The 119,210-nt window shown below is 39.3% G+C and overlaps 2 protein-coding genes across 3 annotated transcripts; one reads left to right on the top strand and one right to left on the bottom strand.

The window, feature by feature from the left end:
• The first annotated feature begins 9,070 nt into the window (after positions 1-9,070).
• AXDND1 (axonemal dynein light chain domain containing 1) lies at positions 9,071-86,222 on the top strand. The gene is made up of 25 exons (XM_082857216.1): positions 9,071-9,182; positions 10,642-10,814; positions 11,237-11,340; positions 13,942-14,062; positions 15,088-15,173; positions 17,291-17,347; positions 19,047-19,149; positions 20,699-20,820; positions 30,566-30,706; positions 31,403-31,507; positions 34,867-34,987; positions 38,915-39,016; positions 40,176-40,339; positions 41,865-41,940; positions 44,174-44,408; positions 45,402-45,603; positions 46,407-46,500; positions 51,814-52,013; positions 52,867-52,963; positions 69,264-69,374; positions 74,576-74,689; positions 76,219-76,323; positions 81,940-82,022; positions 82,889-83,097; positions 85,949-86,222. Exons 1-25 carry the CDS (start codon positions 9,104-9,106, stop codon positions 86,017-86,019), a joined length of 3,075 nt encoding a protein of 1,024 aa, XP_082713342.1. The 5' UTR covers positions 9,071-9,103; the 3' UTR covers positions 86,020-86,222.
• A 7,306-nt stretch (positions 86,223-93,528) lies between these two features.
• NPHS2 (NPHS2 stomatin family member, podocin) lies at positions 93,529-111,146 on the bottom strand (the record flags this gene model as incomplete). 2 transcript variants are annotated; one of them, XM_082865775.1, is made up of 8 exons in its annotated part: positions 93,529-93,807; positions 94,860-94,938; positions 96,280-96,335; positions 99,053-99,256; positions 101,627-101,709; positions 103,315-103,387; positions 106,854-106,957; positions 110,873-111,146. In XM_082865775.1, 8 exons carry the CDS (start codon positions 111,144-111,146, stop codon positions 93,529-93,531), a joined length of 1,152 nt encoding a protein of 383 aa, XP_082721901.1. The 2 variants fall into 2 exon arrangements, with proteins under 2 accessions (XP_082721901.1, XP_082721902.1); XM_082865776.1 differs by lacking the exon at positions 99,053-99,256.
• Positions 111,147-119,210: the final 8,064 nt, after the last annotated feature.

Raw genomic sequence — 119,210 nt, 5'->3', positions numbered from 1 at the left:
TAGTCACAACTTAATTTGTACTGCAAGTTCTCAGCTAAGTTTCCCATACCTTTGGTCCAGTTGAGTTTGGGCAAATCCAACCTCAACAGACAAAAGTGTACCTCAAAGAAGGTTATTTTTAAAAGGGTATTCCAGGACTTCCCTCGTGGCGCAGTGGTTAAGACTCCACCTGCCAATGCAGGGGACACGGGTTCGAGCCCTTGTCCAGGAAGATCCCACATGCTGCGGAGCAACTAAGCCCGTGCACCACAACTACTGAGCCTGCTCTCTAGAGCCCAGAGCCACAACTACTGAGTCCGTGTGCCACAACTACTGAAGTCCACGTGCCACAACTACGCACACCTAGAGCCTGTGCTCCACAACAAGAAAAGCCACCACAGTGAGAAGCCCGCACACCACAACCAAGAGGAGCCCCCGCTTGCCGCAACTAGAGAAAGCCCGCACATGGCAACAAAGACCCAATGCAGCCCCAAATAAAATAATAAATAAATAAATAATTTTTTTAAAAAAAAGAAAAGTAATGAGTTTAAAATTTCTTTCCTATAAAGTATTAATGATAGTAATCATTAGTTTGGGTGTGTTATCTAAGAGAACAACTAATATCTCTAACTTTGTCATAAATTTGTTAGAAGCTCTTATTCTCAATTCTGGGTAGTGAGGAAAAATGGAGGGGTTTTTTGTTTGTTTTTGGTGGATTAATTACTGCAGTTGCCTAGGTAAAGCTGCTTCCTCATGTTAGAGCTTAATTAGAAAATTGAGGCTGCTTTTACCCCTCTCAGTAACCACAACATTTGGAAGCAAAAGGAGTAGTGGAAATGTTTTTTCCGTTTTCAATAGTTACAGGGTGAAAGTGGATGATATTTGCAGGTTAAGAAAGTACAGTGTGTAAAGTAAGTATTCTATATTTGCATACACAGATTATGTTGTAGAAGTAATTCATTTAGTATAGGCAATTTTTTATCATAGTTTAAAAATTATACTTACCTGAAAAATTGAATCCTGAAGTCTTTATAGGAAACCTAACAACATTTATGTTTTAGAAGTTGGTCATGTGGGCTACATAGCATGAATTGTTGAAGTCTTTTATGCAAAAATATTTTTGTTTTGTGCGGTCATAAGTAATTTTGAGTGAAGTTCATTGTTTTCTTTGGAGGAAAATAACGGAGATGAACTAACATAGCTGTAGTAAGCAGGTGGCCTGGTGTAGTATAGTAATTTATACATGTTACTTTTGAAACCTTTAAAAAAAAATTGTTAGGCTTAAGCCCAGCATGTAAATCATGCTGCTTCTGGTTGAGACAGGGATGCAGGGCTGGAGCCCTTGTTTGGTTATATCCATTTCCTCTTACCCCCAAATGCCCAGTTTGAAAACCACTGGTGTGGTGAAAAAAGTCCATGCACAGCCTTGTGATTAAGATAGCCCCATACTTACTAGCAGTGGCACCCAAAGTTGCTTAATTTATCAGAGCCACAGTTTTCCTCATCTGTAAAATGGGGATTAATAACTACCTCTCATTCGGTTGCTGCAAACCACTAGCCCAGGCAGAAATAGAGCCTCGTTATTTTCTTACTCTCCATAAATTCCAAACCTAAATCCTTACTATTATTTCATTGGAATCCTTAAAAAAAGACCTGGGATGGCAGTGGGGGGGGGGGGGGTGTTTCAAATGCTGCACACTCCCAAGAATATATACTTTTAAATAGACTCTCAGGCTGATGGTGAATTGGCTTTGCACCTTGATAGATACGGGCTCTCACATAATAGAATTGGTAAGAATTTAACAGGATTGCTAAAAGCATTCTTGTTTCCAGCTCTCCAAAATTATTGATACTTTCAGATTTATCTGTTTAGCATTAGGGTAGAGTGGCAAGCTTCTGAAAAGAAATGCTTTTACCTAAGTATTAAATCGTGTTTAGAACGAGTGTGTATACTTTATACTTAAGTTTTAGAAATTATGGAGAGGACGGAAGCTAATGAGGCCTTACTTCTGCCAGTGTAAGGATGCTTCTAGTCTTGGAAGGCAGAATGAATTTCTTAATGGAAGATAGTTCAATGACTTGCTTGCTGATGCAAAATTTCATGTAACTTATGTAGTTTATAGCTATATATGTGTATTTACTATCAAAGAAAGACCTGCCTTGGACATTCTTTCACATATCTTATCTCTAGGCTTTATGATTATGGCTCAGAAATGGAGGGAACTGGGACGTAAATGTTTTGAGGAATGTTTTGAGGAATAAAATGAATATTGTTAGTGAAGCTTATGTAAGTATTTGATTAGTTTCTAACATCACTAAAGTCTCTATCAGGTCACAGAGTGTTGGAAGCCAGTTTATGAAGGAGGTAGAATACAGCTACTCTGGTTGCAGTGGAGAGGAGTCCTTACTTGGTCCACCCGTGCTTTTCCCCACCCTGAATTTAATGTCCAGTGTGAAAATCGGTAGATACTGATAAAATTTATAAGCTTTAGGTTAGTAGGAAAGCTGTACAATCTGTAAAATCCTTAATAAAGTTTCCTTCTTTTCTTGTGAAGTATAAAGACTTTTAAATAGCTAATTTGGATTTGAGAAAAATAAAGGCTTAATTTCAGAAGTTATGCAGTTTTTTAAAAAATCTAAAACTGTCTCCGTACTCTTTTTCTAAATGCTTTCTTCTAGCCTTTATGCTAGCAGATACTTCACCATGCTTTCTGGTGTTCTTTTAGTTTGTCTTAATGAGATGGTAGGTGTATTTCTCTTCTCTTAGGGATACAGTTTGAATTCCCATGTGCAAACATGCCACTTGGGTGGGAAGAGAGCCGAAGCCCTTGCCAAGGCTCTGCCATTGGGGCCAGTAAGGCAGCTTCCTTCCTGTGTTAGTACCTTTCCAGCATGTGCATTAAACCCATAGTGTTTTAAGAGCTGCAGAAAAGTCCCGGGAATCTGAAGTTGTTATAAGGGTTATCCTGTAATTAACGATGTTTTTTCTAATTCGTTCTTGTTTGCTCTTTTCCTGAATTACAATTCCTCCTCCCCCACCCCCTATATCTTTGTCTAATCACTGGTATCATCACTTTGTTTAGCACACATTGTATTAGCATTAACATTTTTTAAACTTTAAAAAGAATACATACAAAAGGGCAAAATAATTGCATATGTGAAGAATGTGGTAAATAAATTTGGAAAAACACCATGTCTCATTTTAAAAGTAACTCAAGTTTGATATTAACCCTATATTAACTATGTATTTCATGTTCACAAATGGTTTTCACCTTAATAGCACACAGCTTTATATGCTGAATATAGCCAATAATTTTTATTGGAGTATAGTTGATTTACAATGTTGTTAGAATTTTCTTTTTCAGGATAATGGAGGGAGCCACGTTACAGATTACAAAGAAATAATGGGGCCCAGTTGTGATTTTGTATTTGCATCAAGAAAAGCAGTGACCCTGGTTCTTGAGCCTCCTTTCTTTCTGTGGTCATTATTTGTTGCTTGACTTCTTTTCCTGTTGGCCTTTTAAAACTTGTGAATGGGTATTTCTAAAAGTGTACTGCCCACCCCGCTCCCCAGTGGGTAGAAATGGATTTAGGTTTCTAATGAAAAGAGAAAATCTGTTGACTGGGAAGTGTGCCTTTTCAAACAAGACTTGGGAAAACTAATTTTGAAGCAAGATAGGTTGCTTCCCTTCCCTCCAAAGAATCTCCTTATAATAGGAAACTACTATGAGTAGGATTTGACATCACAACATTCTATACATAGAAGCATATATCACAGTAACAGCCAAGAAGTACTGAGTTAGCCTCCATGGTCTGGCTCTACCCACCTGCCTCTGCAGTGCCAGAGGAGTGGGAAGGGGGAAGTCCCTTCGGAAATTAGATGTGCCTCTGATTCTTGGACCAAGTGACTATTCTTTGCCACTGGGGGTGAAGCCACAGTGTGGCAATTTTCCTTGATGAATTTACTAAAGTTTAGGATCTTGTCCTTTTAGGCCGAGCTTGTGTTTGGACCCAAGTTAACTGCATTCATGAATCTGACTTATAGAACTGGAACACCAGTTTGTAAATGTAGCATGAGAAATTGCACTTGGGGTGGCATACTCAGGTTGGCCATGGTCACTAAATTTACTCTCTTGCAGAAGCCCAGCTTACTGTACAATGAGAAAGATGATATTTTTGCCTAGATGGCATCAACACCATGTGATGCGCACTGAAGATAGGCTGTGAACCAGACAAAAAGCCTATTTCTTCCTCAAGGCACAGCCATGTTGTTACCGAAACGCAACTGTGTTCCTGACGCACAGTGAGGCCAAACACCACCAAAACGCTGGAGTTTGGGACAGAGAAAGGTTTATTGCAGGGCCATGCAGGGAGATGGGTTGCTCATGCCTTAAAAAAAAAACCCAAATTCCCTTAAGTCTTTCAGCAAAGCCCTTTTACAGGAAAGATGAGGGAGGGGCGTGGTTAGTTGTTGCAAACTTCTTGGTGTCAGATCCTTTGTTCTTGAGGTCCGGTCATGGTCAGGTCACGAAGTTCATCATGGGACTTAACAGGGACAGGTTTACAGGGACATAACAAATAAACGTTATCCTTTGTTCTGACAGGAAAGGGCAAGGTTCCAAGGCTCAACTTTCGCCCTCCGAGGTCCAGGCCTGGCTAAGAGAAGGGAGTCCCTGCGAGGTGGGGCGCGGGGAGGGTGGGTGGTTACCGTGCCCCGGAGCATTCGTCTAGCACCCAGTCTGGGTCCTCCCAGTGCCCAGGCCTGGCTGAAGAGGCAGATCTCAGTTGGTGGCTCCCTCAGGGCCAGGTCCCCAGACCCTGCCCAGCTGTCATGGCTGAGGGAGCCAGGCGCCCAGGACCCAGCTGGCCCTCAGGCTCCTCAGGCTGCCCAAACGGTGGGGGCCAGATGCCCCAGGCTGTGTCCCATGCAGATGGCCGCTGCCATTAGGCTGCAGAGGCACGGATGGGGGAGAGGTTCACTGCCGCCTCAGGGCCTGGGCCCGGCCAGTGGGCGGTCCTGGTGAGGCCTCTGTGGAGCCCGAAGCTGGGTGAGCTGGAGGGCCCCAGGGAGAAGGCTGGAATCTGTCTTACTCTCCACCTGACGACCACCACTCTACCAGCCCCTCTAAGGGTCGCCCATTGACGCTGGCTCGCTTGGGGGAGGGGCCCACTGTGGCACCGACCAATGGCTGAAGGGGGCCCCCTGTGGCGCCGACCAATGGCTGAGCAGGAACCTCTATCGCGGGTCTAACCCTCCCGCCTTAATGGTCTCTCTATTATAAGGTGAAATCCGAAGGATTTGCAAGACATACAAACTAAGACAGACTGAAGCATCATTTCAGTTTTACAGATGCCATTGTTTTATGGAAGCAATACTCTTCCATACTACTCTTCCCCTGGGTAGTGTTTGCTGAGCCGTGTCCAGGTTTCTTTCTCAGTGTCTCCTTTTAAACATTTGTGATTGATACCTTCATTTTTCTGTTATGTTAAATACAGATACTGGCCTACTTCCCACTCAGACTCCAGGGAGCTTTGTGTGCTGTATTTAAGCACCCATGGATGTGTGTATCACCCTTGTTCACACTTAGGAAATGAGTTGGTAAAAAGATTGGTGCATAAGCACACGCTGTGTTTGTTTGGTCCTAGTTCAGGGTATGTTTGGTGATTTCACTGACTGGCTCTCTTCCGAGATATTGTTTTGTCCACCTGAAGCCCTGGAAGACCCTACTGCTGAGTGGTATAAAGCTGCCACAGAAGTCAGCCAACATCAAGAAGCACAGTTAGCCCTGTTTATAACTGTGTCACTTTTACTATGTCTTGAAATTTTCTATTTAGGAAAATTATTATCTGCTTGCATTTTGCTATGGTATTTTCCATCAAAGACCTCAGTAATACTTTATCTTAACAACATTTTAGCGTTCATCATTGTGTATAATTCACAATGATGAGAGGAGTTTCCCAAGAGTAGCAATTGTATTCTTCAATAGTTATGATCTTATTGTAATGTTCTTATGTTATCTTTTCTTGTAGTTATATTTCATATACTTCTACAACTTTAACCCAGACCTTTGGTCAGGAACTGGTATGTGTAATCACCACACCACTGCACAGGATAGAAAATGAGAAGTAACATTTGATGTCTTTTTCTTCACACCATAGATCCAATCACTTCCCAAATCCTATAGATTTTACTTTTTTTTTTGGCTGTGTTTGGGGCTTCGTTGCCGCATGCGTGCTTTCTCTAGTTGCAGTGAGCGGGGGCTACTGTTTGGGCTTCTCATTGCGGTGGCTTCTCTTGTTGCGGAGCACAGGCTTCAGGCGCGCGGGCCTCAGTAGTGGTGGCACGAAGGCTCTAGATCACAGGCTCAGTAGTTGTGGCACACGGGCTCAGTTGCTCGGTGGCATGTGGGATCTTCCCGGACGGGGCTCGAACCCGTGTCACCTGCATTGGCAGGTGGATTCCTAAGCACTGCGCCACCTGGGAAGTCCCTAGACTTTACTTTCTATGTATCTCTTGAATCTGTTCACTTATCCCCATCTTATCAATGCCCTACTTTAGGTTTTTTAAAACTTAAGAATGTGAAAGATGAATTACTTTGTTCTTCTAATATGTAAAAGCTTGATAAACCATGTATAAACTGATGCTGGAGTTTTGGGACCTCTGAAGTTCAGTATCCTGGTTATGGTTCCAAACTCTAATGTAGAGTCAGGACACCGGTGAGGAGGGAGGAAGACAAACTTTGGAGGAAAATTACCTTCCACCTGCTTGTGCATTGCTTCTGCCCCCTCACCTATTTTGATGGTTGCCAGTCCTTACGGTGAAATATGTGTGTGCTATGTGTATTTTAATTCTTGGAAAATCTAGAAAAAACCTAGGATGATGGGAGATAGGGCTAAAGGCTAAAATGTTTAGATACCCAAGGTGTTTAGAAGAATTAAAAGTGGCATAAAGATTGTACTGTTTTTGTTTTCAACACTTTGCTCATATTTCTGTGAGCTATTATGAGTCTCCCAAAACCCAGAGACTTAAGCATATAAACACAGAAGCATTAGAACTGTCCAGCTGATTTTCAAACATCATGTATTGAAGGTGTTTGTGCCAGGAACTATGCTTGGTACTAAGGAATATGATGACTGAACAAGAGAAGTTTTCTTCCCTCCTGAAATTTATTTTTCAGACTAGAGGCATCTAGATGCTGGGAATCCACCAGCATTACTTGGCATTAAGGTTTCATCCTAATACAAAATGATCCTGAAACCAAGCAGTAGGACCCTGTGAAGCCTTCCGGGGGAAAGACACTGCCCCACACCCCCATCCCCTGCCTCTTGTTTGCAGAAAAGCTTCAGCCTCCTAGGCCTCCCCCAAGTTCCAAAGAGCAAATTCAGAGAAGTGAGAAAATGCAGAAAGAAAGGAAAACAGTCAAGTAAAATAATAGTTTAGCTATAAAGCAAAAGTCAATGACCCTTAGTTCCTACCCAAGGGCTATAGATAATATTCTGAGCCATATCCTTGAGTTTTTTTACATATATTAACTCCCCTGGAAGAAGTTGACTGCAGGCTAACAAAAGCACATAGACCCCAGACCGTTTGGAACCATAAGGCTGATGATGTTGCCTCCCGAAATACCACCTGGTTATCCCCCCACCAACCAGAAATCAATCAGAAAAATGTCCACAAGCTGATCAGGCACCTGCGACTCTCTCCTTTAAAAACCCTGCCTTTAAAAACCCTTCCCTGAAAGCCACTGGGGAGTTCAGGTCTTTTGAGCCTATACTCCTTGCTTAGCACCTTGCAATAAACTCTGTATTTTCCTTCATCACACCTTGTAATAAACTCTATTTTCCTTCATCACAACCAGGCTATGCTTTGGGCAAGCAGACCCAAGTTTGGTTGGCTAATCCTGGTGGTGGTAAGAGGCGGGCTCTCAGCTCCTCCGTTCTAATGTGTTTATCCCATTACTTCCTGAGAACAGGTTTTTAAGCAGTAAGACCCAACGATTTGACTTGGGTTGGCTCTGCCTGAAGTGCAGTCTCCTTACCTGCCTCCAGCCAAAAAAAGTCTAGACCTAGGAATGCCTTCCCCCTGCACGGAAAGTAGGATGGGGAGGGGGGCGCGGGCGGTGCTTAATAATCCAAGGAAGAGTCGATGGAAATGCCAAGGACAGGAGCAGCTTCTGCAATAATGCCTCAACTGATGGGAACAGAGTTTTTGTTTACCCAATTTCCCCCTGAATGTGGCTTTTAGAAAAACAGAGGAAACAACAAAAAAGTGGGATAGAGTGATGCGAGAAACTTGCTCAAGTCCTACCTCGCCTTTGGTCACAAGCCTAAGAAGTCTTCCCGGGGCCGGGGGATGAGCGACGGCCTGCCGCGGAAGCGCCTGGATCCAGACACTTTCTGACTCCGTGAGAACGGCCCGATTAAACATTTTTATTCTTCATTGCTGTTGAATCTATGTTGAGATTTAAAACACATGGGATCCCCGAGAGACTTTCTTAGCCCTCTCAGTCCTCCGCAGGCACCGCCGAAGGCAGCCGCCATTGAGGGTTGCTAAGGCCCGGGGTCCTGGGTTTCTATGACGACACGCAGGCGTTTGGGAAAAGGTGCGGCTACAAGACGTCTGGTGAGCAGCACAGTTTACAGTTATGGGCTGCAAGTGTCGGTTTCCCATCACTTCTGATGCAGAAACGGTGCGAGCTCTGCCCGACCGCGAGTCGGTGGGGCTGCGTGCGCCGGGCGCTGCCTGTGGGGAGGCCGGGACCTCGAGCGAGGGGCGCCTTCAGGTGGTGCCGGTGGTCGGAGGGGTGGGCCGAGCGTGTACTTCCCGACCTGGGCCCAGACTCTGATCCACCCACAGGCTTCTTAGTCGCATCAGAGGACTTTAGAGCCCGGAAGTCTCCTCAGAGAAAACCCATGATAGATGAATTGTAAACTCCAATTTTAACATAAACAGTTAACGGGTCTCTCTCTCTCTCTCTCTCATTCTCTCTCTCTTTCTCTCTCTTTCCTGCAGGTCAATGTGGCAGCCCTGCCAAATCCCAGTAATGCCGCTGATTTGTTTCTAGGTTAGCTTTCTGGAGGGGTATTTCAAATTACTAGAGAGTGATAGGAGGCATTGCTTACTATGTCGCTCCCGAAAACGCCCTCAACGTCAACACCTGAGGGCAAAAATGTGAAAATCTCTGCATCCAAGGAAGAGACAGGTAAAGTTCTTCAAGGTATAAATAATCATGGCCATAGTCAGAAATCAGAATACGTTCACTATTTTCCTTAATCTGAGATTTCAGGATACTTTAATTAGTTTCGTTTTTCCAATACACTTGTTTCAATAAAATCAAAAGCCATTCCTTTTATAGTATTTTTCACTACTCTGCGTAAGGACTGTGTTTGTAATTTTTTTCAGATGCTAATGAGTTTTATATTGTTCTAAATTCAACCTATTTTAAATACCAATGGTTGTATGAAACAGTACTTTTTTGGGGTATTTGTTAAGGAACCAGTTTGTATCAGGTTTTAGTAATTATTCTGAATGAAAGTAATTATTTGTATAAGATTTTCATTCATATGTAGCTAAATGCAGATCTGTACTGGAATAAGAATCTGCTAGTGACTTCCCTGGCGGTCCAGTGGTTAAGACTCCGCGCTTCCATTTCAGGGGGCTCCGGTTCGATCCCTGGTCTGGGAACTAAGATCCTGCATGCCAAAAAAAAAAAAAAAAAGAATCTGCTAGACTCATTCCTACCCCTCATTATGTTAAAGCTTCCTCCAACTCACCTACATCTTGTTTTTAGGGGATATTCTGCTAAAGTCCCACCTAACTTTTTTTTTTTCCTTATTTCCTCCGATATTCTGACTCCATCCCAAACTTTCAAGAGATAGACTTTTGGTAATGTGAACTTCAGAGGTTTTGATGGTGATCAAAGCATGATACATCCTTACAGAAATTAACAAACCATTCTATGTGAGGGGCATAGATTAGTCGAGAGTTCTTTAAGAAGATTGACAACCTAACCCTCCTTGCTGACTGTATAGGAGACCTTTTCCTATATTAGGCCTACTCCCCTACCTTTATAACTCCTCTGCCCTAGTCAAACTGAGTAGAACACTCTTTATACTGAGTTTTACTGCACTAATTTGCTCAGATTATTCTACTCTCTTCATTTCTAAGGATCCCAATTCTACATTTAAATCCAACTCAGATAGCTTTCACTCTATAAATATTCCAATTTAATTTTCACCTTTGAACTTATATAGAAAAAATTACTAAATAATTTGACAGTTTTGAGGAGAGGAGATTTCTTTTGTCATTTTCACATCAAAGGGAAAATAGACATTCCCATCATCTTCATGCTATCTCGGTTAGTTGATCAAGCGAAGTGAGTTTAATTTTCAACTTTGAATTTGGAATAATGGAGGTTCATCTTTGTACCTGAGTTTTTGAACTCATGTCTGATGTAAGTGTGAGTAGGGCAGACAATATGAGTTCCTTTTTCTTGACCAGTTGACTTTCAGTGTTTTAAATATTGCTGCTATTCTTGGCAACCGGAAGCAATGTTTCTCTCTGTTAGCAACATATATATGGGATTGATGAGGTAGCCTGGGAATCTCTAATTAACTCTCAAAAAAACTACAGTAAGCTTTTCTTTCCCATTATTTTCTTAGGACTTCCTAAACTAAGGGAGAAAAAAAGTCTGGTGGATCCGTCGAAACCCCTTCCTACTTCCCTTCAGAATGAGTTCATCCCTCAGGAAGTTCTACTTTCTCTGACCTATACAGCCAATGCTGGTCCTTGTCCTGAAAACTTACTGCCTCCTAAGAAAATTAAAACCCCAAAGGTGTGTATATACATATATAAAGTACTTGGGAACATTTATCTTTTGGTATCCGGTTCATTAAGTATTTATTTAGCATATGTTATGTAATCCAGATTGTCTTAAGAATATTTTAAAATTAATTTCCTAGATTGAAAACTAAACTCTTTTGCATATTTTCAAGGAAATACTTGAGTATTTCCATTAACCTGTTTTTATGTGATTTACCTAAATGATCATTACTACTCTTAGTCTTGATATTTTTCTTTCACTATTGAATTGTCCTAGTTTTAGTCTTTCTCCTTGGTATTAAATAAGAATTCTGCTCTCTCTTTTTCCATAGAATATTCAAATGTCTTTAATGTAAATACTCAAAAATGATTAAGAATAGATTTCACTTGACTAGAGCGCCCTCTGCTGTGTATTCATGTTTTTCTTTTTCCCAGGGTACTCTTCCACGCCCTGTTGACCACGTTTGGCATAACCCTATTCGAAGAAATAAGTTCAAATATCTGATTGACCATCCCGTTTCCCTAACGGGAGCTGGAAGGTAAAGAAGGAAGATAGTTGGGTAGATGCAGATGAATAGAATCATTATCTCATTTTGTATGATTTCCTTGGGAGGAGCAGAATCGGAAAAATTGTAAAATCATAGAATCATCGATTTTAAATCAGAGAATAAAATCATAGAATCAAGATTTCAAAGCTTGAATTATCTTTTTTTAGAAAAATACATTTATTTATTTTTGGCTGCATTGGGTCTCTGTTGCTGTGCGCGGGCTTTCTCTAGTTGTGGCGAGCGGGGGCTACTCTTCGTTGCAGTACGTAGGCTTCTCATTGCGGTGGCTTCTCTTGTTGTGGGCTCTAGACGCACGGGCTTCAGTAGCTGTGGCACACGGGCTCAGTAGTTGTGGCTTGTGGGCTCTAGAGCGCAGGCTCAGTAGTTGTGGCGCACAGGCTTAGTTGCTCCGCGGCATGTGGGATCTTCCCAGACCAGGGCTTGAACTGGTGTCCTCTGCTTTGGCAAGCAGATTCTTAACCACTGTGCCACCAGGGAAGCCCGCTTGAAGTATCTTTAATGAACCAGAATACAATCTGAAGAGGACATGGGTCTACCTTTTTGTGTATGATGATTATCAAGAGGATGGCAATACGTGCTGGCTCTGTTGACTTTTCACTTGTTTTAAATTTGCTTTTGCATGCCTTCATGTACTTGTCCCCTTACTCTCCTATTCTTTGTTGTACCCTAGTAGAAGGGAAAATATCAGGCAGAAGACCTTTAGGGCCTCTTTTATTTGCACATCTGAGAAGAGCTAGGTAACATAGCTTCATGACCTGCAAAACCTTGAAAAACAAGTGCTTAATCCCTGCTTTTCCTCAAAGCGAACCCTTAACCTTTACACTGTTTTAGATCAAATCAGCAAATTATATTTGTTGTTTTTATATCATTCCTAAAAATATCCAAAATTACAACATTTTCCCTGTGAAGATTGTAATCTGCTAATTTTCTGTGTATGGTTAATTTATCAATTTACTCCCTCCAAAAAAAAATTTACTCCCTCCATGCTCCTTACTGAAATATCACTTAATAGTAAGTTTACAGTTACTAATACTTGGGTAGGTTATTTAGTCTTTCTGAGTTCCATTTTCTCACTTGTAAAAAGGGAATAATAGACTTGCTCCATTTTGTGTACCTTCCAGGGATATAGAAAGCACAAATGAGATAATGAATGCAAGAGCACTTGTAAAACTATACACTGCTATGTAAATATAAGGTGTTATTACTCAGCTATGTCTCAGTGCTAGAAAAAGTGGTAGAAATTTAGGCTCTTCATTCCTGTGTCCTGGGGCTTTGGTGTCATAAGTATTGGTACTTTATTTTATGCCATCAGACCATGGTTATAATTATTACTATATAATAATTAGTAGTTACGAGATGTTTGAAGTACTTTGAAAAAACAATTAGCTATATCTGAATGCAGCAATAAACTGACATTAAAGTTTTAATGTCAAATGACATCTGAGTTGGAACTTTTTAAAATGTGAAGATCTGTAGTGTGATAGACAGGATAATGACCTCCCTGAAATGTCCTCACTGCAGTCCTTGGAACCTGTGGATACGTACCTTACATGGCAAAAGTTACCTTGATTTGGCATTGGCAAGAGACAAGAGGAGGGTGACTGTAAAATTAATAAGTGTTAGTGACAGATATTGAGGACAAAGGATGGGATGGAATCAATTATGGATGCTGAGATTTTTGATGAGTAGAGTGGTGCTGCTAACTGACAGAATTAGTGAATATAGAAGGGTGAAAAGTGAGAATGAAGGAGAATTATTTAGTCATATCTAGAGGTAACAAATATGATAAGGTGAGATTTGATAGCATTGCCAAGGGAGAAAGTATAGGGAGAGCACAGAAGGATGAGGACAGGACGTTGTGGAGCATTTCCATTTGGTAGGCAGGAGGTCACAGAGATGTTCAAGAAGGGGTAGGTAGGATGAGAGAACCAGGAGAGTCCAGTCATACAGAGGACAGAGGAGAGGAGAGTGTTTTTAAGAAGAGAGGTGATCAACCCTGGAAAATATTCCAGGAAAATAGTGGAAGATGAGAACTGATGACTTAGCTGTAGAAAGTCATCCTCAGCTTTCTGGAGAATGATTTCCCAACTGCAGGGAAATTTTAAGAAGTCTGATGTTTAGCAGAAAGTGAGAGATAGATAGATCAAGGTAACTTGACAACAATGTATGGTCAAGGGAAGATTTTTAGAAGGGGAGAAGACTTGAGTTATAGACCAGGGGGAATGTTCCAAGAGAGAAGGAAATACACAGAAATTAGGATTGATGGAATGAGGTCCCCAAGGATGTGGGCAAAGATGAAATGAAGGACTTAAGTGGAGGAAATAATCCTGGGGAAGGGAATATATCTTAACATGAGGCTGAAGGAAAGGCGAATGAGAAATTTGACCTGGAGAAGAGGAAGAGTGCGGGGGGGAAAACCCTAATGCCTCAGCCTTCTTAGTAAAGTATGAGGTAAGGAGACCAGTTTTGTGTCCCTTTGTATCCACTAGAAGGATGTGTGTGGACTTTACCCACTCTTATCCAGTAGCCAGACAAAATTTATTTTGTAAATATATTTTTCTTATCTTTTAGGGATATTTCTTTTCTGTACGATGTTAAATATGTTAAAGGAGAGACTAGGGAGAGCACAGTTTGTCCCCCACAAATGGACCGTTCATTACAGTCACGTGATGGTGTCCTTGTGCCTCATAAGGTAAATAAAGTATTTGACAAATAATTTCCTCTCCCTCTCTCTACTTAAAAAAAAAATTGCCCCCAAATATAAAGCCATGTCATACTATAACAACCTGCATTGTTTATGTTTTCATAGCACTTTCTAATTATTTCTAGAAAAGGGCATTTAGTGGGAGATGATCAAACATATCTTATTTTAAGCCATTTTCCAAACTACAGTTATTTACTTTAATCTGGATAATACAGTGTAGGAGACTAGATTTTTTTTAAAAGAAACCAACAGTTTAAAGTTGTAGAATTCTTGAAAGTAACAACATTGTAAATCAACTGTACTTCAATTTTTAAAAAGGCAGAAAAAAGAATTGTAGAATTCTTATTTTTGGCTTGTTGCTAAGGTAAATTTTACATTCCTATTGAATTTTAAAGTCAATAGATTTTTGTGTAATTAATACTAAAACCAAGATTGTTCTTTAATTCATGGCTAATTTTTAATTTTATTTATTTTTAACATTTATTTATTTATTTTTGGCTGCGTTGGGTCTTCGTTGCTGTGCGTGGGCTTTCTCTAGTTGCAGTGAGCGGGGGCCACTCTTTGTTGTGGTGCATGGGCTTCTTATTGAGGTAGCTTCTCTTGTTGTGGAGCACGGACTCTAGGTGCGCGGGCTTCAGTCTTCATGGCACATGGGCTCAGTATTTGTGGCTTGTGGGCTCTAGAGCACAGGCTCAGTAGTTGTGGCGCATGGGCTTAGCTGCTCGGTGGCATGTGACATCTTCCTGGACCAGGGGTCGAACCCACGTCCCCTGCATTGGCAGGCGGATTCTTAACCACTGAGCCACAAGGGAAACCCCTTGGCTAATTTTTTAATTTGTGCTCTGCTAAAAGTTTATTACTCCTTGCCATGACCCATATTACTAATATTGTTATTTCTCTGATCAAAATCTCTTAATAAATAGTATCCCTTTGGTATAGAAATTAGGATTTGTGAAACTCAATTTTTTTCATCTGCTTGTTTTCATTCTTGTTGTTCTTTCTTTCTTTTTAAGCCAAAGAAACTAACAGATACTTTGATTCCTGAAGAATTTCATATTGTGTCAAATACAGGAGTTTCAGGTTTGGAGTGTTATGATGAGTGAGTACTGTGGTATATACTGAATATCTGACAAGTTGAACTGTTTCCTACTTCCCAGACATAGAGGAACCTGAGCAGTTCACTCATGTTCCCAAGCAATATCTACACTGAAGTGAGTAAACATCTGGCTTACCATCCTAATACAATTTAAGAAAGGTATCAAAAACTAATGAAAAAAGTCTTACTTAAAAGAGTTTGAAGCAACAAGAATTTACTGTATAGCACAGGGAACTGTGCTATTACAAGATATTGAATATCTTGTAATAACCTATAATGGAAAAAAATCTGAAAAAATATATAACTGAATCATTTTGCTGTATACCTAAAACTAACATAATATTGTAGATCAGTTATATTTCAATTTAAAAAGAGAGTTTGAGATTTTAGTTTAGATTAAATCATTCTCTGTCTTTTCCTACTGTTTAATTTTGAATTTAAAAAAAAATAGATCTTTGTTCTGAACGCTTGCTATGCCTCTTTGGGAATGGTTTTGAGCAACGACAAAGGAAAGTAGCCCTCTAAGTTGGAATCTATAATGCACACTCTAGGGCTTAGCTCCAGACTTCAGACTAGTCATTTCAAGTTTTCTTTGATTTCTGCTAATGGGATTGAAAATGGGATCTTGCTTTTATTTTCTGAAACAACACTTGAATGTTTCATAGTTTAAAAAACTAGAACTTTGGATTAGGTTTTATAGTAAAATACCCAGAAGCTGTCACTCTTTTTACCTTATCCAATACGTATGTTAAGTGGCATTTCCTTATGATGGTGGGTTTCAGAACAATATTTTGCCAAAGGGAACTAAACGGAACTCATTTTTTGGGTAACTTTTAATTCTTATGTAATTTCAAAATTATAAAAAAGTTACAAAAATGGGACAGGGAACTCCTGTATACCCTCTATCCTGACTCACTGAGTGTTTACATTTTGCCTTATTTGCTTTAATACACACACACACACACACACACACACACACTTAAACTATTCAAGAGTAAGTTGGAGTCCCTCATGACCCTTTGCCACCAAATACTTTAGTGTGTATTTCCTTGTAACCCACTATTTATAGATCTTTTTGATGACTTTTTTAGCTCCATCATTCTTGTATATATTAGTTGCCATTTTACAATATAGACTCATAGATTTCTGTTTTTTTCAGTGAGTTATAATTCTTTGCTATCATTGATGTTCAAATTTTTCCTGATTTTGCTAATGCCAGATCCTTTGAGCTGGCTCTTGTGTTCTTTAGGCATGTCCCCATCATTCGTTGAATGTTCTCTTATTTTCTGGCTCAATAAGATTTTCAGGTTCATCTTGTATTTCCCAGCTCCAGCTTTGGAGTGAGCTATGAGTCACTTCTCCACGGAGTACTGTTTGCCTTTTAGTGTAGAAGCGTTCTTAGAAACCAAGATCTGGGTGCTAGGTGTACTCATTGCTCCTGGGGTATCATTGCTTCTAGTCCCTCTCACATACTCATTTTTGAAACGTTTTTGAGTCTTTATATTCCCTGAATATTTTTCACTAATCTAAATTCTGAAAGTGGACCTTATTAACCAACTGTGTTCCAGTAGGGGGCAGAACCAAAGGAAGTGTTTTTTAACTAGGGGAAGAAAAAAGATATATAAATAATAATGAATTTGAAGAATTACCATGAGATTCTCATTGTGATACCCATTTAGGTATAAGCAAGTACTTCCAGAGGACAGATAAATATGCTGGGCATCAGGAAGCTTGGCTTCTAGTTTCAGCTCTGCTTATTAATTTTATAACCTGTTTAGTCACTTAACTTTGTTGACTTCAGTGGTCTTAAAACATTCTTCCACCTTTGAAATGTCATTTTTCTTAATGAATCAAAGAAATTTTTGTATTGTGATACACTGAGGAATGTGATTAAAGCTCTTTTACTTAAAATTTTTTAAAATATGATAAGTATCATTATATCTGTGTCTGTAGATGTCTAAGGCTATTTAAGTATCCTCTTGTGTGTAAAACGATGGACCTTTCTGATTGTCTCCAAGCTTCTCAATTCTGTGAGGTCTTAAGTTTTTCATGTCTTGTTATGTGATAAATAGGCCAGACAGTTTTCTTACAATAATATTTACCTGTCTTATTTATTGCAGCAAATATACTACTCTCCTCACAGATAGTGAAAATAGACTATTGCTCTTCCCATCCATGTAAGTATTGTTTATTTTTGAGAGTGTTTCTAAGAAGGAATAACTATATACACATATTCTTCTTTTTATTGGTACTTTATTACACAAAAATATTAAAATTACTGCAGAAAGCCAAGACAATAATTGCCTACAATTCTATCATTTAATCAGTGTTTTCATTTGTCCAACTGCATATTGATTTTTTTTTTTTTTTTTTTTGTGGTACGCGGACCTCTCACTGTTGTGGCCTCTCCCGTTGTGGAGCACAGGCTCCGGACGCGCAGGCCCAGTGGCCATGGCTCACGGGCCCAGCCGCTCCGCAGCATGTGGGATCCTCCCGGACGGGGGCACAAACCCACGTCCCCTGCATCGGCAGGTGGACTCTCAACCACTGCACCACCAGGGAAGCCCTGCATGTTGTTTTTTTACATATTTATAATAATATCAAAGTGCTAAAAACACTTTTTTTTTTACCATTTTAAATGGTTTTTTTTGGGTTTGTTTTTAAATTTTATTTTATTGTGGTAAGAATACTTAACATGAGATCTATCCTCTTAATAAAATTTTAAGTGTGCAATACAATATTGTAATTATAGGCACAGTATTGTACAGCAGAACTGTAGAACCTTGCATAACTGAAATATTATGCCCATTGATGAGCAGCTTTCCATTTCCTTCTCCCCTCAGCCCCTGCAAACCACCATTCCACTTTCTGATTCTATGAGTTTGACTATTTTAGATACCCCATGTAAGTGGAATCACACAGTGTTTGTTTTTCTGTGACTGGCTTATTTCACTTAGCATAATGTCCTCTAGGGACATTCATGTTGTTGCATATTGCAGAATTTCCTTCTTTTTTTAAGGCTGAACAATATTCCAGTATGTATGTATGTATGTATGTGTGTGTGTGTATACATATATATATATGTATACACACACACCACATTTCCTTTATCCATTCATCAATGGATCAAGGGTTGTTTCCACATCTTGGCTGTTGTGAATAGTGCTTCAGTGAACTTGGGAGTGTTAATGTCTCTTCAAGATCCTTTTTTTTTTTTTTTTCTTTTGGCCACACCATGCGGCATGCAGTATCATAGTCCCCTGCAGGGATCAAATCCGTGCCCCCTGCAGTGGAAGCATGGATTCTTAACCCCTGGATATCCGGGGAAGTCCCTCTCTTCAAGATCCTGATTTCAAGTGGGATTGCTGGATCATATTTTAAATACTTTTATATTCTAAATATAACCATTAGTGTTTCTCCATTTTGCTATAGGCTTCTTTTCTTTTTTTTTTCTTTTTTTTTTTTTTTTTAGGCTTCTTTTCTTATCTATCCCTTGTCCCTTTTCTTTTATATTGTGAAGTAGCGGATCTTAGCAGCTTGGTGTTTATCACTCCACATTTTTCTGTGTTCTAACAATCTTACACAATAGGGGTATAGAGTTTTTTTGGGAGGTGGAACATTATTTTCTTTTATGAAAAAGAGGATCATACTATTTGCATTTTTGTTAGTTTTTGTTTTGTTTTGTTTTTGTATTTTGTTGTACTGTATTATTGATATCCCACTAGATTAGTATTGTACATATAGGTATAACGCTTTAAAATACCATTAATATTCCATAGTATGTACATTTTCTTTATACATATTATGTTCCTTTTGCCATCTGAGCATGACCTATTGTAACATTAATTATATATGTCTGCCATCTTAATCTTTTAGGAAACCTAATAAAAGAGTAGAAGTGGTCCAGCTGAATGATGTGATGGATGCTATGCTAGAGAGGGCTGGTGTGGAAAATCAGGCATATACAGGGCCAACCAAGGTAATTACAAAGATCAATGTAAACCAGTGGTTAAGAGCATGCACTCTGGAGGTAGAATGCCTGGATTGGACTCCTGACTCTGCCGTTTATTAGCTGACGACCTTGGGCAGGTCATTTAATGTATTTGTACCTTGATTTCCTCATCTGTAAATTACAGATAATAATATTATTTACCTCATAGGGTTGTTGTAGAGATTAAATGACATAATGAATGTAGATTGCTTAGGACAGTGCTTGGCATGTGGTAAACATTGTATAATTAATTTTTAGTCATTATTATTGTATTTAATTGAATATAAGGCACCACTGATTATAAGACCCTTATTATTTTATGTACCACTAAAAACATTGCCAATTAAACGATGCTTTCTTATCACTTATAATTTTTATTTTGCACCTAATGAAAGAGCTCTTTCAGTCTTACATAGATACAGATGTTTTTCTTTATGGGGCTATTTCTCTTTTGTTTTATAAGTTTTTATTTTTATAGAATTTGAAACTTATAGACAAGGTCAATATAAGGCACTCCTGTAACCTTTACCCAGGTTTGGTAATTGTTTACACTGTGCCCTATTGGCTTTGTCATTCTCTTTCCCTCTCTGTGTATCTCTATGTGTATGGTTTTTTTCTGAACCATTTTAGAGTAAGCTGGCAACCTCATGCCTCTTTATCACCAAACATTTTAGGGTATGTTTCCTATAAATAAAGACAATCTCATACATCCATAATATAGTTATCAAAATCAGGAAATTTAACATTGATATGATAGTATTATCTAATATAGTTCATATTCAAGTTTCAAATTTTATTAATTGTCCCTGTAATGGCTTTTATAGCTATTTTCCCCTCCATTTTGGGATCCTAGGATCACACAGTGCTTTTAGTTGTCATGTTCCTTTAGACAGCTATAATCTGAAACCGTTCTTTGTTTTTCTTGACCTCAATATCTGTAGAATGTTCCTTAATTTTGGTTTGTCTGATGTGTACTTATTCAATTCAGGCTTTGTATTTTTGGCAGGTATAACATAGTGGTGATATTGTGACTTTCTCAGTGCATCATATAAAGAGGTGCATGATTAGACATAGACTTTTTTTTAATATATCATTTTTTATATATGTTTATAAAGGAAAATGTAAGTGAACAAATTAATCAAGGTGTTTCTAAAACTTATTCACATTGAGTGCTTTTTTACTGTTTTTTTTACTGTGTTAATGTGTTTTTGTGTTTACTGTGTTTACTGTGTTTACTGTGTTTACTGTGTTACTGTGTTTTTTACTGGCAAGACTGTAATAAATACTGATTATCTTTTTTACTGTTTTTTTTTACTGTGTTAATGTGTTTTTGTGTTTACTGTGTTTACTGTGTTTACTGTGTTACTGTGTTTTTTACTGGCAAGACTGTAATAAATACTGATTATCTTTTTTACTGTTTTTTTTACTGTGTTAATGTGTTTTTGTGTTTACTGTGTTTACTGTGTTTACTGTGTTACTGTGTTTTTTACTGGCAAGACTGTAATAAATACTGATTATCTTACTTATCTTTTGCCAGATGCACAAACTATTTCATATATTGAAGAAGGAACAGACCATTTATAATATAGTATTTCATGAACTTATTCGACAAGTCAGTGTGGACTGTGCAGATAGAGGAGAACTACTATCCAAAATCAGGTTAGAGCTGTTATTGGAGTACCCCAGTTTCCTCCTGAATTTTATATTAGAATTATATTTATATCTGCTTTTAAGAAAATCACAGGGCTTCCCTGGTGGCGCAGTGGTTGAGAGTCCGCCTGCCGATGCAGGGGACACGGGTTCGTGCCCCGGTCTGGGAAGATCCCACATGCCGCGGAGCGGCTGGGCCCGTGAGCCATGGCCGCTGAGCCTGCGCGTCCGGAGCCTGTGCTCCGCAACGGGAGAGGCCACAACAGTGAGAGGCCCGCGTACCGCAAAAAAAAAAAAAAAAGAAAATCACAGAAGTCATTTCTCTATTGATAATAAGGGACCTAAGTGCATTTCTATTATATTTTCTATAGTAAAAATATATTAGTTGAGAACTTCCTTAAGGTGATTTCTGTTGGGATGTTTGGCACCATATTCTTTTATGATTGGGAGTGAAGTGCTACATGGAAAAGTAGAAACAGTATAGATTCTGGAGACAGACCAGTCTGATTTTAAATCATCATCTAGGTGTGTGACCTTGGTAAAAGTCTACCCCTTAGTTTGCTTATTTGTAAATGAAGACAATAACTATGTAAAAATTTTTCTTTTTTAAAAAAAATTAATTTAATTACTTAGTTAATTTTTGGCTGCATCGGGTCTTCATTGCTATGCATGGGCTTTTTCTCTAGTTGTGGTGAGCGGGGCCTACTTGTCATTGTGGTGTGTGGGCTTCTCACTGCGGTGGCTTCCCTTGTTGTGGAGCACGGGCTCTAGGCACACAGGCTTCAGTAGTTGTGGCACGTGGGCTCAGTAGGTGTGGCTCGTGGGCTCTAGAGCACAGGCTCAGTAGTTGTGGCACACGGGCTTAGCTGCTCGGTGGCATGTGACATCTTCCTGGACCAGGGGTCGAACCCACGTCCCCTGCATTGACAGGTGGATTCTTAACCACTGTGCCACCAGGGAAGTCCCACTATGTGAAAATTTTCCATTCTTAAATGATATTTACTGAGTTTCTACTCTGTGTCAGGCATTAAGATGCTTCATAGAATAATGCAAGCACAGAAGTAGGCGCTCAATACAATAATTATTATAGATGATGATGATAACTATTATTACTATAATTCTTTTCCTTATGACTATGGCACTTTCCAAAAGCAGAAAGGAATAGTAGAATTAGAATACTGGGTTCAAATTACACATCTGTAGCTTCCTTGCCATGAAACCATAGGCAAATTATTAGATTTTCTGAATATCTGTTTCTCCTGAATGGGAATTAATAATATGAACTTGCCCTATTAGCCACTATCTGATTTGTGGAAACAGAGTCTGCCTATCTGACAGTGCTGAGAAACTAGGAGCAAAGCCATTAATAGGAGACTGGTCAAGAATAGATACTAAGGGGTAAGTTGTTGGAACACCATCAAGAGCTTCAGAATGCCCAATTAGAATGAGGATAGGGGCAACTAAAGGCTCAGTTGTCACTCTAAGAACAAAGCCAGGAGAGATAGATGAGGAATCATTGCAGAGGAAGTAGATAACTAACTGTGTATCCAAACCTTCCTTTAATGAGGAATTGGTGTGAGTGGGACTCTTCCAGCTGATTTCAGGAGTTAGCTTCTAGGGGCCAAAATAGGGTGGGGCCCTATTCCAGGAAGTCTAGACAGAAAGAGATAGGCAGGCAAGTCAAAGCCAAATTTCTTTAAGAAAAATTGAGCCAGACACTAGGGAGACAAAAATACTAACACTAAAGTGCCAGAGTTAGGATCAGAATAGGGTTTCAAAGCTAAGGTTTTAGAATGGGGTAGAGTTGGAGTTTAAGAATACACGGTACGTGGGGATAAGCAATGAGGTTTCAGGGTGGTTGCTGCAAACATTCATGATGTGTTTGTGAAATGGTGAAACATTCAGTAGGTCCAGAATGATCTAGTGTCTGGCATTTTGTTGTGTTAGGAGCTCTTTGAAGGTCTAGGGCCTACCTTCAATGAGGAAGACTTCTGTTGTCCTGAGCCTGGTATCTTCTAAAGTCCTCCCTGTTTCACAGGATTGTTGTGAGGATCCAGTAGCTGTCCCCAATAAATGGTAACACCATGCATGCCCTGGAAATACTCTACATCAGCCCCATTTGCTTGTCACTATAGTTTTCTGCTCTGTCTTTTTTTTTTTTCTGGCTGCATTGGGTCTTTGTTGCTGTGCCCAGGCTTTCTCTAGTTGAGGAGAGCAGGGGCTACTCTTTGTTGTGGTGCACAGACTTTTCATTGCAGTGGCTTCTCTTGTTGCAGAGCACGGGCTCTAGGCACGCAGGCTTCAGTAGTTGTGACTCTCATGCTCTAGAGCGCAGGCTCAGTAGTTGTGGCACATGGGCTTAGTTGCTCCATGGCATGTGGGATCTTCCTGGACCAGGGATTGAACACATGTCCCCTGCATTGGCAGGCAGATTCTTATCCACTGCACCACTAGGGAAGTCCCTGCTCTGTGTCTTTCTGATCAGCTTGTGTGTGTCTCTGCTTTTCATGCGACTGTCTCTTAGGCCTGTTACTATAGAAGGAGGGTTTCATATGAAACAGAGGTTCATAATAACCATTTTTTATAGAGGGAAGAATGACAGATTGGTTATAAGCTGAATAAGACTCAGATTACACAGAAATAGGGCTACTGCAGTAATTATTTTTGGTTGACACTATAAATATCTTTGGATGCAGGCATCTGACATTTTTCAGTTATTGTTATTTTCATTTTTTCCAATATTTTATTAAGGGAATTTCCAAATACCCATATAAAATTTGAAAGAATTTTACTGTAAGCACACATATATCTAGATTCTGCCGTTAACATTATACTGTTCTCACTTTATTGCTTGTCTATCCATCTAGCCATGCTTCTGTTTATCCACCAACTTCATGTACTTCAAAGTAAAATGCAGACATCAGTGTATTTCCCTCAGATATTTCAGCGTGTCTGTCATTAATCAGAGTTCATTATTTATTTGCCTTTTTTTCCTTTTTAAGTAAAATTTACATATAATAAAATGAACAAATCTTGTCTGCATTTGTTGACTTTTGACAGATACATACACTTAAATAACCCAAACGCTTATCAAGATATAGGGTATAACGGCCACCTCACAAAGTTCCTTAATGCTCTTTCCCTGGAAATGCCCACCCCTCCTTCTCCAGAAGTTCTGACTTCTTTGAATCTTAGATTAGTTTTGCCTATTTAGGAACTTCATACAAAAGGGATCATACAGTATATACTCTTTTATGTAAGGCTTCTTTCACATAGTGTGTTTTTGAAATTTATCCACATTGTGCATGTATGGGCAATTTGTTCTTTTTTATTGCTGAGTGGTATTCCATTGTATGAATGGAACAAAACGCAGTTTATCTGTTTTCCTATTGATGGGCACTGTTTCCTGTTTGGGGCTATTATGAATAAAGCTACTGTGAACATTCTTGTAAGAATCTTTCTGTGAACATGTGCTTTCATTTCTTGGGTAAATATGTAGAAATGGGATTGCTAGTTCATAAGTTTGTTTTTTTTAATTTTTTTCAAAAATTGTTTATTTTTACACAAATTTTAAAGATTACTTTCCATTTACACTTATTCAAAAATATTGGCTATATTCCCCATGTTGTACAAAACATGATAAAGTAAGTTTAAGTTTATCTATTTATTTATTTATTGGCCATGCCTCATGGCATGCAGGAGGATAATCATACTTTTCCCTAAAGTGTTTGTACCATTATATACAGTATATACCATTATATACTCCTGCTAACAGTGTGTGAGAGTTCTGGTTGCTCCATATTTTTGCCAACATTTAGTTATGTAGTTCTTTTTAATTTTGGACATTATGGTGGTTGTATAATGGTATGTTATTATGCTTTTAACCTACATTTCCTTGCCAACTCTTTTTTTTTCTTTTAAGATTTATTTATTTTTGGCTGTGTCAGGTCTTAGTTGCAGCACGTGGGATCTTTTTGTTGAGGCATGTGGATCTTTTGTTGCAGCACGTGGGCTCTTTGCTGTGATGTGCGGGCTTCTCTCTAGTTGTGACATGCGGGTTTTTTTTTCTTCTCTTCTTTAGTTGTGGTGTGCAGGCTCCAGGGCGGGTGGGCTCTTTAGTTGTGGTGCGAGTCCCAGAACGCATGGACTCTGTAATTTGTGGCATACAGGCTCTCTAGTTGAGGCACGCAAGCTCAGTAGTTGTGGCACACAGGCTTAGTTGCCCCATGGCATATGGCATCTTAGTTCCCTGACCAGGGATCGAACCCACCTCCCCTGCATTGCAAGGCGGATTCTTTACCACTGGACCATCAGAGAAGTCCCTCCCTGCCAACTTTTGATGTTGAACACTTTTTCATGAGCTTCTTGACCATATATTCTTTTCGTGAAATGTCTGTTCAAATCTTTTGCCTAGTTTTAAATTAGGTTGTTTGTCTTTTTATTATTGAGCTTTAGGAGTTCTTTATACATCTCAGAAACTAGTCTTTTGTTATATATATAATTTTATTTTATATTTACATATATTTTAATGTATTTTAAACCATACATACATTTGACCCTTGAACAATGTGAGTTTAAACTGCATGGGCCTACTTAAGCATGGATTTTTTTTTTTTCTAATAAATACAGTACTACATGATCCATGGTTGGTTAAATCTGTGGATTTGAAACCTTAGATACAGAGGGCTGACTATGGGACTTGAGCATCGTTGGATTTTGGTGTCCACAGTGGATCCTGGAACCAATCCCCCACAGATACCAAGGGATGACTGTCCACAGATTTTTAACTGCAGTGGAGTGGGCACCCCAACCCCTGCAGTGTTCAAGGATTGACTATACTTAATATTTTCACCCAGCTTGTTACTTACCTATTCATTTTTTAAAAAATGTGTTCACCTTACTTTCTTTTAAAAAATAAAAAGTTAAAAAAAAATAGTTTTAGGACTTCCCTGGTGGTGCAGTGGTTAAGAATCCACCTGCCAATGCAGGGAACACGGATTTGAGCCCTGGTCCGGGAATATCCCACATGCCATGGAGCAGCTAAGCCCATGCGCCACAACTACTGAAGCCTGCACACCTAGAGCCCATGCTCCTCAACAAGAGACGCCACCATAATGAGGAGCCCATGCACCGCAACCAAGAGTAGCCCCCGCTCGCCGCAACTAGAGAAAGCCCACGTGCAGCAATGAAGACCCAATGCAGCCAAAAATAAATAAATAAATAAAATAAATTTATAAAAAACATAGTTTTAGATGTACAGAAGAACTGAACAGATAATACAGAGAGTGTCCCTATACCCCTCTGTCCTCTGTATACAGTTTCTCTCATTATTAACATCTTGTGTTAATGTAGTATATTTGTTATAAGTAATGAAACAATATATCAATATTATTGACTGAAGTTCATAGTTTACATTAAGGTTTATTCTTTTGTTATACAGTTCTATGGGTTTTGACAAATGCATATTTTTCAACCATAGAAAGGAATGAAGTACTGATACATGATTTACCATGGATGAACCTTGAAAACATTATGCTAAGTGAAAGAAGCTAGTCACAAAAGATCACATACTGTATGATTCAGTTTATATGAAATGTCCAGAAGAGGCAAATCTAGACAGAAAGTAGATTAGTAGTTGCCAGGAAATGAGAGAAAGAAGAATAGAGAGTGACTGCTAACGGGTACCGTTAAGAGGTGTTTGAGGATGATGAAAATACTCCAGAATTAGATAGGTTGAGGGTTTCACAACTTTGTGAATATACTAAACACATTATCATACACTTTTAAAGGGTGAATTTTATGGCATGTAAATTATATCTTAATAAAAATTACGAAGTGTTCCTTAGTAGTCATCTAATCATTGTGATTCCTCATTTATGTTGCCGATATTAATTTGTGTATCAAATTTCACATAAGAAAAAATTTAAACACCTCTTTTATATAAGTGTTATCTACCTTCCTATAATTTCTACCTGCTAATCCTAATTTTGTACTCTAAAAATCCTCAAAAGAAGTCCATTCTTCCTTTCATCTTATAGCTCTTCAAATATTTGAAAACAGGCATTTTGTCTTCCTCTTATGCATTCTGTTAAGCTAAACATCCCCAGTTCTTTCAAGTTTTCTTAGTGAAATATACTACACATGGAAAGCACACTAATTTGTCCATGTTGATTTCAAAATATGGTATCAGTCGGTATCACAACATTACAGTATCATACAGAATAGTTTCATGGTCCTAAAAACCCTTGTGCATCACCTATTTATCCCTCCTCCCTTCCCATCCCCCCTCACCCTGAACCCTCAGTAACCACTGGTCTTTTTACTGTCTCTATCCTTTTTCTCTTTTCTAGAACATCATACAGTTGAGGTAATATGTTATGTGGTCTTTCCAGACTGGTTTCTTTACTCTCACTTGAATTTTAATCTGATGAAAAATTTCCTGACCATTATTTTGTGGAATTCATTAAATTCTGGGCATTTAATGCCAGAATATCATTGCTTTGGAACAATGATATGCTTTGGAACAATTTGACTATGATGTGTTTTGGTGTAGTTTTCTTCATGTTTCTTATGCTTGGTATTCATTGAGATTTTTGGATCTGTGAATTTATATTTTTCATCAAATATGGAAATTTTTGGGCTCATTTTTCTTCAAGTATTTTTTCTGCCCTCCCCCTCTTCAGGGGAGTCTATTTACACATATATTAGGCCACTAATAATGAAATTATCCCACAGGTCACTGATGTTTTGAAATCTTCATTTTTTTCTCTTTTACTGTTCATTTTGGATAGCTTCTATTGCTGTATCTTCAATTTCACTAATCTTTTCTTCTGCAGTATCTAATCTGCTTTTAATCCCACCCAGTGGTATTTTCATCTGAGACACTGTAGTTTTCATTTCTAGAAGCTCAGTTAGGGTCTTTTAAAAAATACTATCCATGTCTCCTTAACTTTTTTTTTTTTTTTACATCTTTATTAGAGTATAATTGCTTTACAATGGTGTGTTAGTTTCTGCTTTATAATAAAGTGAATCAGTTATGCTCCTTAACTTTTTGAACATATGGAATATAGTTATGATAACTTTTAATGTCCTTATCTGTTAATTCTAACACTTATGCCATTTCTGGGTCAGTTTTGATTGATTGATTTTTCACTTCATGGTTGTGTTTTCCTACTTCTTTGCATGCTTGGTAATTTTGATTGAATGGCAGACATTGTGAATTTTACCTTATTGGATACTATGTATTTTTGTACTCTTAAAAATATTCTTGAGCTTTATTCTGGGACACAACTGTTACTTGAAAACAGTTTGACCTTTTGGGACCTTTGGGCAGGACCAGAACAGTGCTCAATTTAGGGCTAATTATTCCTGAATACTGAGACTAGACTTTTCTTTGTATTCTATCCACTGCCTCATGAATCATGAATTTTTCCAGTTTGGCTAGGTGGAACAGGCATGATTTTGAGCCATGTGTGAGTGCCAGGCACTCTTACCTTTGATCCTTTCAGATGGTTCTTTCCCTGGTCTCAGAAAGTTTCTTCACATTTATGCCCTGATCATTACTTAGCTGAATACTTGAGGGGGACCCTCTGTAGACCTCCAGAGCTCTCTGTGCAGCTCTTTTCTCCCTGGTAGCTTGTCCTCTGAACTCTAGCCACTTTCATCTTTCTAGACTCTTAGCTCTGTCTCCTTAAATTAGGGAGTCCAGTGGGGTCCTCATGGGTTCCATCTCCTTATTGCATGGCCTGAAAACTCTCTCAGGCCAGCAAGTTGGAGCAATCATAGTGCTTACCTTATTTATTTCTGGTGTCTCAGGAATCACTTTCTTTCATTGCTTGATACCCAGTGTCTCAAAAATTGTTTCACATACTGTGTCTTTTTTTGTTGTTGTCATTGTTATTTTAGGAAGGAGAGTGTATTTGGTTCCTCTGGATTTCTTTTTTTATTTCTTGCACCTATATCTGTACTACAATCCTATGTATAAATTAATGTCCTTCATAAGTTTTGGAGAAGTACCAGTGATGATCTCTTTGATGAATGTCTGTTCTCTATTCTCTCTGTTTTCTCTTTCTGGAACTCTGATTAGACTTATATTAGATCTTCTAATTCTATGCTCTTCGTCTCTTTATCTCTATTTCATAATTTCCACCTCCTTGTCTCTGTGCTGCATTCTGGGTATTTTTTCCAGGACATTAATACTCTGTTTAGCTACATCTATTCTGCTGTAACTCATCTATTGAGTTTTACAGTTTGATAATTACATTTTTCCCCTGAGAGTTCTGTTGGTTTGTGTCCATATCTGTCTCATCATATTTGATAAGTTTTTTGTTGCTTATTCATGTTCAAATTCCATCTTTTATTTCTCAGACATTTCATACATAGTTTTGTATTCTAAATCTGATAATTCTAATATATGAAGACCTTTGGTATCTAAATCTACTGTGTGTTGTTTCTTCTGCATCTCATTCATGATGGTTTATTTACATGAGTATTTTCCAGTCTTTGCTTGTGTGACTAATATTTGGCTAATCTTAATCATGAAATCCTCAGGGTATAAATCATGGATGCTTCCTGAAGAGATGATTTGTATTTTTTCTTTTCTGGAATCCTGGCTTCATCCAATAGCCCTACTCCCAGGTTGCCCACTTTGAAGAAAGCCCAAGACTTAGTCTCTGGGACCCAATGTTGGTATTTTTACTGGGCCACCTCTGACCTTGGGTTTTCCTAGTGAATACTGGTTACCACTTCACACTCCATTGTTAGCTTACCGTATTTAGTTTGTTGTTGTTTTTTCATCCCTAGAGACTTCTATTTCTTTCTGTGAGCCCAGTAATGCTTCAAGAAGTATGCTTTATCATGGATATAGTAGTGTTGTAATGGGAGGGCCCTTCAGAATATTTTGTCTCTATATTGCCATGAGGGAGGGTCTTAAAGAAGGTGTTTTAAAAATTGATACGTCCCAATGTATGAGCTGCACATTGAGCTGATAAACTCCCTGTCACTTTAAGTGTTTAAACAAGGGCTGGATAATTCGTTCTGTCAGTGGGTGAGAGATCAAGCTAAATGATTATTTCAACTCAAAGATATTAAAATTCTAGGGTCTCAGGCTTAGAATACAATACCTAGATCACTTTTAAAATAAATGAAGACTGCTTAGTTATAGTATTTATAATTTATCATCTGTGATCATTTCCAAATATTTTGTTTGGTTTTATTCAGAAGCAAGAGAAATTACTTCTTAGCACTTAAAGACTTCTTTGTCTTTGTTTATTTTTAAACAGTTGGTGTTTTTTTACACTTGGGTCAGTTTGAGAAAGTGGTTTTATTCATGAATTCAACTATTTACCAAAAAAACTATTTAGAAAAATTCCACTATATTCAAGGCACTCTGTTAGATGTTGTAAATTTGTAAATACGTAAGACATAGTTTTTATCCTGATAGAGTTTATAATTTAGAAGAAGAAATAAAAAAAGTCCTTATTTTGTTTTACATCTCAGACATTATATTCCAAATATTTATGACTCTGATTAAAATTCTCCACAGTTCATTCACTTGGAATGCGCATTCATTCATGAGCATGGCAGGAATTCACAGCCTAGATCCTTTTCTTTTTCTGTCTTTTCTCCCCACATATCTTTTGTGAGTATCTGTTCGCTATTTCTTTCCCTAACATTACTTTCTCTCTCACATATTTTCTGGCTTGTTTTTCCTTTTCTTCTGCATGATGTCTTGTTTTCCTTCTTTCTCATACAGAGAGCGGTATGTACAAATGCTTGATCAAATTGCCTGGCATATGACTGACTTCTACAAAGACATGGTGACTCAGCGAGTGATGGACCAGCGCATTTTAGAAGAACTGTACAATTTTAATAATGTTATTGAAGAACTGATCAGGTAAAAACTGTGCTTATCAAAGCCCTGTCTCTAAAGAGAGTAAAAAATACTCAGGGAAAGTAGAATGATTAAAGGTGAGGACTCTCTGATTCTCTTTTCGTGTTTTGCAAGAGAACAGAAAGACCTGGATATAACTGTAGAGACATGGGTTACACAGGTTAACACAAAACTAGGGGTCTGTTTTATGTTTGATAGGGAAAAGACTCTTGTTCTTCCTTCCAAAATAGAGATGCTTACCTTAGCTTGGTTTACAGAGCAGCACCATGATTATGGATGTTAAGGTTCAAATCCCAAAGAGAATAAGCATTATATATAATAGCAATCACATTTAGTGATCAACCAACCTTGTGGCCAGATGATTAGTGACAAGAATGAAGAGGATAGGATAGGCATGTCAGAGGGTAGGACAGAGCAGCCTTAAGGCCTTGCCTGCCATCATCTGCCTTCACTCCATTCTAGAGAATCCTCCCCATCTTCTTTCTGCCTTTTCTAGCCAGTCTGATTCCATTGCCAAACCTGGTAAGAGTCCACCTGAATGAACACTAGATTTCTTGATTTGGTTTATAAGGTAGAAAAACTAGGAAGAGATGTACACATGATAACTGAGAAGATTCCTGAGTATAAATCTGATTTCCTAGGTAGAAACGTTTTCAAAATCTTCAACTATGAATACAAAATTTGCTTCCTTTATTTCAGGGAGCTGTGTTTGGTTCAGGCACATGATATGAAATTAACAAAGGAAGCAGAGAAGGCCCACAGAGCTTTGGCACAAGCTCTTTTAGACGCTGAAAAGAATGCCAGGTGAGTTACCGAATGTTAGCCATTATGTCATACTTGCTTCACACCTTATTTCAAGAAATAAAAATGTTTAGAAGCATTTGAAGTTTTTTGAATTACAACAGTGCTTAAAGGAGTTAATATATGTTAAAGTTCATTGTATATATTAACTCTTCCACACACTGTTGTAATACACATCTTGTGTCTCCTTGTGTGCGAATTTTCCAGGGGGGTAAACCTAGAAGTGGAATTACCGGGTCATAGGATATGCATAGCCTTGTCTTGCTGGATGTTACCAGATACTCCACAAAGTGGTTGTACCAGTATATCCTCTAATCAGTGTATGAGATTTCCCTTTTGCTCATATCTTTTATTAGTCTGATAGATATGAAAGGTACCTGGTTTTTGTTTGCATTTTCCTAGTTAGTAGTGTGAGTGTAGTTCTTTTTTAGATTTTAGTGACTCTGCTGTGGTCCTAATGTTTTTATTCTATTTCAGGGGTTAGCAGACTTTTTCTGTAAAGGGCCAGATGGTGAGATATGGTTTCTGATGCAACTACTCAATCAACTGTTCCTTTGTAATGTGTGCCACTGTAGTGCAAAAGCAGCCAAGGACAATACCAGAACATGATTGTGTTCCAATAAAACTTTATTTATTGACACTGAAATCTGAATGTATAATATTTCCTTGTGTTACAGAATATTATTCTCCTATTGTTTTTTAACCATTAAAAATATAAATCAAATATATAAAAAATAAAAAAAGTAAAATTCTTAGCTCATGTGCTATATAAAAACAAGTTGTGGGCCAGGTTTGACCCACAGGCTGTAGTTTGCTAACCTCTATTCTATTTCATTTTCATATTCTATTTCGTTTTCTGTTAGAGTTCTGATTACTAGGAAGCTCTTGGGTATGTATCAAAAGATATATATGATTGCATTTAATTTTTATTTAGTTGATTTAAAATATTATTATATTATCATAGAAGCAGTACATGTGCCTTATAAGAAAATTAGAAAACACAGACAAGCAAAAATAAATTTAAAAAAATCACAATTTCGGGACTTCCCTGGTGGTCCAGTGGTTAAGACTCCACTCTCCCAATGCAGGGGACCTGAGTTCAATCCCTAGTGAGGGAACTAGATGCTGCATGCCACAACTAAAGATCCTGCATACCTCAATGAAGATCCCACACGCGACAATGAAGATCCCATGTGCCACAACTGAGACCCGATGCAGCTAAAAATAAAATAAAATAAAAAAATTTTAAAAAATAAATCTTTAAAAAATAAATAAATTAGAATTTCTTTTGTGCTAATGTCGATTATCAGAACAAAACATCTAAAATCAGAGAGAAGGGGAAGAAAAGAGAGAAAAAAAAATCTCATTTTCTTTAAACATTGATGGTTCTGAAGTAGGATGGTTCATTTTGTGTGTGTGTGATTAAATATTGTAGGTAATATTTTTTTCTTATAGTGACTAATTATTTTGTTGAAAATTTGGAAAATACAGAAACACATAAATAAGAAAATTAAAAACATTCACAATTCTCTTAAAGTTAACTACTATTAATATTTCAATATATTTTTCTTTTTTCTATATATTTTTTATAAAAATGATATCAACTGAATATGTACTATTGTCATTTGGGTTTTCTTGTTTTATGTTGTACACAAAAATTTTTCCTATGTACCAGAGTATTAAGAACATGACCTTTATTTTTTATTTATTTTTTAAATTAATTAATTAATTATTTTTGGCTGCGTTGGGTCTTCATTGCTGCGCACGGGCTTTCTCTAGTTGCGGTGAGCCGGGGCTACTCTTTGTTGAGATGCGCAGGCTTCTCACTGCGGTGGCTTTTCTTGTTGTGGAGCATGGGCTCTAGGAGTGCAGGCTTCAGTAGTTGTGGCACGTGGACTCTAGAGCGTATGCTCAGTAGTTGTGGCTCATGGGCTTAGTTGCTCCGTGGCATGTGGGATCTTCCTGGACCAGGGCTCGAACCCATGTTCCCTGCATTGGCAGGCAGATTCTTAACCACTGCGCCACCAGGGAAGTCCTAAGAACATGATCTTTAATTAGCTACAGAGTATTTTCATCATAGAGCTGCATTATATATTTTATTTGGCCAGTCCCTTGTTGTTGGACATTAAGGTTGTTTCTGAATTTTTTCTTTGACTGTTATAAATAAGACTCATTCACATATACACTACCAAATGTAAAATGGGTGGCTAGTGGGAAGCTGCTGCATAGCACAGGGAGATCAGCTTGATGCTTTGTGACAACCTAGAGGGGTGGGATAGGGAGGGTGGGAGGGAGGCTCAAGAGGGAGGGGATATGGGGATATATGTATACATATAGCTGATTTAGTTTGTTGTACAGCAGAAACTAACATTGTAAAGCAATTATACTCCAATAAAGATATTTAAAAAAAAGATAAATAAGGGTCATTAATTCCCTTTTTAAAATTGAGGTCTTTTAGATAGTAAAGTGCATAACTCTTAAGGTTATTGCTTGTTGAATTTTTATATGTACATTCATCTGTGTGCCACCTACAGTGATTAATTTTTTCTCAGTTTGAACAAGTGGATGCCTCCAAATAGAAGGAGGCTTTAGGAACTGATGTTGGCGATTAATGGCTTTCAACAAAATTAGAAGAATTTTGTGTCACTGACCTTTTATTCTTACAGAAAAATTAATGTTCCTTAGGAGGAAGTGTTTTCGAAAGGTTTGTGAAAGGCTACCAGTCAGTTTCTAACTTCTGTGTTTGTATTTAACCTCAGAAGGGATTTTAATTCTAAAAGAAGCTTCAGTGTAAGTTAGAAGGAAAAGGTATGTTCTGGTAAACAAGAAGAAAAAAGATTTAAGAAAAATGTACTTAATTATACTTAAGCTTTTGGTTGATTGGTGGAGAATTTCTTTAAATCTTATACTAATTATATATAATTTTAAAATGTAGCTCACAATTATTGGGCTTTGTGCGCTTATCTCTTCTTAATAAAGAATCCTAAATTCTGTGAGGAAAAAAAAAGAAAAACAGCTATATTACTACTACTTGTATTCAGAATTTTTCATTAGATATAGTGTTGTTATACCACTGGAGTACCATGGTGTGAAAATTCTAGTGAATCAAGAAGAATATGATGAAAAGTGTTTAGAGCAGGGAACAATACATTGAACATTTTACTTTAGGACCTTTGTAAGATTTATTCATGAAATGTGAGTATTTTTTCTTCTATTTCAGTGTATATTAGTGTTACTAATATATCCAGAAGTTATACCATAATTACCTTGTGATGAGTTTTAAAGGCACAAACTGCCTACTTTAGAACAAAATTATTTTTTAAATATGTATTTATATAGCTGTTTTTAAATTTTTCTTTTAGAATTGTAGAAGAATATCATGACTTATATACGTTACAAAGAGGAAGGATGGAGAGTGATATTAAACAGTTAATGGCAGAAAGAGATATCTGGAGCTCAGCCACATATGAATTGTCCGTAAAGGTTGGTTCATCTGAAATCGTAACTTATTTTTTGGCTGGATAAAGTTTCATTTTACAGTTTCAATAATCTAGACAAAATTTTTATTTATTTATTTTAATTTTTTTTTTACTTTTTTTTTTAGTTGCATTGGGTCTTCATTGCTGCATGTGGGCTTTCTCTAGTTGCAGTGAGCGGGGGCTACTCTTTGTTGCAGTGTGCGGGCTTCTCATTGTGGTGGCTTCTCTTGTTGTGGAGCATGGGCTCTAGGTGTGTGGGCTTCAGTAGTTGCAGCACGTGGGCTCAGTAGTTGCATCATGCGGACCCTAAAGTGCATAGGCTTCAGTAGTTGTGGTACATGGGCTTAATTGCTTTGCAGCATGTGGGGTCTTCCTGGACAAGGGCTTGAACCCATGTCTCCTCCATTGGCAGGCGGATTCTTTACCACTGCGCCACCAGGGAAGTTCCCAAAATTTTATTTTATTTTTAAATTTTTATTGAAGTACAGTTGATTTACAATGTTGTGTTTAATATCTGCTGTACAGCAAAGTGACTTAGTTATACATATATATACATTGTTTTTCATATTTTCATTGTGGTTTATCAGAGGATATTGAATATAGTTCCCTGTGCTATACAGTAGGACCTTGTTGTTTATTTGTCCTATATATAATAGCTTGCATCTGCTAATCCCGAACTCCCAATCATTCCCTCCCCGACCCCCCTTACCCTTTGGCAACCACAAGTCTGTTCTCTATATCTGTGAGTCTGTTTTTGTTTTGTAGATATGTTCATTTTTGTCATGTTTTAGATTCCACATGTAAGTGATATCATGTGGTATTTGTCTTTGTTTCTGACTTACTTCACTTAGTATGATAATCTCTAGGTCCATCCATGTTGCTGCAAATGGCATTATTTCATTCTTTTTAATGGCTGAGTAATATTTCATTGTATGTGTATATATATATATCTCTTAAAAATTTTAAAAATTTTTTTAATTAATTTTTTATTAGCATATAGTTGATTTACAATGTTGTATTAGTTTCTGCTGTACAGCAAAGTGAATCAGTTATACATATATCCACTCTTTTTTAGATTCTGTTCCCATATAGGTCATTACAGAGTACTGAGTAGAGTTTCCTGTGCTATATAGTAGGTTCTTATTCATTATCTGTTTTATATATAGTAGTGTGTATATGTCAATCCCAATCCCCCAATTTGTCCCTCCCACCCCTTCTTTCCCCCTTGGTAACCATGTTTGTTTTCTACATCTTTGACTCTATTTCTGTTTTGTAAATAGGTTCATTTGTACTTTTTTTTTAGATTCCACATGTAAGTGATGTCATATGATGTTTGTCTTTCTCTGTCTGACTTACTTCACATGGTCTCTAGGTCCATCCATGTTGCTGCAAATGGCATTATTTTGTTCTTTTTAATGGCTGAGTAATATTCCACTGTGTGTGTGTGTGTGTGTGTGTGTGTGTGTGTGTGTGTGTACCACACCTTCTGTATCCATTCATCTGCTTATGGACATTTAGGTTGTTTCCGTGTAGACAAAATTTAAAAAAATGAAGTATATGTATATATATATATATATATATATATATATATTTTTTTTTTTTTTTTTTTTTTTTTTTTTTTTGCGGTACGCGGGCCTCTCACTGTTACGGCGTCTCCTGTTGCGGAGCACAGGCTCCGGACACACAGGCTCAGTGGCCATGGCTCACGGGCCCAGCCGCTCCACAGCATGTGGCATCTTCCCAGACCGGGGCATGAACCCGTGTCCCCTGCATCGGCAGGCGGACTCTCAATCACTGCGCCACCAGGGAAGCCCAAAGATGTATATTTAATTGATGAATAATGCAGCTATTCTATTATGGGCCTTGAAAAGGAAAAGTTACATTGTTTTCTTTTGTTTATTCTCTATTGGATAGCTGGCTATTGTCCAATTAAGGGCTCTTTTTTCCACCAGAACCTATGAGTATGAGCCAGAATTCTATTTCTGTTGTTTGTGAACATGTTAAAACTTTCAACTTTAATTATACACTAATAAACTAGGGAAAGTGGTTCTTATTTTTTTTACATAATGTAACTGTATTACGATCACTTGATAACTCGCTTTGGTTCTATTACCTTGGTACCCAAGATGACAACTGACTTGAAATATGGCAGCCTGTGGACAATTATAGTGATGCTTTAGGAAAGTAGTAATGTCCCACAATACAGTGTTCTATTTTTCTAAAATGTTTGCTGGTTGGTTGCCTAATTTCACATCTGGAAATTATAATATTAACAATAAATTATGACCCTCAACAGATTCAAATTTTTATACCATTTTCCTCTTTAATAGTCAGACCTCATCTACGACACAGATGTTCCATTCTGATGCAGAACTTTAAAAGGGACATTGACATGTCCAGAGAAAACAACTGTGAAAGTAAATATATAACATAAGAAACAAACCTGGAAAAGAAACAGACTCACAGATACAGAAAACGAACTAGTAGTTACCAGTGGGGAGAGGGGAAGGGGGCGGGGCAAGATAGGGTAGAGGATTGAGGTACAAACTACTATGTATAAAATAAATAAGCTACAAGGATACATTGTACAGTACAGAGAATATAGCCAATATTTTATAATAACTATAAGTGGAATATAACCTTTAAAAACTGTCACTATGTTGTACACCTGAAACTTATATAATATTGTACATCAACTATACCTCAGTTTAAAAGAAAAAAGAAACAAATCTGGGAGCTAGCATGTTCAGTAGGAGAAAAAAAGATGACAAGTGAGTTCCCTCACTCTAGAAGTATTCAAACAGTAGAGAACTAACTGACCAGTGGTAAGAGATTTCTGTAGAAGAATACCTTGAATTAATGGGGCTTTGTGTTGGATCATCCCTAATAGGAAATAACAGCTATAATGTCAACTCCCTGAAAATAAGGACTTTGTTCACCGATATGTGCACAGTGTCTTGAACAGTCAGTCATTCACTGAATGACTATATAATTGATTCAGTATATCAGTGGTTCTCAAAGTATGGTCCATGGACCTCCTTGAAGGTCCATAAAACCCTTCATGAGGTGAAAACTAGTGTCATTGTAACACTGAGTTATCTTCTGCCTTTTTCATTCTCATTCTGATATGATTTTTCTTGAAGCTACATGGCATGGGATATTGCAACAGATTGAATTCAAAAGCAAATGAAAATCCAGCTCTATTCTATTAAAGCAAACATTAAAGAGATTTGTAAAAATGTGAAACTGCGTGTACTTTTCACTATTTTTTTTGTTTTAGAAAATGTAGTTATTTTTCAGAAAAACTATGTTAAATATATAATGAGCTTATTAATGTTTAAGTGAATTAACAAATACATATTTTAAATAATTTCAGTTTTCCAATGCAATAAATAACAATAGATATAATCCATATAAACAAAAGCTCTTCGGAGTTCTCAATAATTTTTAAGAGTATAAAGGGGTTTTGAGATAAAATTGAGAACCTCTGCTATATACTTTGTTCAATTTGGTTCCAGTTCAGTAGTTTTAGAAAACATGAATTTATGATTCAAGTTAGTTCATGATTTTTTTGTTTTGTTTTGTTTTTTGTTTTTTTGTGGTACGTGGGCCTCTCACTGTTGTGGCCTCTCCCATTGCGGAGCACAGGCTCCAGATGCGCAGGCTCAGCGGCCATGGCTCACGGGCCCAGCCGCTCTGCAGCATGTGGGATCTTCCCGGACTGGGATACGAACCCGTGTCCCCTGCATCGGCAGGCGGACTCTCAACCACTGCGCCACCAGGGAAGCCCCTAGTTCATGATTTAAATAAGAAATTGTTATTGAATTAATGATTCAGTGAAAAATTGGTGTGTGATATTGGTTTGGGTTTAATAAATTACAATGGTTTGTTAATGTTTTAGGTTCCTAATTTTAGTACTTTCTAAAAATAGGTAATTGAAAGAAATAAAGTCATGTTGGCTAAAAGACTTTACCTCAATGAAAAAGGCTGGAATAAATATACTAAGCATTTCATCATACTGCTGTCAACTAAGGTAAAGCTCAATTCACTTAAGTCATGGGAAAAGAGACTTCAACTGTTGAGGGTTGAAACTACAAGAAGCCTTTGTTAATTTATAGATTTTTAAAAATTTTAATTAATTTATTTACTTTTGGATGTGTTGGGTCTTCATTGCTGTGCACAGGCTTTCTCTAGCCGTGGCCAGCAGGGGCTACTCTTCTTTGCCGTGTGTGGACTTCTCACTGCGGTGGCTTCTCTTGTTGTGGAGCATGGGCTCTGGAGCACAGGCTCAGTAGTTGTGGCGCACGGGCTTAGTTGCTCTGCGGCATGTGGGATCTTCCCCCCCGCCGAACCCGTGTCCCCTGCATTGACAGGTGGATTCTTAACCACTGCGCCACCAGGGAAGTCCCTAATTTATAGACTAAATTTTAAATACAGTTTTATATTTGTACTTTATTGGGGGCAAAATGAAAAATCTAAGGAAAAGTGAATAAAGGCCCTTCTTTACATTTGTCTGTAATAATTAGAGCAATTTAAGCAATTTGTCTAAGTTAATAACACTGCAGATGTTACTTATAGAGTTATAGTGCTTAAACAAAAATGTAACTGTGTTCATTGAAATAATTGCATTATTGATGCATTCTGTGCAATATTATGGGACAATTCAATGAGCACACTAGGTTGAAAAGGAAGGAAGTGGCATTTAGTATGTTTCTAGAGCCAAACCATTTACACTACTCATTTCATTTAATTCTTATAACAGTCCTGTGAGATATATATTAGAGTCTTTATTTTATAGATAAGAAAAATTAATTTCAAGTTAAATAATATCCCCCAAGATTATACAGCCAGTCAATGGCTAGGATTTACATTTGGTTCTGTCTGGCTTTGAAATTCCTGTTCTTTCCAATGTACTGCACTGCCTGCCAAATCCTATGAGGAAACTGGGCTCATGTTGCAAAGGAAAAAATCTTGTTCCTAATGCTTTTTTTTATTGTGGAAAAATTCACCACCAAAGGGACTGTGTAATAGTGTCACTGATATTTTGAAAAAGGAATATCTTTTCATTTTTTGGATCCATTTCCTACATATGACTCTAGTATTGCAATATTAATAATGGCCTGGTGTATGCTAATAAGTATTTGTTACATGAATAAATGAATAAGTGGTTTAATTCCATGCATTTTATCTAGGACACTGCAGACGTTGCACTGTTGCAGAAGTTGACGGAGAAATGGAGAAACTTAGTGAATAAATTTAAACAGGAAGTGGAAGAAAATGAAGAGTCTACAAGAGAAAAATTGCAAAGTGTTAAGGATGGCCTTGTCAAATGGCAGCAGTTCTTCAGAAATAATACGTGGGTCTCCAAGAATCTTGTTTTTCTGATTATATGACGTCATGTTTGATAACTCAGTCCAATTCTTCCTCTCTTTTTATCTTGTTTCTCTTTTACCTTGTAATTACTCTAACATTGATTTTGGTGAGGTAACCAGCTGCCCTTACACGGGCACAATCCTGCTAGGAGCTTGAATGGTCTTGCAGTTTCTGGTGCACATCATCTCTGATCATCTTGATCCCTGTACCCAACTGCTGCTGCTTCCACTTAAGTCCAACTCTTTCTTTTCTTCTCTTTACTCTCTTTTTAAAATCAAGTCAACTTATGTCATTACTCTTGGCAGACTTGAATATCTGGATCCATCTGCAAATTCTGTAGCATAGTGTATGTGCCGAGAAGTGGAATCAATGACTGGCAGTTATAAGGAGGGTGATTCTGATTGGATATCATATCTTGTAACAATTAGAGAAATTTGATAATGGAAGAAGCTGCCTTCCTTTGTTAATTAACAAAGTAGTTTATTGGAGGCTGGATGACTACATCACAGCCAAGGTTAGTGGGAATCCGTACTTTGAATGCAGGCTGGACTCAGTGATTTCTAAAGTTTTTTTTTTTTTTTAACTTTAAGATGCTTCGTCTGTTGAGGAAACACATTTAGGTACCATTTCCATTTCGAATTGAGAAGAGCGGTTTCAGTTTTTCATATCCTCTAAGACAGCTGTCCGCAACCTTTTTGGCAACAGGGACCAGTTTCGTGGAAGACAGTTTTTCCACGGACTGGTTGGGAGGGATGATTTCGGGATGATTCAAGAGCATTACATTTATTGTGCACTTTATTTCTATTATTATTACATCCGCTCCAGCTGAGATCATCGGGCATTAGATCCTGGAGGCTGGGATTTAAACCCAACCTGCCTGGATCTAAACCTGCTCTAAGAGGTTTCCCAGTGAGTAGATTTGGAAGTTGTGGAAGCTGAAGCTGGTATATATCCAAGCTGGTTGCTGCTGCCATTGTCCGCTTCTACTGTGTGTTGACGCTCAGCTGGGAGAGGAGCACAGGTGGCAGTGGTTCCCTTCTCCCTTTCTCCTCAGGAACTTCTTTATCAAGAGCTTTCTCCTTGTGAGGCTTCAAAAGATATTAAAGGAAACTCTTAACAGAAGTTGGGGCTCCTGACCTAAATGTTGAGTTTTAATTGTTCTTTAGGCTTCCTTTCTATTTATATGTTGTTTTGGCTGCTGTGTTCAGCAGGAATCATTCTTATGATGACCTAATTTTGGGTGCTGAGGACCCAGAGACCACTCTTTTAATACTGTCATGGCCTCTGACCCTGTAACTTGCTTACTCAGGTCTGATTAGTGTCTGAATTTATATTTATATTTGTAAATTTAAAAATAAATGCCTATGAGGGAGAGGCTGAACCTGAAAGGCATTTGGGAAAATCATCAGGGAGAAACATTATTAGTTGTTATAAATGTGTGGATTCATGATTTTCTTTGTTTATATATTGTTATGAGACCATGCTCTTGCTCTTTTTCCTTCTTTCAGTGGAAAAGACATTCTATCCCCTAGTAAAGAAAATAGATTTGAATCAGTTGTTCAAGACTTCAAGCAGTGGCAAAAGGTAAGACTTTCTAGTAAACAGCTTGGTAATCAAAATGCTGTTTGTAAACTTGTCACTCTTCACCTACAACTGAGTCACATCTCATCCTTTAAAAATGCCGTACTAGGTTTTACGAAAGATAAGGAAAGCATCACGACTACAGGGGCTTTTAAAAATACTCTTAAAGATTCTATTTTCTGTTCTATTTTAGATTTTCGAGTCAAAGTTAGGCTGCCAGAAAAAAATTGGGAAAAGACATTTGGGTGGCAGTTAGGGTAGTTCTGATTCTCTCATCTAATTGTCGGACATAAGTAACATCTGTGCCTCTCATGTACCTGGCTTTTTTCTTTCTTTTTTTTAAATAAATTTATTTATTTATTTTTGGCTGCTTTGGGTCTTCGTTGCTGCATGCAGGCTTTCTCTAGTTGTGGCGAGCGGGGGTTACTCTTCGTTGTGGTGCATGGGCTTCTCATTGCGGTGGCTTCACTTGTTGTGGAGCACGGGCTCTAGGCACAAGGGCTTAAGTAGTAGTGGCCCGCGGGCTCTAGAGCACAGGCTCAGGAGTTGTGGCACATGGGCTTAGTTGCTCCGTGGCATGTGGGATCTTCCCGGACCAGGGATCGAACCCGTGACCCATGCATTTGCAGGCAGATTCCCAGCCATCAGGGAAGTCCCTACCTGGCTTTTTTCTTTAGGACAAATTGGACTTTTAAAATTAATAACATCTTTTAAAAAAATTGTGGTAAAATATACATAACATAAAATTTATCATTTTAATCATTTTTAAGAGTACAGTTCAGTGGCATTAAGTACATTCACATTGTTGTGCAACCATCACCACCATTCATGTCCAGAACTTTTTTATCTTCCTGAACTGAAACTCTACCCATTAAACAAACAATAACTCCCCATTTCCTCCTCCTCCCAGCCCCTGGCAACCATGATTCTACTTTCTGTCTTTATAAATTTGACTACTCCAGGCAACCTCATATGAATGAAATCATATAGAATTAGTCCTTTTGTGACTGACTTATTCCCTTCAGCATAATATCCATAAGGTTCATCCATGTTGCAGCATATATCGGAATTTCCTTCCTTCTTAAGGTAGAATCATATCCCATTGTATGTATATATCACACTTTGTTTATTAATAACATCTTTTTAAAAGGGTTCAAACTTTGAAAATAGGTTTCATTAATCAAATTACTATCATGTTATAGTAGTCTGACAAGGGAAAATATATGATACTGAAATCCTCCAATGTGAACATCAAACTCATGACCTAATGAAATCACATCCAGATCCCAGGAAACCATTTTCTTTTCTTTTGGAATGATTTGAGCAGAATATTCTAAGAATTGAAGATGTTTGTTGTCATATATAAAACATAGCTAGTTTAGTGACTTTTTTTTTTTACTGTTTATCTGTTTGACATTGCATAGATAAAATTGAAAAAAATCATGCTTCTTTTTTTAGTAGGAATAATAATAATTCTCATTCATTAACTTGTCAGGCTGAAGGTGCTTTCCACATGTTGCTTTACATATTCTTCGTAGCATCCACATGAGGCAGGTTTTGTAGTCCCCATCTCACAGATGTGGAAATTGAAGGTTAGAAATGTTAACTTGCCTTAGTTATCTGTAAATGGTAAATGGCTGAGTCAGAATTTGAGTCCATGTCTCTCCAATTCCAAAATTCTTACCCTTAATTGCTCTGCTACAGTGCTTCCCTATACTGATTACTGATAAGTGTGGGTGATTTGTTTCCATTATCTGAGTCATAAATAATGGCAGGCTTTGTATATAGGTTGCCCTTTATTTTTTCCACAAATATTTATTGATATGTCAGATATAGCACTTGGGCTTGGGATTAAAAAGATAAATGAAAACCTATACATTCTATGAACTTTCCCAGTTTAGTGGGGATCATGTAAACAGAAATATTACATCCTTACCAAAGCAAATAGTAATTAAAAATGCTCAGCTCTGTGAGACTTAATTGCCTATCACTAATTTTTTTACCTATATAGGATTTAATATAATTATTTTCATCCCTGGTAAACTATGGGTTATCTTACAGAGTATCAAAATTGATTAAATTTAACTTTGAAAATAAAATATATGTCATATGAAGAAATGGTATGACAAATAATAATAAGATATGTAATTCCAAAATATTTAGGAGTCACCTGAGTAGACTTTGATGAAATCAGTGAATAATGTGCTTATTTCTTCATCCCCCTTTCACTCTCTAGATGTTGACTGAAGAAAAAGACAAATTTTCTGGGGATCTTCTAATGTCAAAATATGATTGTCTCAAGATAATTAAACATTTACAGGAAAGCTGGGCAGATATTGGGCTTGGGATATTTAGTCGCCATAAAAGTATGGAGGGAAAGTTACCACCAGAGCAGAAGCACATGGAGGAAATTGTGAAAAGTACAGGAAGACTCTACAAAGAATTTGAAATAAGAATAAATGGGGATAATGGTAAGGAAAAAAAAACAATGATAATGATAATGAGATGGCTTGACAATAGAAAGCATTTTAATAGTAATTATTATTTTCAATACAATTAATATTAAAAACAAAATAATACATATAGTTTTTAAAATCAAGGAAAATAAAGCATGGAGCATCACTTTATTGAGATATAAGTCATATACAGTACAATTCATCTATTTATACAATTCGATGATTTTTAGTATATTCACAGACATATGCAACCAGGTGGTAAATGATTTAAAATAAAAGAGGAAGTCAAAATGATGAATGAGAGTGAAATTAACAAATCATTTTGAATACTCCTGAAAGACTGAAGTTTACTGATGAAGGTAGTGAGAATATTTTCATCAAGGACAAGAAAAAGTTTGTTTTTAAATTATTTCTCTTTATATATCTCTGAGATGGGAGCATTTTCATTTCTTACTTTGCAAATGAGTTTAGACAAAAGTATAGAGAGGGTATTTTGCCATGATCTCACAGTGAATCAGTCAAAAATTAGAATCCAAACTTGATATTCAGACCAAAACTATAAACTTCATGTAAACCTGAACAATGACCGAAAAAATGACTCAAGAACTATATCTGTTCTAGTTTCTGTTATTAACTATCTTATAATCATGAAGAAGTTGTTTTTCGTCATTGTCTTCTTAACAGGATAACTCAGTGAATTAATACCTTTAACAGAAACTGCAGTTCATGGTTTCTGGGTTTAATGCATTTCATTCTCAGCTGAGAAGAGAAGACAGAGTAAAAACTGTTATCAACGAAATAGTCCATCAGAAAAGCACTGATTACATAGTTTTTATTCACTAAATATTTATTTAGGAACTACTCTTTGCAAGATTCTCTGCTAGGCAAGCTGTAGGATAATAAGAAAATGGAAAAAGATATGCCCCTGCCCATGAGTATTTCATAATTTATTATTGATAGTAGACTTACAAATACTTCTAAAAGTTAATGCTTTTCTCACTTTTCCAGGTATCTCTAAAATTCTTCCAAGTTTGGTTAGTTCTCTTGAATTCTGTTCTTTCAAGTTGAAAAGGCTGCTGGAGTTTCCTGAACTGCTTCTTGAAGAATGGGAGGGACTTAATGAAAAAATTAATGAAATGAAATCTCAGTTGGATGCATCGTTAAACGTTATTGGTACTGTTCCGCAGTACATAGATGTGGATTCTGGCTCGTAAGTTCCCATAGCTCTCTGCTGGGTAGAAGGGAATCCCCACGTCTCAACTGCATTTTCTCAGTACTTCGCCTCAGCAATGGGTATTTGGGGTCAGATAAAAAACTCTGACATCCTCTTCCTCCAAGTAAGAAAGCCATCTGACTGGGAGCTGGAGGGTGAGGGAGTCCTGGGTTCTTAACTACAGCAGTCTAGGGTGGAGTTTCTGCCTCCCTGAGCTGAAAAGGGGAAGAGCGAGAGTAGTTTCGGTTCAAATACCATAGACTCTTGCCTTTCCTACTGAATCTTCATAAATTGTCTTGAATATAAGTTTCTTCAGTTGCTGTTTGTCCTTAGAACCATTTCCAGAAGGTTTCAATGGTTTTTGTTTTGTTTTAGTAATTTTCACTAATTTCACTGGAGAGTGGGTCACCTTTTCTCCTCCCACTGTCATGTTGGAAGTTGATCTCTTGAGAGGATTTTAAAACTCATTCTTCTCATTTTGTGGCCTCAGTGGTCTAGAAGTAAATGTAAAGGGAGTGAGTGTAATAAGTCTTTACAGTAGAGGTCTAACACTGAAAGTAAGGTCTGCATTGTCCAGAGTGCATTACACCTAACCCTCGTGAGGTTAGGAAGGCTGTCAGTGAGTAGCCATTCTACAAGATAATTCAGGGATTTGATTCACCTTTCTCTGAGCTCTCAAACAGTTGTACACACTGAAGTTTACTAGCCCCAGCCAAATAAAACCCTTTCTTTTATCCAATAGTTACTTTCATACTCTTAAGTAAGTCACTTATCTTTATTTTACTTGCTTTTTCCTTCAGGGTACTCCAAGCACATATATTTAACATGATTCAGCAATGGCTTTTGAAGATAGGCAATGAAGTTAACAATGGTAACATGGAACTTCAGCGCCAAGTATGTACTTGTAGGAATTTGTTAGATTATTTTTTGCCTTGGCTGGGAGTTTTCTTCAAGGAAAAACCAAGTCATGCCTATCCAATTGAAGCAGGAGGTTGGGAGGGAAAAATGGGAACTTATATAATATAATTACTGAAATGATTTTCAGTGGATTTTTTTAATGAATTTATTCATTTTATTTATTTATTTTTGGCTGCGTTGGGTCTTTGTTGCTATGCGCAGGCTTTCTCTAGTTGTGGCGAGCGGGGGCTACTCTCCCCTGTGTGGGCTTCTCACTGCCGTGGCCTCTCCTGCTGTGGAGCACAGGCTCCAGGCATGCAGGCTTCAGCAGTTGTGGCACGCAGGCTCACTAGTTGTGGCACACGGGCCCAGTCGCTCCGCAGTACGTGGGATCTTCCCGGACCAGGGCTCGAACCTGTGTCTCCTACATTGGCAGGCAGATTCTCAACCACTGCACCACCAGGGAAACCTCAGTGGATTTTTAACTGCAGTATGTTCCTGCCTTTGGAATGAAGCTTCACAGATGATCAAAAGTTTTTGAGATCTAATTATTATCTTTACTCTTTACTCGGTATACCAAAAAAATTTTCCCTCAATAGCATTAATCATTTTAAGAATTTATGTTGGTGCCCTTGACTGGCTGAAGGAATGACAGAAACATGTTTCTAAGAAGAAAGACAAGATGCTACAATACTATTGGTCTACAGTTATTTGAACAAATAGGGAATTGTCCTGCAGTTCTGAAGAACTAAACCTGTGGAATTCTTAACTAGCACATCGTGAAATAATAATTTCCAAAGGATGTCTTAGTTTTTTACGTTTACTTCCACTTCCTAGTCTTAATTATAATCTAAATTTATACAGGAATCTCTTATTATAAGTAAACTTAATATGCAAATATTTGACCTTACAAAATTGATAAAATGAATTTAATTAATTTTAATATTGCTTAAATTGGGAATTTGAAAGGCAGAGATCAGCATGTTGTATGGGAATACTACTTATGAAGCATTATATCACAGTCTATGAGCACGTTGTGAACATAGAGACATCAAGAGTTGAGGAGCAAATATGTTAAGACTGGAAGTATGGATCCAGGGGATCCCCAGGCTTGGGAGAAATTTCTATGACTTAGAACACAACCAAAATTAAGAAGAAAAAGGGTAGGAGAGTGCCTCTCACATAGTGGAACTCAATAAATATTTCTCGAATGAAGTAACAAAGAACATTCCAGCATTGTTGATGTTTTATGGTGTTGCTACATTAACCCCTTCTTCGGTAAGTTTACCATTGGATACTCAGCTAACCATTGGGGATTATCTCCGGGGAATCATATTCTCAATTTTTAATATTGTGGAATTCAATTTTTATAATATAGAATTATTTAGAAAGTACCTTTATATACTTCTCATTTTTATATTTTATATACTTCTGTATTTTAACACTACAGCATTATAATATAGTTAAGCTGCCTAGAAAACTTGCAAGATTATACATTCCTTGAGGAACTGTGTGTATCCATATTAACTGGTATAAGTATTTAAAAATGGAAAAGTTTATCTTTTTTTAACCCACCATTCATTTTCCTGTCTGATCCATTTTCTTCCAGATTTTTTGGTTTTGTTTTGTTTTTTTCTTTATACCTTTACTCCATCTAATCTGTGCTGCTTGGCAGTCTAAAACAGTGATCTTCAAATATTTTTTTTATCATGTATCTCTATCAGCAAAAAATCTTTGAACAAGTTATTTCTAAATTACTTATGAGAATTTCTCTGTTAACCTTTTTGGTACATTATAAAATAAAAACAAATAGTCAAAAGAGATGAAATGAATAATATTTAAAATAATTTTTAGTAATGGTTTTAAAAAAACTGATGTGATTGAACAGGCTTCATAATTGTTTTACAATCACAGGTTAATACTTAGTGATAAAGCCATTTGAAGTTCTGCTCCTAAGTTCAGTTTACTTTGTTACTTGTTTTTAAGGACTGTCATTGCTGAAATAATAGCTCACAAAAGAACAATGCAAATTGAAGAAGTTTATTATTGGCTGTATTTATTAAATAATGCTCATTTTTCAATTCCATCAATCAGTTATGTAAAGATTTAAAACAAATTGTTTAGTAAAATCTTCCATCTACCATAATGTCAATCAGTTGTTCTTATAAACATTAGGCAATGTAGCATTTCTTTTTTCTAACAAAAGATCCCCAACCAGTTGATACACTTTATTTGTAAGATTTTAAAAGAATTAGAAACATATTTCCAGATTTTCAAGTATATAAATTTGAGAGTTTTTAAAAGTGAGCTATATATCATTTTCAGCAACAAAATCATACCAAGATGGAAATCCTTCCAACTCTCCATTTTCAAAATGACTGCTCCATAATGTAAATTTCTTTTACTCATTGTTAAACATCAATTGTATTTTGAAGGGAAAAATTAAGTGTGATTTTTTTTTTATATCAGCTAGGAGATGGCTATGTTGCCACTTGCCATCCCTGAAAAGATTAGTAAATTTGAAACAAGCCGTTTTATAAAAAAACACTTAATCTTAAAGTTTCTCTTAAGAATTTTATATCAGAATCACAGTAAATCTCTGGTTTATTATAAAAATTATCATTTTCCCTCTCCATCTAATTAAAGAGAATGATTCCATATCTTAGTGAAAGTGTGTTTATTTTGATTCTAATTTTAAATTCACCTATGACCTGTTACATGACCTTGACTCTACCATTTAATCTCTCTAATATAACTATGAAATGAAGATAACACATATTTGTGTTTATTTCACAGGGGTGGTTTAAGGATTTATTAATATTTTTTGTAAGCGAAAATGAGAGTTATTTCAATGACAGTATCATCCAGGCCATTGGTATATGAAAGAACAGTTTAGAGAATTAATTAATTCTCTAAGAAGAATTAATGTAATTGAGTAGCAGCAGGGGCTTAGTGGGGAAAATATCTTTGGCTTGTGGAAAGAAGGTAGTGGTTTTTTAAACTCTTTCTCAGGAAGAGTTGCCCTTTTGCTGACGTGTTAATTCAGGTGTAAAAATACACTAATCAAGATTACTTTAGGGACTTCCCTGGTGGCACAGTGGTTAAGAATCCACCTGCCAATGCAGCAGACACGAGTTCAATCCCTGGGCCAGGAAGATCCCACATGCCACAGAGCAGCTAAGCCCATGAGTCACAACTACTGAAACTTGCACGCCTAGAGCCCATGCTCCTCAACAAGAGAAGCCACCGCAGTGAGAAGCCCGTGCAACGTAGCGAAGAGTAGCCCCCACTCGCTGCAACTGGAGAAAGCCCGTGCACAGCAATGAAGACCCAACGCAGCCAAAAATAAATAAATAAAATAAATTTATTTTTATAAAAAGATTGCTTTAGGTCATTTATGGCCTTTTCTTTTGAGGCAGGAAGTTTGGGTTTTAGTACAAGGATAGACTACCAAGCTTCATTTTTATTCATTAATTTAACAAACATTTATTAAGCACTTTCTCCCTGCTAAGTACTGTGTGTGGTATTGAGGGATAAAATGATGGTCCATGCCTTAAAAAGACTCACAGACTAAATGAGGAGACAGATATGCAAACAATTATAATAGAGCTATGTACAAAGTACTATATAGCAACATAGGATAAGGAGCAAATTAAGTCCAGTGAAAGTTAAAAATTCTTCTCAAAGTAGTTTATATTTAAGCCAAGAAGAACACTTAGAAACTCACCAGAGAAAGGGACTACATAGGGCATTGAAGAGAATGGTTGACGTTTGCATTTCATAAAGTTTTTTACATCTATTTCTGGGACCCAGCCTCAGCAAAAGCCATTTGCGAAGGTTCCCAAACTTTCTCTCTTCTCAGTGCCTAAGGGTGCCCCAGTATTTTCACACTCCTAAGCCAAAAAAATTACCACACAGTCCAATTTATTATTACATAGGTTCAAACAGCTTACTAAATAGTTATGTCCTAAATATGAGTATAACTTTTGGAAAAATATTATAATACGTGTTAAAATAGGTAAACAAGGAGACCGTTGGACATGGCTTTAGTGCTTTTAGTAGCCTGTGTAAACAAACCAAAGCCAGAGTCGATGCACTCGAATCCAAGAAAACGAAACTCAAGAAAAACTAATTCTAAAACAGTCAGCTAGATCTTCTCGAATATGAAAAAATGAAACTCAAGAACAACTCTCATAACAGCCAGATAACTAAATTTTCCTAAATAAGGCAAACATTGAAGTTACAGCCAATTAAATAATTGCTTTGCTTTGCTTAGTGTCTTCTCCGTAGAAATCTCTGTCCTAGCTCCTACCTACAGAGTGCCTCTAACCATTTTTGGGGTTTGGCACTGCCTAATTGGAATTGTTGTTTGCCCAAAGATACTTTGTAAAATTTAATGTGTCTCAGTTTAACTTCATTGAAAGAAAAAGCCCTTTTATTAATTAATTAAAGTTTAATTGAGGTATATTGACTTAAAATATTAGTTTCAGGTGTACAACATAGTGATTCGATATTTTTATACATTACAAAATGATCACCATGATAAATTCAGTTACCGTTTGTCAAAATACAAAGTATTACAATATTATTGACTATATTCTCTATGCTACGCATTATATCCCCGTGACTTATTTATTTCATGACTGGAAGTTTTTACTTCTTAATCTTCCTCATCTATTTCACTCATCTCCCCGCCTCCACTTAAAAAATCCTTTTATTCTCATTTAATCAAAATTACTTACTAATGGAATGTATATACTTTTGCACTGTAAAACCTCTCTAACCTTGAAATCAGATTGGACATTGCCATCCTTACTTCCTGTCCCACCTTGATTTTCACACAGTAATTGTTTTTAATCACACAACCACCAATAAAACCAGCTTTCAAAGATATGGTGTCATCAAAAGTGATATAGTGTATCTAAGGTTGAAACTGTGAATCATGTCAAATTCATGCTATGTCTGACAGGTGTCACATATCATTATTATCTCCCTCAAGAATTTAAAATCCCATGGCATCCTTGAGAGCTCACTGTGAAGCCCTGGGATGCCTTGGTGCACACTGGTGGGAACTGTGGCCTTAACTGGTTAATATGCTTCACCAAGCTAAAGAAGAGGGTAGTTTAATGTAGTATAGTGAGCAAAAGAAAGTAAGGTTACAGTAGTTGAGTAGTGATGATTTGATTTCATTAAGAATAATAGTGTTGTTGAAAATTGGACACAGGTATGATCAGTTCTGTTTTTATATGGTTTTTACTGTTCGATTTATTTTAAATGGGTCATTTGTATTATAATCATTTTTTTAAACAGATGGATGAATTGCATATACCCATGGTTCAATGGATGGTAAATTTTCTGATTTTAATGGTACCTGACTTTCCTGATCCAGATACTCTCATAAAGTTGGAGGAGGAAAGTGCTGAAAAACGTGACCTAGGAATTGCCAAGTTGGAGCTAGATGCGATTGCCCTGGCAAAAATGTTGTCCCGATATTCCATCTATTTGAGCAGGTGAAACTATCTGGTTATTTTATTACTTTCCTTTTGAAGATTAAATGTGACATAAAACGGAGGAGAAACTAAAGCAACATTGTAAATCAACTATAATAAAAATTAAGGGAAAAAAAAGCAGAGGAAAGAAGGTCAGTTAAGTAGCAGCAATAAAAGATTGTTTTAAAACCTTGAAAGAAATGCTAGTTCAGTTTTTAAACTAGCTTCAACACTACCATGTTGGAATATGAGATTTTGGTGTTTTCTTAATGGCTTTAGAATTCCTTTGAAAACAATGTTAGCATAGGCAGGATGGGAAGTGTATATGTATGTGGGAGTGAGAATTAGTAAACAAAACAAAACAAATCACTTACTTGCATAAATAAGTTGCATCTTGCGTTTTTGCACCTACGGTGGGGGAGTAGGTATAACTTGCATGTGTAATTCCATGCAAAGTTAAAGGTATACTTTTACATATTTCACTAAACACCAACCAAAACATCTCTTAAAAAAACAAAAACTGAAAAATGTCTTATATCTGAAAAGCTAGAAGATTCCTGTCAAATCAAGAAGATGTCTATAAAAATTGTAATTCATTAACTGGGAAGCATACTGTCACTATGATTACTTCAAATTTGGGAAGTAGCTTTTACAATCTAGCCAGTTTCCCCTTCATTTCCATTCAGTGTTACCAGTGGTCAAGAGTGACAGGAAGGGAGGGGAGGAAGAGGACAAGAGTGAGAAACCAAGCAAGAAACAAAATTATTCTCTGGTCAGTCAGTAGCTTAATTATTATGGTAAACTTCCACTGTATCTGGACTTAGGAGAGGAACCAACAATAAAATGTATGTGTGCTCTTTTTTTTTTTTTCCAGTTGTTGCAAAGAGATGGTAACAGCTATGGCTCTGAGTAAAGCAGATCACTTAGGAAAAAATCCTACTAAGGAACTTAATGAACTGGATAAGATGAAGGTAATAACTCTGTATTCCCCTTACTTTTGTTTGTTTTAAGTAGACTTTTTAGGTTTAATTGATTTACAACAAACTGCGCGTACACCTGTAAAATAATCACTATGATTAAAAAAAGTACATATCCAACAAACTCAAAGTTTCCTTGTACCCCTTTTTAATCTCTCCTTGCAGCCTCGTCCTGTCCTGAGGCAATGTCTGATCCACTTTCTAACACCAAAGATTAGTTTTCATTTTATAAATGGAATCATATGGAATGTAAACTTTGTCTGACTTCTTTGACTAAGCATAATTATTTTGAGATTCACACATATTGTTGCTTTTATCAAAAGTTCATGCTTTTTAGTGCTGAGCAGTATTTCATTCTACGGATATACACAGTTTATTTATCAACCATTCTCTATTGATGAACGTTTGAATTGTTTCAATTTTTTTATTATTACAAGCAAAACTTCAACGCTTATCCTTGTACATGTGTATTGCTTTCATTTGTCTTAAATAAGTATCTAGAAATGGAATGGCTAAGTCATATGGCATGTATTTTTAGCTTCTTAAGAAACTCAAACTGTCTTCCAAAGTGGTTAAACCATTTTACATTCCTGCCAGGAGTGTATGAGAGTTCCAGTTGCTTCACATCCTCACCAACACTTGATATGGTCAGTGATTTCAATTTTAGACATTCCGATAAGTGGGTAGCGATATGCCATTGTGGTTTTAATTTGCATTTCCTTCATGATCAATGATGTTAAACATCTTTTCATGGGCTTATTTGTCATTACATCTCCTGTGGTGAAAGTTATATTTGAAAGTTGCTAAGAGGGTAGATCTTAAAAGTTCTCATCACAAGAAAAAAAATTATAACTGTGTGAGGTAATGGATGTAACTATGTGAGGTAATGGATGTTACCACAACAATTGAATTTGTTGTGGTAATCATTTTGCAATACGTACATATATCAAATCATTATGTTGTACATCTTAAACTTATGCAATGTTATACATCAATAATATCGCAATAAAACTGGAAAAATGCTAGAAAAAGAAATGCAATTGTTTTATAATTTGGGTAGTGGATAATTGAGATATTTAAACCATTACAAGTGAAATAAAATTAACAAACTATTTATGGAAAAAAGGTGAAATGTCTGCTCAAATCTTTGGCCATTTATTATTGGTTTGCTTGTTTTCTTATTATTGAATTTGAGAGTTCTTTATATATTCTTGATACAAGTCCTTTATCAGATATGTGATTTAGAAATATTTTCTCTCAGTCTGTGACTTGCCTTTTCTTCTCTTAACATCTTTCAAAGAGGGGAACTTCTTAACTCTGATGAAGTTCAATCTATCATTTTTTTTCTTTTATGGGTCTTGCTTTTGATGTTGTAGATAAGAAAAATTTTGTATAGTAACACCATGAAGATTTTCTCCTAGAAATATTACAGTTTTAGGTTTTGTATATTCAGATCTGTGACCCATTTTGAGTGACCCATTTTTTTTCTTATCTGGTGACAGGTATGGGTTGAAGTTCAGTTTTTGGCATTTGGATATCCAATTGTTTTAGCACCGTTTGTTGAAAAGACTATCCTTTCTCTATTAAGATGTCTTTTCATCTTTGTTGAAAATCTATTGACCGTATACATGTGCATATTATTCTGGACATTCTGTTATGTTCTGTTGATCTTTGTGTCAACATTGTCACCATTATCAAACTGTCTTGATTACTGTAGTTTTAAAATAAGTTTTGAGATTAGGTAATGTAAATCCTCCAAATTTGTTCTTTTTCAAGTTTGACCAGGCTATTCTAGGTCCTTTGCTTTCCATATTTAAAGTTTTTAAAATAGCTTATCAATTTTTCAAAAAAAGCCTATTGGGATTTTTATTATGATTACATTTTATCTATTGATCAGTTTGTGGAGAATTGACATCTTAACAGTATTGAGTCTTTGAGTCTGCGAACATGGTATATTTCTTCATTTACTTAAGTCCTTCTTTATTTCTTTCAACAAAATTTTGTAGTTTCAGTGTACAGGTCTTATATATCTTTTGTAAGATTTGTCCCTATGTATTTCATATTTTGGTACTGTTACAAATTATATTCTGCTGTAATATCAATTTCTGATTATTCTTTGCTAACACAGAACTATCATTGATTTTTAAAACATTTAAATTTTATTGGAGTATAGTTGATTTACAATGTTGTGTTAGTTTCAGGTGTACAGCAAAGTGATTCAGTTATACATATACATGTATTCATTCTTTTTTAGATTCTTTTTTCTTATAGGTTATCACAGCATATTGAGTAGAGTTCTCAGTGCTATATAGCATGTCCTTGTTGGTTATCTATCTGGTATAAAGTAGTTTGTGTATGTTCATCCCAAGCTCCTGATTTATCCTTCCCCCCAAATTTCCCCTTTGGTAACTGTAAGTTTGTTTTCAATATCTGTAAGACTGTTTCTGTTTTGTAAATAAGTTCATTTGTATCATTTTTTAGAAATCAGATTCCACATATGAGTGATATCATATGATGTTTGTCTTTCTCTGTCTGACTTACTTCACTTAGTATGATACTAGGTCCATCCATGTTCCTGCAAATTATTTTGTTCTTTTTTATGGCCAAGTAATACTCCACTGTACATATGTACCACATCTTCTTTATCCATTCCTGTGTCAGTGAACATTTAGGTTACTTCCATGTCTTGGCTATTGTAAATAGTGGTGCAATGAACATTGAATCACTGACTTTTAAAATATATTTTTTCATATCTTGTGACCTTACTGAACTCACTTATTCCTGCTAAGAAGTTTTTTTTTTCAGATTCCTTAGAATTTTCTGTGTACATAATTATGTTATCTGCAGATAGGGACAGTTTTATTTCTTCCTTTTTAATCTATATGCCTTTAATTTCTTTTTCTTACCTTATTGTATTAACTAGACTCTCCAGTACCAGATTGAGTAAAAGTGATGAGAACAGATATCCTTGCCTTGTTACGTCTTAGGGGAAAAGTATTTATTCTGTCATCTTTAAGTATAATGGGCGGGATAGGCTTTTCATAGATGCCCTTTATCATATTAAGGAAGTTTTATTTTTATTCCGTGTTTGCTGAAAAACTTTTTAAAGTCAGGAATGAATGTTGGATTTTATCAAATCCTTTTCCTGCATCTACTGAGATGTTCAATAAGCTGTCTTTTCTAATCTTTTAATATGACCACTTACGTTGACTGATTTTTGAATTAAATGTTAAACCAACCTTGCATTCTGGGTATAAACCCCACCTGATCATGATGTACTATCTTTTTATATATTACTAAATTCAGTTGGTTGAAGTTCTTTGTAGAATTTTTACATTGATTTTCATGAAGGATATTGATTATGTAGTTTTGTTTTGTTTTTGAATATCAGTGTTTGGTTTTGGTATTAGGGTAATGTTATCCTCTTAGAATGAGTTGGGAAGTGTTTTTAACTCATCTATTTTATAGAGCAATTTGTTTAGAATTATATATTATTTCTTCCTTAAATGTTTGGTAGAATTCACCAGTGAAGCCATTTAAGTTTCTTTTAAATTACAAAGATAGAGCTATTCAGGTATAAGGCTATCCAGTTTCTCTAATGGAGTTAAGGAAATTTCTTTATTAGATATAAGGCTATTATCTCCTCTTTTTTTTAAGGTTTATTTTTTATTTATTTTTTCTTATTAGTCCTCCATTTTATACACATCAGTGTATACATGTCAATCCCAATCTCCCAATTCATCACACCACAACCCCCACCCCCCACTTCTTTCCCCCCTTGGTGTCCATACATTTTTTTGTCTACTTCTGTGTCTCAATTTCTGCTCTGCAAACAGGTTCATCTGTACCATTTTCTAGGTTCCACATATATGCATTAATATACGATATTTGTTTTTCTCTTTCTGACTTCCTTCACTCTGTATGACAGTCTCTGGATGCATCCACGTGTCTACAAATGACCCAAGTTCGTTACTTATTATGACTGAGTAATATTCCATTGTATGTATGTACCACAACTTCTTTATCCATTCGTCTGTTGATGGGCATTTAGGTTGCTGCAGTGAACATTGGGGTGCATGTGTCTTTTTGAATTATGGTTCTCTCTGGGTACATGCCCAGTAGTGGGATTGCTAGGTCATATGGTAATTCTATTTTTAGTTCTTTAAGGAACCTCCATACTGTTCTCCATAGTGGCTGTATCAATTTACATTCCCACCAACAGTGCAAGAGGGTTCCCTTTTCTCCACAGCCTCTCCAGCATTTGTTGTTTGTAGATTTTCTGATGATGCCCATTCTAACTGGTGTGAGGTGATACCTCATTGTAGTTTTGATTTGCATTTCTCTAATAATTAGTGATGTTGAGCAGCTTTTCATGTGCTTCTTGGCCATCTGTATGTCTTCTTTGGAGAAATGTCTATTTAGGTCTTCTGCCCATTTTTGGATTGGGTTGTTTTTTGTTTGTTTGTTTGTTTGTTTTTTTGTGGTATGTGGGCCTCTCACTGTTGTGGCCTCTCCCGTTGCGGAGCACAGGCTCCGGACGCGCAGGCTCAACGGCCATGGCTCACGGGCCTAGCCGCTCCGCAGCATGTGGGATCTTCCTGGACTGGGGCACGAACCCATGTCCCCTGCATCGGCAGGCGGACTCTCAACCACTGCGCCACCAGGGAAGCCCGGTTGTTTGTTTTTTTAATCTTGAGCTGCATGAGCTGTTTATATATTTTGGAGATTAATCCTTTGTCCGATGATTCATTTGCAAATGTTTTCTCCCATTCTGAGGATTGTCTTTTCATCTTGTTTATGGGTTCCTTTGCTGTGCAAAAGCTTTTAAGTTTCATTAGGTCCCATTTGTTTATTTTTGTTTTTATTTCCATTTCTGTAGGGGGTGGGTCAAAAAGGATCTTGCTGTGATTTACATCAAAGAGTGTTCTTGGGCTTCCCTGGTGGCGCAGTGGTTGAGAGCCCGCCTGCCGATGCAGGGGACGCGGGTTCGTGCCCCGGTCTGGGAAGATCCCACATGCCGCGGAGCGGCTGGGCCCGTGAGCCATGGCCACTGAGCCTGCGCGTCCGGAGCCTGTGCTCCGCAATGGGAGAGGCCACAGCAGTGAGAGGCCCGTGTACAGCAAAAAAAAAAAAAAAAAAAAAAGAGTGTTCTTCCCATGTTTTCCTCTAAGAGTTTTATAGTGCCTGGTCTTACATTTAGGTCTCTAATCCATTTTGAGTTTATTTTTGTTATGGTGTTAGGGAGTGTTCTAATTTCATTCTTTTACATGTGGTTGTCCAGTTTTCCCAGCACCACTTATTGAAGAGACTGTCTTTTCTCCATTGTATATCCTTGCCTCCTTTGTCATAGATTAGTTGACCATAGGTGCATGGGTTTATCTCTGGGCTTTCTATCCTGTTCTATTGATCTATATTTCTGTTTTTGTGCCACTACCATAGTGTCTTGATTACTGTAGCTTTGTAGTGTAGTCTGAACTCTGGGAACCTGACTCCTCCACCTCTGTTTCTCTTTCTCAAGACTGCTTCGGCTATTCTGGGTCTTTTGTATCTCCATACAAATTTTAAGATTTTTTGTTCTAGTTCTGTGAAAAATGCCAGTGGTAATTTGATAGGAATTGCATTGAATCTGTCGATTGCTTTGGGTAGTATAGTCATTTTCACAATATGGATTCTTCCAATCCAAGAACGTGGTATATCTCTCCATTTGTTGGTATCATCTTTAATTTCTTTCATCAGTGTCTTATAGTTTTCTGCATACAGGTCTTTTGTCTCCCTAGGTAGGTTTATTCCTAGGTATTTTATTCTTTTTGTTGCAATGGTAAATGGGAGTGTTTCCTTAATTTCTCTTTCAGATTTTTCATCATTAGTGTATAGGAATGCAAGAGATTTCTGTGCATTAATTTTGTATCCTACAACTTTACCAAATTCATTGATTAGTTCTAGTAGTTTTCTGGTGGCATCTTTAGGATTCTCTATGTATAGTATCATGTCATCTGCAAACAGTGACAGCTTTACTTCTTCTTTTCTAATTTGTATTCCTTTTATTTCTTTTTCTTCTCTGATTGCCATGGCTTGGACTTCCAAAACTATGTTGAATAATAGTGGTAAGAGTGGACATCCTTGTCTTGTTAGAGGAAGAGCTTTCAGTTTTTCACCATTGAGAATGATGTTTGCTGTGGGTTTGTCATGTATGGCCTTTATTATGTTGAAGTAGGTTCTCTCTCTGCCCACTTTCTGGAGAGTTTTTATCATAAATGGGTGTTGAAATTTGTCAAAAGCTTTTTCTGCATCTATTGAGATGATCATATGGTTTTTATTGTTCAATTTGTTAATATGGTGTATCACGTTGATTGATTTGCATATATTGAAGAAACTTTGCATCTAGGGGATAAACCCCGCTTGATCATGGTGTATGATCATTTTAATGTGTTGTTGGATTCTGTTTGCTAGTATTTTGTTGAGGATTTTTGCATCTGTATTCATCAGTGATATTGGTCTGTAATTGTCTTTTTTTGTAGTATCTTTCTCTGGTTTTGGTATCAGGGTGATGGTGGCCTCATAGAATGAGTTTGGGAGTTTTCCTTCCTCTGCAATATTTTGGAAGAGTTTGAGAAGGATGAGTGTTAGCTCTTCTCTAAATGTTTGATAGAATTCACCTGTGAAGCCGTCTGGTTCTGGACTTTTGTTTGTTGGAAGATTTTTAATCACAGTTTCAATTTCAGTGCTTCTGATTGGTCTGTTTATATTTTCTATTTCTTCCTAGTTCAGTCTTGGAAGGTTATACCTTTCTAAGAATTTGTCCATTTCTTCCAGGTTGTCCATTTTATTGGCATAAGGTTGCTTGTAGTATTCTGTTAGGATGCTTTATATTTCTGCTGTGTCTCTTTTAACTTCTCCTTTTTCATTTCTAATTTTATTGATTTGAGTCCTCTCCCTCTTTTTCTTGATGAGTCTGGCTAATGGTTTATCAATTTTGTTTATCTTCTGAAAGAACCAGCTTTTAGTTTTATTGATCTTTGCTATTGTTTCTATTTCATTTATTTCTGCTGTGATCTTTATGATTTCTTTCCTACTGCTAACTTTGGGTTTTGTTTGTTCTTCTTTCTCTAGTTCCTTTAGGTGTAACGTTAGATTGTTTATTTGAGATTTGTCTTGTTTCTTGAGGTAGGTTTGTATAGCTATAAACTTCCCTCTTAGAACTGCTTTTGCTGCATCCCATAGGTTTTGGATCATCGTGTTTTCATTGTCATTTGTCTCTAGGTGTTTTTTGATTTCCTCTGATTTCTTGTGTGATCTCTTTGTTATTTAGTAATGTATTGTTTAGCCTCCATGTGTTTGTGTATTTTATGTTTTTTTCCCTGTAATTGATTTCTAATCTCTAGTGTTTTGGTCAGAAAAGGTGCTTGATATGATTTCAATTTTCTTAAATTTACTGAAATTAAATGTACTTAAATTTCGGCATGCGGGCTTCAGTAGTTGTGGCACGCGGGCTTAGTAGTTGTGGCTCGCAGGCTCTAGAGTGCAGGCTCAGTAGTTGTGGCACACGGGCTTAGTTGCTCTGTGGCATGTGGGATCTTCCCAGACCAGGGTTCCCAGAACCCGTGTCCCCTGCATTGGCAGGCAGATTCTTAACCACTGCGCCACCAGGGAAGTCCCTATTGTGTCATTTAAAGCTTGTGTTTCTTTATTAATTTTCATTTTGGATGATCTGTCCTTGTTGTAAGTGAGGTGTTAAAGTCCCCCACTATTATTGTGTTGCTGTCAATTTCCTCTTCTATAGCTGTTAGCAGTTGCCATATGTAAAGTCTATTTTATCTGATATGAGTATTGCTACTGCAGCTTTCTTTTGATTTGCATTTGCATGAAACATCTTTTTCCATCCCCTCACTTTCAGTCTGTATGTGTCCCTAGGTCTGAAGTGGGTCTCTTGTAGACAGCATATATATGGGTCTTGTTTTTGTATTCATTCAGCAAGCCTGTGTCTTTTGGTTGGAGCGTTTAATCCATTCACGTTTAAGGTAATTATCGATATGTATGTTCCTGTGACCATTTTCTTAATTGTTTTGGATTTGTTTTTGTAGGTCCTTTTCTTCTCTTGTTTTCCCACTTAGAGAAGTTCCTTTAGCATTTGTTGTAGAGGTGGTTTGGTGGTGCTGAATTCTCTTAGCTTTTGCTTGTCTGTAAGGCTTTTGATTTCTCCATTGAATCTGAATGAGATCCTTGCCAGGTAGAGTAATCTTGGTTGTAGGTTCTTCCCTTTCATCACTTTAAGTATATCATGCCACTCCCTTCTGATTTGTAGAGTTTCTGCTGAGAAATCAGCTGTTAACCTTATGGGTGTTCCCTTGTATGCTATTTGTCATTTTTCCATTGCTGCTTTCAATAATTTTTCTTTGTCTTAAATTTTTGCCAATTTGATTACTATGTGTCTTGGTGTGTTTCTCCTTGGGTTTATCCTGTATGGGACTCTCTGCACTTCCTGGACTTGGGTGGCTATTTCCTTTCCCATGTTAGGGACGTTTTTGACTATAATCTCTTCAAATATTTTCTCAGGTCCTTTCTTTCTCTCTTCTCCTTCTGGGACCCCTATAATGTGAATGTTGTTGCATTTAATGTTGTCCCAGAGGTCTCTTAGGCTGTCTTCATATCTTTTCATTCTTTTTTCTTTATTCTGTTCCACAGCAGTGAATTCCACCATTCTGTCTTCCAGATCACTTATCCGTTTTTCTGCCTCAGTTATTCTGCTAATGATTCCTTCTAGTGTATTTTTCATTTCAGTTATTGTATTGTTCATCTCTGTTTGTTTGTTCTTTAATTCTTCTAGATCTTTGTTAAACATTCCTTGCATCTCCTCGATCTTTGCCTCCATTCTTTTTCCGAGGGCCTGGATCATTTTCACTATCATTATTCTGAATTCTTTCTCTGGAAGATTGCCTTTCTCCATTTCATTTAGTTATTTTTCTGGGGTTTTATCTTGTTCCTTCATCTGGTACATTGCCCTCTGCCTTTTCATCTTGTCTATCTTTCTGTGAATGTGGTTTTTGTTCCACAGGCTGCAGGATTGTAGTTCTATTATCCCTTCTTGAGTGACCTCATTAACTATGGTCTTGTAAGGAATTTGTAATTTCATCTGTCTAATTTATTGACATAGAGTTGCTCACAATATTCTCCCATTATCCTTTTAATAATTATAGGATATCCACTCTTTTGTTCCTGTTATTGAATACTTGTGTGTTTTATATTTTTGTCCTCATCAGTCTATAAAAAGATTTATCAATTTTCTTGATTTCAACAACCCAGCTTTTTTTTTTTCTGGCTTCGTTGGGTCTTTGTTGCTGCACGTGGGCTTTCTCTAGTTGCAGTGAGCAGGGGCTACTCTTCGTTATGGTGCGCGGGCTTCTCATTGTGGTGGCTTCTCTTGTTGTGGAGCACAGGCTGTAGGTGCACGGGCTTCAGTAGTTGTGGCACGTGGGCTCAGTAGTTGTGGCTCGCAGACTCTAGAGCGCAGGCTTAGTAGTTGTGGCGCATGGGCTTAGTTGCTCCGCGGCATGTGGGATCTTCCCGGACCAGGGCTCAAACCGGTGTCACCTGCATTGGCAGGTGGATTCTTAACCACTGCACCACCAGAGAAGCCCAACAGCCCAGCTTTTTGTTTCACTAATTTTTCTCTAGTTTTCTGTTTCCTTAATTTCCACTCTGCTCATTATTATTTCCTTTTTTTCTACTTACTTTGTGTTTAATTTTGCTCTTCTTTTTTAGTTTCATAAAATATAGCTGAGCTTATGATTTTGAGACCTGCCCATAAACAGTGGAATGGATAAATATATTGTGGTGTATCTGGGGTGGTATGTAGAATGCAGGCAATTTTCTGTTCTTTGCCCTGTACGATATTTAAATGACTGTTATCATTAAATTCTACATATGTATTTTATGTTCTTCTGTATATGTGATAGATCTCACCTTTTTTTTTTTTTTGTGGTATGCAGGCCTCTCACTGTTGTGGCCTCTCCCGTTGCGGAGCACAGGCTCCGGACGCGCAGGCTCTGCGGCCATGGCCCACGGGCCCAGCTGCTCCATGGCATGTGGGATCTTCCCAGACCGGGACACGAACCCGTGTCCCCTGCATTGGCAGGCAGACTCTCAACCACTGCGCCACCAGGGAAGCCCCATCTCACCATTTTTAAAAAGTGGATTTTAATAAATTGTTAAGTAGAATATCTTACTAATAAATTTTAAAGTATCTAGGAGATGGAGACTTTTCTAGGAAAATATAAAGTAACATTAACTTTAGAAGGAAAAAACTGGCCAATTTTCAGAGAAGAAATTGATGCCTTTGTAAAAAACAGACAAAATACCTCAAAATTTTGCCTGGACTCCATAGATAAGTGAGTTCAGACTTTCAAGGAGCAGGTAGTTCCCATGCTATATAAACAGTTTAAGAATATAGGTAATGACTGAAAGATTTCCCAGTTTATTTCATATAGCTGGCAAAGTTTTTTTAGCCCCAGAGAAATAAAAGAGAAAAAAGAGAAATAAACTCATAACTATAGATGCTGAATCCAAATTTTAAAATAGCAATTCCATTCTGTAAAAAATTAAAATAATAAAACACTATGAATGACTAGGGTACATGTAAGAGGAGTAAGAATATTTTACTCTGCGAAAATATGTTCTTATAGGTATATTTCACTTCTCATCTAGGAAGTGAAATGTCTCAGTTTTAGTTTTGTTTCTGGGAAGACCTCAGAGGTATTGTTTACAACAGACTAAAGTGCCTCTGAACTGAACAGTCTGTTGGAGCTTGTAACCCTTACTGTGCATCTGGAAATGGGCTCTCATCTTCTCAGGCCTGCTGCTACCCACCCCAGATGTAGTGGATATCCTGGTTTTGGTAGACTGGATCTGCCATAGATGGTAATGGGGACTCACTGGCCCATTCCATAATACACCTTAGTCCTCATTTACTTAAATGGGGATAGATCTCTATGTGGTGAGACCATGTTTTCAGATAAGAGCAGTTTTAGAATGAGGATTCAGGGTGCTTTGAGGTGTATCTCCCCATTAAAGTTAAAGCTATAGCAACATGGGGGGACATTATTTTGAGGGACCCTTCCTAAGGGGATCTTGGGGACTTATATAAAGCCATCCAGGGAATTCCCTGGCAGTCCAGTGGTTAGGACCCAGTGTTCTTACCACTGGGGTCCCAGTTTCGATCCCTGGTCAGGAAACTAAGATCCTGTAAGCTGCGGGCATGGCCAAAAAAAAAAAAAAAAAGCCATCCGTATTAGGAGATTTTGTGACAGCTTTGTGCAGTGGGCCATTCATTGCCTGCTCCACCCCAGGCCCTGACCGGAGGTCCATGACCTGACCATCTCTGAGAAACCTACACTTTCCACCAGGCTAATTAGGTCTTCTATTAAGCTCTTTCCCATTTACTAACCCTTTGCTAGCAATTTCAGATCAATAAACTGGGGAAGTGTTATCAGAGGAGGCCGAGGATCTGCTCTCGCACCAGAAGCAACACTCTAATTGGTCCCATTCTCAGGCCTTTTTTCCTACCAAATGCGTATGTCCTCTCTTTAAGCCTGAGGCTGAGGCCTTTCAAGGGTACATCAAACTATTTTATGGCTCAACAGGCCACACACCTGCCCTGGGAGTGCCTCAGTACTCTCTATTTAAAAAAAATATTAATGGTTAGCTTCCCTTTCATTAGGGCTATCTTCATTTCAAAGTCATCCCCATCCTGACTACTACTGTCTTCCCCTGGTCTCCTGAGCAACCTGTGTGGTATGTGAATCCTTACGACATCAGACTCTGGGACTTGTATGGCCTGATCTGTATCCCACATGCTGTGTGGCTTGTGGCACACCCCAGCTACATTCCAGCACCTGAAGAACATCTTGTGAACATACTGGACTGATATTTGAATGACATTAGTGATGGTTTCCTACAACCTAATATTTCTTGGGCTCCTTTCTGATAAATGAGAGTTGCATGATGTTGGACTGGGCTCTGGAGTGGAAGGCCTCTTAAGTAAGCATCCTTTGGAGCTTGATTACTCTTACTGATGGTTCTTAACTCCACTCTTCCATAATAACCACCTAGATAAATTACTTCTTCATGAAGTCTTGGGGATTATCTAGTTCACTAAGACCATCAAGGCAGTCCAGTAAATAATGACCCTATTTGCTTCCCACCTGATTCCGGCAGATTCAATCTGACCTCACACAGCTGTGCTACAGTTAAATGCTGGCGATCATTTTCCAAGAGGACTCAGTTCTTGGGATCCTTACCCCTGTGCCTATTTCTGAAAGAAGTTGATCTCAGTGCATACCAGCTGCTTCACTTGGGAATGAGGATTGCTTGTTTTCATTTGAGGTTTAGAAGGACTATGTCAAAGAGTCCTGGCATCCAGTGAGAGTACACTGGGTCTGCTACAGCCAAAGCAGCTGCTGAAAACCTAGAAGAAGCTTAGTCCCCAATAAGCTGGATAGATGTCTTTTTCCAAGTGCTTTAGGTTGATCATCTATAATGTGCCAGGTGTCTAGATTTAGAGTCACTGATGCCCTGAAGTTTGGTCATAATCTGAGCAAACAGCAGACTACCTGGAAGGATTTTTGAGATAGCTTCAGCAGGCCAAGACTGGTAAAAGACACACATTGACCAGCACTTGATAGTGCTGAGAACATGTGGGAAGGAAAAATCCTTCTCAATGCCAGAGAAATACCTACCGTGATGGAAATGAGAAGACTTCTATCTGGTGCCATCCAAACTGACTTCTGGCTGCAATTGACTCTTTCCATGCCATTCTTTCTCATCTCTGCCCTGTGTAATCTATCAAGACCCTGCCATCCACCTTGGGCTACAGTAACCGCCTTTATGTTGCCCAAGATACTACTGCCAGTTTCAGGATTTGGCCCTCCAGCAGGAGTATGACTTTGAAGAGTGGTGCTGGGGAGTTGCCTCTTGCAGTGTTCCAACAGGTAAACTCAGGGATCTCAGCTTTCCTGCCCTTTTGGGGGGACCTGGATATGATTGGATTCTTTTTTTTTTTTTTTTTGATGTGGACCATTTTTAGACAGTTGTAAAAAATTTGTTTGTTTGTTTGTTTATTTATTTATTTATCTATCTATCTTGGCTGCACCGGGTCTTAGTTGGGACATGTGGTATCGTTAGTTGCAGCATGTGGGATCTTTTCTCAGTTGCAGCATGCAGACTTCTTAGTTGTGGCATGTGAACTCTTAGTTGCGGCATGCATGCAGGATCTAGTTCCTCAACCAGGGATCGGACCCAGGCCCCCTGCATTGGGAGCTTGGAGTCTTACCTGCAGGACCACCAGAGAACTCCTGATGGATTCTTTATAACTACATTACCACCATAGTCTCATCACTTATAAAAGACTACCCCTGTAACCTTTTGTTCTCCTGTTTTTGATCCACTATAATAGGCTTAACATTTAGGACCATCCCTTCCTAAATCCTCCTTCACCCCAGACATGAATTTTAGTCTTTTTACTTCACACAGGAAGCATTTATTAACACAGCCCTGAATCAGACATTATCAGAATTAGAGTATTGATGGAAGGAGATCCACGTGTATTGATTGGCAACCAAGCTATCCTCGTCTATAGCTGGTCAAAGGTGACGTTGAAGGTTTTGAAGGAAAGCTTGCTTACCTCTATGGAAAATTTGCTTGACTCTATAGATTACCATGAAACTTTTATCAAAAGACTCCCACTGATACTTTCCCCATCAGAAGTCCTATGGTAGTATTTTCAATGTCTCATAAGTTTATAAGAAAATGACTAGGATCTGCTTCATAAAATGCAAATACAGCTGAGAATAGTTTAATTATTTCTCATGGATGGTGAGTTAACTCTGAAGAACTAAGATTTTTTTTTTTTTTTTTTCGGTACGTGGGCCTCTCACTGTTGTGGTCTCTCCCATTGCGGAGCACAGGCTCCGGACGCGCAGGCTCAGCGGCCATGGCTCATGGGCCCAGCCGCTCCGCGGCATGTGGGATCCTCCCGGACCAGGGCACGAACCCATGTCCCCTGCATCGGCAGGTGGACTTTCAACCACTGCACCACCAGGGAAGCCCTGAAGAACTAAGATTTTTAAAATATAATTACTATTTGCAAAATTAACAAATGCTTTTGTTCTACACACGATAAAGTTAAAATATGCATCAGATTTTGTAGTTGGAAGGATCTTTAGGAGCAGTGGTATGATGCAGGCTCATGCTGGCTCACAAGAGCTGACCGTGCAGACCTCTTCCCAATTCCACATTCAGTGATAACATACTGAATTAATGAATACCATTGAAATTGCCATAGTGGAAGTATATACTACGGAAATCAACAAATGCTACAAATTAGGGAATCCCCCCCACTGCCAGTGAATGTTTTTACCAGCTACCCAGTGCATAGGGGTCATCTAGAGTAAACCAACAACCTCATTTGTTTTTAATAGATGAAGACTATTAAGAGTTTACTCAAGAAGTCACAACCAATTAGTTGAACTTAGGACTAGAACCTAACACTTTCATCTCCCTTGTTTGACCCTCTTTTCTGATATGCAGTAAGACATCAACCTAACCCTTTGAATGCAGAATTTAAACTTATCAGTGATATTAACAGAGCTGTGGTAAACTTATTTTACCTATAGAGGCTTCCATTCCTTATCCATAACACAAGGGTTTGGATTTGATTTTTAAAATTTTTTGGCTCTGACATTTCACAATAATTCCACAATTAAAAATAAGTTTAGGGTTTCCCTGGTGGCGCAGTGGTTGGGAGTCCGCCTGCCAATGCAGGGGACACGGGTTTGGACCCTGGCCTGGGAGGATCCGCATGCCGCGGAGCAACTAGGCCCGTGAGCCATGGCTGCTGAGCCTGCGCTCTGGAGCCCACGAGCCACAAATTCTGAGCCCGCGTTCCACAACTACTGAAGCCCGTGTGCCTAGAGCCCGTGCTCCGCAACAAGGGAGGCTGCTGCAATGAGAGGCCCGCGCACCGCAATGAGTAGCCTCCGCTCTCCGCAACTAGAGAAAGCCGACGCGCAGCAACAAAGACCCAAACACAGCCAAAAATAAATCAATAAAATAAATAAATAAATAAATACGTCTAATCATGCGAAAAATGTGAGACGTATTACTGCTTTTTATGGGTTATTTCAAGGACCTAAAGTGGGTGATTATTTCATCACATGGTACAGTTTTTTTGATGGTGTGAGTGAACAGATCACCTTCCCCAGAGGAAATAATGTTTCCTAGTTCCCTCTGCTTTTTCTCACTAATAAGGAATAATGCATCTTTTAAACATTGAAACCAGATCTTAGCTGTTAGAAGATCTTGGTAAAGTAAATGTAGTTTTTCTATTCTCTTTGCCCGGATGAGACCTGCTATGGTGAAATCCTGTATCTCAATAGATAAGGGGTGAGCACCTTTTCCAAAAAAGCGCTTCAACTCTTTACTCATTCACTTTATTGGGGCAAGGGAAATAATATTTTTGTTGTGGTTAAGAGCCCTGGCCACCTGGATTAGAATTGAAGCACAGTGCATAAATGTAATATATATGACCTTGAGCGAGATATTTAATTGCTCTATTCCTCAGTTTCCTCATCTTAAAAAATGAGGAGGGCTTCCCTGGTGGCGCAGTGTTTGAGAGTCCGCCTGCCAATGCAGGGGACACGGGTTTGTGCCCCGGTCTGGAGCACGTGCCGCGGAGCGGCTGGGCCCGTGAGCCGTGGCCACTGAGCCTGCGCGTCTGGAGCCTGTGCTCCGCAACGGGAGAGGCCACAACAGTGAGAGGCCCGTGTACCGCAAAAAAAAAAAAAAAATGAGGATAGTAATAGTCTCATAATGAGGATCAAATGAGTTGATAATGCACAATACTTAGAACAGAGTCTGGCATATAATTAAGTGCCATGTAAGTGTTTGCTGTTGTTATACAATTATAGTTGACCCTGGTCAGTTGCATAACATTTATTGAGGCAAACCATTAGGCCTTAGTAAATCCAACAATCTTTCTGCATCTAGTTTTATAGCACTTCACTACTTGTCCCATTTCAACCCAGATCCCAAACGCTGTCAATAAGAGATGATATGATTTAGGTCTATATTAATAGAAAATCACTTCTGCACAAATCTTTGAACTGAACTGATACAAAGTTAATTGAATGGAGTTATATTTAGAGGAATTGTTCTTAGCAGTTCCTCAGTAGGAGTGAGTGAATAAATGAGTTGGTGTAATCTGATTTTTTCTGCTTAGTGATTATCTTTTATCTCTTTTCAGAGAGAATGTTATGAGTGGATCACCACATGCTCTCACCTCCTTTCTGGTCTCAAAGGCAGGAAAATAAAGTTACTGACACGTGAAGAAAAATGGCACCTACTTGGAGAAGAGGTATTTGCCATGTGTTAGCACTGGTCATTATTCATGCTCTTTCTGTATTTCAATAGATAAGGGTACTGCGACTTTTTCCAGTCAATGTTTTGAATCCTCATTCATTTGCTCTATGAGAAGAGAATTTTGGTTGTGACCAAGAGCATTGGCAACTCTTTTCCCTTCTAAAGAAGAGAATCATCACCCAAACGTCTCTCCTCACTTTCTTGGAGGGTGACTTTGCCTCCTACTTTATTGAGGAAAGGATGGCTTTCAGAGGGGAGTTACCTGCCACTTCCTGAGTCATAGCCTCAGACTTCTCTGCTTCTGCACGCACCCTCCCTCCTCCCTTCACACTGAAGTCTCAGTCTTCCCATCCAAGGTTATTTCTTCCTTTGAGTACTTAATCCCATGCACATTGTCTTCTTTCTTTTGTATCTTCAATGCCTTCCTCTCTATAAACATGGTCTCTCTCCCATCTGAAAAAATATGCCCCTTGATATTGTCTTCTTCTTTACTACTACTTTCCCTCCTTCCTATCACAATCACTTTTCTTAAAACTCTAAAACTACTATAAGGTCCCTAATGACCTTATTGCCAGATCTAAGTATCTCCAATCCCATATTTAACGTGACTTCTCTGTAGCATTTGATCCTGTTAACCATTCACTGTTTTGGTAATCTCTCCTTGCAAGACCAAAATTCCGTCTTTCTCCTACTTCTTTATTCCTTTTCACACTCCTTCTTTTAGTCTTTGACCTCTGCCTGCCTCTTAAATGTTGATATTCTGTCCTTGGCTTGTTTTCCCTTCTTATTCTACACTCTCCATATTACTATGTTAATCCTGTAGTTTTAACTACCTGTTTACTGAGGATCCCAAGTCAATGAATATCATGTACTTAATGGCAGTCACAAATCTTTATTTTTACTTCAGTCTCTTTGAGGAAGTTCACCTCCAGCAAAGTCTGAAGAAGCTCCCGTTGCTATCAGAGACATAAACTATACAGGTATGATCTGATGGCATATATGTCAATGCTCCTGGGTCTAAGAAGGAAGGTTCTATCTACACACTTGCAGCACTTTTATTTTACCTTTATTTAATTGATTTATTAAAAAAATTTTTTTTTTTGAATTTTGGCCGCACTGCATGGCTTGTGAGAGTTCCCCGACCAGGGATTGAACCCGGGCCATAGCAGTGAAAGCTCCGTATCCAAACCACTAGACCACCAGGGAACTCCCTTATTTTACATTCAAACACTGAAGAAACACCACCTTTCTAAATTATACACCTTTAACAAATTCTCATTTTTCTTTGCTGCCCACGTCTTGGCCAGAATTATTTTGAATTAACCACTGAATCATCTCAACAACATTATACATCTTAATTACAGTACAGTTTTAGAAACTTAGTGAAGTACCATAGACATGATCTTGGCTGCACATCAGATCTAGGAAAAAATTCAAAACCTATACGGAATCACAGAGACTTAAGAACAAAAAGGATTTTAAAGGTGGTTGAATTCAACCAACCATCTGATGCGTCAGTCTTAGTATAACACCTATGCTTGATCATTATGCCTATGTTTGAGTATCTGAAGTGATGGAGATCTACTTTCAGAGTTAGTCCCTTCGTTTTTGGTGAACAGTGACTATTAGAACATTATTCTTTTATTGAACTAAATGATACCTGTTTCCCTGTAGCTTTTTTTCTACCTACTGGTCCTAGTTCAGTCTTCTGGGTTGATATGAAAGGGCTGATTTGTCTCCCACATTATAGTATTTCCATCTATTCTGTTACAGTATTTCTAATATTTGAAAAGAGCTATATTCAACCTAAGTCTATTTCTGGGTTTTCTATTATTTTATATTTAATCTGTCTATTCACAAATCATCACCACAATCTTTTAATTATTGAGGCTTTATGATACATTTTTAGATCTGGTAGGGCCAGCCCTTCCTCACTGATCTTTTTCAGGTGTTTTATGGCTATTCTCTCTTACTTATTCTTCTATATAATCTACCTCTAGAAAATATATGATTCTTAAAAACTGGGATGATATTAAATTTATATATTAACTTAGAACAGACATGTTTATGCTGTTGAGCTGTTCTATGAAGAATATGAGATATAGGATGTCTACTTTTATGCCTTTTAGTACTGTTTTATAGTTTGCTCATTTTGCACGTTGCTTGTAAGGTAGGCCTGAGTATTTTATTTTATTTTTTGGTATTTTAAATAAGATCTTCTTTTCCATTATATCTTCTAATTGGTAACTGTGTATGTATTACTGATTCCTGTATTTTAATTTTATGTATGGTGACTCTACTAAATTATTTTATTGTTTCAGTAGTTTTTCAATAGATTCTTTCAGGTTCTCCAGATATTCAATCAAATCACCTATAAATAGAGATAGTTTTACCTCTTTCTTTCAATTATTATGTCTTTAATTGCTTTTTCTTGTCTGATTGCATTGAATAATTCTTCTCCTCTTTCATTCTGCCTTAACCTTTAGAGTTTTCATGAGTGAGCATCTGTTGGAGGTAAACTCAATTTTTGTTTGTCTGAAAATATCTTTATTTCACCCTCATTCTTAAATTTTTTTTTTCTGGGTATACAATTCTAGGATGATTTTTCTCTCAGCACGTATTATGATACTATTTCCACTGTTTTCTGGATTGTATTGTTACCAAATTGACAACTGAAAATCCAGCTGTCAGTTCTTTTTTTTTTTTGTGGTACGCAGGCCTCTCACTGTTGTGGCCTCGGAGCACAGGCTCAGCGACCATGGCTCACGGACCCAGCCGCTCCGTGGCATGTGGGATCTTCCCGGACCGGGGCACGAACCCGTGTCCCCTGCATCGGCAGGAGGACTCTCAACCACTTCGCCACCAGGGAAGCCCTGTCAGTTCTTTTGAAGTTAATCCATCTCTTCCCTCTGGCTACTTTTAAGATATTCTTTTTGTCTTTGGCATTTTGTAGTTTCACTCTGATACATGTGGGTGAAGATTTTCTTTTCAAAGTTTGCTTGGGATTCTCTTGGTTTTCTAACTCTTTGGCTGGGTATCTTTCATTAGATTTAGAAAATTTTCAGTCATCATCTCTTCAGTTATTGTCTCTACTATATTTGCTCTCTCCTTTCTTTCTGGAACTTTGAATGGATATATATTGGAATCTGTCCCCCATGTCTTTTAACCTTCTTTCATATTTTCTATCTCCTTGTCTCTCTGCATTGCATCCTGGATGATTTCTTCTGACTTACTTTCCAATTTACTAATTTGCTCTTCAGCTGAGTTTAATCTGCTATTAAAGCTTTCTGTTGAGTTTTAAATTTAATTGTTGAAGTTCTGTTTGGTTCTTTTTCAAGTCTGATTATTTTTGTAATCTTTCACAGTTTCGATCTCTTATTTCTTTAAAAGTGTAAGTATAACTATGTAGTCTATCTGATAATTCTAACATATATCTGTATAAGAATATTAATTACAACATTATTTATAATTGCAAAATACCAGAAACAATATAAATATTGATCAATAGGGAATTGGTTTCATAAATTATGGTACATTCAAATAATAGGATTCTGTACAGATAAAATAGATGATTATGTAGTGAAATAAGAATCACCCATGATATGTTATTGAGAAAAGTAGATTAGGGAACATAACGTATATTATTATTTCATTTGTATGAACATGTTTATATGTATATAAAGCAGAGTAGAAGAATGTTCAGCAAAGTGATAGAAGTTGTTACCTGTGAGGGTTCAGATTATTAATTTCTCTGTAGCTTTCAAATATTTTACATCCGTAGTGTGTTATGAAAACAAGGTATTTTCACTTTGGAAAAATATCCTAATATATTGTGGATATTTTTCTATACCATGTATATAATTTCTACAGCATAATTTAAAATTGCTATAAAATAACTTGTTGTATGGTTTATACCATAATTTTTAAGTGCATTTTCCTATCTTGGGCATTGAGCTTATATCTATCTTTGTTTTATAAACACTGCTGCAATAAACTTCTGTAGGATGGTCTTCAGTCAATATTTGTGCAGACTCCATTGAGATATTCAACACTGTTTACTCCTTCTCTCTTCTCTTTTGGCTTTCTTGGTGGCCCTCTCACATTTCTGAGGCAACTTTTACCCTCCTTTGCAGGCTCCTCTTTCTTCCCTGACCCTTTATGTGACTAGGTTCCTGTCCTAAGGCCTCATCCTCTAGTCATTTCACAAGTTCTTCTTTGGCGATATAATTTCTTTTCTTGGCTTTAACTGTAGATAAAGCCTTTATAAAGCCTTCTTTTCTTGGCTTTAACTTTAAATGTAGATAACTGTTAAATCTTTACCTTTAGCCAAAATCCCTCCAATCTAAACTTCAGATCCACAAATTCAGCTACTTACTTATTTCCACTTGGCCATCCTAGTGGTGCCTCAAACTCACACAGCCTAATCTGAATTCATCTATGTTCCCAAACTTGCTTATCTAACTTTGTTCACTATCTCTGTGAATGGCATTATCATCTATGCAGTGGCCTATGTAGTGGTATATAGTGTATATACCAGGTGACATTCAAGATGCTTCCTTTCCCTAACCATTCCATATCCATTCAATCAATCACCCCACCTTCCCTTCCTTCCTCCTCTTTAAATCTACTCGCCTGTTGCTAGAGTGATTGTTTTAAAATGCAAAACAGGTCAATCGATTTATAGGTATCTCACTGCCTTCAGGATAAAATCCAATCTCCCTGGCATAATATTCTAGCCCTTCCTCTGTGATTGTGCCCCTGCCCATCTGCCTCTAAGTTTCTGTCCTCTTGAACTGCTTTTGTTCTCAGAGCCAATCATGTACAAATAACATTCTCTGCCTGGAACTCCCTTGTGCCATCTTTTTTCTCCTCACTCATCCTTCAAGAAGAAACTCAGACATTATGTCCTCCAGGAAACCTTCCTGATTAACCCTCTCTTTCACCCCTGCCCAATACCAGATCTAGATTAAGTGCTCCTACTCTGTGACTATATGTAGCCATAGCATTTTCTTGTCCACTGAATTGTAAGCTGCTTAAGGGCACGGATTATTATTAACCTTTGTATCCTTATCACTAGCACAGTGCCCAGTTGCAAAATTAATGCTCATTAAATACTTTTGAATGGAAACATTGCTAGTATTCTGCTAAAATATTTATATCCACTAAGCTATAATATAATATTGTTTTGTCTCACAGGATACTGTAAAAGAAGTAACTACGCCTGAAACAGGCAAGCTTCTTAAAAAGGATGAAGAAAATATGGAGGATAAGAAACTTGAGGAGGAAAAGGAAGAAGAGAAAGCAGAAGAGGTAAGATTAGTATTTTTTTCCTTTTCCTTTATATTTTTAAAGAATGAATATATATATATATATATATATATATATATATATATATATATATATACATATATATATATATATATATATATATATATATACCATTGAAAATAGAAATAGCGCATCTGGAGTGAACTCTTCAACTTCTTTCCTTTCCTCATATAGGTTTAATCATACCTGCAGACACACTTATCTCTTTATTTTCCAAGGATAGGGTGTTCCTCTTCCTTTCTAAATTCAGCCATTTCTCACTAGCCTCATTCACTTATAGTACTGTTAACTACACAGTCTACCTCTCACCCTGATGCTGTTTCTTTATCCCTTCATTGCCATATTTTTCAAATAGTTGTTTAAACTCCTTGTCTCCACTTCTTCAGCTCCCATTCTGAGCTGCCTTTTCTCACTCCCCCCAGGCCATCCACACCTCTCTTCTCCTTATCCTGTCTCCACCCCTGCTGTGGCATTAGTAGTAAAAACAACCCTTCTTGGGGCATCTGTAATAATAATAGTAATGAAAATACAATGGTAACTACTGATAATGGTGTGCCTACCATGACCTATATGCTTTGCACATGTTAACTCTTATCTATACAACACAACCTCAAGGTAAATATTATTGCCCCCATTTTACAGATAAGAAAACTGAAGCTCAGAAAGGTTGACTGACTTACTGAAAATCATATAGCTATAAATTGCAGAACCAGCATTCAAACCTAGTTCAGTCTGGCATAAGAGCCCTTGCTAATTCCTGGGTGGACTACTATTGTCTTTAGCTTTCAGAACTCATGATCACTCTCCATTTTGTCTTAACTTACTTCCCTGGGGTGTTTCTTCTGTGAGTAGTTTAAATGTTGGCATGACCCCAGGCTGTGACATAGATCCTCTACTCACTCTACATGCAGTACAACAGAACAAAAATATTATATAACACCGAAGCCTCTTTTCACCAGCATCTTCTGTTTTACTTCTGGTACAGTGCTTGGCATATAAAAGGCAAAATAAATGGAAAACATTATTTTTTGGCCACTAAATCTGTCATACCTTTCAAATCCCCTCCTTCCCTTCTTCTGTGGCCTTAGTTCAGGCCCTTTTCTCTCTATTTTACAAACTCCTATTCAAATATCATTTTCTCTGTAAAAAAATCCCTGAGTGTCTAGACAATGCAGGGCCCTTTTCTGGGTGCACATAGCTCTCGGAATACACCTCTATGCTAAAAGTAATCATGTAGACCATAATTATTTTATTGCTTATCTCTCCCACTGTTCTGTGAGTTCCTGAGGTCCGGAAGAAATCCTTTTTGTTTTTCTGTTATCTCTCCTTGTCCCCATTTCCCCATCCCCACTAATTTCTCCCACAGTGTTTCCTGTAAGTCTTCAAAAATGCTTGTTGAATGATTAAAGCAAATGGAAAACGAAAGCTTCAGACATGGTGCCAGGCAACTTGCCAGGCCACTGTGTCACACACCAGCTCACTAACACGTCTGTGGTATTTCTGTGCCCTAGAAACCTTCAACATCTACAGAGAAGGAAAAACTCATTCGAGTCATTGGAGTAGACGGAAATGTCCATTCCCAACCTCTGTTTGGAACAGATGTATTGTCTTCTTGGGTATGTAGCTGAAACTCAACTAGGAAATTCAAAACTAGAGAAAAAAATAACTAGGAAATTTAACATTTGTAAAAATGATATGGATCTAACATAACTTTTAGCTTTTCCAAGGGAACTCCTGAATAATATATTTTCCAGATATTTTTTTCTCCCAGCATCATCCTTGGAAAAACTCATTTGTTCACCTTAGCTTTATAAAAACTTTTCATTCTCTTCTTTAAACCTCATTTTATTTTATTTTATTTTTTAAATTAATTAATTATTTATTTTATTTTTTGCTGTGTTGGGTCTTCGTTGCTGCTCGCAGACTTTCTCTAGTTGCGGTGAGCAGAGCCAACTCTTCCTTGCGGTGTGTGGGCTTCTCATTGCGGTGGCTTCTCTTGTTGCAGAGCACAGGTTCTAGGTGCTCGGGCTTCAGTAGTTGTGGCTCGTGGGCCCTAGAGCACAGGCTCAGTAGCTGTGACGCTCGGGCTTAGTTGCTCCGTGGCATGTGGGATCTTCTCGGACCAGGGCTTGAACCCGTGTCCCCTGCATTGGCAGGTGGCTTCTTAACCACTGTGCCACCAGGGAAGTCCTAAACCTCACTTTCAAGTCAGCATTTCATCCCTTTCCTTAACAATGTCTTGGTCAGTATTTGACCAAGTTTTAAATATATTCATTCAGCAGGCTCTATTGATAACTGTGATGAGAAGATACCACAAGAATTATTGGGAAATTGGAAACCTTTAGACAGTAGCTATGGAAACTCAGTAGGAAAGCAGATTTAAAATTCCTTCACAAATGTTCTAAGACCATTCACACTTAAGTCAGCTCTAGATTGGTATCTCTCTGTACAGGATGCCATGACTTTAGGAGCCTCTGGGTGGGCTTCATCCCACTAATCCCCTGAAATGGTATGCACCATTTTGTATGTGTTTTCATACTGTGCATTTTCTTGGGGAAGAGGGGTATGTGCCAGAAATCCATAGACATCATCAAATTTCTCAACCCCAAAGTTAAGAACCATTTCATTGCTAGGAGTCTGACGCATCTGAATAGGCACTGGTGCATGTAGGGGTAAGGAGCTGTGGTGAGGGTCCTGGTGGATGGCAGCTAGATCACTAAAGTGGCAGCATGGTCCAAAGTAGAGGCAGATTGCAGGGATGTATGTCCAGGGAGGTTGTAGGAAATAGACTCCAACTCTGGGAGGAAGAACTGGGAGATACCATGTGGAGAGTCAGGCAGGAGCTGCCAACACTGGAGTTAGAGTGGTACATGGGGGTGGGGGGAGGCTACGATCATATTCTCCCAAAATAATGCCTTTTCAACAAGTTTCTAAAATGATATGTTAATATGTCAGTCGTTAAGACTCTGAGGCAAAGAGGTAAGGGTAAGCAATGCAAATGCAATGTCATGAGACATATTTAAAAAAGGCAGGTAAAGGGTAGCACTTTACTATTTGAGAACCCCCCAGGAGTCCCACCCAAAGCCCTGCTGCCCCAGATTTGCTCCCCTGAGGTGAAAACCCTGCTATGCTATCCTGGCAAGGCATCAGGGTCAGGTCCAGAGTGAGTCAGGAAGCTGACAGGAAAATAGGAACCTGTAGCCTGGGGCAAAACGGAGGGTGTGGTGCTTGTCTTTGGTGGTGTGGGACTTCTGCTCCAGGATGCCAGAATTCCATCTGGAACAGTGTGGTGCTATGTGGCTAGCTCACCTGAGGACGATGGGGCCCAGAAAGTCTATCTCTAGGCTTTGAAAAGTTGCTAATGTTCTACTATAGATCACTGAAGACCAAACTGTCCAGGTTCTCATTGACCATAAGGCCTGGGGAGTAGACTAAGATGCCATCCAGATGTACTTGCAAGTTTCTGGAGGTAAAGAAGAATCACATTCATCCTATGGGATGGTGGCCGGACCACTGGACAGGTAGAAAGGGATCACGAGGTACTCAAACAGAGGGGCCCTCATTGTGCTAGGCAAGTGAAGACAAGGTTGATCTTTGGAGATGTTGGTACCCAGAGAATGGAGAGTCCTTGACCTGGCTTGTGAGGTCATAGATTCGGGGCAGGAAGCGGAGCTGGGGGAAGTGCTATCTTGATTTGGACTGTACTGCAGGCTTCATGGGGCAGGAAGGGCCTTGGCTCTGTGCTTCTTCCATTCACAAAGACATTGGGGCTCCCTGAGGGCAGTTTAAAGTTTCACTGTAAAATTTTCTTTTGCTTTTGTTTGCTTGTTTGTTTTTCCTTTATTTAAAAAAAAAAAATTTATTTATTTTTTGACAGACACTTAGCCTCTGGCCCTAAGAACATAAGCAACCATTTAGCAAGGATACAGATCCAAGGCACCAGTCCTACTGGGCAGTGGCACTCTCTCTTTCTGGTCTGAAAACAACTCCCAAGAGGCAGTATGTTTGATTGACACTGGGGAAGGAAAGAGAAAAGGAAGGAAGGGATAGGGAAGCAGAAACCTTGTGGTTTGCAGGTATAACTTGTCTTGTCTCTGGGAGCTGAGTTATAGCGCAGGAGAGCGCCAAGAGATAGCTGGGTCCTGGGTTTCTAGTGAGAAGCAGCTCCAGACCACTGGGAGGCTAGGGACCTGAGCATGGAGAATTCCAGTTGCTCCTCGTATCTTCTCCTTCAAATGACTCCAGCTCAGGATTTTCTGGGGGTTGAGATATGAGTAATAACAGGAGTAATGGTGGTAAGTCACCACCACCTTGGACAGGCTAATTGCTTGGCCTGCTAAACCAGGGCCTCATTCATATCGTTACCTGATGCCCTAGTGTCCACCATAACTAGGAGGAGAAGGGGTGAACTATCAATTATTCCAAACTCCCCTCAATTCGCTGGAAATTAGGACTTTGTGGGAATTCCTGAAGACCATACTTAAAGCAGGAACCATGTACAAAGCTTGGCCTGCTGTGCCTGTTTCAGGCAATACCCAATTTGACACTTGCCTGATTCACTGGTGAATCAAGTGACCCCAGTAAGCAGCATTGACTCTGCCTCTGCTCATCCTGGGGAAAGGCCACTCTGCCTTCAGGTGCAGCCCAGTTTAATCAGGTCTGAGATCCTGTTGCAGGGCACCCCTTGTGGCCCTCTCTGAACTGGACTCATTCCAAAGTTGTCCCTGGAGGAGAAGCAGCTGAGCTCTAACACTGCAACCGAATGGTGGAGGTATGGGATGACTAAATTCAGCAGGCTCTCCCTGAGGCTACCCAAAGTGCTCAGAGCTACGGTGGGCCCTAAGCACTGCCGCCTGGCTGCATGAGTTGGGTTGCCTACAGCTCAGCTACTTTAACAAGCAAGATGTTAGAAACCATCTCTTTTACGCCTGTCTTCAAACCATAGGTCCTGGCTGTCTGTAAAGAGTTGTAAGTATGAGGAAAATGGGAGATTTTGCTGGATCACCTATGAACTCCTTTGGAAGGGAGAGTAGGGGCCAGACTTGGGGGATCAGCAGTATTTTTTCACCAAGCTGAAGGAGGCCCTTAGAAGCCTGTGTTTTCCTCCCACAATACCATGTACCCCAGGCATAGGTATTAAGAGCAGTAACTAACTTACCCATCTTATAACAACAACAGGGAAGAGTCCTTGGAATTGGTGGTTCCAGAAAATATGTCCAAAGGTGACAGGGCCACTGTGGCTGGCTAGGAGTTCAGTACTGAGTGTTGGATTCCAAGCAACTGGGTCTAGAGCCAGATCCTCCCTGCGATAGGCTCAAGCCAGAGCTATTAGTCCAATCTAAAGTCCATTAATAGAGTCAAACCTCAGGAAGACCAAGCCAAAAAGGCCAAAGGCATAATTAGAGTCAGAGAGAGAGACTAGCTCCAAGCTACAGCAGGTTGGCACGAACAAGAAAGGTCTAATGCGATTGCTTCCAAGAGCCGTGCGGCCCACGTTTGTCTCTATTATACAGCAGGTAAAAGAGCATAAAAGCCAGAGGAAGCTTCAAAATATGAGAAGAGGGCCCAAGGCAGTATCTGTGATAAGCCTTGAGGCATCTGTGTCGGTACATGGGTGATGCAGGGAAGGTTGTCACCTGGCGTACATAGAGGAGGCCATAATTCTAGAAACCCAACGTCCAGCATTTTGGACCATGGGAATTTCCTGCTGGAGGGTTTGAAATGGACCACAGAACATTAATCTGTACTTGCTGGTGTCAAAACAGAGGGATGTTTTCCTCGCACACTGTAACTAAATATCTATCTGTTGAATTAGTAGAGTGTCGGAAGGCTCAAATGTATACAGTTAGCAGAGTACAGTCCTGGTTTACTTTGGTTTCCACCTACAGTTAAAACTGTTTCATGCAGCTATATAAATCATGTGTGGAACTGCATTTCCAGATGCCTCTGCTCTGAAAGCCTTTCTTTTGGATTCAAAGAACAAATAAATTAGTAGTATGTGCTGTATAGGCACAGCCACATCACAGGTTGCTGGTCCAGGCTGAACAATGACAGCATTTACTTCCCAAACAAACTGCCCAAAGGGGAAGCAAAACAGAAAGAGGAAAATATGTGACTGGGAAAATAAGAAGAGAGTAAAAGAGCTAGAGTAAAAGTGAAAATGTTTGATACAGTTTCTTTTCGCTGGTTCGCTTTTAGAAACAGCGAGCATAGTGCAACAGAATGTGTGATTGAGGATGGAGAGGCCTAGATGAGGGTTTTGCTTTAATCAGCTAGATCATTCTGTGATTATGGCAGGCTGCCTATCCTCTTAGATCTCCCTTTCCATCTGTAAGGTGGGGTTTAACTTTTACTTGCCTCTGTTTGGGAAACATGAATAAATGAGATTTTTAAAAGTACACAGTTCTAGGAAAATATCTCATAATATTCATTTTAAAATATGCTTATAGTTTTTGTCTTCTAAATTTTCTCTTTTGTCTTCCTCTTATTTTGTTTTCTGGAATATAGAGTCAAATTAAGTAAAAGAGGTTTTGTTTTATTTTTTTCATATTTTCTCTGCCTTGATATTTATGAAGTTCCCTAAGGAACTGAAAGATCTTATTGAATTTTGCAATTTGCAATTTGTTATGTGCTTAATGAAGTAAATTATTAATAAGATAAATATAGTTAATTTCCTTGATCTTTAACTTAAAGAAACATGTTTACCCTTCTCTTTATTTTTTAAACCTTTTCTTCTTTCCCTGCTTCTTTCTGTTGATATTGTTCTCCCTGCTTCTTCTTTACAACTCTAATCAAATTTATGTCCACCAGAGTGTGAATAATTTGCAAGCTGGTATGGTATTTGGCCACAGGAAATCCCTATTCTTCTTTGGTATTAAGAGTGTGCTTAGGGCTTCCCTGGTGGCGCAGTGGTTGGGAGTCCACCTGCCGATGCAGGGGACACGGGTTTGTGCCCCGGTCTGGGAAGATCCCACATGCCACGGAGCGGCTGGGCCCGTGAGCCATGGCCGCTGGGCCTGCACGTCTGGAGCCTGTGCTCCACAACGGGAGAGGCCACAACAGTGAGAGGCCCACATACCGCAAAAAAAAAAAAAAAAAAAAGAGTGTGCTTAATCATCTGCTATATAAACATGAATAGTAGAAAAAGAAGGCTTGGTCCAGAACATACTGAAGAAAGAGGCTATTTATCTTTGGGACCCTCAGTTCATTCATAGTACTACTTTCTTTGTCAGAGAGAATCAGCTAATGAAGGTACATTGGCCCCAAGGTATCTTGAAACAATGGCTGTAATTGAACGCATGCAGGAGAAGTTAATGTAAGTATGAGACACCACAATGGTAAGAAGACAAAGATTGCTGACCAGGAGGTCTAGCTGAGAAATGCACGCTTCTTGGCTTACCTTTGGTTCTCCTGCTTCCTTTTTCCTTACAAGTGGGATGGGTATCTTCAAATCTTCTGCTAGAGGCAGTGAACTACACTGCTCCAGGAGGGACATCTGTCCTCAGCCACAGTGAAGATGGAGGAAGTCAAGTGTGTATGTGTATATCTGGGGTGGGAGTAGAGTGTTAGGAGGGATCCAACTCAGTATGTTTCTAAGAGATGAACTAGAGAAATATATGAAACTGGGAGAAGCTATTGTGTGCAGGAAAGAAGGTTACATAACCCAAATTGTAGGAATGACAACAGAGTTAAATAGCTAAGAAAGCTATGAGAAGAGAATATAGACATATAACTTGTGCCCTAGTAATTAAGAAACACACTTCAAACTGGTTTTCTTGATTGTAATATCTGGTTTTAAAGGTGCTGGAAAAGAAGGGACACTATTTTATTTGTTTGTTGGATCACATCAATAAAGAGAAGCCAAGATTAACCACTGAAAAGGGGTTCCTTGGCTATTGATGGAGAATTCCAAATACCCAAAAGTCAGATTTCACTAAGCAATGATAAATATATTGTATTCTTAAATCACACCATGTCTGCACTCTGACATTACCATCCAGAGTAGCCCCTAGGCCCCCAATTCTTGGCTAAACATTGATGCTGCTGCTTCCCTTATTTGTACTGTTCAGATATATTCTTCTAATCCCACTGCCTTTTTTGGATAATGAGTTTCTAGATATGAAAGGCACTTTTCCAAACCTTTCCATTTTATTATGTTTCTCTGGATTTTGTCCACATCAGAGAGGTTGAAAGCAGAGCCAGACAAGCAGAGGAGAAGTTTGATGATGTGAATGAAAAACTTCATTATACCCTTATAAGAAATAAAGAACTGGAGAAAGAACTAGAGGAAATACTGATGAAGTATAAAGAGAAGGAATCTGAAGAAGAAGAAGAAAATGAAGAAGAAGAAATCAGGCCAGTAGAAAGAGCCTCAAAATCTCCAAAGAAAGGTGAGGATTGCTTTCTCATTTTGCTTCATTTAGGTTGTATTTATGAGCAAAAATTTGATTGAGTCATAAATACTTTAGAAGAGTATCAATATCTTTAGTGATGATCTACTAGTTCGTACTTCTCCTAGGAATGCGCACACATATAATTATATAATTATCTTGTTCAGACAAGTCACAAAAAGGAAAACCAAATGACTAACAATGGTAACTAATAAACTAACATGAGATACAATTTTTACTTATAAAACTGGCAAAGATTTTTTTTTTTTCTTGCGTTATGCGGGCCTCTCGCTGTTGTGGCCTCTCCCGTTGCAGAGCACAGGCTCCGGACGCGCAGGCTCAGCGGCCATGGCTCACGGGCCCAGCCGCTCTGCGGCATGTGGGATCTTCCCGGACCGGGGCATGAACCCGCGTTCCCTGCATCGGCAGGTGGACTCTCAACCACTGCGCCGCCAGGGAAGCCCTGGCAAAGCTTTTTAAAAGCAAAGAATACAATGCTGGCCAGAGGGGGCAAAGTAATTAGTTTTACAAATAATACTTGTGGGTGGACAGACAGATATAGCTCTTTCAGAAAATAATTTGAGTGTATGTATGGATATGCCTTAAAAATACACATATACTTTGACTTAATAATTTCACTCTTGAGAATCTAGTCTAAGGAAATAATCCTAAATACAGAAACAAAAATTAATGCACAAAGATGTTCAGTGTATCATTGTATCTAAGAAGAAAAAATGAAAACAACCTACCTTTCCAATCATGGAAGAAAGATTAAATAAATTATGCTACGTTAAAATACCTGAATATTATACAACCATTAAAATGGTATTTACAAGGAATTTGTAATGACATGAGAAATTCTTATGTTAAAATATCAAATGCAGGAAACAGGATATGATACAATATTTTAAAGCTAGAAAAAAACCAGAACAAAATATGCCCAAACATTGGTATATATTGTCTCTGGTTGATAGAGGTTTGTGGGGAATTTTGTCTTTAGTTTTTAGTACTTAGTGGATTGTCTATGATGAAAATAATCTTCTTTATTCTATAGGAAAAGGAATTTAACTCTTCATTTTCTTACCTGTAATTAATCTATAATCTGCCCTCAAGCAGTTCTTAATATCCCCAATATTGGAGGCTATTTTTTTATTTTTGCTTTCATCTTCAACCTGCGTCAGTTCCTAGGACAAGTCCTGGTGCCAGGGGTAGTACTGGGCAGATATCTACTTTCTGTTTTCTTTGTCACCCCTGTCTCTACCTATGCCCCCCCAGCAAAAGCAGTAAGTTAGCCAACCCCTCACAGTCTCTGGCCCAGCTATGATATATCATATCAGTGTTGGAGCAGGAGTGTGAGCCCATTTTCTCCCCTTCTGTTAACTCTGAACTGGTAAAATGTTAATCATTACAGGTGTGAAAATCCTTTAGCTTTACGTCTGAATATATGTGAGGGAGTTTTCATGAATTAAAAAAAAAAAATTGTATCTTCTCCTATTGTGGTGTAATATTATCCTGATAATCTGGAAACTAGACTTTTTCCAGTTTACAGAAAACTAAATACTGTATGCAAACCACACAAAAGGTCTATGTGTTAAACTAGAGCGGTTACCTGAACATGGAATGAGTGACTTTAGTTTTGTCCATTTCCATAAAAGTCTTGGGGATTAGTTTAAATCCAGAATTTAAAGGTTTTAATAATTTTAGCTAGAGGATAACGATATACAGTTAGGCCCCAACCTGCAAACAATAACCTACACAAGGTTAGGTTACTGCCACTCTTCCCCTCCTCCACACCCTCATCAAAGTCATTGCCAGGGGCTCAAAAGTAGAGGATGAGAAGCCTTGCAAAGCTTAGGGAAACTGGCTGCTAAGCAAGGCAGTCCCCATGCCATGCGGTGACCTGAACATTTCTCCAAAAAACCCACAAGTTAGACATTTCTTAGAATTAGCAGGCAGCTCCTTTAAAAAATGCAGACACCCCTGGAGCAATCTGACATGCATATGGCATATACTGGGTCATATTTATATGAGTTAGTGCGGGGAGATCACTTCTCTCCTGATAGTTGTGCAGTGAAGGAATGGAAAATCATATGGCAAAGGTAGGAGCCTTGTGAATGCTGAGTAAAGAGATTTGGATAGAGTAGGAAGACATTTATTTTTGTTTTATGTCATCTTTAACAATTAGTAAATCACTGTGTTCTGAGTTATTAATGAAGAAACGAATCGAGAGGGGAGTTTACACGGATGAATATGGCTTAGTCTCTGATCAAAGTGAGGCTTATGATTTAGGAATGGGGGCAAGACAGGGTATGAACAAGGTGACTGCCAAATGTGGGATGAAGGTGGCAGCACCAGTTGGAAGGATTCCAGTTGAGAACCTTGGTGTCATGGAGCAGCCAGGGAGAGCAGGCTTGACAGCAGAAGTCCTCCTGCACCCATCCCAAGGGTGGGGCTTGTGTAGGGTCTGTGCACGGGACACTGGAGGGAGGGACCAGGAGATACAAAAGGGCTACAGTGATGGATTTGGGAGGATTCTGGATACTAGCTCTATTTGAATTTTTTTTTTTTTCCCACCAAGCTTGGGGTATGTACTGGAAGGAAGAAATATTCTTCTTCTTTCTCTTCTCTCCTTGACCACATACTGCTCTTTTCCAGGACCCACTAACTGACTACACTGAAACTTTGAGAAAATGCATTCTCAATCCCAATAACCAATGTAGAGTCAAGTTTTGGGCAAATAGTTTGTAGCTTGGGGCTTACTCATGCAGAACAGAATTTTTTAAATGCTTTATAAAGTTAAAAGTCCTCAGTAAATATATTGTTACTACAATAATTGTTTTTGTCTTTTCAGAGGTACAGCGCAAGGAGAGTTCTAAATCCAGAACTCGGACTAAAACCACTTACAGGATGAAATCCAAATAGCAAACATAGGACACTAGGCTTCACCATGGCTTCTGTCACTGTACCCACCCCAGATATCTCTGCACTTTTGAGTGGACATTGTGGCTTGATTGAAGGGACTCCCTTTGCAACAGCTACCAGAAAAGCCTTGACAGACAACTCACGGACATCTTCTCTTTAAAAGTCACAGTGATGGCTGTAAGGAATCGGTGTATTAGCTTATTTCCAAGATTAAAAATAGGCTGTGCAAAGGTTTTCTAGCCTCTTCAATTGATTTCCCAGCAGAAGTCTATGAAAAGTGTCAGTTTCTGTCAAGAAAATAATGCTTTTTGAGGACTTTGAACTCTGCAGAGAAGAGTGGCAAATAAAAAGCATTATTTTTTCAATTTAAAGAGAGGATCCTGGGCTTCCCTGTTGGTGCAGTGGTTAGGAGTCTGCCTGCCCAATGCCGGAGACATGGGTTCGAGGTCTGGTCCGGGAAGATCCCACATGCCACGGAGCAACTGGGCCCGTGCGCCACAACTACTGAGCCTATGCTCTAGAGCCGGCGAGGCACAACTACTGAGCCCACGTTCTACAATTACTGAAGCCCGCGTGCTTAGAGCCCGTGCTCCGCAATGAAGAGAGTAGCCCCCACCTGCCGCAACTAGAGAAAGCCCATGTGCAGCAACGCAGACCTAATGCAGCCAAAACTAAATAGATAAAATAAATAAACTAAAAAGAGAGAGAGAGAGAGAGGATCCTGATAATGCCCTTAGGTTTCTGCAGCATTTTCAGATTTCTTATTTCAGGCATTCTTAAGATTTATCTGGTCTTCACAATAACCCTGCAAAGTAGGTGGAGGAGACACTGTTATCCCCATTTCTCAGAATGAAATAGAGGCCCCAAATGGGTATAAGACTCCCCAGGGTCACAGAGCTGATTGGTGCCAGAGCCCCAGCTTGCTGGACCTGTGTCTGGATTGTTTGACAATGGCGATGGGCCACCAGGCCATTGCTCAGATGGCTTCCTTCACAGGGGCTATGTGTTGCTGAAGATTCACCCAGAATCTCCATTTTTAACTTTTGTTGCCTCATTTGTCTGCTCTGTTCGTGACCCTGGATGCATCTAGGCTTAGAGATGGACTAAGCTGCAAAAATATGTTGCAAATGACAAATGGACGTCTGGGCAGTCGCTCAGCAGGGGCCCCTCCTACTTCACTGCTCCTGGCTCACTTGCATTTGCTTTATCTCCCCCTGGCTCCAAACACCTCCGAGCTTTCTGCACCTGCTTTGGCTCCGCATACTTGGTGTTCCTTTGGATTTATCTCCTGGAACTGTAGGCCTTTGCCTGCTCCTTGAACCTCAGAAACCCTCTGACTCCAGAGTCCTCAGCCCTGTTGAAGCCCAACCACTGGTCAGGCCTGCCTTTGCCCACACATATCAAAGTGTTTGTGAGGTGGGTCTCAAAAATGTTTGGGGTCAGTCTAAGCCTACTGGATGACTTCTTAATTCTGGGGAAAGAAAACATGAAATTCTTCAGACAGCTGACTAGGCTCATGGCCCAGCTGAAAGCCACAGCTCAGGCTACTGGCTTGTGCTTCCAGTTACCACTTGCTGGGGCAGAGCCAGCCCTACCCTTTTCACTTTCCTGAAGAGATTCTTGAATGATTCTAGCAAATTTGGGGCTTTTTAGTGGGATTTCAGCCTACTTTTAAAAAAATTAATTTCCTACTTTGTAGGAATGAGTCATCATTTCCATACAAACCAGCAGCCCCCATCCCTGAACATGAGCGTCTTGCCCCTCAGAATGTGTCCGCTCCATCGGGTGGAAGGCTGTCTTAAAGGTCAGAGTTATGCCTGGTGCCACTACGATTAGAATGAGAGGTTTGGTACCATAGACCTAGTTGGGGTGGTTTGGTTGTGAGCCACAAAAAGCCATTCTTACCACAAGCGAAAGGATAATTTATTGAAAGCACGTTGGGGAGCTCAGGAGATTGAAGGAAAGTCTTAAAGAATCAGGCTAGGAACAGATAGGATGAGGTAGTTTTAGATTTCAGAAGCAAGAACTGCTTCACCATCTCACCCAGTTGCTACCACCAAATGAACACCAGTCATCTCTTCCATCCTTACATTATTCTTAAAGTCCCATGAGGGAGAAAGGCTACCTCGTAGTCACAGACCACCCCATGGATGTACCAGGGATGGTGAGAAGACTTCAGGGATCTCTTTAGCTTCCTTAAAGGGAAGCAAGGACACCTTGCTCTGCTGTTCCACCAAGACAGAACACAGTCTGGGGGAAGGAAATGCCCAAAGAGAATCAGGAGGCTGGTAGGAAGGCATCATGAATGTTAGGTGGTTAAAAAAAAAAAAAGTATGCTACAGAGAAGGCCTCTGCACTGCTGCTCCCTGAAAGTTATCATGGGCAGCCTCCACTTTCCCAAGTAGCTGATGTGTGGGAAGTTTTAGATAGTCCTTGAGTCCTGCCACATCTCAAGGTCACCCTGAGGTGGTCTCCTGAGCAGAGTGGAGAGAGGAGCTCTTGCTACACTTCTCTGTCCGTGGGGCTGCCAGGTGAGGCTGTTGTGCTTGTGTTGAAGGAGACCAGCCACTCTGTGTTCAGATGTCCAGACAGCCGTGCTGACTGGAGGTGCCTCATCACACTCCACTGGGTCCCAGTCCCCAGTCTCAGTGGTGATGTGGTCCACGTCCCTGGGAAGCCAAGGTGGTAGTGTCTTAGGAATCCTAGAACTTGGAGCAAGTCCCCAGTCCACCGGGCCTGGTTCTTCATCACACACCCAGACCAACTCCATGCATGTGGGCACTGTGTGATTCTCTCCCAAGAGTTCTGGTCCTCTGCTATGGTCCTACTGACTTGACTGTGGTCAGGTCACTTGTCAGGTGCTTTCTGGCACACATTGACTGGGCTTTCCTCTTGTTCTTGGCCTTTCCTAGCTGGAGATCAGTGACTCTGATATTGCCTGGGGAACCTACATTTTGCATTTCACTTTCAAAGACTGCTGAGAATTCTGCTTGTAGGCCCCAAATCTCTAGAGCACTATTTGCCCACTTCTGGAATTTTAAATAAGTGTGCCACCTACCAGCAAACATTTCCCCGCAGGAAGCAGAGGAGCTGCTCTAAAATTAGGAGTCTAACTGCTGTAGCCCTGTTGCCTAGGGCCTGCATACCTCCAAAACAGGAGTGCTTGCTATCTGTGCCTGAGGCTGAGGTCCTCTGTAGCCATATTGATGGGAAGCAGTGTCTAGAATTCATCAGGACTTCTACCTCTGCCTCAGGAGGATGGAGAGTTCATTCCAGCCAGGTCTGCCACAGCCTCAAGACAATCTCCTATTCAGGACTGTTGAGCAAGTCCACCAATCCCCCCGACCTCAAAGATGGGCTCTGCCACGTACAGCTTTTCAGAAAGCAGGACTTCTTAGATGGTGCATCTGAGAGCAAGACCAGTGAAGGCAGCCTTCCAGACGCTCCCTAGACAATCCCAGTACACAGCAATGTCATTTGGCCTGGGCAGTGTTCCTGTTGTTCTGGAATGGCTGATGAAAGGGCTCCTGCATGCCTTTCTGGATTGCAGTGGCTTTTGTTTGGAGGGCATCCTCTTGTACTCGCAGGGGTTGGGTTCCATGAGCCCCTGATCTGACAGAGGCATACTTCAGGCTATCTCTAGGCCAGCTGTGAGAAACAATTTTGAAAGTCTGAAGATAAGATTAACAGTTCCCATCATCTGTCTCACCAAGGCAAACTGCTCTTTGGCAGACAAGACATTTCCATCCCAGATGTCCAGCAGATCCTGAAGTTCACAAGGTACAGCTGGTAATCCATTCCCATTTTCCACTCTGGCCACCCAAATAGTCAAACCCAGGTAAGAAAGAAGAGTGTATCTGATTTCTGGCCGGAACTATTGCTCATCAAGAGAAGAAACTCTTCTCTTCTGTCTAGATTTTGCTTTACTATCATGCTAAAGAGCTCTACACCTTTGAAACAAATGCTTGAAATATTGTGGGGAGGATTCTAATACAGGAGACCTCATACACAAACTCTTAAGCTGGTTCTGTCCAAGAACAACAACCCTGGGGACAGGAGCTCCTAGCCATTGGGGCTACCTTTGAAGCATGGGGACAACAACCTGTATACGAGGCCAGGCTCCCATTTGGATGAGCCCAATTACTGTCATTTAGAGCTACTGGGCTAAAACCAGAAATATAGTAATAGTCCTGATTTATTGAGCATTTATCTCATGTAAGCACTGTGCTAAGCACTTCACATGTATTATCGCATTTAGTCACAACAACTCTGTGAGGTGGGTTCTACCTTTATCCCCATTTATGTCAGGATAAGTTGCATGTCCAAGGTTAAACATCTAGTAAGTTACAGAGTCTGGATCAAATCTGGTATATCTGACAGCAGAGTCCAAGCTCTCAGTTACAGTGCTACTTTTCCTCCCCAAGTTTAGGAAAAGCTAGAAGCGCAGTTGGTGAACCCTCTTTGAAGGAATTTGACTTCTACATTCTCTACTTATTGCTCAGCTCAAATACTCAGCAATGGCATTGACACACAAGCCAAAATTCTAGAGGACATCAGAACCTGCACAGTCCTGATAGACTCTGCCAAAGAACATTGTAGCAGCCAGGAGCAATCTAATGAGGAGGAACATACTTTATCATCCAGACATGATCTCCAAGAATATGGAACACAGAGGCATTGGCAGAATGACCTGCTAGGCCTCCCAGATATAGGGGAGTCCAAACTGCAGAGCTCCAGCATTACCCTGATATGCTGGTGAGCTGGGGTTGCCCTTGAAGTTCTAAGGTAGGCCTGCTAAGCCCCCTTAGGATGACCCTCTCTGTTTTTTTGAGTTGTGTGAGCTGTTTCAATGTTTTGGTTATTAACCCCTTGTTGGTCTCATCATTTGCAGATATTTTCTCCCATTCCATAGGTTGTCTCTTCAGTTTGTTGATGGTTTCATTGGCTATGCAAAAGCTTTTAAATTCGATTAGGTCCCATTTGTTTATTTTTGCTTTTATTTCTTTTGCCTTGGGAGACTGATCTAAGAAAATATTGCTATGATTTATGTCAAATAACTTTTTGCCTATATTCTCTTATAGGAGTTTTATGGTGTCATGTCTTACGTTTAGGTCTTTAAACCATTTTGAGTTTATTTTTGTATGTGGTGTGAGGGAGTATTCTAATTTCATTGATTTACATGTAGCTGTCCAGCTTTCCCAACACCGCTTGTTGAAGAGACTGTCTTTTCCCCATTGTATATTCTTGCCTCTCTTGTTGAAGGTTAATTGACCATAGGTGCATGGGTTTATTTCTGGGCTTTCTATCCTGTTCCATTGATCTATGTGTCTACTTTTGTGTCAGTACCACACTGTTTTGATTACTGGAGCTTGATAGTATAGTCTGAAGTCTGGGAGGGTTATGCCACCAGCGTTGTTCTTTTTTCTCAGGGGTTGCTTTGGCAATTCTGGGTCTTTTGTGGTTCCATGTAAATTTTAGGATTATTTGTTCTAGTCCTGTAAAAAAGGATGACCTCTTTCTGGTGATTTGGAGTCCAACAACCTGCAGTACACCAGCCCTTAAGTCACATGCCTGCGCAATAAATGCAGGTCTAGACCAGAGTCACTGTCAATCCCCAAATGCCCTGGAATACCATTGTCATAGACTTGTTCCACTCTTACAACCATGTTGTTTGGTTGTGGTGTACTCCAATACCAAGTTAGAATATGTTATCCCTTTTATCAGCTTACAGCCTGCAATAGACTGGATGTTTGTGTCCTCCCCCCACCCCAAATTCATATGTTGAAATCCTAACCTTCAGTGTGATGGTATTAGGAGGTGATGGTATTAGTGTTTGGTAGGTGATTAGGTCATGATGGTGGAGCCCTCGTGAATGGGACTAGTGCCTTTATAAAAGAGACCCCCAAGGGCTCTCTTCCCCTTTATGCCATGTGAGGATATAGTGAGAAGACGGCTGGCTATGAGCCAGGAAGTGAGCCCTCACAAGATGCCAAATCTGCTGGCATCTTGATCTTACACTTTCCAGGCTCCAGAACTGTAAGAAATAAATTTCTGTGGTTTATAAACCACCCAGTCTATGGAATTCTGTTATAGCAGCCTGAACTGACTCAGACACTGCCACTCTGTAAATTTCCAGCGAAAAACTGTATGTATCCCTAGTATGTATCCTAGATTTGGATTATACTGTTCAGTTTGTCCTCTACCTATCATTTCAAGATCAGTAACCAGTTGGAATACAGCACCTGGGTCTCAAGAGAAGATTTCTGCTGCTAGGACCTTGTGGACAACACTATCAACTCACCTAACTGGTCTCTGAAGAATTTGCCTTTGACTATTCATTATACCCTTTCACCTAGCACACAGTTTCATAGCAGCTTATCCCCATTATTCTTTCCCATTAAGCCCTCCTACCTTAACAGCTGGGAAGTACCTAAAGCTACTGTAGACTACTCAAGCAGATCTGGAAGGTGCCTCTGCAAGGTAATGAGCAATTTAAATGTTGACTAGAGACAGACATCAGAGGAGACCAACCAATGGGTGATACCACAGACACTCAGATATATAGGCAAATCTGCCTTTGACAAAAAGAACCTTGCTAAAAGGAATTATTAAGGGTCATAAAGGCCATTGTTGCATTACTACCCTGGCATTCACTTATTGTTCTGTTCCTGCCTCTGGTTATGCCTGAACCAGCATGGCCCTACCCCCTCCTTCATTGCTCTTGCCAACATTTGCCAACCTGAAATCAGGAACCATCCACGTGGGGGTGAAAAGTGACCAGCAACCCTTGATGCTACCTTAACTCCAATAAACCAGTACACTGGGATGGGTATGGGCCAACCCTGAAAATACATCAGCCCCATATTTATAGTGTTGCTTCCTCAGATTTTAAGCCACATATACCAGATAAATGTTTTTGTCCTTTTATTTCTCTATTTAAAAAAAAGAGTCTCTATAAAAATAATTCCTTTTAAGTTCTTTAATTAGGTGTAAATTTTATATCCAGCCCAAGTACATCTCTTTTTCTTTCATTCACTCAGAAACACGGAAGTGTCACTTGCATGGAGAGTTGGAGAGAAGCCTGCATCTCAAGATGACAACAGAGTGTGATAAGCATAATGATAGGGACATGCAGAAAGGGCTGTGGGAGCAACAAAGACCTTGCCAAAGGGACCAGAGGGCATACAGAGAAAAGGACGTTTGAACTACATCTTCAGAAGTCAAAATTTAGCCACATATAGACTCAAAATTCTTTCCAAAGTAGCATGCTGGCTAAAGCTCTTTCCCATAATTACTCTGATTAGATGATCCACCTAAGCATGTTATATGGCTTCTCTGTCATTACATGATTTCACTGTCTTCTCGTGTGTTGGTGCATTGTGACTTCATACATTCCAAGGGCATTCCACATGGCAACCAAAGGGCAGGAAGTGAGGACAGAGGGCCTTGCTTAGGGCTGTAGCTGTTATATGGCAGCCCTCTTTGCAGTCACATTATCCTTGTTTCCTCCTATAACATGGGAGAGTCTTTCTTTTTAGGGTTCAGTGGCTCAACAGGTTTGGAAGGATTTGGTAAAGGGATGCTTCCTTGAGTTCTACTGCTTGGAGAAGACAGGAAATTTAGCAAGTCAAATGGCAAAGGTAAAACCACTGTGGAAGGTTTCTCTGTGGACAAGGATTGCAGGGTGTGGAGGTACCGAAGCTGAACAGCAGCTGGAGTGCCTGATAGAATCTCGGCTGCCATCCTCAGGGACTCGGACGCAGCCTTCTCCCCTTCCGCAGCGATCATCTAGACAAGGGATGTGAAGAAAAGCAAAGTGATTTTTCTTCTTCGCTCCATGAAGGTTTTAATCCTACTTAGCGTGACTCAACAAACAAGCACTAGTATCTACTGTGTGACAGGTGAGCAGACTATCTTTTGTTCTTAAGGATCTTGATTTAGGCAGAGAGATTACACTGTTAATTGTAATTTAGGGTAGAAGTTTTTAAGGGCCATGACAAGTATAGAGGAAGTGTTAGGGGAGTTACTATGTCTGGTGGGCCTTGGAAGAGTAGTAGGATTTTGCCATTTAGAGGAAAGGTGTCGCCTTAAAGTGGGCAAAGGGCACTGGACTCAGAGATCCAGAAGCAACTCTGCCCAGAGGACTGCCTTCCTCCTCCACCAAAGCTCCAAAGTTATCCGCCCTCTTACATAGTTAGGGGTTTTTCTTTACCTACGTTCTGTTCTTTAAGGGAAATCCACCTCCCCTCCAGTCCTCATTTTCTCTTCCCAACACCCTTCCCGCCCACACCTCAATCCTCAGGAGCTGCCGGCAGCCACACCTTCTCCCTGGCATGCCTGAGTAGAGGCTATGAGTAGCACAGCCTTCTCTCAGCTCTGGCGTTGAGGGAATTGGGCCCTGATCGTGGTTGTCCCTCCAGAGCTTGTGCAGGGCTAGGGATACAGGTCGGGGTGTCATTAACCTAGAAGGGACAGGTGACTGATATTACCCAGGGAAAAATGCCAGTGCTAGAGAAGAGGGATGGAGCACGGGGAGATGCCTTTAGGGAGAGAGGGAGAAGGCAAGATTCAAGGAGCAGGTCACTGTTACCAATAACTTCAGAGAGAGGGAGTAACAGGAAAAGAGACCTTACGTTGGTCAGTTAGGAGGCTGTTAACACACTTGAGGAGAGCAATTTTAATAGAGTGGTGTGGGCATGAGCCAGATTCCCCCCAGCGCCTGGACGAATAGGTGAGGAGCGAAGGGGAAATGTTCTCCATGAGGAGGCCTTCTTTTGGATTCTCTGGGGATCCTCAAGGAGCAGCCGTGCAGGGGGACGGCCTGCTCAGGGCTGGCTCACCCGCACTCTGGCCTGTCTCTGTGCTTCGGCCTCCACCGCCAGCGAGTGCTGCAGCCCGGCTGGCAGCCTCACATCCTTACTGAAAGAGAAAGGGCATGGGTAGGTAGGTGTGCAGCACTGCTTTTAGCAGCCGGAGCTTTCGTACAGACCTGCCACCTTCTCTGCTGTCATTTCATGACGCACAGCGAATCCTGATTTAGCAGCGTGTGTGGCCCCCGACCTCTGCGCAGACAGTGGGCAGGGAAGAGCAGCTTCAGGGCAGTGCCTCAAAGGCTGATTTTTCTTATCACTGACGCTATAGTAGAGTTATGGTTTTCTCTTTACAAGTGAAACAAATTTTGTGTTGATATACTACGAACATTTTCCCACTTAAAGTTTAATCTAAATCCCGGCTGTTAAATTTCAATAATGAAGAACAGCCTCGAAGAGCCGTACTATTAATAATGAGGGAAGTCATCTAAGTTTATAAAAGGGAACTGATTTTGAAAAGGGTAGAACTGACCAAATGAGAACAATACTTAATGTATTGCATGAAAGATACAAAATTGTATTTTCCCCCTGATTGTAACTATTAAAAAATACATAGACAGAAAAATGGGCAGTTCCTCAGAAAGTTAAATATGGAGTTACCATATGATCCAGTAATTCCACCCCTGGGTATATACCCAAGGGAAGGGAAAACACGTTCACACAAAAACTTGCACATGAATGTTCATTGCAGCATGATTCATAATGGTCCCAAAGTGGAAACAACCCAAATGTCCATCAACTGATGAGTAGATAAACAAAATGTGGTATAGCCAGCTGCACAATAGAATAGTATTCGACCATAGAAAGGAATGAAGTACTGATTCATGCTACACCATGGTTGGATGCTGAAAACATTAAGGTAAGTGAAGGAAGCCAGACTCAGAAGGCCACGGATTGTGTGATTATAATATTTATATTAAATTCCTGGAATAGCCAAATCCAGAGAGACAGAGAGTAGATTAGTGGTTGTCAGGGGCTAGGGGTTGAGGAGGCAATGACGAATTCCTGCTTAGTGGATGCAGACTTTCTTTTGTAGATGATAAAAATATTCTGAAATTAGATGGTAGTGGTGGTTGCATCACTCTGTGAATATACTAAAAACCACTGAGTTGTAATTTAAAATGGTTAAAAATGGTGAGTTTTATGTTATGTGAATCTTATCTTTTAAAAATGTTTAAATCCATAGAAATATGAACGTAATTTGCCCAGATGTTATAGTGGTTATGTTATGGCTATGAGATAATAGGTAAATTTTTTTCTTTCTTCCAAATTTATGCTAATATGGCTACAGTACTCATTCAATGAAAGTAATTTTTCAAATAGAAGTTTTGAATAAAACCTAAATATCTCCCTTTATCATATTGTTCTTCCTGGTTAATTTCCTACCCACATTTCTGTTCTCTCCACTTTGATTCCCCAAATACAGGTCACTGCATCCAAGGCAACCTGTGGAGGGAAGAGTTTAGATGTCAGTAAGAACCTCCAGGTGGGAGGAGAGCACCCCTATGCACCGATGGCCATTGCACTGAGAAAGCACATTTCTCATTATGTACTTCCCTGTTTTGTTTTAACATTATAGGGCCTTGCAAAAGTTGTTTAATTTGCACAGTGCCACTCAACAAATATTTGTTGAATTAAAGATGGTGTGGTAGGCTGACTAATGGCTCCTAAAGACATCCATGCCCTAATCCCTGGAACCTGTGAGTATTACCCCAAAAGAGACTTTGCAGATGCAATTAAGTTCCAGGCTGTTAAAATGGGGAGTTTATCCTGGATCTTGCTGGTGGGCCCTAAAAGCAACTGCAAGTGTCTTTATAAGAGGGAAGTGGAGGGACATCTGGCTACAGAAGAGGAGAAGGTGGTGTGATGATGGAAGCAGAGGTTGGAGTGCTGTGCTTTTAAGATGGAGGAAGGGACCATGATCTAAAGAATGCAGGTGGTCACCTGAAGCTGAAAAAGGCAAGGAAATGAATTCTCCTCTCAAAACCTCCAGAAGGAACCAGTCCTGCTGACTGACACCTTGACTCTGGCCCAGTAAAACTTCTTTTGGACTTCTGGCCTTCAAAGCTGTAAGGTTGGGACTTCCCTGGTGGTCCAGTGGTAAAGAATCCGCCTTCCAATGCAGGGGACGCGGGTTCAGAGTACTAGGATCCCATGTGCCGCAGGGCAACTAAGCCCGTGCGCCACAACCAAGAGCCTGCGCACCGCTACTAAGACCCGATGCAGCCAATAAATAAATAGATATTTTTTTAAAAAAACTGTAAGGTTAAATTGGTGGTGGTTTAAGCCGTCAAGTTTGTGGTAATTTGTTACAGAAGCAATGGGAAATAATAGAGATGGTATATTTGTTAAATTTGTTCTAAAATGCATTTATTAGAGAACCAAAATCTTTAGTCTCTCTCTCATATGATATTCTCTTCCATATGATATTCATTTACAGGTGCTTTCACTTCCTGTTGGTGGCACGCATCTTCCCCACCTCCCCATCCCAGGAGTGGGAAGAAAATGAATTGTGTGTTCTGGAAAGGGGGGCAGGGCATGGAGCAATATGCGGGCCATACTCTTTTTCCTTTTTAACTTATTTCTGATGATTTCTTGGTGGCTAGATAAATAGTGCATTGGGAACCCTGATAAGACTAATTTAGGGGGTTGATGGGAGGAAGGAATGTTGAAAAAGACTTCATAGAGGAGGTGACATCTTAAAGAACAATATGATTTTGCCTGTAGGGAAAAGGGAAATATTTGGTACAGAGGAACAGCCTAAGAGCAGGCATGGAAGCATAGACTCACTGAACACTGGAGAAACACTAAGTCTGCTGGAGGATTAGATACACTGGGGGAAGGACAGCAAGAGGTGAGGCTACAACAGTTGGGTCATTTATCCGCTCATCCAAAAACCCAGTATCTGGCTGCTGTGTAACAGCCCCATGCCAGGTACTGAGGACAAAAGATGAATAAAATATGACCCCTGACATCATGGAGTTCATGGCATGGGAAGAAAAATGTGTAAATACATAAATTATAATTCAACATAACAAGGGCAAGCTTGAATGTCAAGTGTCTGGACCTTATCCTTTATCCTTTGGAGGGGAGGGATGAACAGGAAGAGAGGCTGAAGGGAAGGCAGAGGGGAGCAACGTGAGTGGTTTTTAAATTCCAGAGCAGCAACTCCCCTGTGTCTTCTTGTTCTAACTTCTCCTTTCAGCTTCTCTTATTTCCTGAATTCTTCCTTTTTCCACTAGGATGCTAGTCCCAGTTTTATCAGTGATGAATTGGACATGTCACGAACATTTGGATACTTCATCTTCTCAGCTGTGTCTGCTCAGGCCCCATCAGGCACAATCATTATCAATGCCTTCGATCCTTAGTTCCTTCTATTGAGGTCTTCCTTCAGCCAGACTCGAGTCATAGCCTCCGAACTCAGTTCTGGGCTTGGGTGCCTCATGGCCTCAATGACAGGCTCCGTCACTGGTGGTAATTGCCACCCGACTGGCCAGCTGCCTAGAATGCTGCTTTGTTCTCGTCTCTCTTCTGAATACCTTTGCCAGCTTGTCTTGGTAAGCAGTGAAGATGCCTTACCCTGGTTGTGGGCAAGGTCGCTGAGCTTGCTGCCTGCGGCCTAGACGCTGCTGCTTGTGAGGCAGCTCTTGCTTTTCTCTCCCTCCTATCATTCCAACTCAATCAAATCTAGGTGATGGATTGGGTAGTGAATCACATAAGGGTCTGTGACATCTTACCTCTTTTCATCTGAAAGTCTTATTTGAACTTATCATTATCTAACTTTGCTTGTTTCCCCAACTAGACTGTAAGGTCCCAAGATGCATTCCTTATCATCTCTGTGTCCCACCAACCCACCCTGTCCAGCCCCACCACCCCTGCCAGCTGCCACCCCCACCACCTTGTGCTATGTGGGCACTTTACAATGAGTCTAAAGCCACTTTTTGTTTTGAGAACAAAAACTGTGGCAATGACTGACTAATCAGCACAGATTGGTGACTATGATTGGCTCAGGGTCAATTTGGCAACCTCTTAACTGTCAGCTCCTTACAGGATGGTACCTTTGAATGCATGGCACATGGAAGATTCAGTAAATGGCCAATGAAGAAAGGAATAAAAGATAAAGGGATACTTCAGCATACTTGGTGTTAAATTCATCTAAGTACCTTTACATCTTGTGCAATGCTCTTCCTCTCTAGAAGAATTTCAGTGAGGGATCGATGTGCTAGGAGACGCTTCATGGTGGTCTGCACAAGGAATTGGACCGCTTTGGACACATGAGCAAGACTGCTTAGGAGAAGAGAGGCATTTTCCATTCGGTAGTAGCAGATGGCATCTATCTCCATTACAAACATGTCTTTGGTTACAACCTAGGCAGAAAAATTTTGGATGACAACCCTGATTCTTGGGTTCCTTTCCCACATGAGGATAGAGGAGCTAAATATGTTCAAAGGGTATTTTCTCAGCGTAAGATGATGGTAAGAAGAAAGAGTAGTTGGCTCGCCCTTTAATCAAAATAGACGTGTTTTTTTTGTAAATTATGGAGTTTGTATTAAATACACTAAAGAACTCACAATTTCAAGGAATCTTATAAATCCTTTTGTAAAAAAAAAATCAGGAATAATTTTCTTACATGAAAACATTCAGCTGATTGTATATCAGGTCTTTTAAAACCGATGCCAAAAAAATCTCCTAAAAGAGCAACATGTTCTGGGAAACAAGCGCTCAAATGTATTGAGTGTGCATCTAGAGGGCAGTTTGGTGATACATATCAAAAGCCCTAAACGATGTATGTGCACAACATTTCCATTTTTAGACATTAATCACAAGGATATATTTCAAGGGTTTAGCTGCAAGGATATGATTCATAGTATTGCTTATTGTAATCAAAAAGTAGAAATAATATCAACAATAGGGAATTAGTTAAGTAAATTCCAATTACTCAATTAGTTGAGTAAAATCCATACAATGAAATGCTGTGTGTCTGTTTAAAACAAAGAGGTAGAAACATAGGTAATATATGAAAAGGTGATAACAATAGATTGAGTGAAAAAAGACATGTTGCAAAATAGTATGTATGGTGTGATATATATATATATATATATATACAAACAAATGCACACACATATATATGTCTGAAACTACAACCACATATATAGGGAAGTCTGAAAGGATACATTCTAAAATATCAACTCTATGGGTGATAGGGTTAGGTATAAGTTTTACTCCTTTTTATATTTTATTATATAAAATAAGCCTTTTAAAAGTATATTATTTTTATTCACATTTCCATTTACCAAAAGAAAGAATGAGAAAGAACCTCAGACTGAAAGTGGGAGACAGTTTAGGAAAGGCTTATAAATCTGAATCAGTAACAGGAAAGTCTAGATGTTATCTCTACATTTAACTTTTAATTGTGGTAAAATACACAAAACATCAAATTCACCATCTTAACCATTTTTAAGTGCACAATTCAGTAGTGTTAAGTACATTCACATTGTTGGGCAACCAGCGTCCAGAACTCTTTACATCTTGCAAAACTGAAAACTGGTGAACAATTCCCCATTCTCTCCTCCCGGCAGTCCCCGCAACCATCATTCACTTTCTGTTGCTCTGAATTTCACTACTCTATGTTCCTCATATAAATGGAATCATACAGTATTTGTCTTTTTGTGACTGGCTTATTTCACTTGGCATACTTTTCTCAAGGTTCAGCCATGTTGTAGTATATGCCGGAATTTCTTTCCTTTTTAAGGCTGATTATTATTCCATTGTCGGCATGTACATTTTGTTTATCTATTCAGCCATCAATGGGCATGTGGATTGCTTCCACCTTTTGGCCATTGTGAAAAAAAATGATGCTATGGACATAGGTATACAAATGTCTCTTCAGTACCCTGCTTTCAATTCTTTGGCATTTATACCCAAAAGAAGAATTGGTGGATTATATGGTAATTCTATTTTTAATTTTTTGAGGAACTGTCATACTGTTTTCTACAGTAGCTGCACCATTTTACCTTCCCACCTACAGTATACAAGGGTTCCAATTTCTCTACATCTTTGCCAACACTTACTATTTTCTGTTTTTTTCTTAATAAGAGCCATCCTGATAGATGTGAGGTGGTATCTCATTGTGTTTTTGATTTGCATTTCTCTGATGATTAGTGATGTGGAGCATCTTTTCATGTGTTTTTTGGCCATTTGTATATCTGCTTTGGAGAAATGTCTATTCAAGTCTGTATTGAAATGTCTATTCAAGTCAAGTATATATACTGTCTACCATATATGGAGGACAATCTGCTTTACTCAAAGTCATCTGATTTAAATATTAATCTTATCTAAAAAAAAATACCTTAACAGCAACATCTAGATGTATTTGACCAAATATCTGGGTACCATGGTTTAGCCAGGTTGACACATAAAATTAACCATCACAAAGGCCTTTGTCCATTTTTAATTGGATTGTTTGCTTTCTTGTTGTTGAGTTATAAGATGTTATATATTCTGGATATTAACCTCTTATCAGATATAGTATTTGCAGTTTTTTTCCCATTCTGTAAGTTGCCTTTTCATTCTGTTGATTGTGTCCTTTGTTGTAAAGGAGTTTTAAATTTTGATGTAGCCCATATCTCTTTTTCTTTTCTACTTTTGAGCAAAAATAGTCATTTTCCTCTGGGCCAGAAGTGGTAGCTTGGCCAGGGAAAATGTAGAAAGAAAGCAAAATCCACCACTTGGCTTACCTCATGAAAGGGTATCTCCAAGGTTTGGAGGCGAAGGTCAACCTTGTGGTAGGTATCCAGGCAGGGCAAAAAGAAGAAAAGGCCTAGAAGAGGGGGCAGGGGAAGTGACAGGTGAATGGCTAGCATGGAGGCCATTTGGAGTGCACTCTTTTGGCGTCAAGTTGCATGTTGCATTGCTTTTCTTAGCCTCCAACTGCCCATAGACCTCCCCATATCCCACCTCCACCCATGGTGTGTTTGTTGTTACTAAGGCTACCAAATAATTTGTTGTTCAAGCTGGGGCACTTTTGAGGGTGAAAGGAGAGCACTATTATGACTTACACCAGGACAACAGGCATAAACAGGGATTATCCCCAGCAAAATGGGCTGTATGGTCACCTTGGTCATGGTGCTGACCTGTCCAGATATTGGGTTACACATCGGTCTCCTTCACTAGATTTAAACTCTATAACAAGAGCATCTTATGCATTCCTGTTAGCCTTAGTGCCTTTTAGGTGCTCTGTAAAACTATTTCTTGAATCCATGTGTGTAAGAACTTTAGAGCCAGCAACCTCCATGTGGTATTTCTTAAAATGTGAGCCCCAAAGGAATCAGAATAGCAACATCATGATACCAGCCTTCTGGTTGGCTAGTTAGTCCTCACCCACCCAATATAATGTATAGGGTCAATGTGCAATCAATATTTTAGATTGATTTATTGAGATTTTCTGAGAGACCATTGGACACTGTAGGCTTGTACAAGAGCCAAAGCTTTGTTGGAATCAGCAGTACCTCAAGCACCCATGATCTCTCTGAGGAGCCACCCAGTTACTAGCCCTTCTCAGACCCAGTCGAGAAGGATACCAAAAACTAGAACCAGAACAAGGCGTCCCTGTTCTGGAACTACAGGGTCTGGTTCTATTTTTGTGTGAACCAATCTGTTGGCTCTGAATCTTCAAACTGATTTGTGTCTCCTGGTCTGGTGTCTATTCTCTATCTGTTTCTGTAGAGCTGGCTTGGAACTTGGACCCTTTCCAATCTGTGCACAGTGGGACTTTACTTCTTCTCATGTCTTCCTGGATTAGCTCTTCAAACCCCAACTATTAGACTTTTCAGACTAACGATACTTCTATCTGTGCCCCATAATCAGCTTGGACTTCTGGATACAAACTCTGTAAGACTTTAAGGTCCTAGAGACTAGAGACCATGTCTAATTCATCCATCTTCATATCCTTTGTAGTTAAACAATGAAACATGGGAAGTGCTTAATCTATGTTTCTTAAATTTCCATGAACTGAAGGCCAATTTGTTACTTGGATGCTGAACTTTGCCTATCTAGCCTGGTGTGTTCTGATTCCCTGGATCCTGAACTAGCTCAGTTTTGCTCTGAGAATTCACAGGACTCAGACCACTTACATGTTCTACTCAAACCAGTACCTGGTCTTAGGTCCTAGCCTACTTGCTACTCCAGCCAGCCTGGCCCTGGCATTCAGCTTTTTGCATCCACTCTCTCTTTTGGTCACTGTGACCTGGTAGTAATGCTCTCTGAAGAATTTCTTAATAACCTGTGTTACAAGTAACAGATTGAAAAATGAAGATATCATGAATCAAGTTACTTCATGTAATCTGAGGGCTGCATTACAAACATGCATGGATTGAAGAAATTGGCAAGTCTCTGGGGGGGGGGGGGTAAAAAAGATCATTCTTACCAGGGCCTTTGGCTCTTCCAGGAAGCAGATGTCCCAATCGGAATATAATTACTCTCTCATACTCCTGTATAACCTAAAGGAAAATTTAATACTTTTGAATCACTCCAAGAGATTAAAATGAAGTCTTCAGAAGACCCTGGTGTGAGAGTGATCCTAGGTATCAGAAATCTTTTGCTTTGAGAACCAAGAAAAAATTTCTGTTAATACTTACATTTCTAAAATATATACTTAGTAAATGAAGAATTTCAGAAACCAATGAAAAAGTATAAAATTTTTGAGACTGTGGACAGAATTTTGATTAGAGAGTCATGGTTATCTAAAAAATAATTGGTTCCACCAAATCAAAGTAGTCACAGCATATTTAATCTTGTATATTGCCGTGACTGATGCATTATGAGCTTTTACATGTATCACTCATTAGCTATTTACAGACCTTACGGCAGCCATGCAGGTGCTCAGATCACCCTTCAGGAAGAGCCTGTAGCCAACTATATGTTGTCTGTAGGAGATACACTTTCTATTTAAATATACAAATAGGTTGAAAGTAAAAAGAGAAAAAAATATACCGCACAAAGAGTAACCAAAAGACAGTAGGAGTGACTATACCGATATCAGACAAAATGAAGTTTAAAACAAACACGCAAAAATGTTATTAGTGATAAAGAGGGACATTGTGTAACGACACAATGGCCAATGTGTTAGGAAGGTATAACAATGGTAAACATATATGTACCTAAAAATAGAGTTCCAACATATATAAAACAAAAACCAAAAGAACTGAAGGTAGATATAGACAATTCAATAATAAAAGTTGGAGACTTTACTATCCCACTTTCAATCATGGATAAAACAACTAGACAGAAGGTCAACAAGGAAAGAAAAGACTTGAACAACACTATAAACAAACTAAACCTAACAGATAGCTATGCATAACTCCACCCAACAATAGCAGAATACATATTCTTCTCAAGCACACATGAAACATCTCCAGGACAGACCATATGCTGGGCCATAAAAAAAACTCAATAAATTTAAAAGGATTGAAACCACACTAAGTATATTCTCTGATTACAATGGAATGAAATTAGAAATTGATAACAGAAGGAAATTTGGGAAATTCACATATATATGGAAATCAAATCACACACTCTAAAATAACTGATAGGTCAAAGAAGATATCACAAAAGAAATTAAAAAACACTTTGAGGGACTTCGCTGGTGGCGCAGTGGTCAAGAATCCGCCTGCCAATGCAGGGGACATGGGTTCGAGCCTGGTCCAGGAAGATCCCACATGCCGTGGAGCAAATAAGCCTGTGTGCCACAACTACTGAACCTGCGCCCTAGAGCCTGCGAGCCACAACTATTGAAGCCTGCGTGCCTAGAGCCTATGCTCCACAACAAGAGAAGCCACCACAATGAGAAGCCTGTTCACTGCAACAAAGAGTAGCCCTGGCTCACTGCAACTACAGAAAGCCTGCACACAGCAACAAAGACCCAATGCAGCCAAAAATAAATAAAAAGTAAATAAATTTTTAAAATGCTGTAAATTCCGAACACAATGATAAATAAAGTTTATTAAAAAAAAAACCACTTTGAGATGAATGAAAACAAAACCTCAAGATACCAAAACATATGGGATGTAACTAAAGTAGTGCTTAAAGGAAAATTTATAGCTGTAAATGCCTATAACAAAAGAGAAGAAATATCTCAAAATAATACCCTAATTTTCTACCTTAATATACTGGAAATAGAAGCACAAACTAAACCCAAAGTAAGCAGGAAGAAGAAAATAAAGATTAGAGTGGAAATAAATGCAATAGAAAATAGAAAAGCATCAGAGAAAAGCAACTGAACCAAAAGTTGGTTCTTTGACAAGATCAACAAAATTGACATATACTTAGCGAGACTGACCAAGAGAAAAGAGAGGAGATTCAAATTGCTGAAATCAGGAGTCAAAGAGGAATGACAGAGACATCACTACTGTCCTTACAGAAATAAAAAAGATTATAAAAGAAAATATTGTGAACAACTATATACCAATTAGATAACAGGTGAAATGGACAAATTCCTACAGAGTCATAAACTATCAAAACTGACTCGAGAAGAAAAAGAAAAATGAAAAAGACCCAGAATTAAAAGATTAAATTAGTAGTTTAAAAATTTCCCACAAAGAGAAGTCCAGGACCAGATGGCTTCACTGGTAAATTCTGCCAAATATTTAAAGAGGAATTAATACCAGTTCTTCACAAATTCTCCCAAATAATAGAAGAGGAGGGAAATCTTTCCAACTCATTCTCTGAGGCCAGTATTACCCTGATACCAAAATAAGACAGTGATATCACAAGACAAGAAAACTACAGACCAGTATCTCTCATGAATATAAATGCAAAAATCCTCAACAAACAACCAGCAACTTGACTCCAGTAACATATAAAAAGGATTATACATCATAACCAAGTGGGACTTATTCTAGGAATACACAGTTGATTTAACATCCAAAATTCAATGAATGTAATACACCATATTAACAGAATAAAGGGCAAATACCATGTAATCATCTCAATGGGGGAAGAAAAGGCATTTGACAAAATCCAACACCCTTTCACAAAGACGAAGGAGAAGAAGAGGAAGGAGAGCTTGTGTGGGGAGTGAAATCGGCCACAGCCCCGGCAGCATCTGTAGCGTTCCAGCCAAGGACATGCTCTTCCCTGACAGCTCCGGCCAATGACTAAGTTTGGCAGGGATACAAGGGCTTGGGCATTTCTGCCCATTGCGAGACTCATCTATGAGGCAAACTTTGCTCTGGAGTTCCGTTTCAGTCTGGCCAAGACTTTCTTGGAGGTATCCCACAGTCTGAGGCACTCTCTGTCCAATCCTTTCTTCCCCTTCTCATATCACAGGTGTCAGATCTGCATCATCCTCTGAAGGTTTTCCCTGCCTACTCTTATTCTCTCTCCCCTTAATCTTTCACAGACAATGCCACCCCATAAATCTCTTGCACTTCTAATTCCATCTTGGTATGTGCTTCCCAAACTGACACAGGTCTTCATTTACTTCAGGGACAGCCATGTGTAACCACCCGTGGGCCCAAGGTAATTATCATCTGTGGTCTATAGAAGCTGCCTGAGAAGTTTCCTGGAGGTGTCAGGAGTAGGCATCATGACCTCTTCTGGGCTGGTCTTTGTGTTATAGAGTGTCGATGAACTAGACATAGCTCCTGTCCTGAAGGGGCTCTCAGTCTAATGGCAGCGATTGTGTATCCACAAATATTATACATGTGGTAATTGCTAGAATTGATGTGAAAGTAGGATGACATGAGAGCACAAGGAAGGGAATGACAGTCTGGAGGAGTCAAGGAAGGCTTCACAGTTACCTCTGAGCAGGTATAAAGAGTAAGAGCTCTCCTGGAAGGTGAGTGGGAGTGAGGGCATTCCATGCAGAGCAGACAGCACGTACCAAAACACAGAAATGAGAGTGGACATGGTGCGGTCAGTGAGAGGCACCAGGAAATTACTTATTGGGTCCTCATGGAATCTCACCTTTATGCAGAACCAGATAGAAAAAGGGAAGGTCACAATGATGAAGAGCAGGGATGTGAGGACAAGAAGCCACTCACAAGCCCCTAAACTGGAAGACTTGGTACCTTAAAAAAAAAAAAGCAAAAGAATAATTATATTGGAACTTCACCATATTCACTGACTAGCACCTCTAGTCCAGTCCTTGGTATTAGGGTCAGAGCAGTTTGCCGACTTTGCTGGAAATAATGGAACGAGCTGGATATCAGCGTGGTCAGTTCCCAGAGCCGGGGGCGCGGTCTGTGTGAAGGGCTTTGTGGGCAGATGGAAGGTGGAGCAGGCTCCTAGAAAGGCAGTGGAGGGTACACTGGAACAACCACAGAATCTGGGCAGAAGGTCTGGGTTCTGGTTCTGGCTCCACCATTTTCTGTCCAAATGACCTTAAGCAAGGTACACAACCTCTCAGTTGCCTCATCTATTCAAGGAAATGCTATTGCATAACTATTTCATAATAACTATCTCGTGGAATAGCTCACATCTCTGGCATAAGAATGAAATGACGTATAAACATAAAAGCACCAAACTGTGTTTTTTTACATGTCTGGTGTTGTCATTTAAAACTCATGTTTACCTAGTGGTAACTGCTACAAAAGTACTTTTTCTACCTGAGCCCCTCTTAAAGAGGTACCTTAAAAATACACGATCAATAAAATTGCTACAAAATAGATTTATGTTCCAAAGGCTCTTAGCATTACAAAGGTTCCATTTAAGTCTTTATTTTTCAGTGTGAAAAGCAGATTGCTGTCAAGTTTGTTAGACACGATTGGCTTTACTTTTGAGCTATCCATTTCCAACTAGACGACAGAAGCTGTGCTCCTTTTATATGCATGTGCCAAAAAGGCATACACACACACACACACACACACACACACACACACACACACACACACACAGCCATACTTAGGTGATATTTCCTTAGTATCCTCTAGAAGTATAATTTTGAGAAAAAACAGGACCCTTTGTCCCTCTCTGCATAGTTTCTTCTATTTGAAGTGGTTCAAACCACATGTGTCCAGAGGTTCATCTTCCCTGAAATTACAGCTCCATCTACCACTTGCCCCAATATGTGAAATTCCTCCATGAGAGCCCCTTCTTTGGCTTCAGGTGTGGATCTTTAGACAGTCTTTGAAAATCACCTATATGGGGTAATATTAGCCCATTTGTGCCTATAAAAAAGTGATATGGAACTGGAGTTCAGGCCATCCAGGTTGCTTGGGTGATAAATGAAATGGTATCAGGGAAAATTCAGTCTCAAGGACATAAGCTTCTTGGGGCCTTGTCTTGTTTAAACCGTGTCCCAGGACTGGAATAGTGCCTGACACATACAGGTGCTCAATAAATACTTGTTGAATGTAGGAAGGAAGGAGAAGTGGATACTGAAAATGATTTAAATGTAATGGTTATAGAAATCTCAAGAATTTTAATCCACAGGTACTAGAAAACTGGCCAAAGGGATACTATTTGTCAGTTTAAAAATCTTATAGAGGAATAGAAGGTGACTAAAGATTAGAAATGGTGAAAAGTCTATTTTTAAGGGATGGGAAGGAAATGGATAACTAATTAGTAGGCCTGAAAATTTGATTTCCATGCTTGCAAAATAACTGGAAAGGTCATCACCAAATTGATGTGCAGATTACTCGAAGAGGGCAGATATACAAGCTGCACCAGCACAAAACCAAATTCGGTGCTAAATGCCAATGTATGGCAGTTCCTAAATGGTGTCCCACGGAACACTAATCCTCCAGGGTGCTCCACAAAGCAAGTGTTCCTGGAGCAAACAAGTTTAGGAAATATTGTGTACCGTATCCCACTCCTGGAGCTTCCCAATAGTCACTGGCATATTGAAGCTAGGAGAATCCCTGCAGCAAAGAAGCATTCTTAGCTTTGTTTAACCTAGTATTTCCCAAACATTTGACCAGGTGATGTCTTCTCCAAGCAAATTCATGTTCTATGGAATTTATTTCTCATGCAACCTACTCTGGGAGATGCAGTTTTGGGAGAGGTGTTTCTATCAACATCTTATTAGTTTTTGCAATATTCTTCCCTAAAAGCAATAACAGTGTTATTGCCATGTTTACTAGCTTATAAATATATTTCATTTGCCAGTGGTAACCATGGTAAGTAAAAATAAATAAATGCACATACCAACAAAATTTATATTTTATAAGTGAAGAAAGTCCTCAAAATTCCTTCATACCATAGTTAGGGATGTGAACAGAAAACTAATATGTATACCCAAATCTAACTTGAAGCTTTACTCACAAAATATTATTCTCTTAGAATGAGTTCCTTGAATATCCAATTTGTTTAGTGTAAGTGAATAGTGAAACGCTACATGTTAAAGCAGGAAGCGCCTTGAGATACGACAGTCTGAGAATCCTCAACATTTCAGTAAAATGAAGCTTCTCTTAGTTTCTCCCAAATCTTAGGTAGCCTGGCTGTGGGAGTGTGGTACTAGTGAGGAGGAGAGGGGATGTTGATGTGTCTGTTCCCCTTTCCTCTGGGAGCCACAGAAACCTCCCAGACAAGGGCTCAGCAAGGGTGTCTCATCCTTAATGGGCTCATCCATTGCTTGGGGGGGCCTGAAGCTCTAGTCACTTTATAGCTGAACAGATTGAGTGAGGCCCACAAGGTGAAGCTACTAGCCCAAGGCCACAGCTAGTTGGTGGCAGTGCTGGAACCATGACCAGAAATCAGGGGCAGCACCCTGCAAGGATGGGCTTTTCAATAAGACTGTTTTATTCTGGAATGCTGGCTTCTCCACTTCCCACCTGTAGGTCTTGGGCAAGTTATTTAATTTCTCAGCATTTTTTCTCATCTGTGACACGGGAACGATAATACTCAGTAAAACACCTAGCATGTGCCTGGCACACAGTAGGAGCTCCAAAAATGGGGCTCCCTTCCTTCCCTACCCCACCGATGTGGTCTGAAGCACAATACTTACACAATACTAACCTCAGCACTACTGTAGCAGTGAATCCAATAACGCTTTAATGACCAGAAGTTTCTGACCCATGAAAGGGCATCAGTTAGGCAAAACAGTATTAACATGGTCAACATAAACTACATCCCAATTGCTGGAATCTTTCTCAAGTCATAGCTTTCAGTGCTACAGCATATAGGGCAGTGCTGGTAGCCAGGAGATGTTAAAATTTCATAGTCAGCAGAAAGTAGTATAACACACTATTCCTTATTTACCTTCCTTTAAACCTCCCTCACCCTGAAATTAAGGTGTAATGAGTTTTTTCTTCCACTCATTATAGAAAGGATTGGAAGCAGATAAATTTGTTCCTAAGAGTTGCTTCACCTGCAGAAGCTAAAGAGACACCTTTCCCTGTGATTCCCTCCCTTTGGTCTAACTTGCCTCTTTTAGCTTGCAAGGGTGTTTTTTTTTCTTTCCCTCCAGGCTTTGCGCAAGATAAGTGCTTTGAGTGTCTTATCTCATTTTATCCTCACAATTACCCTCTGAGGTGGGTACTATTGCTGTCCCCATTTGATACATGGTTAAGTCCCTGACTATGATCAAATAGTTAGCTAAGATTCAAACTGAGATCTAGCTTTTCTCTACTTGGCTCTGCTGCCTCTACTTTTTAGAAAGTATGATCACTGCAAAGTATAAAATACTTTTAGGAAAGTCTGATGAGGAGAAAAGAATAAGCTACATAGTTGCCCTGAACCATGTTGATTGGTCCCCAACCTGGATCACACTCCCTCCCACCTCCCATCCTTGGCTGACCCCTGAGAACAGTGGTATTTAGCTGATGTTATTTGTATTTCTTCTGATGCATTTTGGTCTCCACCACTGAGGGGTCGGTGGGTCCTATCTCGCGTCTTTCATTTCCTGAGAAACTGAGCAGGTCCAGCAGGCTGCTCTGGCCTCGGAAGCTCTCGGTGCAGTGCCTCATTGCACCTTAATTGACATCCCTTGGGTACCACTTGGAAAGGCCGCACCCCCTCCCGGGGCCTCAGCCTGACCGCTGTACCTTCCTCGGGCCGCTCGCTCTCCAGCAGCGCCACCACCTCGGTGCCCTCCTCGCCAGAGCCCCGGACCTCATCCACGTCCACCACGGTGGCTGCAGGCGCTCGGGGCTCACCCGGGCTCCCTGCCCGCCCGAGGGCCGGCTGCTCCGGCCCGGCGTCCCGGCGCCCGCGGCCTCTGCCGCCCCTCTCGGCCTTCGCCCTCTTGTTCTCTTTGTGGGCGGACCCGCTGCCTCTCCCGTGGGCCTCTCTGGAGGAGCTCCGAGCCCTTTTCTCCATCCTCAGAACGACCGAATCCAGGAGCGCAGTTCCTGCAAAGTCGCTGGCAGGGATGCGGGGCGCGTCCCGGGGGGAACTATAATGACCTTGGGCGGGGGCGGGACCTGGGCGGTGGGCAGGCGGGGCTCTGCTCGGGGTGAAACCCGGCAGCTGTTTCTCAGGGGAGCTGTGGACAGGGCGCGCCACCCCTGAGACTTGGTGCTACCTTCAACAGTGAGTTTTTGTGAAAACCCATGTGCCAATTTATGGCGTTTTAAAATGTGTTTCTAGAGACGAAAATTTGAGCTGAAATACTACGGAGGCCCGCAAACCGCTGAAGGTGCGATGGCATTTTGCTTTATGATTTGTAAATATCGTATAGAATGGGGTATGTGGTCCTCGCTTAAGACTAAAGAGCTTACGGGAAAGAAAAGGTAGTCCAGTTAGGGTAACTTTAAGGTAAAATTAGAAACTTCTCCCCAAGCAACCCCATCTTCTCCCTTAAGATCTTCCCAAGGTTACCTTTCCTCTTTCTCCTAATTTATTTTATGTCCTGGCCCTACTCTTTCTGCTGAGATTTTCACTGGTAAAGGTGTTGACTGACTACTCCTGGGAACATTTAGGTTTTAAAAGGGGGAAGGAGAGGAAAATTCTCCCAGAATTCTCTCTCTCTCTCTCTCTCTCTCTCTCTCTCTCTCTCTCTCTCTCTCCCTCCAGACCTCTTCTCTCTCTCTTATGTATATTTCTTTATTTTTACTAATTTATTATTATTTTTACTAATGCTTAAGCCTGTTGATGATGTTACTTCTTGAAGAATCAGAAGGGAAGGGATCTGATTTAACTTCTGTTTTAGGAAAGGAACACTTTTGTCCTTGGCTAGGCTCTGTTCCCATGCTTCTTTGATGAAGGCAGGAGTGTTGCTTTTTTAAGGTTCACTGGCCATGATCCATCCAGCAGCAAACTGGGGTAGCTGCCCCACCTGCATCTGAGGAAATTGAAACATTGAATAGATCTATTTCTTTTTTATTCTCTATTAGTAATTTCCTCACTGAATGCTAGGTTGGTCTAGACAACCATTCAAAGTAGAGATTTATGACTCTACTCAGATAGCTCAGATCACATTATTGTATTGTTCACTTACTTTAAATTTTTCAGTATTTATTGAGTTCACATAGTGATAGCTTTTTCTCCTCTCAAAAAGTTTTATTAAAGAATGAGGACCTGAAGTAACTCAAGTTGGCTCTGGAAAAACCATTCCATTACTTTCTTCCATATATGCCATGCTAGGCCACTGGGAATAAAGTAATGAAAAGATTAGTAATAAAGTAACTTAAATAGATTTGTTTTTTACTCTCTAAACCTGATTATTATTATAGGGAGAACAAATGTTTCCTCTCAAGGGCCTGACTCAATTAATAGTTCCTGCCCAGAACACTACACTGAAAAAAATTCTGAAGCTGCATTTGGCCCATAGGGGGAAAAGTATCATGATTATTTAGTATTCACTCAAAATTAATAGTTGATATTTAACATAATTAGTTTTTTATCATCCTGAAAAGATTTCTCTATTTGGAAAAGCATGAAACTGTAGCATTTATTGATTTTTTTCTCAGCCTTTGATTCTGTTATGAATTAATTTGATCTAGAGTCCTAGCTATAAACTCTTAAACTAAAATTGTACCTCAATTTTTGATCCAAGAATTGGCAGAATAGTTGGCCAAATGACATTCTCAATGCTGTACCCTGGGGCTTCCCTGGTGGCACAGTGCAGTGGTTGAGAGTCCGCCTGCCGATGCAGGGGACGTGGGTTCGTGCCCTGGTCCGGGAAGATCCCACATGCCGCGGAGCGGCTGGGCCCGTGAGCCATGGCCGCTGGGCCTGAGCATCCGGAGCCTGTGCTCCGCAACGGGAGAGGCCGCAACAGTGAGAGGCCCGCATACCGCAAAAAAAAAAAAAAAAAAAAGCTGTACCCTGTCTCCCAATAAGATAGAGGGATTTCTTGTAGGAAAAAAATTGATGAGAAAAAGCCATACTTGGTGTTGGAGCCCATGTTGGGTACTTGTTCTCATCTCCTTTGCTGTTGTATCATCACTACTTCATTTTCTATATCCATTTATAACAGTAACACAAGCACTTGCTTATAACACAAGTCTGTTGGGATTATGAATGACAATGACAATATCTGATAAAATGTGTAACATTCCATGTTAAAAAAGTCAACACAGCATCTCGAAGGTGGAGGAGTTGGGGAGTGCTGAGGCAGCAGCATGAGTCTCTAGCTGGCTGGCCTCATCTACTCTTAAAATGATGTTGCTGTTTTCTTTTAGATTCCTTTTTAATTGAAAGTGTTGGTCATCCCTTTGCTGAAAATATTAATGTACACATCTTTAAACTCTTAACGCTTTAGTCCTTGTTTGGGTTTGTTACGAGGCTGACATCTGTGGGAACGGAGTTACTAGGAGAGGGGGAGGACCAATTAAAGTTGCTGGCTATGAGTTTGTTTCTAAAACAAAGGTCACAATAGATTTCAAGGCTTTCTAAATTAATATACTTATTCTCATTTAGTGGTTTGAAATTTTATATCCATAATGAAGAGAGTGAATATTGATTTATATGACTTATGTAATGGAAAAACTGGAATTCATTATCACTAGATGAAATTGCAAATCTTATCATTTGAAAGCTGGAAGAGATTACAGGGAGTTATATTTGACTTTCTCAATTTGTAGATGGCAGAGAAACCAACCAGGAGGGCACAGCAGTGGTCTAGGAAAGTGATGCTGATGAGAGCTGACTTTGGCAATGGGAATGGGTTAGATTCAGGAAATATTTCTGAGGTAGAATATCAGCAGAATTTGGTGACCACATGGGGTTATGAAGGGGCGGGGGAGGATGGTGAGGGGATAGAAGACTTAAGAGATTTTGACTTTTAGAGGTTGAGCAGTTGGTCATAACTGCAAGCATCTCTGTCAGACCCACTTCCCCTAATTATACCGCTCTCAAGCGTTTTATGTTCTGGCCTTCTTTGCCTGGAGATGCAGTTGTCCACTTGTTAGGTGCAGATAAAACTGACTTGACTCCTCTCTCATTAATTCATTCCACAGATACATAGTGAGCACCTACTATACGTTTAGCACTGCTCACCTCTGAGGATGTAAAGGTAAGACATGCCCTTGAGGAACTTAGAGTCTAACAGGAAGAAACAGATATGTAAACACATAGATGTGATAAAGTGTATGTTATGACAGAAGGACCTACAGCAGGGTCTCTCCACTTCAGCACTGTTGACATTTGGGACCAGATAATTCTTTGTTGTAGGGGGCTTTCCTATGTATTGTAAGATCTTTAGCAGCATCCTGGCCTCTACCAACTACTGGATGCCAGTAGCACCTCCCCAACAGCTGCAGTGACCAAAAGTGTCTCCAGACATTGCCAGGTGTCCCATGGGGGCAAAACTGCTCAGGGCTGAGAACCACAGATCTGCATGTTACCACGAGGACACAGAGGAGGGGGTAAGTAATTCTACCTGGGTGGAGTCAGAGGAGACCCAGTTTGAGCCATATTAAGAGGTAGCCAGGCGATCCTCAGATGGACTTCAAGAACTAGGCCTTCTGTCAGATCAAACGCCTACATGAAATTCCTAATCAAGGCTTTTTGATAAGCTTTCAATATTTTTGTTACCGTGGATGAGAAACGTGTTCACAGTTTGTTTGTTTGTTTGTTTGTTTTGTGGTACACGGGCCTCTCACTGTTGTGGCCTCTCCCGTTGCAGAGCACAGGCTCCGGACGCGCAGGCTCAGCGGCCATGGCTCACGGGCCCAGCCGCTCCGCGGCATGTGGGATCTTCCCGGACTGGGGCACGAACTGTCTACCCTGCATCGGCAGGCGGACTCTCAACCACTGAGCCACCAGGGAAGCCCCACAGTTTTGTTTTAAATTTATTTATTTAGTCATTGATTTTCAAGCTTTATCACAGTAAGAATTGTACATATTTAAGGTATATATATATATACTGTGAAATGATTAAAAACTTTTAAAAACCATTTTTACAACACAGTTTACACCAGTGGAACAAAGAATTGAATATCTTTTCTTTCATCAACAAATGTGATTTTGATATTTCCTTTAATGGTACAAGTGGATTTCAAATCCAGTCAAACTTTTTCCTAACGAGTACTTCAAAATAATGATGAAACTTCAGGTACAGAAGCGGCTGTAGGCGCCGGAAGCGCGCCGCGCAGGAACCCGGCTCCCTGCCCCGCCCTCCCTGGGCCTCGCCTTCGGCTGCGCAGCCTCCGTGAGCATCCAGACGGGAACTTCCCCCGAAGATTCGCGGGGGCGGTCCCGGAGGCAGAAGTCGATACCTGGCAGCGCACAGCTTCCTGCAGCAAATTCAGTGAGTATCAAATGGCTCGCTGGAGGCCCGTGGGCATGCCAGCTGACCCCACTTGGCTGCCTTCTGAAAAGTGTGGGTGGAGGTTACTTTTGGCTGGAGGGTCCCCAGCACCTCCTTTTCCCCGAACCCTCAAGCTACCCTTATGGGCTAAGAAAAATCAGTCTATTAGACCGCACCTGTAACCTATTCATGGTAGATGAAGCAGGAGGAGCTCCGTTCTCACGTTAGAGGGCATCAAAATCACCTGCAGGGCTTATTAAAACATATTGCTGGGTTCCTTCTACCCACTTCCTCCCAGGTTCTGGTTGAGCAAGTCTGGCATGGGGTCTGATAATTGGTATTTCTAACTAGTTCCTAGGTTATTCTGTTGCTCTGGAACCACAAGTCGAGAATCACTCTCATAGAAGTTAAACAAAGTGTTTTCTAAATACTCCAGCCCCTTCTCACTCCCTCTTAGCCTGGTTTATTTTCCTTGAGAGCAGTTATCATTACTTGATATTATATATATTTATCTGCTTTTTGTTTGTCCTTAGTAAGGTCCAGGAGAACAGAAACTTTGTTTTGCTCTTATAGTTCCGTATTTTAGAACAGTGCCTGGCACATAGTGGGAACTAAATGATATTTGTTGCTTGAAAGAACACGTGTTTTGGAAGGCGTCAGACAAAGCTGAAGCCATGAGAGTGGAAAAGCTTGCTCAGGAAGAGGGGAAAGAGTAAAAAGGAGAAGGGCCAAGGACAGACCTTGGTGTGCATGGACATTTAATGGAATAAGAGAAATAGGAAATAAGAGCAGAAAGCTAGGTGCCAAGCTCAGTGCAGCAGCATCCGAGACACCCACGGAGGAGAGATTTTCAGAAAGGGAGGGGACAGCAAGCGTAAACAGCAGAAATCATCTAAGATGAAAAGACTGAAAAGTCTTTAAGATTTTTGTCAGTTAGAAGATTTGTCACTGATGATTTTGGTAAGACTGACTTAAGATGTTCAGGGTAGTAGGCTGATTGCTTTGGATTGAGTAGGGAATGGTGGATGAAAAAGTGGGAAAAAATGAGTGTGGACAGTTTATTCAAGGATTTGGCCAGGAAGGAATGGCTGAAAGTATTTCTCTGTCTCTCTCCCTTTCTCTTTCTGTGTGTCTCTGGGAGTCGGAGCAAAGTCACTTTCTAGTGGTGAGGCAGGAGTGTGTAAAAGTTTAATAGGGGACTTCCCTGGTGGCACAGTGGTTAAGAATCCGCCTGCCAATGCAGGAGACACGGGTACGAGCCCTGGTCCAGGAAGATCCCACAGGCTGCGGAGCAACTAAGCCCGTGCGCCACAGCTACTGAGCCTGCATGCCTAGAGCCTGTGCTCTGCAACAAGAGAAGCCACCGCAATGAGAAGCCCGTGCACTGCAATGAAGAGTAGCCCCCACTGGCCACAACTAGAGAAAAGCCGGCGTGCAGCAACGAAAACCCAACGCAGCCAAAAATAAGTAAATTTAAAAAAAAAGTTTAATGGGGTGGCAAAGGCTTAGAGTAATTGCTGTGGGAAATAGAATTGAACAGTGACATCACATGGCCCCAAATTGGGCATAATGTTGAAAAACTGTGGGAGGAAGGAATGCTGTATAAGTTCTATCAGGAGCTTCTAACTCACCTACTCCTTTGCTGTGTTTTCAAAAGATTCTCTCATACTTGTCATGAGGCATATATTAAAGCTTCAGAGGCTTAAAACACACAACACAGAAACTCGTTACTGGCTGTTCTCTGAGGCAGGAATGCTGGTAGGAGCAGCTGCAATGGAAATATACTCCCAGATACAAGCAGGGATGGGAGGAGACCAGATGGAGACAGTTAATTACCAGAAGAAAAGTGGGCTCTGGTCATCATAATAGGCTGCAGGATGGCAAACACATTGGCCTGACTCACAGAGCTCTCTGGTTGTGGTAATTAATTGTAGGATCCCAAGGAATGAACTCAACAAAGGACTCACTAAGTCTTTTTGATTTGTGTAACTACAAAAGCAAACAGACCAACAAAACAATTCTTGGTCTTTGTGAACAGAGGCCTCTCGTGAGTGAGCGACATGACTTGTCAATCCTATTCCAAGAACTAAATCAGATCCCAGACCCAGAGCATCTTGCGTGTAGCCTAAATATTCTTAAAGAAGGATGCTGCTGAAACACTGTACCTAAGGACTGCAAACCTTTTCTCCAGCCTTTCCCCAAAGGTCTTGCAGTCTCTTATGGATAACTGTTCTGGAGAAAAGGAGGAACTAAACTTTTCAGTAACTATCACTAATTTCAAACAAACACAAACGTCACTGTTTGCTGTCAGCATTCTGAGCTTATAGGGGTTAGGTGATAAATGAATTAAATTCTGGTCCAAGTTCACCTTTGGGCAGGGCTAGTGGGACTGTGAATTCATCCTGTGGTTAGTACCCTACTTGCCAAGTAAATAGCTGGAATAGGTAATCTTAGCAACTGACAGAATTCCTACATGGGCACATTCACTCATTGAGTAAGGGCTATTCTGGAAGAAAATGCCAAGTGGAGTGCCAAAATAGTAGATCAAAAGCATTACCACATACCTGGAGAATTCCAGAGGTGAGTGTCACCATCAAAGGCGTGAAAGATGCTAGGGTGATGGTTCCCACCTCATTCCCATTTACTTCCCAGTTTAGCCATCACAGAAGTCTGACAGGTCTCAGAGAATGACAGTGCATTATTGTAAACCCAAGCAAGTGATAATTCCAGTTGTAGCTACTCTTCCAAAGGGGGTCTCCTTATTGAAGAAACTCAGCCCCTGACACTCAGCAGTTATTGATCTGGGACTTAGCTCCAGAATATCTTTGTAAAAAATCCTTTTTTTTTTTTTGTTTACATTACTCACCAATAACTTTCTATATTCAATCAAAAGTTTTGTTTTTATTGCCTATCACTCTTATATCCTTGTTCATTTCTATCAGTTTCTTCTCTTTAAAGTGGGGATCATAACTGTACCTTTCTCAGAGTAATTGGGAAGAAAACTTGATAATCTATGCAAAGAGCATGTAGTAAGTGCTCCATAGGTGTTACCTATTATCTTAGATAATTGGGGATGAAAATCTGGGATGTCGTTTTTCAATCCATTGTTCATTTTGCTGGAGTCATTCTCAAGTTGTTTAGCGAGATGATAAACTTTCAGAATTTCTGCGTGTCTGAAATGTCTTTTCCTCCACTTAAATGCTGATTTGACTGGTAAAGAATTCCAGTTTCAGCTTTGAAGATATTGTTCCATTGAGAAATCCAATGGCAGTCTAATTTCCATTGCTTTATAGGTAATCTATTTCTATATAAAAGCTCTTCTTTTTCTCCTAGGTTTTGTCTAGGATGGGATCTTAGTTTCATTAGTTATCCTAAGGACTCAGATGGCCCATTTAATCTGAAAATTTGTGTTTTTCTTCAAATCTGAGACATTTTCTTCTTTTTAAACGTCCAACCCTCACCACCATTCTGTTGTTTCTGTAACATCTGTCATTCAGATGTTGGAACGTCTGGCTGGATCCATTCTTCATGTCTCATAATTTTCCTTTTTGTTAATTTGTGCTATTTAGCCCTGTCCGTTCTGCTATAAACCAGCCCATAAATCTTTTCTGTCTTTCAGAGATTAGAAAATATTCCTGGTTCATTGATGGAACATTTTGTTTTTAGAGGTTTTTTTTTTTTAATGTCAT

Source organism: Leucopleurus acutus (assembly GCF_964270905.1).
Source record: "Leucopleurus acutus genome assembly, chromosome: 2".
Classification (NCBI taxonomy): domain Eukaryota; kingdom Metazoa; phylum Chordata; class Mammalia; order Artiodactyla; family Delphinidae; genus Leucopleurus; species Leucopleurus acutus.
Note: the sequence above shows the minus strand (reverse complement) of the source record. Positions and strands in the feature narration are given on the sequence as shown.

Excerpts from the sequence above, each read along its gene's own strand:
- AXDND1 (XM_082857216.1), top strand. The coding sequence starts at position 9,104 with ATGTCGCTCCCGAAAACGCCCTCAACGTCAACACCTGAGGGCAAAAAT. Across the intron at positions 15,174-17,290 it reads GGTTTGGAGTGTTATGATGA|CAAATATACTACTCTCCTCA; the intron begins GTGAGTACTGTG and ends TATTTATTGCAG. Across the intron at positions 45,604-46,406 it reads ATAGATGTGGATTCTGGCTC|GGTACTCCAAGCACATATAT; the intron begins GTAAGTTCCCAT and ends TTTTTCCTTCAG.